The sequence below is a fragment of the Macaca fascicularis genome, chromosome 8 (assembly GCF_037993035.2).
Source record: "Macaca fascicularis isolate 582-1 chromosome 8, T2T-MFA8v1.1".
Lineage (NCBI taxonomy): Eukaryota > Metazoa > Chordata > Mammalia > Primates > Cercopithecidae > Macaca > Macaca fascicularis.
The window spans coordinates 90,145,944-90,256,784 of record NC_088382.1 but is presented as its reverse complement, the minus strand read 5'-3'; the positions used below and the strand labels follow the sequence as shown (position 1 = coordinate 90,256,784).

At 41.9% G+C, this 110,841-nt stretch overlaps 1 long non-coding RNA gene across 1 annotated transcript; it reads left to right on the top strand.

The window, feature by feature from the left end:
* Window positions 1-30,371: 30,371 nt before the first annotated feature.
* On the top strand, window positions 30,372-106,903 carry LOC123575225 (uncharacterized). The gene is made up of 3 exons (XR_006700428.2): window positions 30,372-30,471; window positions 39,051-39,196; window positions 104,783-106,903. It is a non-coding gene; the product is annotated as an uncharacterized lncRNA (long non-coding RNA).
* The last annotated feature ends 3,938 nt before the right edge of the window (window positions 106,904-110,841 follow it).

Below are 110,841 nucleotides of genomic sequence, written 5' to 3'. Positions count from 1 at the left end.
AGTACAGTTGTAGGGTTTTTTGTTTTGTTTTTTTTTTGTCCTGCTTTGTTTTAGCTGCTGAGAGGTTTAAGACGATGGAGTTTTTACCCTTCAGAAATAAGAGAACTCTGTCTAGTGAAGCTGTATATAATATGTGCCACATATGGAAGAATGCTATAATAATACTTGTGCTCTGTTTTTAATGCGTGGTTTTTTTTTTTTCATTCTAGACATTTTGAAAATAAATACATTTATTATATTTTAATCACCACAGCCTCCACCCCCATAAAAACAGGGAAGAGTTACTGAAGTTAATTACTTATCTAGGATCAAGGTGATGGGAAATGAAAATGGACTTAAGAATTATTTTGCTGGGCACAGTGGCTGACGCCTGTAATCCTAGCACTTTGGGAGCCGAGGCGGGTGGATCACGAGGTCTGGAGTTCAATACCAGCCTGACCAACATGGTGAAACCCCGTCTCTACTAAAAATTCAAAAAATTAGCCAGGCACAGTGGCGCGTGCCTGTAATCCCAGCTACTCAGGAGGCTGAGGCTGAGGAATTGCTTGAACCCGAGAGGCGGAGGTTGCAGTGAACCGAGATTGGGCCATTGCACTCCAGCTTGGGGGACAGAGCGAGATTCCGTCTCAAAAAAAAAAAAAAAAAAATTGTATTTCACCTCTAAAGCTTGTTTTCATTCTAAAACTGTTAAATTCAAATATTTGCTACTTCTCATCTCATATCCTAATACACAGTTGGCACTATATAAGTTTATGTTAATATTATTTTTGCTAATAGTGCCAGAATCAACCAAAAACGTTTAAGTCCCTAACTGTGTTATGTCAGAACTGCCTTTTTCTCAGACATATCTTACCTTATGTTTTATAAAATCCTCATTGTCTTCTATCTGAAGTTATGTTTAAACATGGACTAATTAGGAACGAATGACATAGGCCGGGCGCGGTGGCTCAAGCCTGTAATCCCAGCACTTTGGGAGGCCGAGGCGGGTGGATCACGAGGTCAGGAGATCGAGACTATCCTGGCTAACATGGTGAAACCCCGTCTCTACTAAAAATACAAAAAACTAGCCGGGCATGGTGGCGGGCGCCTGTAGTCTCAGCTACTTGGGAGGCTGAGGCGGGAGAATGGCGTGAACCCGGGAGGCGGAGCTTGCAGTGAGCCGAGATCACGCCACTGCACTCCAGCCTGGGAGACACAGCGAGACTCCGTCTCAAAAAAAAAAAAAAAAAAAAAAAGGAACGAATGACACTAGATTCAAGTGGTACAAATAAATGACTTAAATTCTAGGACCACTGAACTAACTGTATCAGAGTGATGTGTATGTGTGTTTGCGTGTGGTTGATTATGCATGCCTGTGTATTTATATATTTATGATTTTGTATGTATGTATATGTATGTATTCAGTTTTCTTCCTCTAAGCCCTGAAGGAAGTTGGAAATCAGAAACAAAGCTCCAGGGGATAGTAATCACAAATGTCTCAGAATACTCTGTAAGAAGGGAACTTTGACTAACAGAAGGGGATCTCCTACACTGTAAATGGAGTTTTTAGGAATTCCCCAAGCCCTTCCAGTCTCCTACTAGCAAGCAGGGATGTGTTCTCCCCTCTAACCCCTATACTTGTTGTTAGGGTACTACCATATTCAAGGGAATTCCCCCTTATGCTTACCAGGGGAACCCCTTAAGAATGGGGCATCCCCAACCAATTTGTCCCCTAATTTCACCTTACCCCACATAAAACTGCTGTAGATTACACTTGTTACTGGCTCACCATATCTCTGTGATGGGGCTTAGCTTCTATACCTGGCCCAGCTGATCTTTGAGGGTCAAACTTGACTGTCCTTCACTCCCTTAGTAGAGGTACTTTGCCTCTTTAGGCTGTAGGGACAGTAGCCTTTCTGTCTGTGGGATTGACATGAGTCATCCACCAAAATGAAGCACATGAGAACAGGGACTGTCTTATACCTCCATCCCACCCCCACCAGTACATAGTAGGCAAGTAGTAAGTGTTGAATAATTTATTATATCTTCCCTTGCAGTCAATTTTGGTAGGCAACTTTTTCGTCTGTTTCCTTTCCTTTTTTTTTTTTTTTTTTTTTTTTGGCTTAGTACAAAAATATTCTTCTTAAAGGTACTGAGTGACCAGGCATGTTGGCTCATACCTGTCATCCCAGCACTTTGGGAGGCTGAGGCGGGTGGCATCACCTGAGGTCAGGAGTTCAAGACCAGCCTGGCCAACATGGTGAAACCCCATCTCTACTAAAGATACAAAATTTAACCGGGCACAGTGGCGCATGCCTGTAATCCCAGCTACTTGGGAGGCTGAGGCAGGAGAATCACTTGAACCCGGGAGATGGAGGTTGCAGTGAGCTGAGACTGCACCATTGCACTCCAGCCTGGGTGACAAGTGAAACTCTGTCTCAGAAAAATAATAAAAAATAAAGGTGGTGAGTTAATGTTGCCATTGCCTTTATGTTAAAAATTGTAATAATCATAGTTAGATATAAATATTATTAGTGACATTTTCTATGTAGTTTATAGTGAATTACAAACATTGGGTTTACAGAACCTCCCTGGGTTAATTCATGATGGCTATTATTATCATCATTTAACAGATGAGGAGACCCGTGTGCAAAAAGGCTAAAGAACTTGCTTGAGGTTATTGAATGAGGCAGAAGTTAAGTTTGTAAGATTGAAGACAGGAGTAATGCCCTGCAGTCTAAGGCACCATTAGCTACTATATATCTGCATAATTATAAGCTACATTAAATTTTAGATTTTCTTGTTCAATTATCTCATTGAGAAAAAGAAAGGATCACCTCTTATTTCCAGTACCCAGAATTAACCACTGTTGTATAAGTACAGTCTCCTTTTTCTCTGTGCCTCCCTAAAAAAAATTTTTTTTTGGTGTTTATAAGTTATAGATCCTAGATATTTGTGCTTTTAGTTAATAATATGTTTTAACATAATGAAATTTTTTGTATCATTTCAATGACTATGGATATATCATAATTGATTTAACTAGCCGGGGATAATGGCTCGTGCCTGTAATCCCACTTTGGGAGGCTGAGGTGGGCATATCACCTGAGGTCAGGAGTTTGAGACCAGCCTGGGCAACATGGTGAAACCCTGTCTCTACTAAAAATATAAAAATTAGCTGGGTATGGTGGCGTACACCTGTAGTCCCAGCTACTTGGGAGACTGAGGCATGAGAATTGCTTGAACCCGGGATGGGGATGTTGCAGTGAGCCGAGATCGGCGGCACTGCATTCCAGCTTGGGCAACAGAGCGAGACTCTTGTCTCAAAAAATAAAATACAAATAAAAAATAAAAATTTAAAAATGATTTAACCAGTGTTCCACTGTTGAACATTTCATTGTTTACAGGTGGGCTTTGTGGGTTTTTCTTTTTTTTAACCATTATAAACAATTCTTCAGTGAACATCCTTGAAAGTAGAACTTTGTAAATATTATTTCTTTAAGGTGAATTCTAAAAAGGAGAATCTATGGCAAAGGGAATGAGCATATTATAAACAAAGGATTTTTAAGGTGACTAGGAAAAAGAAATCTGTGATATATGTGACAGACAAAGGCTTAATATCACTGATATACACAGAGGTCTAATAAATCAATTATAAAAACAAATGTAGTGGAAGAAAAAATGTACAGAGGACATGTATTAAAAAATCTTATACAAAGTGCTACCGTCTAAAACACAAGTGCCATGGCCTGAACATTTGTGTTCTCCCCAAAATTTATATGCTGAAACCTAAGCCCCATGGTAATGGTATTAAGAAGTCAGGCCGGGCCGGGTGCAGTGGTTCATTCCTGTAATCCCAGCACTTTGGGAGGCCAAGGTGGGCGGATCACAAGGTCAGAAGTTTGAGACCAACCTGACCAACATGGTGAAACCCCATCTCTACTAAAAATACAAAAAGTAGCTGGGCGTGGTGGTGCACACCTGTAATCCCAGCTACTCAGGAGGCTGAGGGACAAGAATCACTTGAACCTGGGAGGCAGAGGTTGCAGTGAGCCAAGATCGTGCTACTGTACTCTAGCCTGGGAGACAGAGTGAGACTCTGTCTTAAAAAAAAAAAAAAGTGGGGACTTTGAGGTGATTAGGTCATGAGGACAGGGTCCTGTGTTTTAGAGCCCTTATAAAAGAGGCTTGTGGAAGAGCTTGTTTGCCCTTCCACTATGTGCAGTGACAAAGTGCCGTCTATGAGGAACAGGCCTCTTCCAGACACTGAATCTGCTTGTGCCTTAATCTTGGACTTCCCAGCTTCCAGAACTGAGAAATACATTTCTGTTGTTTTTAAACTACTGTTTGTGCTAGTCTGTTATAGCAGTCCAGACTGCTAGATTTAAGACAAATGACTAGAAAACATTCAAAAAGATGTGCAGTCTTGGCTAGTAATCAGAAATTTGCATAAAAGTCACCATTGATAAGTAATTTTTTTTAACCCATCCAAGGTATAGTAAAATGAGCATAGTGGGAATATAGATAAGAACAAGTTTTCTGCTAGGTTGCTTGTATGTATCAACATATAAAACGTGTATATAACTTTTTACCCAGCAATTTCAGCACTAAGAAATTATCCCAGATAGATGTATTAAGATGTCCGTGCAAACATGTTTATTGCGGCACTGTTTACAAGCCTAAAAAACAGGATCAAGAAGATCCCTTGACCTTCCATTTATTCTATTCCATTCTATCCTATTTATATGCATTATGGTACATTCCTATTATAAATTATTGACCAGCCATTAAAAGATTGATCTTACAGAGTCTCACTTTGTCACCCAGGCCAGAGTGCAATGGCACAGTCTCAGCTCACTGCAACCTCCACCTCCCAGGTTCAAGTAATCCTCCTGCCTCAGCCTCCCGAGTAGCTGGGATTACAAGCACGTGCTACCATGCCCAGCTAATTTTTGTATTTTGGTAGAGATCAGGTTTTACCATGTTGGCAAGGCTGGCCTCGAACTCCTGACCTTGGGTGATCTACCCACCTCAGCCTCCCAAAATGCTGGGATTACAGATGTGAGTCACCGTGCCCAGCCAAAAAGATCAGTCTTTTGATTGAAAAGATCAAGATTGTCTGGGCGTGGTGGCTCACGCCTGTAATCCTAGCACTTTGGTAGGCTGAGGTGGACGAATCACCTGATGGATCACCTGAGGTCAGGAGTTCGAGACCAGCCCGGTCAACATGGTGAAACCCTGTCTCTATTAAAAATACAAAACTTAGGTGTGGTGACACATTCCTGTAATCTCAGCTACTCAGGAAGCTGAGGCACAAGAGTCGCTGGAACCCGGGAGGCGGAACTTGCAGAGAGCCGAGATTGTGCCACTGCGCTCCAGCTTTAGTGACAGAGCAAGACTCCATCTCAAAAAAAAAAAAAAAAAAATCAAGCTTACGTTGAGTGAAAAAAGCAACATATTAACAATAATTATTCAATTAGTATTTATTGAGCATCTATGTTGTTAAGCCTTGGGCATATATACGTTGCTGAACAAAACAGCCCTTGTTCCTAGAGTTATATGTCAAATCCATGTACGAACAGAAGCATGGAGAAAACTTTAAAAAGATGTTCACCAGAATAGAATCTGTGGGCTCACTGCAGCCTCCACCTCCCAGGTTCAAGTGATTCTCCTTCCTCAGCCTCCCAAGTAGCTGGGACTACAGGCACATGCCACCACATCCGGCTAATTTTTGTAATTTTAGTAGAGATGGGGTTTCACCATATTGGTCAGGCTGGTCTCAAACTCCTGACATCAAGTGATCCACCCCCCTCGGCCTCCTAAAGTGCTGGGATTACAGGCATGAACCACTATGCCTGGTGAGAATTTTAGTTTTTAAAAAAAACTTTCTTGGCCGGGCGCGTTGGCTCAAGCCTGTAATCCCAGCACTTTGGGAGGCCGAGACGGGCGGATCACGAGGTCAGGAGATCGAGACCATCCTGGCTAACACGGTGAAACCCCGTCTCTACTAAAAAATACAAAAAAACTAGCCGGGCGAGGTGGCTGGCGCCTGTAGTCCCAGCTACTTGGGAGGCTGAGGCAGGAGAATAGTGTAAACCCGGGAGGCGGAGCTTGCAGTGAGCTGAGATCCGGCCACTGCACTCCAGTCTGGGCGACAGAGCGAGACTCCGTCTCAAAAAAAAAAAAAAAAAAAAAAAAAAAATTCTTAATACATTTTCTGTAGTCTTATATTAAAAATGTAGTTTATATTGAGCATACAAAAAAGTCAGTAAAACTATTTTCATTTGCGGAGAAAGTTAACAACATCAATAATCAATGCCATATAGCCTGGGCAACATATTGAGACCTTGTCTCTACAAAAAATAAAAGAATTAGCTGGATGTGGTGGCTCACACCTGTAGTCCCAGCTACTTGGGAGGTAGAGATGGGAGGATCCCTTGAGCCCAGGAGTTTGAGGTTGCAGTGAGCTATGATCACATGGCTGCCCTCCAGCTGGGCAACAGAGCAAGACCTTGTCTCAAACAAACAAAATAAATGACATGGTTTTCCCTAGCATTTTGAAGGATAAGTACTGTTCATTCTTCTTTTTCTCCACTTATGAACCAATTTTGGCCTTCCCCCCAAAATAAACACAAAAGATTCAAAAGATAAAAACCATGGTATTTCTTTTCTTAGAAAATTTCAATCTCTTTAAAACATTATTTATTTTACAAGAGCTTAAATTTACATGCATATTTTCAGAGAAGCATCTGTCACAATAACTCACACATTCTGGCCGTGCCCTCCTATCCATTCTCTACAGAAGTCAGTAATCTTTTCAAAATGCAAATCTGATCCTATCACCCCACCCACACTCATGATTCTTGATCCCTTCATACCTAAAACCCTTCAAAGTTTCAGTTATTTTCTGTTGGTCTATTACACATATCAAAACACTTCTAAAATGGCTACCAAGCCCAGCAAGGTTTAGTGGCCCTGTACTGCTCCAGCCTCATCTCTCCAACACTTGCCTCCTTCCCTCCTTCACATTTTCTTTGAGAACTATCTGGCCTTTGCACAAGCCGTTGTTCCCTGCTGTAAAACTCTTCCCTCCCTTCTCCTAATTGACACACATTCATCCTTAGATCACTTTCTTAGGGCAGCTTTCTCTGACCACCCACAGCCCCAGATATTCAAATATCTTAATACAGATTATCCTAGCATTCTTCTAACTCTCCCTCCCAGCCCTTGTCACAATTGCAGTTTTTAAACTTGTATAATTATTTCCTTAGGGCATTGATTATTGCATTAAACTGAAAATCCTGTGAGGGCAGGGTCCATTGTTGGCTTTGCTCAATATTATGTTTTCAGAAGCTGGAAACAGTGACTGTGACATGGTGGACAATCAGTAAAGATTTGTTGAATGAATAAATATATAAATCTGCAAATTTGTGGGCACTGTAGGTACCAAGAACCTTGAACTTCCAATAAAAGACTAAAACGTAGATCAAAATTTTGCTGAATAAGCCAGTAGAACAGAAACATAGTAGATTTTAAATGTTGATAATATTTGCATTGTATTTTTTTTTTGTTTATTTATTTTGAGATAGAGTCTGGCTGTGTCACCCAGGGTGGAGTGCAGTGGTGCAATCTTGGCTCACTGCAACCTCTGCCTCCTGGGTTCAAACAACTCTCCTGCCTCAGCCTTCCGAGTAGCTGGGATTACAGGTGTGTGCCCCCACCTCCGGCTAGTTTTTGTGTTTTTAGTAGAGACGGGGTTTCACCGTGTTGGCCCAGCTGGTCTTGAACTCCTGACCTCAAGGGGTCCACCCACCTTGGCCTCCCAAAGTGCTGGGATTACAGGCGCAAGCCATTGAGCCCGGCCAAAATGGTTTCTTTTTACAGTCTATTTTGATTTAAATGTAGTTTTGTTATGGGCTGCAAAGAATAGGAACAATAGAATACAGGTTGATGTTTATTATTTGAAAGTAATTATTACTAATAAAACCATATTACTGATTTCTGTTCATTAGGAGACGTATCCCAAATGTTTACCTCACAGATGCTATTTGTTTCACAGACTCATTTCTCTGGTAAATCAATTTACTCGACTCTCTTCAGTAGCCACAGATTTCACACTAATCCACTTCTTACAAGTTAGCAGTGCAAACCAGTTACCTTCAGAAGAATCAAGTGAGAAAATGTGGAAGAGAGAAAGATGCCAAGGTCATAATGGTATAGTGCTATGAAGAAATACTGTAAACAGGGCTTTCTACACAACTTTATGCAAAAACTTCATAGGAGGCTTTAGGTTCAAATAGGGTGACTTCAATCCCCCAAAACTTGGAGATAATGTCCAGGTGAGAAAATACCACACTTTGAAAACTAGAGATAAGAGAATCAGCATAAATAATGAGATCAGTCTTTACAAAAGAAATCTGCCGTCCCAAAGATGTGATTGGGCTGACAGTCATCTGTTTAAGACTGAGAGCACATCCCAGGCTTGGGATGTAACGTCTTCAAAGAAAGCTCTAATACTTTCAGGTCTAGTCCAATGTTCTTCCAACTGGGGTACTTTAGCCCTGGAGGAACACAAAGAATTTCCAAGCAGTGTGTGAGCACATGAACTGTTTAAGAGAGTTGATTCTCAGGCTTTCCACTTGCAAATGGCCTTTTTCCCCTAAAACTAAACTGTTGAAGAATGCTCCTGTTGAGCTGTTTTTCCTTTTCCACCTCTCCTTTCACAATCACTCTTTTCCTATTTCACCAAAAAAAGTCATACTTTCACCATATAGGCATGCCATCCCTAGTCTTACTGTGATACATTGTCCCAGGATGGAAAAGGAATACTAGGCACAAATGGAGAAACTAAATGTCCGTAATCACTTGGTAGCAACACTTCTGCAACTCTTATGGTTTCCAGCTTTTACTTTCAACGAACTGAAGAAGGACCTTATAGAAGTGTCAGTTGATCATTAAAAATGCTTTTGAAGGGTTTTGTTTGCACATAGCTTGAAAGGAGTTTAAAGAACTTTGTGACATAGCTCAAGCAAAACCCCTTCTATTCCTGTCGTGCATAATTTTTTGTGAACAAATGTTAACACATAAGCAAAAGAAAAGAAAAAAGGGAATAAAATACATGATAAGCCCTGTTTTACTCTAGCAAACACATATTTGGCACAATCATTCATTGGAAAAAAATCATCTGTGAAATGCATTTCCAGTAAATGTATGTATCTTGTGTTTAATATCAATATTTATTCATATATTTATGTTGTTTTGATCAAACATGCCTTGACAATTATAATAACTCAGTTCAAGGGTTTTTTTTTTTTAACATTTATAGTCATAATTTTCTTTTTCTTTTTCTTTTTTTTTTTTTTTTTTGACAAGGTCTCACTATGTCGCCCAGGCTGGAGTGCGGTGGCATGATCATGGCTCACTGCAGCCTCAATTCCTAAACTCAAACAATCCTCCTACCTCACCCTGCTAAGTAGCTGGGACTACAGGTGGGTGCCATGAAGGCTGGCTAATTTTTAAAATTTTTTTGAGGGGACAGGGTGTCAGTATGTTGCTCAGGCTGTTCTCAAACTCTTGGGCTCAAGGGATCCTCCCGCCTCAGCCTGCCAAAGTGTTGGATTACAGGCTTGAGCCACACACCTGGCCAGAACTTTTTGTTGTTGTTGTTGAGACAGAGTTTCGCTCTTTGTTGCCCAGGCTGGAGTGCAGTGGCATGATCTCGGCTCACTGCAACCTCCGCCTCCCAGGTTCTAGTGATTCTCCTGTCTTAGCCTCCCGAGTAGCTGGGATTATAGGTGCTCACCACCACACCCGGCTAATTTTTGTATTTTTAGTACAGACAGGGTTTCTATCATGTTAGCCAGGCTGGTCTCGAACTCCTGACCTCAGGTGATCCGCCTGCCTTGGCCTCCCAAAGTGCTGGGATTACAGGCGTGAGCCACCCTGCCCAGCCCAGAAATTTTTAAAATTAAATTTAAGTACATTGATAATAGACTTCTGAGTATAAATATATTATGAAATGTTGTGGGGAAGTAGAATGGAAATCAAAGAAAAATGTAAATGTTCCAATTGTTAGTGTATTTTAAAATTATTGGTGGTTGCTATCAAAGAATTATAGTATAGAGATTCCATTGAGTGTATTTTCTAAGATGACATAGTTTTATTTTGTAGTATTTATAACCTGCCAGAAATGACATTCATTACAACAACTTGAACATACCGTGAAATATCACAGATGCTAACTTAAGAATGTATACAAAACATACAGTTTTTCAAAATTATTTCAGGGAAGATGCTAGTCTAGTTCAGTGTTTTCCAAATACTATCTTTCACTAATTGGTGGTGAAATGAAAAATAAAGACAATCTAGATAATTTTTTTTAAAAGTTAAATTTGTACAATTTAAAATGCTGTCCTTATTCTGAAATTATATACTCTCTGATATATTCAGACTTAATATATATTTTTGAAATTATGATGTTAATGGATTATAGTTTTAATGTTTTCTTTGTTGCTCTCCAAAATGTTTTAAAATTCTTCTAAGTCACAAAATTCAAAACTGTGAAAGAACCACTGATCTAATGGAATATATAGGGGAATATTTTATAATACAGAATGTTGTGGCTGGGCACGGTGGCTCACACCTGTAATCCCAGCACTTTGGGAGCCCGAGGCAGGCAGATCACCTGAGGTCAGGAGTTCAACACCAGCTTGGTCAACATAGCAAAACCCCATTTCTACTAAAAATACAAACATTGGCCAGGCACAGTGGTGCATGCCTGTAATCCCAGCTACTTGGGAGGCTGAGGCAGGAGAATCGCTTGAACCCAGGAGGCAGAGGTTGCGGCGAACGGAGATCGCGCCACTGCACTCCAGCCTGGGTGACAGAGACAGAGCGAGACCCTATCTCAAAAAAAAAAAAGAATGTTGTGTAATTATTGAAGAATGGAGACAGCCAGTTTACCGCTTAGTTTATGGACATACCAAGCAATTGGAGGGCATTTTTTGAGTTTCTACTGTTTGCCCAAAATTAGTATTTAATAAATAGGATTGTCCCAACTTTCAAGAAACTCACCTTTCACTCAGGGAGAACTTTTACATTGGTAACTACAATAGTTAAGTGTTGATAGAGGTATTACAAATAGCTATGGAAACGTGGAGAATAGAATGACTGTTGCTCGTTTGAAAAATCAAATTGAGTTGCTAGGGAAGATAGATCCTTGAGCAGAGTTTTGAGATACAAATGTGAATTTCCCCAAAATAAAAGGAAATTTATTTCAAAAGTAAGGAAGTAGTAAGTAGCTCAGTGTGTTGGGGCTAAAGGACCAATGCTTCAGGTGAAGTTTGAAAAGAAAGGAGGGGGGCGAGGCGCGGTGGCTCATGCCTGTAATCCCAGCACTTTGGGAGACTGAGGCTGGTGGATCACCTGGGGTCAGGAGTTTTAGACAAGCCTGACCAACATGGTGAAACCCCATCTCTACTTAAAATACAAAAAATTAGTCAGGTGTGGTGGTGCTCTCCCAGCTACACGGGAGGCTGAGGTGTGAGAACCCAGGAGGCGGAGGTTGCGGTGAGTTGAGATCATGCTGCCGCACCTCATCCTGGGCAACAAAGCGAGACTCTTGGATTTATCCTGAAAGTCACAGGAAGACGGAAAGGTTTTTATGCAAGGAAGTGACTGAATCAGATATTTGTTAATAATACCAGTTTCCTTTGTTCTAGTTACATACTCATCAAACAATCTGATCTTTAATTTGGCCTCCTATATAGATTATGCACTAGGAAGAAATTCCCTTAGTAAACAAGGTAGGTTACCTTGCCAGATACATGTTCTATTGAAAAATGATGAATTGGATCAGGTATGGTGGCTCACACCTGCATTCCCAGTGCTTTGGAAGGCCAAGGCAAAAGGCTCACTTAAGATTAGGAGTTTGAGACTAGCCTTGGCAACATAGTAAGACCCCGTCTCTACAAAAAAAAAAATTTATTTATAATTAGACTGGAGTGGTAGTGCATATCTGTAGTACCAGCTACTTGGAAGGCTGAGACAGGAGGATCTCTTGAGTCCAGGAGTTCGAGGTTAGAGTGAGCTATGATCGTACTACTGCACTCCAGTGACAGAGTGTGACTCTGTCTCCAAAAAAAAAAAAAAAAAAAAAGGCAGTCACTTTTGAATTTTGCTGATTTAAGGTAGTGTTTGAGAATCTAATATATTTTAAATATAGTAATCAAGCTTAGTTTTGGTATGCTAATACTTAGTTGAGATTTAGGGAGATGTAGCAGTTATTTTCACCTCTTGAAGGCCTGCCTCAGTAACTTCTACTAGTGTTTAAAGAAGCTACTAGAATTTCTAACAATTTTCTTGTATCCACTAGATTACATATTCATCAACTTGCCAACCCTCAGGCACACTGAGAATTCCATAGTCATGATAGCAATTTCATAAAAGATGGCAATGATACTTTAAACATCCTTAACAAAAACTTCCAGAAATGAAGATGAAACTCTTCCAAACATTTGTGATCAACCAACATAAAATTTCCCTCAAACTCTGAAATATTACTCTTGCAGCGAGAGCCATAAGAATGACTGTGCTGTCGTTCTGTGTTCACAAAAGTGGTGGGTCAGTTAGTGTGGCGGGAGAAGGAAAAATGTACAAGTTCCTTTGGAGAAACTGCTCAAAGTAGTTGCACTACTTACAGTGGTTCAGTAATATTTTTTATTTCTTTTTTTTCTTTTTCTTTTCTCCTTTTTTTTAAAAAAACCTTTTTCCTTAGAGATCCTTGTTCTGAGGGTCAGTAATATTATCTGCACATAGGAAGATGGTCAGCACAAGTGAGGAAGGCAAGTTGTTCTCCTGTTGGTGAAATGAGAATCAGGTCATTATTTTGGCTTGGTAAGTTTTTTGAGTGAGGTATATTTGCCCAGGCCAGTCACATTCAGTGCTGCACATTGCAAAGTTATTATGCCTCACTGGTCAGTGGAACAGTTAGGCTCATTGAACAAGTACAATTCAGGTACAGCCTATTTTTTTCTTCTATTTAAGTAACCTGACCTAACAGCCATGAGATTCTGTTGTTGACTCTTAAATTCAGGATTTTCAGGTTTGCTTAAGAGACGTAAATGATCAATTTGTGATTCAGAGATCTCTTCTTTCTCACATGCTCCACGTTTCTTTGGTTAATAGATTGACATCTTCATAGACATCCACAAATGATGGGCACCAGTCACACGTAATTTTACCATAGAGGATTTCAGTATTTGTGTTGTGAGGCCTTGAGAAAAGTATTTAATATCTCTGTTATCCTGGTTTTCTCATTTGTATAATGGAGCTAATACAGAATTATAGTAATCTCATAGGTTTGTTGTGAAGATTTAATGAGATAATCTACGTAAAGCACTTAGCTCAGTGCCTGATAAATATAAACCAACAAGTTAATTTATTCATCATATTTAAATACTTTCTACCTGCCAGATGATATACTAGGTACAGGAGTCAATATTGTGAGCAAAAATAGGTACAGTCCCTCCTTTCATGAAGCTTGCAATCTAATGGGGGAGGTTGATTATCTAATAATCACAAAAACACCTGTGAAAAGGAGGGGTGGGTAGGGAAAGGAAAGAAGGGAGGAAGGGGAAATGGAAAGGACATGGCCCTTTGGAGCTTATACAGATTGAGCATCCAAAATCCAAAATCCGAAAGGGTATAACATCTAAATTTTTTTTTTTTTTGAGATGGAGTCTCACTCTGTCTTCCAGGCTGGAGTGCAATGGCGAGATCTCAGCTTACTGCAACCTCTGCCACCTGCGTTGAAGCAATTTTCCTGTCTCAGCCTCCTGAGTACCTGGGACTGCCACCATGCCTGGCTAATTTTTGTATTTTTAGTAGAGATGGGGGTTTCACGATGTTGGTCAGGCTGGTCTCAAACTCCTGACCTCAGGTGATCCACCCGCCTCAGCCTCCCAAAGTGCTAGGATTACGGGTGTGAGCCACCATGCCTGGCCTAAAATCTAAAACTTTTTGAGCACTGATATGAAGTTTAAAATAAACGCTCTTTGGAGCATTTTGGATTTCAGATTTTCTGATTTGGAATGTTTAACCGGTAAGTATAATGCAAATGCCTGGTGCTGTGGCCCATGCCTATAATCCCAGCACTTTGGGAAGCTGAGGTGGGAATTGCTTGAGCCCATCCTAGGCAACATAGTGACACCTGTCTTGAAAAATAAAAAGTAAAAAAAAATTTTACATATATCGTAATGCAAATATTCCCAAATCCAAAAAAAATCTGAAATGCAAAATGCTTTCAGTCCCAAGTGTTTTTAAACTGTAATAGAAAAATGTGAGCCAGTTCTTTGTTCTTCTTGTTGTTGTTGATATGGAGTCTCACTCTGTTGCCCAGGCTGGAGTGCAGTGGCAAGATCTCAGCTCACTGCAAGCTCCGTCTCCTGGGTTCACACCATTTTCCTGCCTCAGCCTCCCCAGTAGCTGGGACTATAGGTGCCTGCCACCATGCCCGGCTAATTTTTTGTATTTTTAGTAGAGACAGGGTTTCACTGTGTTAGCCAGGATGGTCTCGATCTCCTGATCTTGTGATCCACCCGCCTCTGCCTCCCAAAGTGCTGGGGACCGAGTTCTTTAGAGTGATCAGAGACCTCCCTGGGAAAGTGACTCTTGAGCCCAAGGATGATTAGGAGTGAACTAGGTGAAGTGGAGAAGAAAGATGGCTTTCCATCCTGTGCAAAGACCCGCAGAGGAAGAGGTCATCACAGGTGTGAAGGGCGGAAAACAAGCCCAAATGGCTGGAACAGTTGAGGAGAACAGGATGTGAGATGAGGTAGGTGTGAGATGTGGTGGGTGGGATCTAGGGGGCAGGGCCGTGTGGCAGTGGTGAGGTTATCTTTTTGATAAGAACAATGGGAAGCAGCTGAAGGGCTTGAATGAAGTGGGAGGAAGGGGCAGTGTCAAGTAACAGGATCAAATTTGAATTTTAATGTATTTTTTAATTTATAAAGAGGTTTAATTGGCTCATGGTTCTTCAGGCTGTACATGAATCATAGTGCTGACATCTGCTTCTGGTGAGGGCCCCAGGAAGCTTCCAAATCATGGTGGAAGGTGAAGGGGAGCCAGCACAGCACCTGGTGAGAGCAGGAGCAGGAGTGACGTCATCTTAGCTGCAGAGAATGGATACGAAGACGACGAGAGGATATAGAGGCTATTACAAGAGACAGTGAAAGCTTGGACTAGATCGATAATGGTAAAAGTGGAGAGAACTGAACACATATGAGAGATATTTAGGCAGGATAATTGATAGAAGTTGGTGATGGATTGGATAGGGGGATTTAGAAAGAACAAAGTGTTGAGGATAACGTCTAGGTTTCTGACACCATACACTGAGACAGGTGACATCAGAAGAAGAAAGCTTGGGAAGTGAATTATGCATTCACTTTTCAAAATCTGATTTTTAGGTTCTTTGAAGACATATAAGAGCACATTAAATAAGCTGGAGCTCATAGGATATGTATATATCATAAACACACATATATGAATATATACCCACACATACATCTGTGTAATCTGCATATAGTTGGTGAGTTATTCAACTATAAGATGGAGATGCTGACCCTATTTCATAGTGATGTTGTAAGAATTGAGTGGAGATGAGTACATAACATATTAAGTCTATATGAATAACTGTGCTGGACAAAGAGCAAGGAAAAGAAAAACCTAGTAGTAAAAGAGGAATATGGAAATGCTTGAGACAGTGCTGCAAGGTGTGTCAGATGAGCAGCAGCCCGAATCTAGTATGATAAACAAACCAGTCTGGTATATATTGCTTTTGAGGATTGATTTCTATATTCTGTTAGCCACTTAATACAGGTGTTTTCTAGATGAATAGTTATTGAATCTGAGGGCTGGAAAGGCTTTTTTTTTTTTTTTTTTTTTTAATTCTTGAGACAAAGTCTCGCTCTGTCACCCAGGCTGGAGTGCAGTGGCATAACCTTGGCTCACTGCAATCTCCGCCTCCCGGGTTCAAGCAATTCTCCTGCCTCAGCTTCCGGAGTAGCTGGGATTACAGGCGTGTGCTACCACGCCCAGCTAATTTTTGTATTTTTAGTAGAGATGGGGTTTCACCATGTTGACCAGGGTGGTCTCAAACTCCTGACCTCAGGTGATCTGCCCACCTCGGCCTCCTAAAGTGCTGGTGTTAAAGGTGTGAGCCACCAGACCCAGCCTGGAAAGGCTTTTATCAATACTAATTACAGCATTATTCAAGAGAAGTTTTCATGGAAATTTATGAACATCTATTGAGGATCATTAGTCTAGCTTGGTAAGGTCAGAAAAAAATTACTGGAACTTGAAAGTAGAGGATGACCACAGGAAAAAAGTGAGAAGGTGTTTTCTAGGAGAACTGAAGAGTACAGAGACCATAAAAAACAGACATAAACACATGACTGCAAAGTAAAATCATCTTGGAATTAACATTTGGGGAGTGACAGATGATATGGGATAAGCAGGGTCAAATGATGGAGAACAACTAAGTAGTGGGAACCCACTGAAAGATCTTAAGCAAGGAAATGACATGATTAGACTTTTTTTTAAATGGAAAGGTTCCCACCATCATATAAACCAGAGAATGGAACTGAAGACTAGAGAGACAAGGGTATCAGTTATGATGTTATTGCAATAGAACAGGAAGGGATGAAAGCTTAAAGTCCAGCAGGCATTTAGAGAATAGTCTGGATTGGAGATATTTAGATATATATTTGGGAATTACCAGTTTATAAGAGGTTAAGTAAAATCAGAGTAAGTAAAGGGAACTATGAAGACCATCCATCATGAGAAGAGATAGAGAACTTAGAATTTTGTGACGGCCAGGTGCAGTGGCTCATGCCTTGTAGTCCTACCACTTTGGGAGGCTGAGGCAGGCAGATCACTTGAGCCCAGGAGTTCGAGACAAGCCTGGCCAACATGGTGAAACCTCATCTCTACTAAAAATACAAAAATCAGCCAGGCATGGTGGCACATGCCTATAATCCCAGATACTTGGGAGGCTGAGGTACGAGAATTGCCTAAACCTGGGAGGCGGAGGTTGCAGGGAGTTGAGATTGCGTCGCTGCACTCCAACTTGGGCAACAGAGCAAGACTCTGTCTCAAAAATAAATAAATAAATAAATAAACAAACAAATAGAAAAAGAAAAAGAATTCTGTGAGACAGCATCATTTAAGGAGCAGGTACAAGAAGGGGATCCTGAGGAGATCTCACATCTAATAATTCTCATTTTCAAAAGTTCTTTTTTATATATCCATCTTAGGTCTTTCATGCTTTAATCAAAGTCTGTTTCTTCTGTTCACTCTCCAGTTGAGAAAGAAAGCAGCTGTTCATCATCTTGTATATAACAACCCTTCCTGGGCTTAAATACTGTTATTAAGAAACCTAGTAGTCTGATCTAAATTGGGCTAAATAATTTCTAGCTCCTATTTTTCCAACCCTTTAATCATCTCTGTGACTGTCTGTTGAATCCCTTCCACTTTCTGCACATCCCTCTTTAAGTTGTGGAGTCTGTTGCTGGACATTGAACTTTCAAGATTCACTATGAGGCTCATGGGAGGATTTTCTTAAATTTCTTATGTAATAACCTAATGTATCCCAGTGCTATGCTTGGAGTGCTCCATGTTTACTAGGATTTTTCATGAACCAGTTTATTTTGGTTACTTATGTCTAACTGGCTAAAGTAAGTTTTTGTATTTATTGTTAACTTTAAATCTCTGTTGTGACATTTCAAAGATATAATTTTCAATACCCTTATGTGGTTGAATGACATAAGTTGGTCTAATCCTGTTCTCATGGATGTCACTTGGGGTAGGAGGTAAGAGCTCTGCATGGACTCCAGGTATGTGCATCGATGACATAGACTATGGTATTTTTCTTCTCCTGTTCTTGTTTAACCTGAAAATCAGATTCAAGTGTAAATGTGAAGTAACCTCCCTTATTTCATGTACCTCACTGTATTGCTCATTGACTGCTCACATGTCTGTCTCTTATTCCACTTTGAGCTTCTTGGAGAAGGAGCATGATCCTGGTTGTCTTATATTTCCAGTCCACTTTTTACCTCAAGGAGAGTCACATTGGATGCCTGTCTTAAGTGTGAAAAGGAAAGTCTTGACCAGCAATGGCACTAGAATTTTATCTTGCTTGTTGGCTCCAATTGAATAGTACTAACTTAGTTATTGCTGAGTTATGTGATGTTAAGGATTCTGAAGCAGATTACTGGCTCATCCAAAAAATGCTATGGCAAATTGACATTGTTGGGAATTGGAATTGTGAATTGTGGTGGCAAATTGTTTACTGTGGACAAGAAACATAAAAGAGAAGGTATAAGTAGGCCGTATTTGTCATAAACAACAACAACAACAGGAATTATATCTTCATTCCTAACAGATGCATTGGTCCTAGGCTAGTTACAGACTACCCTGATGAGAAAGCAAACGGCACTTTGTTCAGTTTATAGACCATAGCAAAGACAACAGAAAATCTTAGAGGTCATGGCCCTACTAAAATATCCACCCACCCACTCATTTGCCCAATTACATAAGGTCTATTTTTAGTAACTCTTGGAATTTGGGTGAGTACTAATCTGCATGGTTGTCACACATGGTTCTGAAATGTTACTGTAAGTTTTGTTCATGGTTCTTTCCTGAAGCTCCTCAGAAAATAGTTTCAATTTGACTTAAATGTAAACAAAAATCATAAGAGTTTTTTGTTTGTTTCTTTGTTTGGGATTTCTTTTGGAAATTAATCAAAGAATTCAGCTGCCACTTTGAAAGTTCCACAAGAGATCTGGTAATATTGGTAAATTGTTATGTTGACAGCATATTGTCAAATGATACATTAATAAAGAAACAGGCGGCCGGGCGCGGTGGCTCAAGCCTGTAATCCCAGCACTTTGGGAGGCCGAGACAGGCGGATCACGAGGTCAGGAGATCGAGACCATCCTGGTTAACACGGTGAAACCCCGTCTCTACTAAAAAATACAAAAAACTAGCCGGCCGAGGTGGCGGACGCCTGTAGTCCCAGCTACTCGGGAGGCGGAGGCAGGAGAATGGCGTGAACCCGGGAGGCGGAGCTTGCAGTGAGCTGAGATCCGGCCACTGCACTCCAGCCTGGGTGACAGCGCGAGACTCCGTCTCAAAAAAAATAAATAAATAAAAATAAAGAAACAGGCCAGGCGCGATGGCTCACACCTGTAATCCTAGCACTTTGGGAGGCCGAGGCCAGTGGATCACCTGAGGTCAAGAGTTTGAGACCAGCATGGCCAAGATGTTGAAACTTCATCTGTACTAAAAATACAAAAATTACCCTGGCATGGTGGCGTGTGCCTGTTATCCCAGCTACCCGGGAGGCTGAGACAGGAGAATTGCTTGAACCTGGGAAGCAGAGTTTGCAGTGAGCCAAGATCATGCCACTGCACTCCAGCCTGGGCCACAGAGTGAGACTCTGTCTCAAAAGAAAAAAAAAAAAAAGAAAAAAAGAAACAACTAGAACACTGAAAATATTATGACATCTTTGTGAGGCAGGTAGAGTTTGGCATAAAAGCTGAACGAAGTAGAACATACTGAAGAATTAGTATGTTGGGGGTATTGTTGAACCCCTGGAATATAAGAAATAGTACTGAAGAACTGTCAGTATATTCAATCTTAGATACTTTTGTGTATTTGCTTGTTTTTTTTGTTGCTGTTCTGCGCTTCTTCACTTAACATGAGCCTCCATGGCCAAGTGCGGTGGCTCAAGCCTGTAATCCCAGCACTTTGGGAGACCAAGACGGGTGGATCACGAGGTCAGGAGATCGAGACCATCCTGGCTAACACGGTGAAACCCCGTCTCTACTAAAAATACAAAAAAAAAAAAAAAATTAACAGGGCGTGGTGGTGGGCGCCTGTAGTCCTAGCTACTCTGGAGGCTGAGGCAGGAGAATAGCATGAACCCGGGAGGCAGAGCTTGCAGCGAGCCAAGATCACGCCACTGCACTCCAGCCTGGGCAACAGAGCGAGACTTCGTCTCAAACAAAGAAACAAACAAAAAAACCATGAGCCTCCATGTCTAGGCTTTGGAGAACAATTTCAAAGATACATAAATCAGTGATAAATCTAGTAGGTGGACCCTTTCATGATGGGTACTACATCTGAAGTCCACAGTTAATGGCAGAGAGAAGCTCTGTAAAAGTACAACTTCACGGTGGGTTGAGAGAAAATTCTCTCAGCCTACATTATTTCTGAGTTACGTGACCCATTGATTTTAATTATCACAAATATGGTAATGACATCAAATCTACAGCTGCACCCCAAACCTTTCTCAATACCTGCTGACTGTCTGCTACATGTATCCTCCACCTACCTCTTAACCTCAGCAAGCCTAAAATCACTGAAGTTACCACTTCCCTTCAAACCTACTCCTTTTCCAGTATTCTCTATTGCACTTGGTGTTGATACTATGCCTCACAATAGTCTTGCACTCTTCCATTTTCCATATTTCCCACATTCATCCAACCACCAAGTCCTGCCAATTATACCTACTAATTATAATTAGCTCTTGAATCCTTTTCCTACTCTGCCTCTGCTGTTACTGCCCTGGTTTGGCCTATCATCCTCTCCTATCCCAAATACTGCAGCAAACCTATTAACTAGTCTTTTTTTTTTTTTTTTTTTTTTTTAAGACGGAGTCTCATTGTCACCCAGGCTGGAGTGCAGTGGCGTGATCTCGACTCACTGCAACCTCCGCCTCCTGAGTTCAAGCGATTCTCCTGCCTCAGCCTCCCAAGTAACTGGGACTACAGGCGTACTCCACCACGCCCAGCTAATTTTAGTATTTTTAGTGGAGACGGGGTTTCACCATGTTGGCTAGGATGGTCTCGATCTCTTGACCTTGTGATCTGCCTGCCTCGGCCTCTCAAATTGCTGGGATTACAGGCGTGAGCCACCATACCCGGCCAACTAATCTATTCTAATCTCTGGTCTGCCCTTATCTATATGTTTTAATTTTGTTTCCATATGTTATTTGTTTGGATTTTTTTTTTTTTTTTTGAGAGATGAAGTCTCACTGTGTTGCCCCGGCTGGTCTTGAACTTCTGGGCTCAAGAGATACTCTCACCTCGGCTTCCCAAAGTGTTGGGATTGCAGGCATGAACCACTGCACCCAGCCAGTTTCCCTGTTTTAAAAGCTCATTGACTCCTCATTGCTTGTAGGATAAAGTTCAAGCTTCTTGACATGGAATTCAAGAATTCTGTGATCTGCCCCTATCTAACTTTATATTTTAATCTCTCATCCTCCTCCACTTCTTCTCTTTCTACTTGTTCTCTAATAATGGTGCTGTTTCTCTGCTGTTCCTATCTGGAACACTCTACCCTGCCTCTTTCTACCCTCTTCCTCATCATTTAGCTAATTCCTAACCATTCTTTTATAAAACCTGTCTTAGTTACTATCTCTTCCTAGAAAGTCTTCCTACCTACCTACCTACCTACACACATACACCTTTGTGCCTTTATGCCTTTATAATTCTCAGGATTCATGTTGCTCTTTGCCCTTCCTAAATTATTTTAACATGTCTATACACATATTTGTCTGCACTACCATACTATGAACTCTCTAGATGGATATCATGTCGTAGTTACCTCTGTATCCACAACACACTAGCATAGTGTCTTACACTGGTATTCTTGTTTTTTTGTTTTTTGGTTTTTGATTTGTTCGTTTGTTTTTGAGACAGAATCTTACTCTGTTGCCCAGGCTGGAGTTCAGTGGCACTGTCTCAGCTCTTTGCAACTTCCACTCCCAGGTTCAAGCGATTCTCCTGCCTCAGCCTCCCGAGTAGCTGGGATTACAGGTGCATGCCACCACACCCAGCTAATTTTTGTATATTTATTAGAGACAGGGTTTTGCTATGTTGGCCCGGCTGGTCTCAAACTCCTGACCTCAGGTGATCCACCCACCTCGGCCTCCCAAAGTGCTGGGATTACAGGCGTGGGCCATAGTGCCTGGCCTACACTGGTAATCTTAATTGTTGTTGTTGTTGTAGAGACAGTCTCCCTATGTTGCCAAGGCTGGTCTTGAGCTCCTGGGCTCAAGCAATCCTCCCACCTCGGCCTCGCAAAGTGCTGGGATTACAGGTGTGAGACTATTAGAATAATCAGTGTAAAAAGAAGAAAATTGCGGGCTGGGTGTGGTGGCTCACACCTGTAATCCCAGCACTTTGGGAGGCCGAGGTGGGCAGATCACGATGTCAGGAGATCGAGACCATCCTGGCTAACACAGTGAAACCCCGTCTCTACTAAAAATACAAAAAATTAGCCAGGCGAGGTGACAGGTGCCTGTAGTCCCAGCTACGCGGGAGGCTGAGGCAGGAGAATGGCGTGTACCAGGGAGGCAGAGCTTGCAGTGAGCCGAGATCGCACCACTGCACTCCAGCCTGGGCGACAGAAGAAGAAAATTGCTAGTCATGCCCCAGTCTTTCCTTCATTGAGAGTCTTCAATAAAATAGATCATCTAAGTTCTAAAAACACACATTTTTCTCCCTGTAGTACTAAAACTATTTCCATTTTGAATGAAAAATTTTAAATATAGTTTATAATATTTCCATTTTTCGTAAATTATCTCCTAGTCTCCCCCAAAACTTGATAACCAAGACTCTAATAAAATGAACTGACAAGATGAATTTTTTTCATCTGCAGACGTTGGCATCTCTGCCTCCCTTTGCCTAGTAACTTTCCCTGTTTAGTCCCTAGATTAATCAATTATTTTCCCAGTTACCACGTTTTATGTTTGTGTTTGTTAAACTGTATGCAAATGTACTTGTGGAAGGATTGAAAAGCCACAAACATTTTATAAGACAACTACAGTTTTTAACCATCCAATTTTAAACCTTTATTGATATTTTTGGTTTTAAAAAGGAAGTCACGGAAATACTTCTTTGCTTATTTTGGAGTACCTGGTGAATCTTAACAATTCATTCTTTGAATATTTTGGTTATTGTGCATTCTATTTTTTACTAGAAGACAGGTTCTTCATATTGTGCTCACTGAAAATTGGAGTGAGCTCTCCTTTAATACAAGCATATGACCATTCCTAAAATACCTACCTGCCAGGCTGTAATTGATTAGTGGGGTGTTGGATCAATGTTAGTGCTTTCGGAGAGTTCAGTGAGTGAGAGAATGCTAAGAAATCAAAGAGACCACAGTTGCTGTATTAGAGTTCTCTATTGTTCCATTTAATTTTTACCATGGACAAATTTAAAATAAGATTGTTTAATGTAAAATTTACTTTTCATGGCTAAGGGACAACCTGAGTAAAAATGTGCCTCTTTCTTCAAATCACATGAGACAAAAAGATGTTCTCTGTCTTTTAAAATATATATAATTATGCCTTCTGTGCCACTTGCTATGAGATGTTTTTCACACTCATTCTCTTGCATTGTGATAAAAGTAAAAAATCTTGAAAGATTCAAGAATTTTACGTAAGTTTATACTTCTTTTAACTAATTTATATGGTCAGAATAATAGTCCTATGAATATCATTCATTCTTTTTTTTTTTTCCTTGAGACAGAGTCTCACTGTGTCCACCCAGGCTGGAGTACAGTGACTCAATCTCGGCTCACTGCAACCTCCACCTCCTGGGTTCAAGCGATTCTCCTGCCTCAGCCTCCCGAGTAGCTGGAATTATAGTCGCACACCACCACGACCAGCTAATTTTTGTATTTTTGGTAGAAACAGGGTTTCACCATGTTGGCCATGCTGGTCTCAAACTCCTGACCTCAGGTGATCCAGCCTCCTTGGCCTGCCAAAGTGCTGGGATTACAGGCGTGAGCCACCACGTCGAGCCATTCATTCTTGATAGATATGTATGAAATGAGCAAACAAAGCCACCAATCAATGACATGAGAAAGATGATATGTTTTAAAATTTCTGTGCAATATTTTAAATATGTTATGGTGTGCACCTATTGTTTTATCTATCAAGTGCTTGTTCTGGGAACTGCCCCTCCCTGACTTTTTTTTTTTTTTTTAAACTTTCATTCTCAAAGGAGATGATCCCTCCCTGATTGTTAACGGAGCTGCCGATTCTCCCGTGACGCTGTTGGTCACAGGGGTGGGCACTTGAAACAAACTGGGCTGGTGAATCCTAGTCTTTTGATCTAGAAAATAGGGTCATAATGGTGTCACCATCTTTATAGAAAGAAAAGGCAATATAGTCAGTCCCTTTTAATGGCTGAGATTATAAGATGTAAGTCTGAATGATATTTGTGGTATTGTTAGCTGTTTAAAGTGTAAGTTCTGAACTTGAAGAGGCTTCTACTGGCCAAAGATAGGACAATTTGAGCATCAATAAAAATATGAGCACTCAAGGCAGGTGGATCACTTGAGCCCAGAAGTTTGAGGCTAACCTGGGCAACATGGCAAAACCCCATCTCTACTATAGAGAAAAAAAAATTAGCCAGCTATGGTGGCACACACCTGTAGTCCCAGTTACTCAGGAGGCTGAGGTAGAAGGATCACTTGAGCCTGGGAAGTTGAGGCTGCAGTGAGCCATAATCATGCCATTGGATGATTATGGGCAAATGGAGTCAGACCCTGTCTCAACTCATTATTTTGAACACTAGTTAATAAAGGGAAAGAACTAAGGATTTATCCTGCCTTCCTTGTATTTACTATACATTAAGGTAACTAAATAGTTTTTTTGTTTGTTTTTGTTTTTATAGAGTCGGGGTCTTGCTTTGTTGCCCAGGCTGGTCTCAAACTCCTCAGCTCAAACAGTCCTCCCACCTCAGCCTCCCAAATTGCTGGGATTACAGGTGGGAGCCACTGTGCCTAGCCACTAAATAATTAATGAAGAAAGTTCTTTCGTGATAGAGTTATTCTACCTAATAAAGGAAGAGCAAATGATAGACTAGATTACCCTCTGTTGCAGACTCCTCTTTTTTTTTTTTTTTTTTTTGAGATGGAGTCTGGCTCTGTCGCCCAGGCTGGAGTGCAGTGGCCGGATCTCAGCTCACTGCAAACTCCGCCTCCCGGGTTCCCGCCATTCTCCTGCCTCAGCCTCCTGAGTAGCTGGGACTACGGGCGCCCGCCACCTCGCCCGGCTAGTTTTTTGTATTTTTTAGTAGAGACGGGGTTTCACTGGGTTAGCCAGGATGGTCTCGATCTCCTGACCTCGTGATCCGCCTGTCTCGGCCTCCCAAAGTGCTGGGATTACAGGCTTGAGCCACCGCGCCCGGCCTGTTGCAGACTCCTAATGAAACAATGGATGACCTGAACTGTCCGATACAATATCTACTAGTTGTCCATGGCTTTGAGCACTTGGAATGTTGCTGGTTTAAATTGAAATGTGTTATAAGCAGTGGCAGGCTGGCAAATGTTTAATGACTGACTCTCTGAAAAGAACAAAACCCTGATTTGTGTTGCTCACCATGGTATGAATACTCCCACCATATCCAATTTTGAGCTACCAACGAGATGTCATTGAATGTAGAGTTGAGATAAAATGCTTACAATGGACTCTTATTTAGCCAGTCAAGCTGGCTGCAGCACCCACTGGCTGTGAGTGAAAAAATCACACCAGACTTTGGAAACTTAAATGAAAAAAGAATATAAAATACCTTTTTAATAATTTTATCTTGGCTGGGTGCAGTGGCCCACACCTGTAATCCCAGAACTGTGGAGGCCACGGCAGGAGGATCACTTGAGCCCAGAAGTTTGAGACCAGCTGGGCAAGATGGCAAAACCCTGTATCTACTAAAAATACAAAAAATAGCTGGGCGTATTGGTGTATCCCTGTGGTCCCAGCTACTTGGGAGGGTGAGGTGGGAGGATCTCTGGAGCCCAAGAGACAGAGGCTGCAATGAGCCAAGATCATGCCACCGCACTCTAGCCTGGGTGACAGAGTGAGACCCTATCTCAATATTTTTTATCTTGATAACATGTTAAAATAATAATATTTGGGATATATCAAACTAATATTATGAAAATAAATTTCACCTGTTTTAACTTATTTTTTAGCTTTTTATACTTTCAACTTTTATTTTAGATTCTGTTTTTAACTTTTTTTTTTTTTTGAGACTTGCTCTGTCACCCAGGCTGGAGTAAAGTGGCGTGATCTCGACTTACTGCAACCTCTGCATCCCGGGTTCAAGCGATTCTCCTGCCTCAGCCTCCCGAGTGGCTGGGACCACAGACACTCGCCACCACGCCAGGCTAAGTTTTGCATTTTTTTTAAGTAGAGATGGAGTTTCACCATATTGGCTAGGCTGGTCTCGAACTCCTTGTGATCCGCCCGCCTCAGCCTCCCAAAGTGCTGGGATTACAGGCGTGAGCCACCGTGCCTGGCTTGTTTTTAACTTTTTAAAATGGTAGTACTAGTCTGGGCATGGTGGCTCATGCCTGTAGTCCCAGCGCTTCAACGTAGCAATATCCTACCCCTGTCTCTACCAAAAAATATATATATATATTAGCCAGGAGTGGTGTGTTGCACACCTGTGGTTTTAGGTACTTGGGAGGCTGAGGCAAGGGGATCGCTTGAGCCCAGGAGTTCAAGGCTACAGTGAGCTGTGATTATGCCACTGCACTCTAACCTGGAAATAGAGTAAGACCTTGTCTCAAAAAAATAAAAAATAAAAATAAAGTAAGAATACTAGAAATTTTAAATTATGTGTGTGTCTCACATTAAATTTCTTTCTTTCTTTCTTTCTTTCTTTCTTTCTTTCTTTCTTTCTTTCTTTCTTTCTTTCTTTCTTTCTTTCTTTCTTTTTTTTTTTTTTTTTTTGAGATAGTCTTGCTCGGCCGGGCGCGGTGGCTCAAGCCTGTAATCCCAGCACTTTGGGAGGCCGAGGCGGGTGGATCACGAGGTCAGGAGATCAAGACTATCCTGGCTAACATGGTGAAACCCCGTCTCTACTAAAAATACAAAAAACTAGCCGGGCGTGGTGGCGGGCGCCTGTAGTCTCAGCTACTTGGGAGGCTGAGGCGGGAGAATGGCGTGAACCCGGGAGGCGGAGCTTGCAGTGAGCCGATATCACGCCACTGCACTCCAGCCTGGGAGACACAGCGAGACTCCGTCTCAAAAAAAAAAAATAAAAATAAAAAAAGAGATAGTCTTGCTCTGTTGCCCAGGCAGGAGTGCAGAGGCACGATCTTGGCTCACTGCAACCTCTACCTCCTGGGTCCAAGTGATTCTCCTGCCTCACCCTCCCAAGTAGCTGAGACTACAGGTGTGCACCATCACACTCAGCTAATTTTTGTATTTTTAGTAGAGACAGGGTTTCACCATGTTAGCCAGGCTGGTTTCAAACTCCTGGCCTTAAGTCATCTGCCCACCTTGGCCTCCCAAAGTTGGGATTACAGGCATTAACCACTGCATCTGTCCAAAATTTCTTTGGGCAGTGCTGCTCTAGACAGCAATCATCACTAACTGCCAATACATCAGAGAGATAGTATGTGTCTCCTAATGGAAGTATTAACACCAGCTTTGAAGCAGTCTTTTCAAAGAAATAAACCTGTGCAATATCAAGCCTCTAAGATAAATTACTAGGTTACAGGAAATACAGGGGATAGAGGAGCATGTTAAATGAAATGCTACAGTCAGCAAAATCCAGGATGTAGGATATGTTGTAAGATCACTTTCTTCAATATATTGCAAGGGGGGGGGGGAAAGAGAAATGAAGGGAAAGTATACAGTGGAGGAAGCTTAAGAGGCCACCAACCAATTGTAATTTATGGACCTTTTTTAGTTTGAAAAACTAAATAATCCAGTGAAGATGGGGCAAAATTGGTGGGGATATATATGAAACCAAAGTGAGCATAAGTTGAGGATTTTCATAGCAAGATGATGAGTCCACACACAGAGACTAATACTAATTGTATTAGTCTCTCTACTTCTGAAAAATTAGAGTGTATATGCTAGCACTGTACTGCTTGGGTTTGAATCCTGGCTCTACCACTTCTTAACCTTATGACCCCATGCCTCAGTTTCTCCATCCATAAAAAGGAAATGTTGGTTGTATCTACTTCATAGGTTATGAAAATAAAATTAATTAAGGCTGGGCACAGTGGCTCATGCCTGTCATCCCAGCACTTTGGGAGGCCAAGGCAGGTGGATCACCTGAGGCCAGGGATTTGAGACCAGCCTGGCCAACATAGGGAAACTCCATCTCTACTAAAAATACAAAAATTAGTCGGAGACGGTGGCACACGCCTGTAGTCCCACTACTCAGGAGGCTGAGGCAGGAGAATTGCTTGAACCCAGAAGGTGGAGGTTGCAGTGAGCCGAGATCATGCCACCGTACTCCAGCCTGGGAGACACAGCAAGACTCCATCTCAAAAAAAAAAGAAAAAGAAAAGAAAAGAAAATTAATTAATATAAAAGAAAGTGGCTCATGCCTGTAATCGCAGCACTTTGGAAAGCCAAGGCGGGAGGATCGCTTGATGCCAGGAGTTCAAGACTGGCCTGGGCAACACAGCAAGACTCTGTCTCAATAATAATAATAATAATAATAAAGAAAGTAAAGAAGGAAGTTGATATGCAAAGAAACAGAGACTTGAAACTGTGGGAACTGATGTGATTCAGGTCTCTGGGTCCAGTTCCCTAAGATTCACATTACTACTCTCTATAAAACACTCCAGTATCCTCCTAATCAATTTCTCTTTTTGCTTGAGCTGGTTCACATTGTGTCTTTGTGATGTGCAAGTCATACAGTTCGAACTAATAGATAAACATATACTCTCACCCTAATATCCTATTAGATATTTGAAGCTTTTTTGTCTGTTCTGGGACCAGCCAGTCTTTGATTACTTTTCTGGAGTTGCTACTTGGGCTCCAGGTTGGTCGCCTCTCAATTTGAATAAGTTATTCCACATTTAGCTTAAAATTTAGAAGTTTGCCTTCATTGGGTAGACCGATTATTAATCTTAAAAAGGCTAACTTGCTTTCTATGATTTCATTTAAATTAATAGATTTAAGGTGTTATAACTTCCAGTAGTTGTACGTCTGAAATAACAGGACTCTATTTTTTTTAATTCTCTAGACTAGTTATCTCCAAGGTATCATGATCCATTGGAGTACATGAAGACATAGTTATCATTTTTATTTCTATTTATTTTATCCATACAATAAATCAATAATTGCTAATATTTAATGTAGAGATTGACAGTATCTTATGATTTGTAAATAAATACAATTTATCGGGCTACTTACTAATTTTTTTTTACTCATAGGCATGAGAAATCTAAAAAACAGTTTAGAGATCACTGTCATCAGCCAATGAGTTTTAAACCTTCCTTCAGCACAACTGGCTGATATTCCCAGCCCCAACCGCATTCTTCCAATGGCTTACTTCTTCAAATTGAATTTATGATATTAACGCCTATACACTTATCACTCCATCTGGGTTCCTAATCCCATTAACTAACACCAGGTTATTATTTACGTTAGAAATATGACCAGTCATTCCAGAAACTTGTCCTTCAAACTCTTATCCAATCAATCACCAAATACTATCTGTTCTACCTCTTACATGTTTCTTGAATCTTCCAGTTCTCTCTACCAATGGGATACATTATCAAGTCTCACCTCCTTATTGTAATGACCCTTCCTAAGAAGTATTTCTGCATTCAGATTGGTTTCTCTCTAATTTGTGCTCTACCATGAAGACATATGAGCTCTTTAAAATATAAATCTGGGCCGGGCGCCGTGGCTCAAGCCTGTAATCCCAGCACTTTGGGAGGCCGAGACGGGCGGATCACAAGGTCAGGAGATCGAGACCATCCTGGCTAACACGGTGAAACCCCGTCTCTACTAAAAAATACAAAAAACTAGCCGGGCGAGGTGGCGGGCGCCTGTAGTCCCAGCTACTCGGGAGGCTGAGGCAGGAGAATGGCGGGAACCCGGGAGGCGGAGCTTGCAGTGAGCTGAGATCCGGCCACAGCACTCCAGCCTGGGTGACAGAGCAAGACTCCGTCTCAAAAAAAAAAAAAAAAAAAAAAAAAAAAAAAATATATATATATATATATATATATATATATATATATATAAATCTGGTCTTGTCCCTCGGTTTAAGCCTCTCATTCAGTGTCTACCCATTGCTCTCAAGATAAAGCTCAAAATCTTTAAGTTCTTGCATGATCTCCCTGATCTCCACCTCCCCACTCTTTTCATCATGTTCTATCCAAAGTGTTCCCCTTCCAGTTCTTCCAACACCATACTGCTTTTTCTGCCTTGAGACCTGTGAATGCTCATAACCTCCTTCCTTGCCTAACAAACTCCTATTTACCTTGAATGTTCCAACTTAAATATCAATCGCCAAGGATGCTCCAAAGTGGCTCAGGTCTAACTCTCAAAACAGGCTGTGTTTTTCTTTCAAAGCACGTATATATTAATATCTACCTGTTCCACCAGCTTGTAAGATTCAGCAGAGCAGGAATGATACCCACAATGCCAAGCGCAGCATCTGACACCGAGTAAGTACTAATGAGTATTTGCTGCATTAGTGAATGGACAAATATCTTTAACTGTGGTTACTTCCTTTCGCTTTCCATTTCCCTAAATGATTACTTTATGTGTAAATTATCCTATTTATTTTTGTTTATTCATTTATTCTACGAATAATTGTTCCAGGTACTGCTGTCTTTCAACTGATTTGTAGTTCTTGCTTATCTTTCTTATATTTCTCAGGATATCATTTGTAACCAAATAATTCATAAGGTTAAAAGGTTCGTACTCAGACAGACTTGAGTTCTAGTCACTGCTCTACCACTTACTTGGGATGGGGACTTTAGACAAAATTAGAGGGTTAGTATGAGGTTTATATAATAGATGGTAAATAAAACACTCAGTACAGTTTACAGCACCTCATTGGAGCTCCATGAATAATGTTCTTTTCTGTCCAGCCTCAAAGGTTAAAGAAAAAGGGCTCGGTCCTTGCTCCCTCCATGATACTGTATAATTCTTTCTCCATAAACTCTAATCAGAAAGGTCTCAGAGCCAAAATTCAAAGAGATCTCTCCCATTTTAATCCCTTATTAACTAAATGAGTCATTAAGTTTTCTGTCTGGTGAGTAAAAATTAGATCTGAATTCTGTAATTTAGGCTGTGTGTTTAACAAAGGAGAAAATTACAATTTTCCACAGGACTTATCCCTTCTTTCCATAATAATCAAACAGAAGATCAGTCTAGCAGCAGGATATGGAGTAGATTCGGGAGTCCGGAAGCCCATCCAGCAAGCTGTTGTAATAATTAATGTAGGCATGAGATGGTGAAGGCCTGTTGGCAAGGGAACTAGAAAGGAAGGGAGAGAGAGGGGAAATATCCTAAAGGGAGGCCTTTTCTGATGATCAGGCTGAAGTGGCCATTCTCTACCTATCATTTTGTCTAATTCTCTGTGAAATACTTACCATTATGTGATAATTTTCTTGTTTGTTTAGTTGCTTCTTTGCTTATTGACTGTCTGCCTCTATTAGAACATAAGATCCAAAAGGGAAGGGCCTGGTCAGTTCTGTTTACTGTTAGGTTTTTATGTATCATACCCAGAACAATGCATGGTAGAAAGTGGCACCCAGGGTATATCTGTGGGATGAGTAAATTGTTACTGGAAATGAGAAGCAGTCAGATATAACTAAAACAATTTCAAGATTTAGGCTGGGCGCAGTGGTTTATGCGTATAATCCTAGCACTTTAGGAGGTCGAGGAGGGTGGATCAGTTGAGGCCAGGAGTTCAAGACTAGCCTGGCCAACATGGTGAAACCCATCTCTACCAGAAATACAAAAAATAAGCTGGGTGCAGTGGCGCACGCACCTGTAGTCTCAGCTACTCTGGAGGCTGAGGCATGAGAATCGCTAGAACTCTGGAGGAAGGTTACAGTGAGCCAAGATCATGCCACTGCACTCCAGGCTGGGCAACAGAGCAAGACTCTGTCCCCGCCAAAAAAAAAATTCACTTTAGTTCCAGGTCCTGTCCTAGGCCCTGAGGACACAAGGATGAACAACAGCCTCTGCCCTTTGGGAGTCTATAATCAACAGAAGGAAAGAGATACCTAACTAATTATGATATAAAACAGAAGTTATCATAGTAGTGTCATAAACACTATGCTATGGGAACACAGAGGAGAGAATGAGTAATTCTGCTCAAATTCTAGAGGTCTACAATATAGCTTCAAAGTGTGAAAAGATGGCTACTAAATTCTAGGAAAACAGATTGAAGCCCTAAGGCTTGGTGGTATTATTAATGTGTAATACACAATGTATTCTCAACATATCATTGTAAGATGAATGAGTAATTGAACAACAGGACTTGTTATTTTAAAAGATTGTATCAATATCATCTCTTTTATTGATATTAGAAACCATGTTTCTGAAGAATTTTTAGTAATATGGGAAAATGTTTGTGCCACAATAGGTTTTAGTAAGATACAAAATTATGTGCATAGTTTAATTGTAAAAATTTATTTTCCTCTTTACTTTTTCTTAGAGTTTCCAGATGCTTTATGCAGAGAATATATTAGTCACCTCCACCAAATACATATCAAACATTTTTACGAAGGTGGAGTTGAGGAAGAAATAAAATAGCCAAAAAAAAAAAAAAAAAAGAGAGGGATGGAAAAGGAGGTACATGAAAATGTTACTCATTATTACAGAACTGGTTCATGTAAAAAAGAAAAAAAATTAAAAATTTTTTTGTTTGTTTTTTTGTTTTGGGATGGAGTCTCACTCTGTTGTCCAGGCTGGAGTGCAGTGGCGTGATCTTGGCTCACTACAACCTCTCCCTCCCGGGTTCAAGCATTCTCCTGCCTCCGCTTCTTGAGTAGCTGGGACTACAGGCATGTACCACTATACCCAGCTAATTTTTGTATTTTTAGTAGAGATGAGATTTCGCCATGTTGGTCAAGCTGGTCTTAAACTCCTGACCTCAAGTGATCTGCCTGCCTCGACCTACCAAAGTACTAGGATTACAGGCGTGAGCCACCATGCCCAGCTGAAAAAAAAATTTTTTTAAATTACATCTGTACTTAACATGTACACTTTTTTCTTTATTTTTTTTAACTTTTTTTTTTTAACATAGGTCTCCCTATGGTTGCCCAGGCTGGTCTTAAACTCCTGAGCTCAAGCAATCCTCCCACGTTGGCCTCCCAAAGCACTGGAATTACAGACATGAGCCAACTTGCCTGGCCCCCATTTTTTCCTTGTCATTATGCCCTAAACAATACAGTATAACAAATATTTACATAGCATTTGCATTGTGTTAGGTATTATAAATAGCATTTACATTGTGTTAGGTATTATACATAGCATTTACATTGTGTTAGATATAATCTAGACTACTAGATTTAAAGTATACAGAAGGATGTGCATAGGTTATATGCAAATACTACACCATTTTATATAAGGGACTTGAACATCCATGGATTTTGGTATTCATGGGGGGTCTTGGAACCAATCCCCCGTGGATATTGAGGAATGACTCTCCTTCTCAGCTGTCATATTTGGTCGCTCATTGTTCATGTATGGAACATAACAAATTTATTATTTGTGCCCTGCATGTTTCATGCCTATTTTTAGCTTTGCTCCTATTATTAAGTAATTTTCTCAACAGAGGTGTGTGGCAGGAGTGGGAGATAGCTAGATAGCCAATCAGTGAGTAAAATTGAACCTTAGACCATTGATCACAAGGTCTTAACTTCTATTTGGTTCACCACTTAAAAGGTATGTGATCATTAGTAAATAATATTGACCCCTTTGAAAAACCTGTGCACTTCACCAGGTTACTGTTCATTTCTTCATTTACTAATTCTCATGAGATAGATAGAGAGAGAGAGAGAGAGAGAGAGAGAGAGAGAGAGAGAGAGATAAGTTTTATAGACATGATTTTACTCGGTTACCCAAGCTGAAGTGCAGTGCTGCCAGCATAGCTCACTATAGCCTCCAACTTCTGGATCAAGCAATCCTCCAACTTCAGCCTCCCAAATAGCTAGGCCTATAGGTGCTTGCCACCACACCTGGCTAACTTTTTTTTTTTTGAGGCGGAGTTTCACTCTTGTTGCCCAGACTGGAGTGCAATGGTGCAATCTCAGCTCATTGCAACCTCCGCCTCCCAGGTTCAAGCAATTTGCCTGCCTCAGCCTCCCAAGTAGCTGGGGTTACAAGCATGTGCCACCACCCCCTGCTAATTTTGTATTTTTAGTAGAGATGGGGTTTCTCCATGTTGGTCAGGCTGGTCTCGAACTCCCGACCTCAGGTAATCTGCCCACCTTGGCCTCCCAAAGTTCTGGGATTATAGGTGTGAGACACATACCCGGCCGACTTTTTAATTTTTGGTAGAGATGAGGTCTTGCCCTGTTGCCCCAGGTGGTCGTGAGCTCCTGGCCTCAAGCGATCCTCCTGCATTGGCCTCTCAAAGTGTTGGAATTACAGGAGTCAGCCACTGTGCTTGGCTCCCATGTAATGAGTTTTTATTGCATATTTACTACTTAGCAGCTCTGTACTAGGCATTCATCAGTGAACAAGATCAATATAGTCTCTATGCTCATGAATCTAGAAAGAAAACAGAAAAAAAAAACTCAATTGAAAATAAAGCAATTACAAATTGTGACAGATGTTATGAAAAAAACAAGAGAGCAGGAAAGAGAAACTTTTTGTTGTTGTTGTTTTTGAGATGGAGTCTCTCTCTGTCACCCAGGCTGGAGTGCAGTGGCACTATCTCGGCTCACTGCAACCTCCACCTCCCGGGTTCAAGTAATTCTCTGCCTCAGCCTCCCGAGTAGATGGAATTATAGCCACCCACCATCATGCCCAGCTAATTGTATTTTTAGTGGAGACGGGGTTTCACCATCTTGGCCAGGCTGGTCTTGAACTCCTGACCTCGTGATCCACCTGCCTCGGCCTCCCAAAGTGCTGGGATTATAGGCATGAGCCACCGTGCCCAGCCAAAACTTTTTATTTTTATTTTTTAGACAGGTCTCACTCTGTCACCCAGGCTATAGTGCAGCGGTGATGCAAACAAGGCTCACTGCAGCCTCGACCTCCTGGGCTCAAGCCATCCTCCCACCTCAGCCTCTCAAATAGGTGAGACCACAGGTGCCCAACACCATGCCTGGCTAATTTTTTAAAAAAATTTTGTAGAGGCCGGGCGCGGTGGCTCAAGCCTGTAATCCCAGCACTTTGGGAGGCCAAGATGGGCAGATCACGAGGTCAGGAGATCGAGACCATCTTGGCTAACCCGGTGAAACCCCGTCTCTACTAAAAAATACAAAAAACTAGCCGGGCGAGGTGGCGGGCGCCTATAGTCCCAGCTACCTGGGAGGCTGAGGCAGGAGAATGGAGTGAACCCAAAAAGCGGAGCTTGCAGCGAGCTAAGATCTGGCCACTGCACTCCAGCCTGGGCGACAGAGCCAGACTCCATCTCAAAAAAAAAAAAAAAAAATTTTGTAGAGACAGGGTCTTGCTGTGTTGCCCAGGCTGAATGAAAGAGAAACTTTGGATAAGAATGAGTACAATAATATTTTAGGCAGGGAATATGTTTTTGAAACAGAATAGTGTACATAAAGACCCAGAGATGGAAAATACTGTAATATTGGAGGAGTTGAAAGAAGATGCTTGTCAGGAGTGAAGTGGATGATTGAGGAGAATGAGGTGAGATGATGTTAGAGAGAAGGCAGAGCCAGATCTGTACGGCCCTACAGCCATAGTAAGGTACATGGAGATTATTCTAAGGGTTGTGGGACAGCAAGAGGGTTGTGACATGGTCTGGTTTCACTCTGAGAAATTATTCTACCATTTGTATAGAGAATGGAATAAAGTAAAAGCCATTGAGTATAGCCCAGGGTAGCAATGTTGAAGGCCTGGACTAAGGAATGCAGTGTCAACAGAGAGGAGTAGATATACTTAAGGGATATTTTGGAGACAGAAATTATGAAGACCGTATGAAATAATGAATTTAACAAGCTCAGTAAACTATAAAATGCTTGTATATTTTGAGTTTTAGTATCACACTTCTGAGTCTTATGGAACCAGAAGGATTGTATAATGTTAAGTTATTCTGCTACCAGTGGACTTAATTATATCTGTTTTTTAAATCTGTACTGTATCACCTGTCTTATCTAACTAAATCCGCTCTCAGAAAAAACTACTTTGTTCTTAAATTCTCAATATAAGAATTCAACAAATATTCATTAAACCAAAGATATGGGACGCTTAGCATAAATGTATTTAGATAGCAGATTTTAATGTAATTTGGTGAAAACATAATTTATATATTATTTACATTTAAAGATATACAGTACTTGCTCTGCACAGCTCTTAAAATACAAAAGAAGCTCCTTTATTAAACTGTGAGAATTATGTGCTAGCACAATGCAAAGATTGTTGGTGGAAAAAAACAGAACAAAATAATAATTTGCACTGACACTTAAGGTTATAGAGGCTCATAGTATTTTCATGTCTAAATAAATAATGACAAATTACCTGAGTAAAGAATATTAAGAATTACCAATGTATATGACTACCTCTTTCATTTTAAAATCTTTCTTTTACTAATAAAATGCAGTACAGTAAATGGATATTAGTGAATTTTCCTACACTTTAATAAAGCCAAGGGTACTTCTATACAAACAAGAAGTCCTTCCACCTGCCAAAATAAAATTCAAAACAAAATGAAAAAATGCTTATTTTGCCCCAATTTAGCCCTAACATTCTTTGAGGGGGTTCTGAATTTCAAATAGATCCAATCACCCCCAAATGGTATCAAATTCCATCCTATCTGCCTACTTAAATGCCTAGCCTTTGTTTAAAGTAAGTGGATTAACATTTTCATTGTTGGGATGTTCTTCTCCAACCTAGGTTTGATAGATTATCAGCAATTTTTAAAAACCTACCACAACCCTCCCTGCTCTTTCTGCCCACTCCTCCCTCCCCTTGACAAGAACCTTTCTTTCCTTCCCACGGTAAGATTCTATGACTCATCTCTTTTGAATGCAGGCAATAGTCTAGCACCTTCCTTTCATCACTCAGTTGCGAAGGTTTTTCGTTATTGAACAGCTTTTGATAAATGTTTGTCTATTATTATTATTATTATTATTATTTAGAGACAGGGGTCACTGTGCATGATGGCTCACGCCTGTAATCCCAGCACTGTGGGAGGCCAAGGCAGGATAACTTGAACTCAGGAGTTCAAGACCAGCCTGGGCAACATGATGAAACCCTGTCTCTACTAAAAATGCAAAAATTAGCTGGGCATGGTGGCCTGAGCCTGTAGTCCCAGCTACTGGAGAGGCTGAGGTTGGGAGATTGCTTGAGCCTGGAAGGCAGAGGCTGTATTCTAGATTATGCCACTGCACTCCAGCCATGGTGACAGAGTGAGATTCTGTCTCAAAAAAAAAAAAATAAAGATGGGAGGGTTGGGGGCAGTGCTCTGTCACCCAGGCCAGAGAGCAGTGGCACAATTATGGCTCGCTGCAGCCTTGAATTCCTGGCCTATAGCGATCCTCCTGCCTCAGCCTCCCGAGTAGCTGGGACTATAGCCTTAAGCCACTGCGCTCCACCCTAATATTATTTTTAAATCCAGGTGTCCCTGCAAACGTTTTTAACATGAAGAGTAAATTATTTGCCTCTGGCTCTTTCCCCATCACTTTTTTCAGAGCACTTCTAGTACTAGGCAGCCCAAAGCAAGGTGTTCAGGTTTGTTTTTTTTTTCTTTTTCGAGACAGGGTCTCACTCTCTTGCCCAGACTGGAGTGCAGTGGCTCAATCTCGGCTCACTGCAACCTCCACCTCTCAGGCTCAAGGGATTTTCCTGCTTTAGCCTCCGAAGTAGCTGGGATTATAGGCATATACCACTACCGCCCAGGTAATTTTTGTATTTTTAGTAGAGATGGGGTTTCACCATGTTGGCCAGGCCAAACTTCTGACCTCAAATGATCCACCCACCTCAGACCCCCAAAGTGCTGGGATTACAGGCGTGAGCCACCACGCCCAGCCCATTCAGGGGTTTATACATTTAAGCACCCCTGAGGCATACCTAAATGGTCCCCTCAGCATTTCACTTCCAAAGCTGTGGCCAGGACTTCTGGGCATCTGTGTTTTCCTATGTCATCTTTTTCACTGATGATCAACTGGATTGGCCCCAAACAAGAAGTAACCCAAGGCTGTTTAACACATCCATGCATGTCATTTAGGAATAGAAAGGAAGGTTCCTTGCCATGTGCAAAGCTTGCCATTAGGGCATTTCTCCAAACATACGGATACATGTTTGACTGGGCTTCATTTTCATTCTCATTGTGACCACAAATATCATAGCTTCTTGAATTGTGCCTCTGTTTTTAAATTTTACTTTTCATTTCTTCCCTATTTCAGCAAGCGTATGTTCTCCACCTCTTAAAGTTTCCTAAACACTGACATTTATAGGATACATAATTTCATTGTCTTATCAATAATGGAACACTGAAAAATATTTATGGAAGATATTGATCTATGTTTTTTGATGATGATATGCAATGTAAAGTGATTATTATATATATACACATATAAAGTATATATTCTCTAATATGCAAAATGCTTCCGTTTATTCCTGACTCCATTTCCCCACTCCCTTCTGACCAAATCTTGTTTACGTCAGCTATTAGCATAGCACCCATTTCTGACAAGAGGAGGCACATCTTTTTTTTTTTTTTTTTTTTTTTTTGACAGAGTCTTGCTGTGTCGCCCAGGCTGGAGTGCACTGGCACAATCTTGGCTCACTGCAACTTCCATCTCCCAAGTTTAAGTGATTCTCCGGCCTCAGCCTCCTTAGTAGCTGGGACTACTGGTGCATGCCACCACACTCAACTAATTTTTGTATTTTTAGTAGAGACAGGGTTTCACTATGCTGGCCAGGCTTGTCTCGAACTCCTGACCTCAAGTGATCCACCTGCCTTGGCCTCCCAAAGTGCTGGGATTACAGGCATGAGCCACTGTGCCTGGCCAAGGAGGCACATCTAAATTCTGACAGAAACTGCGTTAGGAATGGCATTGCTGAACTAAATCCCTGACTTTCCATGCTCTTCTCTTTGCAGCGGTGCCAGAGCCTAAACTATAAACGTGGAGATATTTGGAACTTTGGAACCTCTGACAGTCTAATGTGTCAGAACTAGCACAGAAGAGGAGTGTTAGAAACCGGATTCTCAATCTGAACTTCAACCCTACTAGCTAGAGATCCTGAGTAAGCATTTACCTTCTCTGAGCCTCGGTTTCCTTTTCTGTTAAATAGATATAATCCCTTACCAGTTCAAATGTATATCGTAGTATTTATAAAGTGATATGCTAATGTTAGTTGTTGCTCTCATTTAAAAGGAAAGGCAGAGACTATAACCAAACAAACAAATAAAACTAGGAATTTAAAGAATCTAACTCTGGAAGCCCTAGTCTAAAATTGCCTTATCCTAACCTGAATTTACCCCTTTTCTATTACTCAATTGCACAACGTTCTTTCCCCCATATCATACATGTTTGAAATAATATATATTCCCTGTCTTTTTAAAAATAGCTTTGCAGGCCGGGTGCGGTGGCTCACGCCTGTAATCCCAGCACTTTGGGAGGCCGAGGCAGGTGGATCACAAGGTCAGGAGATAGAGACCATCCTAGCTAAAACGGTGAAATCCCCTCTCTACTAAAAAATACAAAAAAATTAGCCGGGCATGGTGCGGGCGCCTATAGCCCCAGCTACTCGGGAGGCTGAGGCAGGAGAATGGAGTCAACCTGGGAGGCGGAGCTTGCAGTGAGCCGAGGTCGGGCCACTGCACTCCAGCCTGGGCAACAGAGCGAGACTCCGTCTCAAAAAAAATAAATAAATAAAATAGCTCTGCAAATATTCGGAATTCATTAGTCATTCACATATGGGTGTTCAATGCTTTAATGGGAAGTTAAGATAACTATGCTGAGGGCATCGAAGTTTTATTAGGGAAGAAAGAAGCAATCGTTAGGAAATATGACATTATGTAGGAGTTGGAACAGGCCCAAATGGAGGGAAGCAGTGCTGCCTTGGGCCAGGACAGAGGCCCTGGTGAAACACCAGCAGGAGAGAGAAACATGAAGAAAAGGGTGGAGATAACAAGGCAGACTTCACATTTTCTGGAATTTTCCTCTTTATATAGAAAATGGGGGTAAAGCTCTATTTATTCCACTCTTCTCAGTAATACTTCTAGAACCCAGAATTCAAATGAGTAGTATACATCCAAAGTTGACCAGGTTTTTGTGCAGTAGCCTGGGAACTCAACCATCACAATGTTTCTGAAAAAAATGTATTCCAATTTTCAAAGAGCCAACCCTGAAATGCATTTTTGGAATGCAATCTGTTTGAAAATGAAATAACAAGGCAGCCTGTATAAGTTAGCTTTCAAATAAAATTTGGGGTTAGAAACATACCAACTACTATGAAAAACTGGTTTCTAATGGGGACTCAATCTTTTTGAGATATCTTGGATACTTTTTGGAAGGAGGTGGGCTACAAATATACAAATGAGGCTTCTAGATAAAAAAAAATTTAAATGGATTTTAAGACTTTAACATGGAGCTATAGAACAGTCTCACCAGTTCAGAGATCCAGGAAATCTTTCCCATAGCCCTGGAATCAACTATTCACTTTAGAATACAATTGAGCTTCATCCACTTTGGAGTAAAGCCCAATTATATCCTAAGAATAATCTCTTCTACATTAAATCACATCCATGTGGAAAAAAAAAAGCTCCTCAAAAAATGTACACTACTGTAGCCATGGCCATGATTTATTACACCTCTTTATAGTATTTAGAATCACTAATACTCACAATTTAAAAAATAAAGTGACAGGTTACGGTGAAATGATTTCCGTTTTTTTCTTTTGTTTAATGTACCCAAGATAGTACTTCATGAAATAATTTCCAAAGTTCAGTAACTTTCTTCAGTTGGAATAGATATAACTTAGAATTTCTACCACAGTAATTTTACTCAGATAAATGATATGAATAATGGATTATTCATTACTAAATTTTTTTACACAACTCATCTCTTTCACACACTACCTTATATCTGCAACCCCAGTAAAATTTGTGTTCAAGAAAAGAGCTAGGCTGGGCATAATGGCTCAGCCTGTAATCCCAGTACTTTGGGAGGCCCAAAAGGAAGGATCGCTTGAGCCCAGGAGTTCGAGACCAGCCTTGGCAACAAAGTAAGACCCTCAACTCTACAAAAAATACAATTAGCAAAGTTTGGTGGCACACCTATAGTGCCAGCTACTTGGGAGGCTGAGGCAGAAGGATTGCTTGAACCCAGGAGTTTGAGGGTGCAGTGAACTATGATGGCACCGTCACACTCCAGCTTGGGCAACAAAAGTGAGATCCTATCTCTAAAAATAATAATATTTTTAAAAATTTATTAATAATTTTAAAATAAGAAAATAACTAACATTTTTCCTTCTAAGGGCAGTCACCCATATAAGTAGGTGACTATAACTTATGGTCCAAACTGGATGCTGTTCTCCAGAAAAATGATAAACCAGATGAGACATCAGTAGGCATAGAACAGGACTGCCTTGGGAAATCATGACTGTCGTACTCAATTCATAGCTGCCCTTTGACTGCCCGGACTTCCCTCTCACCAGAGCATGACCTGCAGTAGAGAGGAAGGAGCATGGCCTAATGCAAAGATCACTGCATCAGCTCTCTTGGGTGCCATCCTACCTACAGAACAGACATATCATCTACCTCCTCTTTAAATCAGAAACCTAGAAGGACGCTGGATTCCTTATTCTCCCTCACTCCCTTCTTCCAAACACATATCAAGTCTTACTAATTTCACTTCCTAATCCATCCATTTCCACCCACTCTACCAACACTACCTTAGTTCAGTTCATCACTATCTATCACTTTCTTATTACAACAGCCTTTTACCTCCTGACCCCTCCAATCCATTCTTCACACTGACACCCAATTGATATTTATCAACCAATCATTATCCTTAAAACCCTCATTGGATCCCCTTATCCTCAGCTAAATCTTGAGCTTGTCCTTCATAATTGGTTGCACACCTCTAGCTTCCTCTCAATCACTCCTTCCCCCGCAACTTGCACACTGTTTCAAATTACATTCAGTTCCTAGAACACACCTTCATTAACTATATTTTGCATAAAAGCTTCTCCTCCATGCTCCACACACCAGCGCACCTCACTTCTTTCCCATCCCACTCCTGTACCTGAAATTCCATCTCCATGATTTAGATCTCAGCTTAGAAAGGACTTCCTCCAGGAAACCTTCCTTTCCAAATCCTTCCCATATGCTACCGTTGCACTAATCTCTACTTCCCTTGTCAGAGCGCTGGGAACTCAACCATCACTGGAACTCCGTTAGCAAACTAGGGGTCCTTTCTTAGTCCAAACCCCACCTCAGTGAGGGCCAGCACTTCAAACCAAACTTTCCTGGCCTTGACCTTCTAGCAACCTGTTTTGTATAAGAAATCAAGAAAACCTCCTCACTTTCTGGAATGGCAGCCTGAATTTGTGCCCTTTTTTCTTTTCTTTTTTTTTTTTTTTTGAGACAGAGTCTCACTCTGTCACCCAGGCTGGAGTGCAGTGGCGCGATCTCAGCTCACTGCAACCTCTGCCTTCTGAGTTCAAGCAATTCTCCTGCCTCAGTCTCCCAAGTAGCTGGGATTACAGGCACCTGCCACCGCGCCCAGCTAATTTTTTTTTTTTTTTTTTAAGTAGAGACAGGGTTTCACCATCGTGGCCAGGCTGGTCTTGAACTCTTGACCTCATGATCCACCTGCCTCAGCTTCCCAAAGTGTTGGGATTACAGACGTGAGCCACCGCACCCCACCTTGTGCCCATTCTTAATCCCCAGCCTCCATCCTCCCACCTCAGCCTCCCAAAGTGCTGGTATTACAGGCATGAGCCACCATGCCTGGCCATTCCCAATTTTTATACCCTTCTGCAGATCATGGTAAATAACTAATCATACAGTCCTGTGTCTTTCATTTTTCCCCTATGCTGTAAGGCATCTCCTTCAGTGGAAATGAATCCCATGTACCTTATAAAAGTGCTCCAGGACAAACAACATATGGAAAGGAAAATTGGCTTATTGCCACCAAAAATACTAACTCAGCAGATTTTCCTTTCCTCCTAAGTTTAACCCAATGAAGAAAAGTGCTTACATCACCAAGGCTTCGAGACCCCAGGGAAATCGCTGACAGCTGACCTCTCAATCTCTCTTAGAGCACAGTAAAGGGCAAATGCCTCAAGTTGTAGGAATTGTGCATTCACAAACCATAAAATACTACATAGATATTCATTAGTATTGTATGCTTATGATCACTATATTCTTTTGAAAACATTAATTGATACATTGTAATAGTACATGTTTTGATAAATATCTATGCTGTTTAATAATCTAGTCAGGGTAGTTAGTACATCTGTTACCTTATGCGTTTATCATTTCTTTGTCGTGAGAATATTCAAAGGCCTCTCCTTTAGCTATTTTGTAATGTACATATTTTACCATTAACCATAGTCACCCAACTGTGCAGAATTTATTTTCTATCCGATTGTAACTTTGTTCCCATTGACCAACTTCTCCCCAAACTGCCATTCTTCTCTCCCTCCCCACTCTCTGGTAACCACTGTTCCCTTCTCTGCTTCTGATATCAACTTTTTTTTTTTTTTTCAGATTCCACATGTGAGTGAGATCATGCAGAATTTGTCTTTCTGCGTCTGGCTTATGTGATCTCTATATTCTCATTTTGAGTTTGAGACTGTCCTTCAAACACAAAAGGATATAGAAACAGTCTCCTCCTCATTTGGGAGAATACCTTGGAGGCACAAAAATTCAGTTTATGCAAGAACAAACAATGAGAATAAAAGAGCTAGCAATAGAGTGATCTTCCAGATTTCAAGTATGAGGACAGCAACATTCAGCCCTAGCTAAAAGCATCTGCTTCCCCCCCCCAGCTCGATCTCAGGTCATATTCCTTTGGAATTTCATGGCCAGGACAATAATCAACTGGAGAATGTTGCTTTTTGGAACCAGTGTGCCCAGAGTTAAAGAGAAACAATTTTAGGCCAGGCATGGTGGTTCACGCCTGTAATCCCAGCGCTTTGGGAGGCTGAGGTGGGAATATCGCTTGAGTTTGAGACCACCCTGGGCAAGTTGACGAGATCCGGTTTCTACAAAAATTAAAAAAATAGCCAGGTGTGGTGGCATGTATCCGTAGTCCCAGCTACTTGGGAGGCTGAGGTGGGAGGATCACTTGAGCCCAAGAGTTCAGGGATGCAGTGAGCTATGGTCATCCCACTGTACTCCAACCTGAGCGACAGAGCGAGACTCTGTCTCTCTGAGAAAAAAAGAAAAGAGAGAGAAAGTTTTGCTTTCTGGATCCTTATGTCAATAGCCCTTTTTCTCTGTGAATAAGGTTGGATAAGAGGGCACCAGGAAGGGCCAAGCTTCTGTCAATATACAGTTGACTAGATCTACTAAAATGTTCATATTCTGAGAAGATGTTCAGTATAACAATATTCTATTCTGTATTCTGAAAAATAAATAATTTCATAAATACTATTTGAGTATCTGATAAACAAAATTAGGTGATTATGTAAATGCAACATAAATCAGCACTGCATGAAGTAATTTAGATAGACTATGACTGGCCTACCCCTGTCCCCATTTTTCATACTGTGATTAGAAGGAAATTGCTTGGAATGGCCCACACACTCTGCATGATCTGGTCTCGCCCAGCATGCTGTATCCATCCACATTGGTCGTATTTCAGTTCCTCAAACACATGAGGTTCTTCTTTTTTTTTTTTTTTTGAGTTGGAGTCTCACTCTGTTGCCAGGTTGGAGTGCAGTGGCACAATCTCGGCTCACTGCAACCACTGCCTCCTGGGTTCAAGCGATTCTCCTGCCTCAGCCTCCCGAGTAGCTGGGACTGCAGGTGCCCTCCACCACGCCTGGCTAATTTTTGTGTTTTTAGTAGAGATGGGGTTTCACCATGTTGGCCAGGCTGGTCTCTAACTCCTGACCTCGTGATCCGCCCTCCTCAGCCTCCCAAAGTGCTGGGATTACAGGTGTGAGCCACCGCGCCCGGCCACACATGAGCTTCTTCTTGTTATTTTTAAACAGAGATGGTTTCTCCCCATGTTGCCCAGGCTGATCTCAAACTCCTAGGCTCAAGGGATCCTCCTGCTTCTGCCTTCCAAAGTGCTGGGATTTCAGGTGTGAGCCATCGCACCCAGCGTGTTGTTGTTGTTGTTGTTTAAGACAGAGTCTTACAATGTTGACTAGGCTGGAGTGCAGTGGCTCAATTTTGGCTCACTGCAACCTCCACCTCCCAGGTTCAAGAGGTCCTCCTGCCTCAGCCCCCCAAGTAGCTGGGACTACAGGTGCTTCCCATTTTTTTTTTTTTTTTTGATATTTTTAGTAGAGATGGAGTTTTGCCATGTTGCCAGTCGGGTCTTAAACTCCTGGACTCAAGCAATCCAGCTGCCTCGCCCTCAGTGTCCCAAAATGCTGGGATTATAGGTGTGAACCACTGCGCCCAGCCCAGTCTTGTTGTTAAGAGATAGAGTCTCACTGTTTTGCCCAGGTTTGTCTTGAAATCATGGCCTTAAGCAATTCTCCTGCCTCAGCCTCCCTATTAGCTGGATTTCAGCACAAGCCACCATGCCTGACTATGTGGCTCCTTCTTTATTTATTTATTTATTTATTTATTTATTTATTTATTTATTTTGAGATGGAGTCTTGGTCTTTCACCAGACTGGAGTGCAGTGGTGCCAATCTCGGCTCACGCAACATTGGCCTCCCAAGTTCAAGTGATTCTTCTGCCTCAACCTCCTGAGTAGCTGGGACTACAGGCACACACCACCACACCCAGCTAATTTTTGTATTTTTAGTAGAGATGGGGTTTCACCATGTTGGCCAGGATGGTCTCAATCTCTTTTGTGATCTGCCTGCCTCGGCCTCCCAAATTGTTGATATTACAGGCGTGAGCCACCACACCCAGCCTGGCTCTTTCTTAACTAGGCCTTTGCACATGCTGATCCTTCTCTTTAGAATGCTACTCCCCCACCTCTTTCTGTGCTAGCTGCTTCTTAGACCTTAGACCTTAGTCTAAAACTTACTTTTCTGGAAGGGCCTCATTTGAATACCTGTTTCTTTTTCTCCTATTTTATTCTAACATTTTCCAGATTTTTTTTTTATTCACAAGAGTCACCCCGTTTGTTATTACCTGTTTGATTATTGTCTGTCTCTCCTATTAGACTATTCATACCTTGAGGACAGGAATTACCTCTAGCTTGTTCACTACTGAGTTCCCAGTACCTGCACAGGACCTGGCACATACTGGGTTCTCAGTAGATATTTGTTGAATGAATGTATTAGTATGCAGATTGTAATATTATATAATGACATCAATTCTGTGGATTAAGTATTGTTTTAAATATATTTATGTTTTATTAATCTCAAATATCTATATACATTTAAAAAATATACAGCATCTTTTTTTGTTTGTTTTTTGAAACAGAGTCTTGCTCTATCGCCCAGGCTGGAATGCAGTGGTGTCATCTTGGCTCACTGCAACCTTTGCTTCCCAGGTTCAAGAGATTATCCTGCCTCAGCCTCCCAAGTAGCTGGGACTACAGGTATGCACCACCACACTTGGATAATTTTTATGTTTTTTAGTAGAGATAGGATTTCACCGTGTTGGTCAGGCTGGTCTTGAACTCCTGGCCTCAACTGATCCTCCTGCCTTGACCTCCCAAAGTGCTGGGATTACAGGTGTGAGCCACCACGCCCAGCCCAAGGATCTCTTTAAAATTAATGAGACAATGAGTGAGGCCAGGCACAGTGGCTCATGGGCTCTCAGCACTTTGGGAGCCCAAGGTGGGCAGATCACTTGAGGTCAGGAGTTCGAGACCAGCCTGGCCAACATGGTGACACCCAGTTTCTACTAAAAATACAAAAATTAGCCAGACATGGTGGCGCATGCCTGTAATCCCAGCTACTTGGGAGGTTGAGGCAGGAGAATTACTTGAACCCAGGGGGGCAGAGGTTGCAGTGAGCTAAGATTGTACCACTGCACTGCAGCCTGGGTAACAGAGCAAAACTCTGTCTCAACAACAGAAGAGATCCTTGGTAAAAGCAAAAAAGAAATACTGAGACTGTTTTTAAAAACATAAAGAAAAACAACAACAACATAAAGTGGAGGCTGGGCGTGGTGGCTCACACCTATAATCCCAGCACTTTGGGAGGCCAAGGTGGGCAGATCACCTGAGTTTGAGACCTCCCTGACTAACATGAGAAACCCCGTCTCTACTGAAAGTACAAAATTAGCCGGGCGCGGTGGCGCATGCCTGTAATCCCAGCTACTCGGGAGGCTGAGGCAGGAGAATTGTTTGAACCCAGGAAGCGGAGGTTGTGGTGAGCTGAGATCACGCCATTGCACTCCAGAACTGGGCAACAAGAGCAAAACTCGGTCTCAGAACAAACACAAAAACAAAAAACATGAAGTGTAAATCATCTTCTTTCAAAATTTCAGCAAAGTTACTGGGTTCTAGTTAACTGAGGTTTTTCAAACACTTAGTAATCACTGAAGTCCATCCTTTGCTTTTTGCTGATTTAATTTTATTATGCAAATTCTTTATTAATTTAATTTTTGTTCTTGAGGAAGGGTGGATCTTGCTCTGTTGCCCAGGCTAGAGGGCAGTGGCACAATTATAGCTCACTGTAGCCTTAATCTCCTGGGTTCAAATGACCCTCCCACCTCAGCTTCCAGAGTAGCTGGGACTATAGGCACACCAATATACCTGACTCATTGAACTTTTATTTAACTCCTACTAGATGCTATGGAGGCAAAGATGAGCTCCTTTTAGTAGTCCATGGCCCACTGGGAAATATCCATAAACAGTTATAATTCACTGTAACTCAGGGAGGAAGTTAAACTCTAAGTCTACCTCACCCAACTTGAGGACATCAGAGACAGTTTCTTACAGGAAGTGGCCTATGAACTGAAACTTGTAGATTGCATAGGACTAAGCTGAGAGAAGTGGAAAGGGCACAGTATGCAGAAAGACATGGAAACAAGGAACATTCCATTGTGTTCCAGGAATTACAAGCAACTCAGTGCTCCTGGAGCGTAAACTTTGGGAAGGGAGTGGCAGCTGTTGACGCTTTGAGGTAGGCAGGACCAGATGCAGGAAAGGGAGCTTGTACCTTATTAGGGCACTTGGACTTTGCACCCCCAGCCATGGGGATCCACCAGAGTGTTTTGTGGAAATTGTTAATAGTTAAGCTCTAAGAACATGTGAATTGAAAAATTTTATGCAAATTACATTCCATTTTTACACTACTAGCAGTTGGAAGAGATAGATCATAAACAAAAACTTCAAAGGATTTACAATCCGGCACTCTTTTAATTGTATTTATGCCAAACACTTTCCACATCAAAATGGATGTTTAAAATGAATAAATTTGATACTGTGAAGTAGCCCATCTTTAGTCCTGATGTTTATTAAATAGAAAGACTCAAAATCATCCAATTATTCTTGGAAAATGTACATGAATGTGTGGTATTTGGAACTCTATTTTAGAACCCAAATGTCATAGACATCTGGACACAAAAATTATGCAAGAGAGACCTTTAGAAATGTGTTACTAATTATTGACTCTCTCCTGCAACAGCATAACTGAGCCTTTGTTACAGGCACTGTGTAGACTGGCTTTTTTCACATGTGATGGTTGATTTTCATAAGACAGTTTTCATAACCAGAATCACAAAGCACTTCATAGAGTTAAGAAGGCCAATAAGACTCACAGATAAATGAATTATATTAGCTGGGATGAATGGACAAAATAACAGCTTAAAATTATCTAGGGAAAGAAGAGAAATATGATCAAGCTAGCTAAAGAATTAGGGAAAGAATTCAGAGCAACTAGCTAACTAGCTGTAATGGAGTGGCTGTGTGAAGTTATGGAATTAGAACTGGATTATAGTACTTGTCTTTTCACTTGCCAAATATGTCATTTAACCTCTCTGTGCTCTCATTTTTATTATCTATAACAGAAAGGTCAGACTTAATAGTCTTTGAGGCCTTCTTTAAATTCTAAAATTTAGGTTATAGGAGTTTAAAATATCAAGAAATCAACTCCTATTGAGTAACTGCTATATGTACCAGGAAAAATTCCAAGCAATAGTGTCTAAGAACAAGGGAAGATCCCTTTTCTCATTGAGCTGAAATTCTAGTGGGAAGGGAGGACAGAGAGATAGCTATAAATAGATAAAATAATTGTAGTTAGAAATACATGCTACAAAGGAAATAAGACAGGATAGTATTCTAGAGAAGGACTGGGTGGTCTAGGGGATGACATGACATAGGTAGGTAGAGAACTCTGAGACCTGAAGAAGAGCAGGGTCCAGATTTGGGAAAGATGGGAGTCAGGCACTCCTATTGAAGATTTCACGTGCCAAAGAACTGGGCGGGGGAAAAATTGGACTTCCTTGAGGAACACAGAGAAGCCAGTGATGCTGAAATACAGAAATGAGGGGGAAGAACAACCAGAAAAGAGGTAAGCTAAGTTATGCAGAGCCTCATAGGCTGTGGTAAAAAGTTTGAATTTTATTTTAAGTGCGGTAGTCAGCACTTAATGGAATTTAAGCTGAAAAGTGACACCATCTGATTTATTTTAAAATATCTTTTTGGCTCTGTGTTGAGATTTGATTGCAGATGGCAGACTGGAAATAGAGACCAGTTTCAGAAGCTATTGTAAAATGTCAATTAAGAGATTATAGTAGGCGGGGCGCAGTGGTTCACGCATGTAATCCCAGCACTTTGGGAGGCTGAGGCAGGCGGATAACCTGGGGTCAGGAGTTCAAGACCAGCCTGGCCAACATGGCAAAACCTGTCTCTTCTAAAAATACAAAAATTAGCCCAGCATGGTGGTGGGCGTCTGTAATCTCAGCTACTTGGGAGGAGGCAGGAAAATAACTTGAGTTCGGGAAGCAGAGGTTGCAGTGAGCTGAGATGGTGCCACTGCACTCCAGCCTGGGTGACACAGTAAGACTCTCTTTAAAAAAAAGAGAAAAGATAATAGTAACTAGCACCAAGATGGTGTAAGTGGAGAGAAAAAGCCTAAAACAAGGTATTACTTATTGTTCTGAATCCTTGTATTTAAATATCTCCTGCGTTAATGTGGTATTTTAGAAACTGACTCAACTCACAAATCTGGTAACCATGATAGAAATTTAATGAGAAATTAAGGAGGTCAGTTAGGAAAAGAGTAATGCCAAATAAACGCAACTTGCTCTGATAAGTTTTGTGCTGAATTAGGTGCCCTGCATATTTGGAGATTTTCATTTGAAGTTTCAAATAATTTCAGGAGAAATAGTATATTTGGAAAGATAAATCAAGCAAGTTTAGGATAGGTTGATAACTAGCAAGGATTCTCCATAGACATTGCTGTCCAGTTCTGTTTTCAAAATATATGAATTTATTCAACAATGTATTTTGTGAAGATTAGATATTTTCAGTAGATAGACTCTGTACTTGGAACAAGTCCTCTAAACCAATTTTGGGCAATTAAACAACTGAAACTATCTTTAGAAAATATAAAATATATCTATTTCTACTGCTTTTGTATTAAATATTTACAGTGATACAAAAAATATACTGGCCAATAACAGTAGAAAATCAAGACATGCACCCAATTTGGAGAGAGCTAAGGAATAAAGGATATTATTATAACTAATGTAAAGATATTAGCATGCGATATCAATATATTTAATAGAGACACGAGCACTTCCTAAGTTTAAATAATTTCACTCGTATACTATTTATTTAAAATTCAAGAATCGTAAACCCAGCACATTGGGAGGTGGATCATGTGAGCCCAGGAGTTCGAGACCAGCCTGGGCAACATTGTGAAATCATGTCTTTACAAAAAATACAAAAATTAGCTGGGCATGGTGGCACACACCTGTAGTCCCAGCTACTCAGGAGGATGAGGTGGGAAGATCACCTGAGCCCAGGAAGGTAGAAGCTGCAGTGAGCCAGGATCATGCCACTACACCCCAGCCTTGGCTACAGAGAAAGACCCTGTCTCAAAAATTGGCCTTTGAGCCCCTATGCTCAGGCCCATTCCCACACTGTGGAGTGTACTCTCATTTTCTTTTCTTTTTTTTTTTTTTTTTTGAGACGGAGTCTCGCTGTGTCTCCCAGGCTGGAGTGCAGTGGCGTGATCTCGGCTCACTGCAAGCTCCGCCTCCCGGGTTCACGCCATTCTCCCGCCTCAGCCTCCCAAGTAGCTGAGACTACAGGCGCCCGCCACCACGCCCGGCTAGTTTTTTGTATTTTTAGTAGAGACGGGGTTTCACCATGTTAGCCAGGATAGTCTTGATCTCCTGACCTCGTGATCCACCCGCCTCGGCCTCCCAAAGTGCTGGGATTACAGGCTTGAGCCACCGCGCCCGGCCGTACTCTCATTTTCAATATCGCTTCGTCCCTTCCCTGGTTCATTTGCGCGTTTTGTCCAGTCCTTTGTTCAAGATGCCAAGAACCTGGACACCCTCCACCGTTAACATATTTTTGAGAGCCAACCAGGAGGAAGAGCAGGGTCACCAGGGCTGCTCAGGGAGAGAGAACCCAGAAACTTGGCATGCCAGCACAAGGAGACCATCAAGCTTCAGATGATCGTGCAACAAAGGTTCCACCCAGTTCCAGGTGAAGACACCACCCCTGGCCATCAGGAAGCTACCCTGCCTCCACTAGTTGGAGTAGAACGAGAGTTCCATGATCCCCAATAGGTAGGGACTACACCCGGGGCCAGCATGAAGCAGTTACAGAAAAAAGACCATCGGTCCTTCTGCCTCCCATAAAGATTTATGGGGATCACATCTCTCAGAGGAGAGATGAGGCAGTAAAATAGGGTGTGGAGGCAGGGAACATAAGGCCAATTCATACTTTAGCTATGACAGGAAATATCCTCTCCACAGGGCATGTACGGAGTAAATGACTTTGTAACTTTACTTCATCCTCTTCATTTACATAGGGCGTACCCCAAGTAGCAGGTATATAAACTCACAAAAACTCTGTAGCAGGGCCTTTGAGCCCCTATGCTCAGGCCTGTTCCCACATTGTGGAGCGTATGTTCATTTTCGATAAATCCCTTCATCCTTTCAAAAAAAAAGAAAAAGAAAGAAAGAAAAAGCCAAAACATGAACTTATGTTGGAGGCATGGTAAATTAGGAAAACAACAACAACAACAACTTCAAGAATAATTTTCCCATAAAACTAATATAACCACTCAGGCCAGCCCACAAATATCTGTTTAACCATTACATAGTCAAATAACAGTGAGTGATATCATTAGTTATAAGGTTACAGGAAGACTAAGGGTCCCCCTTATGTAAGAAGGTGAAGAAGAAAAATATTTCCACACTTTCTGTGTATACAGGCATAATCCTGGAAAATTATTTTGCCATATAATAATTGTAGGACTCTGCCATCTCCCTTTCTGCAACTCATCGCCCTGAAAGTCCTGTGTTCTCCCAGGTTACTTAGGCTCCTACCAGTTGACTGAACCCAATTTAGTCTACTTCTCCAATTGCTCTTTACCCTCAGATTACCTGCCTCTTCTCCCTGTGAAAAAGTATTGTTTTCCTCAGTGTCATTAAAAAGTTAGGAAAGCAATCTGATTAAACAACACATTAATCTATTAATGGCTAGCAGATAAGTAAACTTTTGAATTATGTACATCTTTAAAAATCCACAACTGCCTATTAACCTAAATGAATCCTAATTAGTGTAAATTTAGGCAATGTAATAAAAATGAAGGATAATGGAGCTGTATTATTTTTCTTATTTTCTTTACTTCCAGATCCCCAGATTCTATCATGATTCCATGTACACATCCTTTATGGATTTTACCCCAGTTAATCTTTATCACAGTTCTGCAGCTAAATAGTACTCTTGGTTTCAGAAGAAATTGAAATGTATCTCCTCTTCTCAGGCAGTTTTGATTAAAATCCCTTACTTCTGGTGAGCTTGTTCTCCAAGCAGGGCTAAGAACCAATCCTTCACCTCATGTAAAAGTCACCTTTTCTCTGCCACTCAAAGAGCCCTTGACATCTTTCATGTTGTCTATAAAGTTTTCTCAAGCCATTTAGAAAACAGCATTTTTTTTTCTATTCCATGAACACTGTACCACAGAAAGAGAGAAGTAATTGTTGACATGATGTCACTCTGTCTGAACCTGGAACGCCTGTGTGTGTCCTTCCTACTCAGTGAGACAGGAGGGAGAAAGACCAGAGTTATTGACCCTTTTTATACCAACTCTGTCACTAACTTGAACAACTCTTGAACTTTCTGTGTCTCTGTCCAGAACCGGAAGGGGTGGGGGGTGTGTGTGTGTGTGTGTGTGTGTAGAGGTACAAGAGGTGTATAATACCTGCCTCCTCATCTTTACAGAATTGAGGCCCAGGTCAATAAGATGATATATCTGAAAATGCTTTGACTAAATACAAAGTGCTGTAATTGTAAAACACAACTATTTGTTGAGCTCTCACTATGTGTGGGCACTGTGCTCAATGCTTTACAGGATTTGCATCATTTAATCACCTCAATAAGCACTAGAGTGAGGATTATTAACCCACTTTTACAGATGAGGGAACAGAGGCTTAGATCATAAATGCCCAAGGTCCATAGGACATGGTTCCCTAACTAATGGCACGGGGAGCCAACCGCAGAGCTGGAAGATGAGCCCAGGCCTATCTGGCCCCCTTGCCACTTTCTTCACCATTGGAGTATACTGCTCCCCGTTCCGCACATGGAAGTCAGTGCAATCTGCCTCATCTATTTTTATTAACCTTCAAGCTACTTATCCCTAATATAAACATCCTAAATCTAATTTACTAATTTTATAGTGATATTCTACTTATTTATTTATTATTTTTGAGATGGAGTCTCACTCTGTTACCCAGGCTGGAGTGCAGTGGCACAATCTTGGCTCACTGCAACCTCCACCTCCCGGGTTCAAGCGATTCTCCTGCCTCAGCCTCTCCAGTAGCTGGGACTACAGGCGCCCACCACCACACCGGACTAATTTTTGTATTTTTAGTAGAGACAGGGTTTCACCATGTTGGTCAGGCTGGTATCGAACTCCTGACCTCCGGTTATCCACCCACCTCGGCCTCCCAAAGTGCTAGGATTACAGGCGTCGGCCCCTGTGCCCCTCCTATTCTACTTATTTTGCTGTTCATATGTTACATGTCAGTGTACTTTGTAAAATTGTAAACTTTTTGGCAATAAGACCTACTTCCTTACTATGTCATCTGTATTGTCCCCTGCACAGAAGTACAGTCTTCCTGAGTATTTTATGACGATAAGGAGAAAGAATCAGGAATCCAGGCGTCGGAGTTGAGTAAATCTATTGAGGTGCCCACAAGGCCAGGTGTGGTGGCTCACACCTGTAATCCCAGCACTTTGGGAGGCTGAGGCGGGTGGATCACTTGAGGTCAGGAGTGCAAAACCAGCCTGGCCAACATGGTGAAACCCCTTCTCTATTAAAAATACAAAAACTAGCCGGGCATGGTGCCGGGCACCTGTAATCCCAGCTACTCAGGAGGCAGAGGCAGGAGAATCGCTTGAACCCAGGGGGCAGAGGTTGCAGTGAGCCGAGATCACGCCACTGCACTCCAGCCTGGGCGACAGAGTGAGACTGTCTAAAAAAAAAAAAAGAAATAAATAAAAGAGTTCACAAAACAAATGATCCTCACAGGAGCAACTGAGAGTTTTATTTAATTCTTCTAAGTGGCCAGCTATAATATAGTTAAGCACCAGAATATGCTGATATTATGTAAAGATGATTTTAAAAGTTGTATGTGGGTAGAAAAAAGTTGTGAGTCATACCCTGAAAGAGGCTTAGCATTTTTTTTTGTATTATATAAATAATTAGAATCACATTTCAGAAATGTGCCCCAAACTCAGCAGCCAGAATTTTAAAACTTTAAAAAATACATTGAATAATTTCTTTCTTTTGGGGAGCTGAAATTGGTTTATATGTGTATAGTAGATCAAGACCAAGTTTTTTTTTTTAATATTCCGGTAGACAGTTGTGAGAGATAATACACAAGTTATGCTCTTCAAGGTCAAGAATAATTATGGCCAACCTTGGCCAAAAAAACAGGCATCCTGTGAGTAGAAAAAAAAAAAAAGACCAGGCGTGGTGGCTCATGCCTGTAATCCCAGGACTTTGGGAGGCTGAGGCGGGCGGATCACGAGGTCAAGAGATTGAGACCATCCTGGCCAACATGGTGAAACCCCATCTCTACTAAAAATTTAAAAAAAAAAAAAATTAGCCAGGCATGGTGGCAGGAGCCTGTAATCCCAGCTACTTGGGAGGCTGAGGCAGGAGAATCCCTTGAACCTGGAAGGCGGAGGTCGCAGTGAGCCGAGATCGCACCATTGCACTTCAGCCTGGGCAAAACTAGCGAAACTCTGTCTCAAAAAAACAAAAACAAAAACAAAAAACAACAAAAAGGAAGTCACCTCTTGAACAACACAGACAATGCCTGTATATACATTCTCTCCCCTGCCTCTGCAACCATGGAAAATCATTGCAGGAAATTGCAGGAAGATGATTTGAACAGAGCTCTTTTTCTAGCCTCTGGCAGGGAGTAATTCTTCTATTCCATATAACCTTATGAGGGTCACCTCCCATCTTCAGCTTTTTTTTTTTTTTCCTTTTTGAGACAGAGTCTTGCTTAGGCTGGAGTATAGTAGCCTGATCTCAGCTCAATGCAGCCTCTGCCTCCTGAGTTCAAGTGATCCTTCTACTTCAGCCTCCCGAGTAGCTGGGATTGCAGGTGCCCACCACCATGCCTGGCTAATTTTGTATTTTTAGTAGAGATGGGGTTTTGCCATGTTGGCCAGGCTGGTCTTGGACTCCTGGCCTCAAATGATCCACTCATCTCGGCCTCCCAGGGTGCTGGAATTACAGTCGTGAGCCACCGCACCCAGCCCCATCTTCAGCTTTTGAGTGGAGGCAGAAGTGTTTTGAAGAGTCAGTATGAGAAAGATTCAGTTCATCATGTCTAATTTTTCCTCTTCCTTTAAAAAAAATATCTTGGGACAGCAGTAGTTGTCAAGACCATCATGTTAAGTATAGTCAGTATCTAGGGAACTACTGTTAGGTACTCCCAGAATGTTATTCTCTAAGAAGAAAGCCAGAAAGGATAAAAATATTGAAGATGGGACCTGTCTTCTACAGATGAGACAGACCATAATTGAATGCTGAGAAAACTGCAACCATCTGAATTTTATCACTATGACTGCCTTATTGCCTGGTCTACCGGTAAGGTGATGGAGAAGAAGTGAAAATCATAACTAGGATACCAAGGACAGGACAGGACTAAAAGGCCAAGTTGCAAAAGTGGTTAGGAAAGTCAAGAGTGAAAGGGGGTGAGTTCTGAGGTCACTGTTTATTATGCACTGTCTGAATTAAAAAAAAAAAAAAAAAAAAGTGTTAGCAGAAGGCCAGAACCTAGGCAATGGAAATGACAAAATCCATCTCTCCTAGAAATAAATTTAGTAATGCTCCTGCATTGTCCAGGAGAAAGAGTCATTCACTCTACCAGACAAAGTGCATCCAGGCCCTGGAGAATCAGTGTGCTCTGTTACAGTGAGGACAGGAATAGTTCACCTTGCTTTTCTCTGGATTGGAAAAAATGTCTTATAAGACTAGTAGTTTCTCTCTGTTTTGTTTTTTGAGATGGAGTCTCGCTCTGTCACGCAGGCTGGAGTGCAGTGGCAAGATCTCAGCTCACTGCAAGCTCCACCTCCCGGGTTCACGCCATTATCCTGCCTCAGCCTCCCAAGTAGCTGGGACTACAGGTGCCTGCCACCACGACCAGCTAATTTTTTGTATTTTCAGTAGAGACAGGATTTCACGGTGTTAGCCAGGATGACTTCGATCTCCTGACCACGTGATCCATCTGCCTCGGCCTCCCAAAGTGCTGGGATTACAGGTGTGAGCCACTGCACCGGGCCAAGACTTGTAGTTTCTATAGAAGAAGCAGGCAGGATTGAAATAAAATAAAATTAAATGTAAAAAGACTAGTAATTTCCCTTTGCTCCAAGTCCACACTCAGCACGTAACCCTCTGATTTCTTTATTTTTTATTTATTTATTTATTTATTTATTTATTTTTGTTGAGATGGAGTCTCGCTCTTTTGCCCAGGCTGGAGTGCAGTGGCATGATCTCGGCTCACTGCAAACTCAGCCTCCTGGGTTCACACCATTCTCCTGCCCCAGCCTCCCGAGTAGCTGGGACTACAGGCGCCCACCACCACGCCTGGCTAATTTTTTTGTATTTTTAGTACAGATGGGGGTTTCATGTGTTAGCCAGGATGGTCTCGATCTCCTGACCTCATGATCTGCCGGCCTCAGCCTCCCAGAGTGCTGGGATTACAGGCGTGAGCCACCGCACCCGGCCAACCCTCTGATTTCTAACTTACCTCTTGCTTAGGCATGAGTGGACAGGAATAGAAAGATCTTTGCACGGGTCTTTATCTTTTATTGTTAGTTAATACACTGGCATTTTGTTTTATATCTTGAACTTTTATACTTTGAATTTTGATTTTTTGTTTGTTTGAGTTTTGTTTGTTTTTTGAGACAGAGTCTCACTCTGTCGCCCAGACTGGAGTGCAGTGACACAATCTTGGCTCACTGCAACCTCTCAGGTTCAAGCAATTCTCATGCCTCAGCCTCCCGAGTAGCTGGGATTACAGGCATGCACCACTATGGACTGGCTAATTTTTGTGTTTTTAGAAGAGAGAGGGTTTCACCATGTTGGCCAGTCTGGTCTCAAACTCCTGGCCTCAAGTGATCTACCCATCTCAGCCTCCCAGAGTGCTGGGATTACAGGCATGAGCCACTGCACCTGGCCTGTTTGTTTGTTTGTTTGTTTTGATACAGGGTCTCACCCTGTTACCCAGACTGGAGTGCAGTGGTGCAATCATGGTTCACTGCAGCCTCTACTTTTTGGACGCAAGAAATCCTCCCACCTCAGCTTCCTGAGTAGCTGGGACTATAGGCACGTGCCACCACACTGGCTAATTTTTCTTTTAATTTTTTGAAGAGACAGGGTCTCACCCTGGCTGATCTCAAACTCCTGGTCTCTAGCAATACCCTTGCCTTGGCCTTCCAAAGTGCTGGGATTACAGTCGTGAGTCACCGTGCCCACGCTATACTTTGACTTTTGAGGTTAGTGGTTATGCCTAATAATGTAGTCGGTTCAAGTGCATCTTCAAAATCAAAATTCTTAGATACACCTAGACATACCAGGGTTAGACACCCTAAAACATGTAATTAGAACAGAATAAGGCAAAATTAGGTGCTCAGCTGGCTTTTCTTTATGATTCCTTTATGTCGTACAGATATAATTTCAGGAATAGGAAGATTTTTGTGGTAGTTAAAACAATTTTTTCTCTTACTCTGTAACTAAAGACAAGAATGAGCAACTGCTACAGGTGACAGGTGGTAAAGCTGTGTCATTCAACTTCAAGTATCTGGCTCTGCAGAACATTTGCATGAGAGGCAAAACTTTTCCAGTTGTATCATGTCTGATACCATTTAACATACTATGTGGTATTGATGAATGCAATTATTTCTTAAATTATGTGTACCTATTTCACTTCAGGCTTTGTGTGGAACTGTCTGGAAATTCACACTAAACAAGACATATAAATAAATAGCTAAAATAATTATGTGATGGGCGGGGCGTGGTGGCTCACATCTATAATCCCAGCCCTTAGGCTGAGGTGGGCGGATCACTTGAGGTCAGAAGTGCAAAACCAGCCTGGCCAACATGGTGAAACCCTGTCTCTACTAAAAATACAAAAATTAGCCGGGTGTGGTGACTGAGGTAGGAGAATCACTTGAACCCAAGGGGCGGAGTTTGCCGTGAGCCAAGATTGCGCCACTGCACTCCAGCCCGGGGGAAAGAGCAAGACTCCATCTCAAGAAAAAAAAATTGTTAAAATAATAATAATTATGTGATGGATTATGAGATTACGTACAAGGCACAGGGATGGCAAGGGATGGAGAAATTCCTGGTCATGGAACCAGGAAGACTCCCTAGAGGAGGTGGCCTTTGAGCTCGGTGTTGAGGAAAATATAATGTATTTCCCTCTTGGCATAGGAGGAGAAAGGGAATTCCAGGCAGAGGAAATGGCTGGAAAGCAAAGCCTAGAAGGTATGAAACAGATTGGCTTGTACAGCAAATTGCTAGAATATTGATTGAGCAACAAGACGAGGTAGGAGGTATGCCTGCTAATGACTTAATCGGGTGGGTGTTGGAGACATTTAAAATAGGGAAGCGATATGATATTAAGAAAAGTTTTTGTAGTTGGCATGACAATGAAGCAAAAGGGAGCAAGAGAAAGGAAGTCCAATTAAGAGTCTAGGTCCTAAATTCAGGCAGTTGTAATGAGAATGGAAAGGATAAAACAGGTTTGAGAATGGTTTGGCAGCTAGAATCAGTAGGGCTTGGTGACAGATTGTGTTTGGGGGCGAGAGAGGGAGGAACTAGCATAACTCCCAAATTACTTGCTTTGGAACATAGGGATCTTTTATTAAATCTTTCTGTAAACCATTATACATTATTCATTATGAGATTAAAGATGTGCCTGCGTTGTGAATCATCATTAGCTTCCGACTAAGGGAATCCCTAGATTAGAAATCAACTCCTACCCACTTCCAACCCTGCTCTTCCTGGCCATTTTGTGCCTTTCACCGGAAGCTGTGAGATCTGACTTCAGGCGGAAAAAAATGTAACTAAAACAGACCTATTGTCCTAGAAAAAAGAAATATGAAAGCCAAAAGATACAATTAAACACATTTGGAATGCTCGGAACGAGGTGTCCATGGCTTTATCACAGACTGTAGCTGCACTGTATGTGTGCGGCTTTGCCTGGTTTTCATTAAGCAAAGAAACTGGCTTTCAATAAGCCAAAATGTGAAAAGTTATTTAGTTACAGGGTAACGAGGAACTTGTGCTTGAAAATTTAGATGTGTATTAGTAAAATTACATCTTGGCCTTTTCAACTGGATAAAAATAATGAAGCAAATATGTATTATCATAAATAGATACTGCATTATCAGATTACGGGTGTTTGAGGGTTAAAAGTTTATGCAACTAGTTGTTCCTTGAATTTTGCACAGGGTTTCATTATTGCTTCTGGACAGCCTTTAGGAGAGCATTCTAGCATAGCAGTTAGAAATCTTTGGAGTTCAAACACTCATGTCTTTGGGCATGCCATCAATTGTCCCTGTTATTTTGTCACTCACACACACATGAAATTAATATCAGCATGCTCTTTGAGCGGAACGCAATTCCAACACAGAAATACTAGAGAGATAGGACTTGACTTCAAGAAATAGATAATTAAGTGGTTTTCAAACATTATAGTGCATTCTAGTCATCTGGAGGGCTTGTTAAGCCACAGATTGCTGGGCCCTAAGGCAGAATTTCTCATTTAGTAGAATATCTTCAGTGAAGCCTAAGAATTTGCATTTCCGACAAATCCCAGATGATTGTCTGGGGCCCATACTTTGAGGAAGACAAATCTAATTGGAAAGGAATTAATTTAAGTGGAGAAGGTGGAGGGTGGAGGGTGGAGAAGCACTTAGAAAACAGGTGTACATGGTTTGCTGTTGATTGTTTTAATGAGAGGGAGTCTTGCTATGTTGCCCAGGCTGGTTTTGAACACCTGAGCTCAATAAATCCTCCTGCCTGAGCCTCTTGGTAGCTGGGACTACAGGTGCTCTCTGCCATGCCCTATTACTGATTTTGTTTAGGAAGCTGAACCATACACAATAAGAACTCCAGTGATTGATGAGCCATTCACTTAACTGAGAATAATTTTATTACTATGATGACGTTAAGTTTCTACCATCTTAGGAATATATCTCCATAATTCCAGTGTGCGTTTGTCCCACTCAGGGAAACAAATATATTCCAACTGACTTTTTCCACAATGTCAGGGTTTCATGCTTAACCTGAACCAAACCAAACCATGAACCATTTAATTGGGAAACACCAGGCTAATTGGTTATGCTCCAAAACTAAACTGCATCTGAAATATCCTTTCCCTGAAGTGTGAACCAAATGAAAGATTTTTTGTTTGTTTATTTAAAAAAAATAGTGAACTCGTTCAAGTCAGAAACATTTTGGTTTCTTGAACTATTGAAAAGCAAAATTATATTCCCTGACATACTGATTCATTAAAAAATAAATGACTCTCAAGTTACCATTATACTAAGTAACAAGTAGTTGACGGAAATACTAAAATATGCAGTCCCTAAAAGAGTCAGAGTCTCAGCAAGAAAGAGTATTCCCCTCATAGGGGTCAAACTAAGATACTTTAATGAAGGAACTACTTACCTAGCTATGGTAAGGGACTTAAGGGAACTAGAGAGGGGTGTTTAGGTACCAAGAAACTAGCAACAGCAGGAAGTGTTTACCACCCTGGGCATAAAGAGGCAAAAGAAGGATGTAGTGTTTACTGAGTCCAATTAGAAGAGGACCTATGTTTCCAGGCTGTCTGACAAGAGGTCTAGTCTTAGGGATCTCTCTCTCCCTCCTCAAACACACACATTAGAATAGAGTTGCTAGCTCAGGGAGCAAAGGGAGAGACATAGCTCTGCCCCTCTCCCCTGCTACCTTCTAATCTCCTGTTGGTGCCTTCCTCTGTCTGAATCCAGCTGAAAGTCAGGTGTCAAGGAAGCCCAAGTGATCCATTTGCAGGAGTCAGCTTCCTGGCAGAGAACAGCCAGTGGTGGAAGGCAAATGGAGACTGACAGCTCAATCCTCTTTTACTAAATTAATGCTAGGCATTATGGGAAGTATTAGCAAGTGAGTTAATGTATATAAAATTCTTAGAAAATTTCCTGGCACATAGGAAGCGTTATATCCTAACCATTAGCTATTATTATTGCTACTATAATTAGCCCTATTTTACAGATAAGAAAACTAAGTTTCATAGACTTTAAGCAACTTCTCCTTGGTTAACAATTAGTAACAGAGCCCACACTCAAATCCAGATTTTTAGATGCCAATTTTGTACAAATTATATTAATGTTTACTATAGCACCATATAAGATTAGGCATTGCATACATATTTAATTTTATGATTTATGGTAGAATAAAACATCTTTACTCTTGATTTAACTAAAGAAATCTGTAACCAAATTGACACTTTTTGAAATACATAGAAATAAAATAAGTGAAACTATTATTTCAAAGGCAACTCTACCTGGTCAGTAATATTAATAGTCATGGTAATGCTGGTGTTAGTAGTGGTAGTAGTAATAACAGTTGTTGCAATTCTTGAATGTTTATTATATGTCCATCACTGTGCTATTTTTAAGGCATTGTAATAACGTAACCACTGATCCGTGGCACCCATTTTTTATTTCCTGTTCATTCTTTTAATTTTTTTAAACTTAGAAATAATTCACTTGGATGATTTTCCTGGCCCTTGTTTGACTACTTAAGGTTTTATAAAATAATTTAAAATGTGAGGTATATATTATCTTCTTTAAAAACTCCCAGATAACATTATTTTTTCCCTATAATTATTGGATAATTTATTCTTCCCATTATATTGTCATGATACAAAATTAGCCCTAAGGCAAGAGGCATGAATTAGCCATGCATTCCAAATTTGATTACATGAAATAAGACATTTTTGAATATAAACATAGTTTGCTTCTTATTTGTGTCAGGTCAGCTTTTTTTGGCAACAGATTTTAAACAGTGAGATAGCCTTTTACCCTTAGGTCTTTGCATTTTAGGATTTTAGAGTTTCAGTACAAAGAGGGTGTCATCAGTAAGCCGAGACATCATATGTACATTTCCAGTCAGCTAAAGAAACAAACAAGAAATGCTTTTCCTGTGGGGCTGATTTCCATCCTGTCACACTATCTGACAACTCTTTTCTGATGATTGGAGCAATTATCAGACAAGGGCACTGGAACCAATGGCTCATCACAATTGAGTTTCTTTCTTGGCAGTCAAGTTACAGAGTTGTCATTAAGAAAGTCAGTGAAGCAACAGCATTATAGAGGCAGTGCTACACTGAAAACCAACCACATGAAAGAAAAAAATCCTACACGTACACCATTTGCTTTGCTTTCTACTTTATTGTCTAGTTATTGCATAGGGTGACCCATAAGAAACCACTAATTACCGTAGGGGTTGAATCATATAAAATTGCCAGTATTTGACCAATAATTGACCAGTTTGACCTATGAAAATGGGAGTTTCATGTGGTTCATCCTAATAATTCTGATTCTGATTTAAGCAGTCCATGGAGCAGGAACATTTTATTTACAGATCATTTTACAACCACTCCCCCACCCACCATTGGTAAACATATTGCTTTTGCACATTCTAAGATGACAGTCACTTCTGATTTTTTTCCTCTTGTTGAGGATTTCGATTACATTTTAACATCCAGAAATGTGTGTTGGCCGGGTGTGGTGGCTCACGCCTGTAATCCCAGCACTTTGGGAAGCCAAGGCAGGCAGATCACTTGAGGTCAGGAGTTTGAGACCAGCCTGGCCAAGATGGTGAAACCCCATCTCTATTAAAAATACAAAAATTAACTGGGTGCATGCCTGTAGTCCCAGCTCCTCGAGAGGCTGAGGCATGAGAATTGCTTGAACCTGGGAGGCAGAGGTTGCACTGAGTGAGTATAGTACAGTGTGTACTATACTATAGTATAGTATCTGTATATATCTGATTTTAAAGAAGGAACAAACAGAAAAGGAAGGGATTGTTTATGCATTTGTATAAACCACATATTAGAAAATGTCATAGTTATGATTTTTTTCTTTGTGAGACTGGGAAATGATTTCTCACACATAGATGTCTGTTTTGTGGTGAGTTTGAGGAACAGACTTATGCAATTAAGATGAAAACATCATATTTAAAACATGAAGAGTTTTCAGAATAAGATATTCATTTTATAATTATGCTAGTCTACCCAAAGTCTCACTTATTATTTAATATCTATATGTAAATTCTTAAAATTTGACATGTTCTTTAAAACTTCTATAAGTAATTTTCTCTTTGATGTTATTATAGCTGCTCTTAAATACAGAGAAAAAATGTGTGAAATACAGAGCAGTTGAGTGCTGCATCAGGCAGATGAGTCAGCAGCTATGGCCCAGCTGTATGCGTGGTCCACAGGTGTCCTTTGCCTTGGGTAGACTTTACAGGCAGAATTTTTTTTTTTTTTTTTGAGATGGAGTCTTGCTCTGTTGCCCAGGCTGGAGCGCAATGGCACAATCTTGGCTCACTGCAACCTCTGCCTCCCCGGTTCAAGCGATTCTCCTGGCTCAGCCTCCTAAGTAGCTGGGATTATAGGTGCCTGCCATCACGACCGGCTAATTTTTGTATTTTTAGTAGAGATGGGGTCTCACCATGTTTGCCAGGTTGGTCTTGAACTCCTGACCTCAGGTGATCCGCCTGCCTTGGCCTCTCAAAGTGCTGGTATTATAGGCATGAGCCACTGCGCCCGGTCTACAGGCAGAATTTTTTAAAGGGGCTCATGCAAACTTTACAAATCTATTTCTTCTGCAGCTCCTTTGCAGTAACCACATCTACAAAACACACCCTAAATACCAGAAGCTGGCTGGGCGCAGTGGCTCATGCCTGTAATCCCAGCACTTTGGGAAGCTGAGGCGAGTGGAGTGGATTGCTTGAGCCAAGGAGTTCAAGACCAGCCTGGGCAACATGGCAAGACCCCTGTCTCTACAAAACTACAAAAAATTAACCGAGTCTTAGCAACTCGGGAGGCTGAAGTGAGAGGATCTCTTGAGCCTGAGAAGTTGAGGCTACAGTGAGCTGAGATTGTGCCACTGCACTCCAGCCTGAGTGACGGAGTAAGACTCTGTCTCAAGAAAAAAAAAAAAAAAAAAAAATCCTAGAAGCTTTAATGACCAGAGTGTAGGAAGTTTGGTGATTTCCTCAGCAGTATGACGCTAAGTGAGAGACCAAGGTTTAACAGGTGCAGGTTTATGACGCAGATTTGATTCATCAGGCCAGCCGTCTCGAGCAGCACATTTTTAACACGCTCCTGGGAGATCGCATGCTGCTGCTCTGCGGACCACACTTTAGCAAGGAACTCGATAGTTCCACTTTCATGACCTACTGGCATCTTACAGTCAACAAAACCCAATCCAGTCTTACCATCTTCCTTCCCAAACCAGTCTTCCTCTTGACTTCTCATTAATTTTTGCCACTCTTCCTTCTCCACCTAACCACAAAGCAATGAGAGGCTCCTAATCTCTCCCACACTCAGGTCCAAATCACCAATGAAGTTCTGCTGACTCTCCCCCATGTTTCACATCACTGTTTTTTGTTTGTTTGTTTTTGAGACAGGGGCTCTCTCTCTTGCTGCCCATGCTGGAGTGCATTAGCATGATCACAGCTTACTGCAGCCTTGACTTTAGGGGCTCAAATGGTCCTCCCACCTCAGCCTCCTGAATGGCTGGGACTACAGGCAGGTATTACCACTCCTGGCTAATTTTTTTAAATTAAATTTTTATTTTTAAATTTTTTTTTTTTAGAGACAGAGTCTCCTATGTTGCCCAGGCTGGTCTTGAATTCCTGGGATCACGAGATCCTCCTGCCTTGACCTCCCAAAGTACTGGGAGCACCTGGCCTGAGACACTGTGCCTGCTCAATTTTTTTTTTTTTTTCTGTAGAGACAGGGGTCTCACTATGTTGCCCAGGCTGTCACATCATTTTTCATTCCATTGCTGCTACCAGGACCTAGGCCTCAATGACCTCTTATTCCTGACTGTCCTTCCAGCTCTCCCAGTCTCTGCTCTGCCTACTCCAAATCTATGCACTATTGCCGTTCTAGAGCAGTGCTTATTTATGTGGATAGTCCACTGAAACAGCACATGGAATAGAGTCTAGAGTCCTTGACCTGGAACTCCAGGTCCCATGCTCCCACCCTGGTTTTCCATTCTTTTCTCTTAACGTTCTCATGTGTGAACCTTGTGGATTACTTGCCATGACCTGAATACCTTTTTTTTTTGGTCAGACAGAGTCTGTTCTGTTGCCCAGGCTGGAGTGCAGTGGCACAGTCTCAGCTCACTGCAACCTCCACCTCCCAGGCCTCAACCTCCCAAATCACTGGGACTTACAGGCGCGCATCACCACGCCCAGCTAATTTTTGTATTTTTAGTAGAGATGGGGCTTCACCATGTTGACCAGACTGGTCTCAAACTCCTGACCTCAAGTGATTTGCCTGCCTCCCAAAGTGGTGGGATTTCAGGCATGAGCCACCGAACCCAGCTGCTGAATACCTTTGATGCTTTCAATTGTCCTCAAAGATCCCAAGTTCCTATGTCACTTAAAGCGTCATATGAGTGCTACCAAGTGTCATAAACATCCAAAAGAGCCTGGGATGAACAGCTTCATGACATAAGTGGCATTTCTTTGGACCTGTAGGGTAATAAGGATTTCTACAGAGATTATTAATTATTTCCACATCTCTGTATCATTGAACTTGTTTAAAGGCATTCATCATTTAGTAAAAAAAAAAAAAAAAAAAAAATTCCAATAAATTAAACATATTAATAAATACATTAACAACAACAAGAAAAGACAATCTTTTGGGCCTCTGTTTTCATTGCACAATCCACAACCAAACAAGTGCAAATACCATTGTAATTTTTTCTTTTTCTTTCTTTCTTTTTTTTTTTTTTTTTGAGACAGAGCCTCACTCTGTTGCCCATGCTGGAGTGCAGTGACCTGATCTCAGCTCACTGTAATCTCCTGGATTCAAGAGATTCTTGTGCTTCAGCCTCCTGAGTATCTGGGATTACAGGCATCTACCACCATGCCCAGCTAATTTTTGTATGTTTTGTAGAGACAGGATTTTGCTATATTGTCCAGGCTGGTCTCGAACTCCTGAGCTCAAGGGATCCACCCGCCTCGGCCTCCTAAAGTGCTGGGATTACAGGTGTAAGCTACCACACCCAGCCTGTAATTGTTTTTTCTTATGTCTCTTCTACACTAAGCTCATCCCCAAGAGGGAATATGTATTGTTCAACTTGCATGTCCAGCATTTAATGTAATTAGTGGCACAAGGAAGGCTTTCAACCAAGGGAATCTAGGGAGTTTGGAGTTCATGAATCCTGCTTTCTCACTTCCTTGCTTTCTTGCTTGCTCACTTGCTTTGTTTTTTGCTTAGAAACGGGGTCTCACTCTGTCTCCCAGGCTGGAGTGCAGTGCTACAATGATAGCCCCTTGCAACCTCAAACTTCTGGGCTCAAGCGATCCTCTCACTTCAGCCTCCCAAGTAGCCGGAACTACAGGAGCTTGCCACCTCACCTGGCTCATTTAAAAAAAAGTTTTTTGTAGAGATTGAGGGGGTCTCACTATGTTGCCCAGGCTGATCTGGAATTCCTGGTCAAGCGATCCTTCTGCCCAGGCCTCCCAAAGTGCTGGGACTATAGGTCACCACGCCCGGCCAATCCTGCTTTCAATAAATTTTTTTCCTGTTGTTACATTTTTATTATTTTAGTAAGAGAAAAAAATAAGGAAGTCCTGTTGACTCATTCATGAGTTTAATAACTATGACCTTTCACGTTGTGCTCTCTGAGTATGGGGATGCCCAGTATCACACATCTGATAGATCTGCTTTTGGGAAGATAATTTCTTTCAGGCCACATGTTGTAGGGGCACCTGACTTTTCTGGAGTTTGTAGAAATTTCAGATACCCCGGGATCATTCTTTGACAACACAACCTCCACTAACAATTATTCAAGTGAAGCCAGCAGTTTTCAAACTGTGTGTCCGTATTTTTTATTTGTTTGTTTGACACGTAATCTCACTCTGTCACCCAGGCTGGAGTGCAGTGGCAAGATCTCGGCTTACTGCAAGCTCCGCCTCCCAGGTTCATGCCATTCTCCTGCCTCAGCCTCCTGAGTAGCTGGGACTACAGGTGCCCATCACCACACCCGGCTAATTTTTTGTATTTTTAGTAGAGACGGGGTTTCATCGTGTTAGCCAGGATGGTCTTGATCACCTGACCTCATGATCCACCCGCCTCAGCCTCCCAAAGTGCTGGGATTACAGGCGTGAGCCACAGTGCCCGGCCCTGTGTGTCTGTATTTTGAAATAAAAACATTGCCTTGGCCGGGCGCGGTGGCTCAAGCCTGTAATCCCAGCACTTTGGGAGGCCGAGATGGGCGGATCACAAGGTCAGGAGATCGAGACCATCCTGGCTAACACGGTGAAACCCCGTCTCTACTAAAAAAATACAAAAAACTAGCCGGGCGAGGTGGCGGGCGCCTGTAGTCCCAGCTACTCAGGAGGCTGAGGCAGGAGAATGTCGTAAACCCGGGAGGCGGAGCTTGCAGTGAGCTGAGATCTGGCCACTGCACTCCAGCCTGGGTGACAGAGCGAGACTCTGTCTCAAAACAAACAAACAAACAAAAAAAAAACATTGCCTTGGCTAGGTATAGTGGCTCACACCTGTAATCTCACCACTTTGGGAGGCAGAGGCAGGAGGATCACTTGAACCCAGGAATTCGAGGCCAGCCTGGTCAACATGGCAAGACACTGTCTCTACAAAAAGTAAAAGAAATTAGCCAGGCATGGTGGTGCACGCCTCCAGCTACTTGGGAGGCTGAGGTGGAAGAATTGTCGAGCCTAAGAGGTCAAGGCTGCAGTGAGCCATGATCATGTCATTGTACTCCAGCCTGGGTGACAGAGGACAAAATGAGACCCTGTCTCAAAAAAAAAAAAAAAAAAAGAAAAAGAAAAAGAAAAAGAAAGACGAACCAAAAAAGAAAACATTGCCTTATAAAACTATGATTCTCTATATCTCTCAAAATGCATTCAAGATGGGCATGGTGGCTCACACCTGTAATCCTAGCACTTTGGAAGGCCAAGGTGGGAAGATTGTATGAGGCCAGTAGTTTGAGAGCAGCCTGGGCAAATAGCAAGACCTTATCTCTATATTTTTTAAATAAAAATGTAGACTAGGCGCAGTGGCTCACATCTGTAATCCCAGCACTTTGGGAGGCTGAGGTGGGTGGATCACCTGAGGTCAGGAGTTCGAGACCAGCCTGACCAATATGGTGAAACCCTGTATCTACTAAAAATACAAAAAATTAGCTGGGTGTCATGGCATGCACCTGTAGTCCTAGCTACTCAGGAGGCTGAGGCATGAGAATCACTTGAACCCAGGAGGCAGAGGTTGCAGTGTGAGCCGAGATCATGCCATTGCACTCTAGCCTGGGTGACAGAGTGAGACTCTGTCTCAAAAAAAAAAAAAAAGGAAAAAAGGAAAAGTTGTAAAAATCTGTTTCAAATAATATTTTCTTCCAACTACAAACTTCCCTACAAAAATCACAGACTTTGAATTAAGTTTATATACTTTTTTATGTTCTTCAAGGGTACATTCCTTATAGTTTTACAAAAGGAAACATGGTATTAGACATGTTTTATAGTTTCATGTAATTTTGAAATATATACATACATACTTTGAAATGTATACATAGTACTCCATGAATTGCTATTTTAGTGTGACTAGGAGTGGCTGAAAAGAGCATTGTTGGACCACTATTCCAGTCTATACAACTCCCTATCTGAACTTGGTTCCCCCACCCCAATTACTCTGTTGCCACCCTGTTTGTTGTGCTCATAGCCCTTATACCAAACTTTACTATCTTGCTTATATCTTTGTTTATTGTTTGTCTAGGCAGCCTCCAAGATGATGGGTTTTCATCTGTGTAGACTCTTGTAAATGCTGATACTAATTGTAAAGACCATTCCATTTCCCACTAGGTCTTCAGATTCTAGGTCTGCAAAAAGTCATATGACAAGATAACTACTCCTCATGGTAGCTTCCTACAAGCTTATCACACCAGCTCCAGAGGACTAAGCTTACTGGGACACCCAGCACCCCCCCCGCCAGCTGCCAGTTTACGCCACCTCTTTCCTTTCTACTGCCCTCCAGCTAAGTCAGCCTTGTCATTCCTGAGTGCCTTCATTCGCTTCATTCCCTCTAGATTGCTTTCCCTCAAATCCGTGCCCAGGCTGGGTGGAGTAATGGTTTAAATCCTAACGCTCAGTATCTTGGTTACAACCACTTAAAACTTCAATTTCTTTTTTTTTTTCAAGCATCAATTTCTTCATCTGTACAATGTAGATACTAAATAAAAGTACCACTCTAGTGAGCATCTCATAGTAGGTCTTCAGTAAATGGCAGTCATCATTGTTGGTTTTGTTATTATTTTCCTTCTTTCACGCTTCACCTTTTTGGCTTGTCTCCAATAATTGTTTATAATTATTAACAATTTTTAAAATAACTGTTCAAAATTATGTTGCATTTGTAAGTTTTGCATCTTGAGCTAGGTTTAACCTCTTTGAAGGCAAATGTTCTACTGTTACTATTTACATACTCCACTAAATGTGCCTTGTGTCTAAAGCAGTGATTGTTAACAATACAATTAATCCATATCACTTGAAGTGGTTCTTTGAGGAAGGATAAAATATTTCTCTTGCTCACTGTGTCGTGGTTATTCTGCTTTTGCTGTCCGTATAATGAAACATAAAGTGCTTCATCTGGATTTGAGACCTTCTAGTTTTCCCCAGTAAATATAGGAAAGTGAGAAGACCTTTACATATCTGTTCTCTGTAAGACTTTTTTCCAATTTTTAATTGTATAACTATTATTAACTTCAAATTGTGCTTAGAGTTTCAAGACGTTAATGACATGTTGCCACTAAATGTCAATGCATGCAGATGACAGTGAGGTGACCCTGAGACTGGAAACAAGATGACTTTCAGACAACTAAACTAGGAACAGTGAATCTGTAGGGTGGGTGATAGGATTAACCCACCCTAAAAGATGATCTGTGAATATGAAGTTGAGGGGATTAGGGAATAGTCAGATTTCATTGAAGGGCAATTAAGGTGGAGTCTTGAAAGCTGTTGCTTAATCTATTCTATTATACCCTAACAAAGAAAGAATTATGTTAACTAAGAACTGGCAGATGGTAAGTAATGGAATCTTAAAGAAAGAAAAAGCCAGTAAGTAAGATTTTGGGCAGAGTTGGTCACATACGGGAACTATAGACACACTTTGAAGCTGGGTGTGAACAGCTCTGAAATTTACATGTTCTGCCTGAGCTAACCAAGACCATCTCATCTCTCTTGGCTCTCTGAGCAACCCAAGCAACATGTTGAAGATTAATGCAACCACCTAGCACTTCAGTACCCACAGAGAACTACTCTCTAGAAAATTACCACCTCCACTGGAAGTCTGCACTTTTATTTAACCTTCAGTGCTTTGCAGGGGCATATCCAGGGTCTGTGCAGCCTGAAAATCTTTTTACAATTAGGGAGGTTGTCTTTAAGGAAAGAACACAAGCTGGGGGGGAGGGGGGATGGCTCACGCCTATAATCCTAGCACTTTGGGAGACCAAGGTGGGTGGATCACTTCAGCCCAGGAGTTCCAGACCAGCCTGGACAACATAGTGAGACCCCGTCTTTACAAAAAAATTTAAGAAGTTAGCCAGGCCGGGCGCGGTGGCTCACGCCTGTAATCCCAGCACTTTGGGAGGCCGAGGCGGGCGGATCACAAGGTCAGGAGATCGATACCACGGTGAAACCCCGTCTCTACTAAAAATACAAAAAATGAGCCGGGCGCAGTGGCGGGCGCCTGTAGTCCCAGCTACTCGGGAGGCTGAGGCAGGAGAATGGCGCGAACCCAGGAGGCGGAGCTTGCAGTGAGCCAGGATCGCGCCACTGCACTCCAGCTTGGGCGACAGAGCAAGACTCCGTCTCAAAAAAAAAAAAAAAAAAAAAAAAGAAGTTAGCCGGGTGTGTTGGCCTAGGCCTATAGTCCCAGCTACTGGGGAGGCTGAGATGGAAGAATTGCTTGAGCCCCAGGAGATAGAGGCTACAGTTAGCCATGATTGCACCACTGCACTCCAACCTGGACGACAGTGCGAGACCCTGTCTCAAAAAAAAAAAAAAAAAAAGAAAGAAAAGAAAACACAAACTGGCAAATATGAAATTGCTCCCAGGGCATTGGAAAGGACCAGCGCAAGTGAATGGGTTTGAAGCGTAAGCTCTGCTGGCATCATGGTGAAGGCTTTGAAGTTGAGGTTGGTGTCAATTGCCTGTCAGCCCCAGGTGCCCCACCCTGCAGAACCGAGGGCCACAACCAGGGAGACTTTAGCAGAGGCCTTGTCACACTTCCCCACAGCACTCACATCTAAACAATACAAATGCACCAAAACAGTCAAATTCCAAACTGCTCCTTAAGATAGTTTTGGCACTTTTGATGACCCTTTCTACCTGTATTACCATCATCCTTTTAAAAAATACAGAAACTCTCTCCCATTTGTTAGCACTTCGCAGATTCAGTCTAGCTTTCTGAACTCCAAATACACTGCACCATTAGTTAAAGCACAGAAAGAAAAAGCTGTAAAGTTATGGCTGTGCCCAAAACAAAATGTAAAATGACTATGGGTCAGAAAGAGGAGAAGACTTAGAGCAATGGACACAATGAAGATGCAGCCTGACATACTTCGGGTCTGGGAGAAGGCAGGCTCTGGCCAGAGCGTGATTTTCGTGGGATAACGAGGAAGGAAGATGCCCCATCTGGTACAGTGGAAGACCCACAGTTTAAAGCTAGAGCCTGGGATAGGGACCCACTGTTCCTGAGAGAAGGCTCCCAAAATCTATAACCTGGGACCATGGTTTGTATTAAAATGTATTCCTAGAAAGAGCGCACACATACCCCAGAGACTAGGAATTGAGCCATGCTCTGCCCTCATCCAATGACAAGATCTAGAATATCCCTTCCTCCAGCTGCCCATAGAAGTTCTGGTTCGGGGTTAGGGAGCCCAGTCAGGCAATTACTAAAATAGTACCTACACTGACCAGCACAGTAGCCACTAACCTTATGTGGCTACATACATTCAAATTTACATTCATTAAAATTAAAATTTAAAATTAAGTTTCTCAGTCTCACTAGCTATCTTCTAGGTACTCCATAGCCACATGTGGCTAGTGCTACTGTACTGGATAGTGCAGATACAAAATATTTCCATCACTGCAGAAAGTTCTATTGGAAAGAGCTGACCTAAACAGAAAAAGCAGAGTATAGGGAGAGAGAGAAGGAGGAAAGGAGGAGACAAAGAAATGTTCCACTCCAGATTTGCCTGCAAATAAAAATTCTAAATACTAGCACGGTGGCTCTCACCTGTAATTGCAGCAACTCGGGAGACTGAAATGACAGGATTGCCTGAGGTCAGGAGTTTAAGACTAGTCTGGGCAACATAGCAAGACCTTGTCTCTCAAAACTTTCTTAAAATTAGGTGGGCATGGTGGCTCACCCTTGTAGGCAAAGCTACTCATACGTGGGAGGCTGAGGCAGGAGGATGACTTGAGCAAGGAATTTGGAGGCTGCAGTGAGCTATGATCACACCACTTTAATCCAAACTGAGCAACAGAGAGAAGACCCCGTCTCTAAAAATAAAAAAAAATTCTGAACACAAAGAAAATACTGGCCAGGCGCGGTGGCTCATGCCTGTAATCCAAGCACTGTGGGAGGCCCAGACAGGTGGATCGCGAGGTCAGGAGATTGAGACCATCCTGGCTAATACGGTGAAACCCTGTCTCTACTAAAAATACAAAAAAATTAGCCGGGCGTGGTGGCGGGTGCCTGTAGTCCCAGCTGAGGCAGGAGAATGGCGTGAACCCGGGAGGTGGAGCTTGCAGTGAGCCGAGATCTTGCCACTGCACTCCAGCCTGGGTGACAGAGCGAGACTCCGTCCCAAAAAATAAATAAATAAATAAATAGAATACTCAGATATAGTAAGTGCTCAATAAATAGTTTTTAGATAAATTGACAAAGTCAACTATATGAACAGCCCAAATACACTTCTAATGAAATAAAAGTAATTAGAACAGTCTAAGAAATATTTCTAAATGTGAATGCTAAGAATTCTCAATGATAACATCCATAAAAAGAGCAAGAACTGAGAAAGCGAAACCAATTAGAATAGAAGCAAAAACGTGTTGATCTGATAAAGACCCAAACAGAAAACCTAACAATGAAAAATAAAATCAACAACTTACAAAACTCAACAGATGAGCTGTGGTGCTCAGACCCACTACGGAGAACATAACTGACAGGCCAGCCGCTGCCCCTCGAGATCCCAATTGTGTTCCCATCTCACATGGCACTAACATAGGCCAGTCCTGGAAGACTTGAGATGCCTTTAATGAAAGACTTTGGCTTGAGGATTCTCCACCAGTCTGGCCAAAACTTTCTTGTAACTGAGCTGTGGTCAGAGACTTAGATCATCATCCCGAGGCTGGGCACTAGCTAAAGAAGACTCTACAATATTTTATAGAAACAGGTATAGGAATGATGATAAAACCATGAGTGAGATCAGTGTTGCCTTCTGGAACTCCGTCACAGGCCTTGCAAATCATGTGATCAGAAGAGTTAATGATCGTGATGACTTAATTTCAAACCTACTGAGTACTTTTTTTGTTTGTCTTATTTTTATTCAACCTATTTTCTTGAGCTAGGGCTATTGAGTAAGCTGTGTGACAGGCCCTGTAGTAACCTTCAAAATACAAAGATGAAGGCCCTCATGGTTCTCAGCTGGAACATGGAAGGGGTCACATGAGGAGCAAATCTCTTCTGTCTAATGGAGAAGTGGGGCAGAGAGTATGACGCAGACTGTCTCTTAGGAAGACTTCACAAAGAAAGGTGTGTGCATTTGGAGTGAAATAAGGCTACTTAAGATTCTACCAAATGTTTAGAAAAGATGTGATATTTATTGTCATCCCTTGGGATCCACAGGGGATTGGTACCAGGATCCCCTGCAGACACCAAAATCCAAGGGTGATCAGGTGCCTTAATCAGCCCGATGGGATGTGAAAAGTCAGTCCTCCATATCTGCAGGTTTCACGTCCTACAAATAGTATATTTTCTTTTTTCTTTTTGTTTTCGTTTTTGAGACGTAGTCTCACTCTCGTAGTCGTCCAGGCTGGAGTACAGTGGCACAATCTCGGTTTACTGCAACCTCCACCTGCCAGGTTCAAGTGATTGTCCTGCCTCAGCCTCCTGAGTAGCTGGGACTACAGGCATGTGCCACCATGCCTGGCTAATTTTTGTATTTTTAATAGAAACGGGGTTTCACCATGTTGGCCAGGCTGGTCTCTAACTTCTGACCTCAGGTGATCCACCTGCCTTGGCCTCCCAAAGTGCTGGGATTACAGACATGTAATCCCAGCCACCGCACCCAGCCTTCTTTTTGTCGTTGTTGTTGTTGTTGTTGCTTTAAAGAGACGGGGTCTCACTGTGTTGCCACGCCCAGCCTTCTTTTTCTTTTTGTTATTTTTTTTTAAGAGATGGGGTCTCACTGTGTTGCCCAGACTGGTCTGAAACTCCTAGACTCAAGCAATCCTCCTGCCTCAGCCTCCCAAAGTGCTGAGTTTACAGGGGTGAGCCACTGCTCCCAGCCAAATACTGTATTCTCCATCTGCGATTGGTGGAACCTGAGGATACGGAGGGCTAAATGATTTTGTTTATGTGGACAAAGAGACCAAAGAAGAAGAGGAAAGTGAGGAGGAGGAGGCAGGGAGGGGAAGAGCAGGAGGAAGAGGCGGCAGCCCTCAGTAAGGTACCTAAATGGTAAAAAGGTTTCATCCACATATATGCTACAAAGTAAATCTTTTTAAAAGTACATTTTTCAAGAGATAAAGAAGTAGACAAAATGGTGAGTTATCATGAAACAAATAGATGGGTCTCTTTTTTTTTTTTTTTTTTTTTCCAGAGCTTTATCTTGCATTTTCAGGTGCCCAGTATGATTTCGTGTTTTATTTTTATTTTCATTTTTAGTTCTAGTCATTCTCCCCCAGGATTCTCATTCCTGGTAGTTCCATCACCTCCCACACCATCCCAAATGTGATATTCCATCCCACTCTGAATCTGGATACTTGACTCATTTCTGAACTTTCATTTTAGTTGCAAATCTCCCAAAACTATAAGTTAGCTGTCAGCTGTTGGAGGTTGATTTGGGGGCACCTGTGAAACTTGCCTCCTGATTTCATAAGGTCTTGGTTATCTTGTAGCTGGTGTCTTCTGTGCCTGATCACTTGGGAATGCGGGAGAGGTAACTGGGAAGGGGCCACTTGGACCCTCCGGTAGTTGAACCATCCTTCGAATTTCACCAGGACACTTCTGGACCTCCTCATCTCCCTCCTCTGGCCTGGTAAAGGAAAGCCACAATGTCAGTTACAAAGGGCCAGATGTCTAGTACTTCCCTGGAAATTCAAGTCACTGTGAACCGGTGACATGAAAACAGTCACAATCTATACTATTTTACAGCTACACAGCATGGTTCTCTTCATTCTTAGCGCCTTTCTTTCTTTCTTTTTTTGAGACAGGGTCTCGCGCTGTTGTCCAGGCTGGAGTGCAGTGGTGTGGTTATGGCTCACTGGAACCTCTTTCTCTGGGCTCAAGAGATCCTCCCACCTCAGCCTCCCAAGTAGCTGCGACCACAGGCATGTGCCACCACACCCAGCTAATTTTTGTATTTTTTTGGTAGAGACAAGGTTTCACCACGTTGCCCAGGCTGGTCTTGAACTCCTGGACTCAAGCAATCAGTCTGCCTCAGCTTACCAAAATGCTGGGCTTACAGGCATGAGCCACCAAGCCTAGCCCATCCTTAGTGATTTTAATATAATAAATGTAGGTAGATGTTGTATCTTCTGTATGTTATCATTTATCTATTTTTCACATTTGTGTTAGAATTATTCTTTACTTTCTTTGAATTGTCTCCTATCTTTTAGGGTAGGACTTTGTTTAGTTCTTAAATCATTGTTTGTGATTCTGAAGGTCTTTCTAGGGAGAAGTCATTTGATCTCACCTAGAGAAAAACACTGTCCCAATCACATGGAAACAACAGTCGAGGAGGCCCTTGATACTGAGAGATTTAACATCTCAAGATTTAACATACCAAGAGTGCCTCCAAGGTCTGTGTAGAAAGTGCATCATGCGGAAGGAATGAGATTTAATCTCAGGCATGGGTGGAAAGGAGAAGCATGGATATGAAGAGGGTGTGGCATGCATGCGATGGTGCATTTCCAGGGTTCCTGGAGAAGTGGGAAGCAAACCCGCCCAACCGTCTTCCTTATCCCCCTTGTCATTCAAGGTAACAATAAAGGGCAGGGTCCAGGCCATTGCCTTGACCTGGAATGGAATCTGCCGCCAGATTCCATTTACAAGAACCAGATTCCATTTACAAGAAGTAGGAAGAGAGAGGAAGGGCAGTGAAGGTGACACCCCACAAGACTCTGGAGCCCAGAATCCACTCGTACTTTGACTTTGTTCTTGTGTTTTTTTGGTTTTGTTTTGTTTTGGTTTGGTTTTTGGTTTTTGGTTTTTGTGTTTTTTTAAGACAGAGTCTCGCTCTGTCGCCCAGGCTGGAGTGCAGTGGTGCGATTTCGGCTCACTGCAAGCTCTGCCTCCTGGATTCACACCATTCTCCTGCCTCAGCCTCTGGAGTAGCTGGGACTACAGGCACCTGCCACCACGCTCTGCTAATTATTATTATTATTTTTTTTTGGTATTTTTAGTAGAGACAGGGATTCATCTGTTAGCCAGGATGGTCTCGATCTCCTGACCTCGTGATCCGCCCTTCTGGGCCTCCCAAAGTGCTGGGATTACAGGCGTGAGCCACCGCTCCCGGCTTGTTCTTGTTTTTGTATCACTGTGACTAAAGGAAGAGGAATGTTGATGAATGTTTCATTATATGGCATTGATACTGATATTTTTATTATATATTATCATGGTTCTTGCAAATTTGGGCTTTTGGGAAGCTCTCTGGGAAAATTCTTTTCAAGCGTCGAAGGTCTAGACTCTAGAGCTCGAATCAACCCCATTTCTCTTCCTCTCCATCGTGATTCTCCCCTCAGCCCCCATGGTCTCAGTCATCATTTGGTATCTCCATGGCAGCCGCCTCTTCGCTGGTATCCCGGCTTTCAGTCTAACTTCCCCCACGCTCAACTCCCATTCTCTTCAGAGATTTTTTTCTTCTTTTTTTCTTTTTATTCATTTTTCTTGTGTTTCTTTTATATATTTTTTAGCATACTTGTTAATACCATTTCCTCAAATCCCTTTTTACCAGTTTTTTAAATTTAAAATTTGAAAATTTGAGATAGAGATTTACATGCAGTTGTAAGAAATAATAAAGAGCCTATTCACAATTTTACCCAGTTTCGCCCAATAATAACATCTTGCGAAATTGTGGTATGTCATCACAATCAGGATATCAACCTTGGGGTGGGTGTGGTGGTCAGTCCTGTAATCCCATCACTTTGTTGGGCCACGAAGGGAGGATCGCTTGAGCCCAGGAGTTTGAGACCACCCTGGGCAACATAGCAATATCCTGTCTCTACAGATTTTTTTTTTTAAATATCATTAAAAACATATATATATGGGTTGGGCACAGTGACTCACGCCTGTAATCCCAACACTTTGGGAGGCCAAGGTGGGTGGGTCACATGAGGTCAGGAGTTCAAGACCAGCCTGGCCAACATGGTGAAATCCCGTCTCTACTAAAAATACAAAAACTGGCCGGGTGCAGTGGCTCACGCCTGTAATCTCAGCACTTTGGGAGGCCGAGATGGGCGGATTGCCTGAGCTCAGGAGTTCGTGACCAGCCTGGGCAACACAGTGATTGCAGCATGTGCCTGTAGTCCCAATTACTCAGAGGCCGAGGCAGGAAAATCACTTGAACCCAGGAGGCAGAGGTTGCAGTGAGCCGAGATCACACCACTGCACTCCAGCCTGGGTGACAGAGAGAGACTCTGTCTCCAAAACAAAACAAAACGAAAAATAACAATAACAACAACAACAAATATATATGGAATGCTTCATGAATGTACGTGTCATTCTTGCACAAGGCCACGTATGGTTCCAATTTTAGTATATGTGCTGCCAAAGTGAACACCAATTTTTTTTTTTTTTTAAGTAGCCCAGTTAGGTGACATGTGCCTGTGGTTTCAGCTACTCTGGAGGCTGAGGTGGGAGCATCACTTGAGCCCAGGAGTTTGAGGCTGCAGTGAGCTGTGATTGTGCCACTGCACTCTAGCCTGAATGGCAGAGTGAAATCCCGTCTCTCTCTCTTTCTCTCTCACTCTGTCTCTCTCTGTATGATCTCTACATTGATATACTCTACTGACCTTTTTCAAATTTCCCCAGTTTTACTTATATTTATTTGTGTGCATGTGTATGTATGCTATAAATTTTATGCATGTTCACCACCACAGGCAAGGTGCAGAGAGTTACATTACAGGGTTTTCTTTTAATGCCTTTGTATAACCACACCCATCTCCCACCCTAACTATGGGTAACCACTAATCTGCTCTTTCCTTCTAAACTTTTTTTCATTTCAAGATTATATAGCTGGGCGTGGTGGCTCATGCCGTAATCCCAGCACTTTGGGAGGCTGAGGTAGGCGGATCGCCTGAGGTCAGGAGTTCAAGACCAACCTGGCCAACATGGCGAAACCTAAAAACATAGAAATGTTTTCTCTACTAAAAACATAGAAATCAGCCGGGCATGGTGGCAGTCTCCTCTAATCCCAGCTACTCGGGCATAGTGGCAGGCTCCTCTAATACCAGCTTCTTGGAAGGCTGAGGCAGGAGAATTACTTAAACCCAGGTGGTGAAGGTTGAAATGAGCCAAGATCGAGCTACTGCACTCCAGCCTGGGAGCAAGACTCCCGTCTCTCTCTCTCTCTCTCTCTCTCTCTCTCTCTCTCTATATATATATATATATATATACACACACACACACACACACATATATATATATATGGAATCATACAGTATGTAACCTTTGGGAATTGGCTCTCCACCCCCCAGATTCATTCAAGGTTTTGTATGAACTATCAATAGTTATTCCTTTCATGGTTGAGTAGTATTCCATACTATATACCATGTTAAATACTCATCAGTGTATGAGTGATCCAGTTTCTCTGCATCCTTCTTGACAGCACTTGGCATTGTCATTATTTTTTACTTTATATATCCTAATAGATGTGTAGTGATATCTCACTCTGGTTTAAATTGCATCTCACTCTGGTTTAAATTGCATTTCCCTGATGGTTAATGATTTTGAGCATCTTTTCATATGTGTTTATGTGTCATCTGTATACCCTCTTCAGCACAATGTCTTTTCATGTCTTTTGTTCATTTTCTGTTTTGTTTGTTTGTTTGTTTGTTTTTCCTGAGATGGAGTTTCGCTCTTGTTGCCCAGGCTGGAGTGCAGTGGCGTGATCTCAGCTCACCAAAACCTCTGCCTCCCGGGTTCAAGCAATTCTCCTGCCCCGGCCTCCCCAGTAGCTGGGGTTACAGGTGCCTGCAACCTCACCCAGGCTAATTTTTTGTGTTTTTAGTAACGACGGGGTTTCACCATGTTGGTAGGCTGGTCTCGAACTCCTGACCTTAGGTAATCTGCCTACCTCAGCCTCCCAAAGTGCTGGGATTACAGGTGTGAGCCACCACATCCGGCTTTTGTTCATTTTTCTTTTTTCTTTTCTTTTCTTTTATTTTCTCTTCTTTTCTTTTCTTCTCTTTTTTCTTTTATTTTCTTTTGAGATGGAGTTTTGCTCTTGTTGCCCAGGCTGGAGTGCAGTGGTGCAATCTCAGCTCACCACAACCTCTGCCTCCCGGGTTCAAGCGATTCTCCCACCTCAGCCTCCCGAGCAGCTGGGACCACAGGCATACCCCACCATGCTGAGATAACATTAGGGATTATTATTATTATTATTTTTTGAGACAGAGTTTTGCTCTTGTTGCCCAGGCTGGAGTGCAATGGCGCAATCTCGGCTCACCACAACCTCCGCCTCCCGGATTCAAGTGATTCTCCTGCCTCAGCCTCCTGAGTAGCTGGGATTACAGTCATGCGCCACCATGCCTAGCTGATTTTGTATTTTTAGTAGAGATGGGGGTTTCTCCATGTTGTTCAGGCTGGTCTTGAACTCCCTACCTCAGGTGATCCGCCCACCTCAGCCTCCCAAAGTGCTGGGATTACAGGCATGAGTCACCACGCCCAGACTCAGATATGTATGTCTTTATAGCAATGTGAGAACAGACTAATACACCATCTCAGACTACCCCATCTACATAGGCTCTACTGTTATTGTCTACATCAGCACCCAGCCTTTACCAATTAACTGCTGATTCATATTCCTGCCGTTTTGTTTTTTACCGTTTAGTATTTAATTCCCCACCAGATTCTAAATTCTGCAAGGACAAGGACTTGGCCTCATCCCTTCATGCCATCACCCAATGCTTATTTCAGGGCTTAGCAGACAGTATGCCCTCAGTAAATATTTGCTGAGAAAACTAACTAATGTGGACATTTTAAGAAAACTTTCTCCCTGCATACAGTATTTTCTGAGGAATTTCAAGAAGATAAAAGTTTCATTTGGGATCACTGCTTTGGACAGAATTCTTTTTGGGTAAACTTTTCCTATCCAGACCATCTTTAGTTTATTTATTTTCTCTCCATAATTTAAACCAGAAAGGAGATTTCAATAAAATTGTGCTATAGAAGAAAAGTATAGGCAGCAAACTTGTGCTTATGTAGTCTGCTCTCACGGAATTCCTCCGACTTCCCTGGCATCAAAGATACCGTTCCTCTACTTGAGAACCTTTCGGTCCAGTAAGGGGGCGTGTGGGTGAACAGGCACCTAAATCCACCGTGGTAAAACATCGTGGGAAGGACCCCTGATGGTTCCTTTCTTAAAAGGAGGCAACACTTTGGCTGAGTCTCAAAGGATACAGTGAAGTCAGCCGGGCAGAAACATGAAGGAATGGGACTGAAGCCCTGGGTACCCCATGGAAGAAGAGCAGGACCTGCGGCTGCAAGGCAGTAGGCTCTGGATTCTGTGGGCCTTGAGTGTCACACCACAGAGGGAGCTCTGAAGGGTCAGGGAAGCTTTGTGACCAGATCATATTCTGGAATGATTGCACCGGCCTCACTGTAGACCATGGACAGGAGAACTGAGAGAGAAAGCAGAGGCAGTTACAGAGAAAGGCCTGGATCCAGGCAGTATCGGGGGGCAGTTTTGTTTTTTTGTTTTTTGAGACGGAGTCTCACTCTGTCACCCAGGCTGGAGTGCAATGGCGCGATCTTGGCTCACTGCAACCTCTGCCTCCCAGGTTCAAGCGATTCTCCTGCCTTAGCCTTCTGAATAGCTGGGATTACAGGTGCCCGCCACCATGCCCGGCTAAGGAGGGGGCAGTTTTGACTGATACAAGGTAACTTGTATCAACAGCATTTGCTGACCAAATGGTCAGCGGGATGGACAAGGGGGCTGGAGCCCAGGAGAAGAGAGGGAAGACATTTGGTTTGGCTGTCTTGATTCTTGGGTGGTGTTGCCCACCTATAAAGAAAATTCAGGAAGACGAGCCACTTTGTGTGAAAGATGTTTAATATCAGGTACCTATGGGTCAGGAATTCCAATAAAAATATATCTACATCTGGAATTCAGATTGCGTATCATTTTAGAAATCATTTTCCCACTGGCCATGCACAGTGGCTTACGCCTGTAATCCCAGCACTTTGGAAGCTGAGGCAGGTGAATCATGAGGTCAGGAGTTCAAGACCAGCCTGGCCAACATGGTGAAATCCTGTCTCTATTCAAAATACAAAAAAATTATCTGGGCATGGTGGCGGGCACCTGTAATCTCAGCTATTGGGGAGGCTGAGGCAGAGAATTGCTTGAACCCGGGAGGCGGAGGTTGCAGTGAGCCGAGATCCTGCCACTGCACTCTAGCCTGGGTAACAGAGTGAGACTCCATCTCAAAAAAAAAAATTATTTTCCCTATGCAAACAACTTTTAGATGAGGTAATTTTACCCCCAGAAAATTGAAGACATTGAGATGCCCAAGATAATTTTCGCTGCAGGCTCATGTTGGAAATCATGATCATCAGGCGACCCCTTGCATCCTTGATCCAGTGCTATGGACTGTGGAACATACCTAAACTATGAACTATGAGATCCTGACACAAGACTACTTTTCAGTGGAAACAGAGAACTGGAATAAGCTACAGAATTCTGCTTCTTGGGCAACTGGAGGTGACCTCAGTGCAACTCCCTCATTTTACTCTTGCCGGAAAAGTTCATTCACTTGTCCAAGATAACACATTTAGATAGATTTTTTTTTTTTTTTTTTTTTTTTGGAGACAGAGTTTCACTCTTGTTGCCTGTACTGGAGTATAATGGTGCAATCTTGGCTCACTGCAACCTCTGCCTTCAGGGTTCAAGTGATTCTCCTGCCTTAGCCTCCTGAGTAGCTGGGATCACAGGTGCCCACCACCTTGTCTAGCTAATTCTGGTATTTTTAGTAGAGATGGGGTTTCACCATGTTGACCAGGCTGGTCTTGAACTCCTGACCTCAGGTAATCCACTTGCCTCAGCCTCCCAAAGTGCTGGGATTACAGGTGCGAGTCACCTTGCCTGGCCTAGATAGAAATGTAAACCTCTAAGCATTTTTGTCTTTCCAACAAAGAGAAAGTGAGCATGCGTTTTGAAAGTCTGAGTGTAATGGAGTGTAATGCTGGGGTCTGTGTAGGATGGGGGTAAATGTTCTGTGTATCCTCTTGAGCAATTCCATCACCTTCTCCCGTGAGCCTGGTGCACAGAACCTGGTAGCTGGTATTGTAACCTGGAGCATGATCATTCACTGGCATTAACATAACTCACAGTTTTACTGGGCAAACCACTTGTGAAGAGTGCCCCACCACAGGATACGGGTCAGCTGCTGTTTGACATTCACAAGAAAAAGGAATACCCGAGGGTTCACTGAATCCTGGAGCAGCATGGCAAGCCTACAGCTCACTAGGAACGTGCAGCTGCTCCCAGGCCAGCCGCACATGGAACTGTGAGGAAGGAGGCTGTTCTTTCTGGCAAAGAATATGCTATGTCTTGCAAAGGCTAAGAGGCAGGGATGCAAACAGCAACTGGACTTTTCAATAGTTCCACGCAGCTGAGAAGGATAATGAACACATAGAATCCAAAATTATCTCTGTAGGCTGCATTTAATATGTTAGAATAAAACAAGGATAATCCAGGCAAGGTAGTGTGCACCTATAGTCCCAGCCTCAGGAGGCTGAGGCGGGAGGATCACTCCAGCCCACGAGTTCAAGGATGTAGTGTGTTATGATTATGCCTGTTAATAGCCTCTGCACTACAGCCTGGGCAACAAAACAAGACTCCATCTCAAAAAAAAAGAAAGAAAGAAAAAAAAGAATCAAATAAGGATAAATAATAAAAACCCACCGCAGTTGTGCATGGTGGCTCACACCTGTGATCCGAGCACTTTGGGAGGCTAAGGCAGGAGGATCACTTGAGCCCAGGAGTTCAAGACCGGCCTGGGCAATACAACAAGACCCTGTCTCCAAAAAAAAAGAAAAAAAAAAACCCACCATAACAATAATAACAGCAAAACAAACTCACAAACAAACTGCGCAAGTACAGATGAGAATATGTGGTAACTAGAAGCATATGTAAAACAGCCCTAGGAGTTCTGATTATCTCAGTATGAGTCAGCCATGTATGATGAGGGTGCTGAGAAAGCTAATAGGGATTTAAGCTTCATTGAAAATACTCTGCTGATCAGGATTAGGGAGGTGGCAGTTCCTTATTGCTTTGTGTTGATAAAAGTATAAAAGTAGGATTCTACGTTTCAATTACATACGTGGCTAACATTTACTAAATGTTTAATACATGTCAGGTGATGGCCTAAACACTTCACATGCTCCCACTTAATCCACACAACAAGCCTCGGGTCATGTCCTGTTAGTGCCTCACTTTTATACCCAAGGACACTGTCACTCAATGGAGCAGTACATGCCAGTCCAGGGGCTGACTTGGGTCTGTCTGACCAAACTCTTAGCTGGGAATGGGATTCTCAAAAGATAACTATTGAAAAACTGGTGACCTGGCCAGGTGCGGTGGCGCATGCCTGTAATGCCATCACTTTGGGAGGCCAAGGCAGGAAGATCACCTGAGGTCAGGAGTTCGAGACCAGCCTGATCAACACGGAGAAACCCCATCTCTACTAAAAATACAAAAATAGCCAGATGTGGTGGTGGGCACCTGTAATCCCAGCTACTTGGGAGGCTGAGGCAGGAGAATTGTTTGAACCTGGGAGGCAGAGGTTGTGGTGAGCAGAAATCGTGCCATGGCACTCCAGCCTGGGCAATAAGAGCAAAACTCCGTCTCAAAAACAAAAAAAAAGAGAGAAAAACTGATGACCTGAATAATTCAGGAGACTGGGTTAGGAGGATCTAGAAAACCTAACATACAAGGAATACTGGAAGAACAAAAACTGTTCAATAAAGAAAAGAGAAAAATACTTGAGTCCCCTGAAGTCACAGAGAAAAGGATAGAGACTATGCAGCATGGCTGCAGAGGGTTGAACAGAACCAGCTGATTAAAGGAACAGGGAGGTAGAGATGAGAATACTTAAGGACGAATTTGCTGTATAAAACAATAATGGAAGGCCAGGTGTGATGACTCATGCCTGTAATTCCAGTACTTTGGGAGGCCCAGGTGGGCAGATCACCTGAGGTCAGGAGCTAGCGACCAGCCTGGCCAGCATAGTGAAACCCTGTCTATACTAAAAAAAAAAAAAAAAAAAGAGATTATCCAGGCGTGGTGTTGCATGCCTATAATCCCAGCTACTTGGGAGGCTGAGGCAGGAGAATTGCTTCAAACTGGGAGGTGAAGGTTGCAGTGAGCCAAGATCGCACCACTGCACTCCAGTCTGGGTGACAGAGCAAGACTCCCTCTCAAAATAAATAAATAAATAAATAAATAAATAAATAATAAATAAATAAAATAATAATGAGGCTAGGCACAGTAGCTCACACCTGTAACCCAAGCAATTTGGGAGTCTAAGGCAGGAGGACCACTTGAGCCCAGGTGTTCAAGACCAGCCTGGGCAACATGAAAAGACTCCATTTCTACAAAACAATTTAAAATTAGCTAGGATTGAGGTTGGACCAGTACATGCCAATCCAGGGGCAGAGCTTGGTCTGTTAGCCAGGCATGATGGTGCGTGCCTTGGGAGGCTGAGGCAGGAAGATTGCTTGAGCCTAGGAGTTCAAGGCTGCGATGAGTTATGATTGCATCACTGAACTCCGGCCTGGATGACAGAGCGAGACCTTGTCTCTAAAACAAAAACAAACAAACAAACTAACAATAATTGAAGCCCAAAAATGGAACTGGCTGCCTTTGGAGGCATTGGGTTCCCACCTCAGCAAGGATTTCAGCTGGGAATAAATGAGGCCCATGGACCCTCAGTGCAGAAGCAGATGTGGGTCTGGAATTATTCTTTTTTTCTGCCCTCACAGAGCATCATTTTTTAAACAACAAAAATATATATACAGGACAATATTCCGTAATTTGGCACTTTTTGTAGTGAAGAGAAAGCTCAGGTTGGGTCTTAAACAGTTGGAAGTACTGAGAGTAGTTCTCTGCCGTGATGGCAGAGAAAATGTGGAGAAACAAGAACAGTAATTTCTTTTCTTCTTTTTTTTTTTTTTTTGAGATGGACTTTCACTCTTTCGCCCAGGCTGGAATGCAGTGGCGTGATCTCGGCTCACTGCAACCTCTGCCTTCTGTTTTCAAGTGATTCTCCTGCCTCAGCCTCCCGAGTAGGTGGGATTACAGGCACGTGCAACCATGCCCGGCTAATTTTTGTATTTTTAGTAGAGACGTGAGGTTTCACTATATTGGCCAAGCTGGCCTACAAACTCCTAACCTCATGATTCACCTGCCTTGGCCTCCCAAAGTGCTGGGATTACAGGCGTGAGCCACCACGCCTGGTCTGAGAAAAAAAAACGTAGTATCTTTACAGAGGAAATCAGAAAGTTAGCAGCATCTGAGATTTATAGCATTTAATGAAGATCTTGTACCTCTATTGTTGCCTTGATAAAAAATATAACAAATTGGCTGGGCACAGATCACAAGGTCAGGAGTTCGAGATCAGCCTGACCAACATGGCGAAACCCCATCTCTACTAAAAATACAAAAATTAGCCGGGCGTGGTGGCACATGCCTGTAATCCCAGCTACTTGGGAGGCTGAGGCAGGAGAATCACTTGAACCCGGGAGGCGGAGGTTGCAGTGAGCCGAGATTGCGCCACTGCACTCCAGCCTGGGAGAATGAGTGAGACTCCGTCTCAAAAAATATATATATATAATTTATTTATGACATTGTAAAATAGCGTTTAAAAGCAAAGTTAAACAAGAGACTTTGGCATCTTTTAAAAAGATTTAGTAGAGCCTTCATCTAATGATATATTAGGATAATATATAATATTACACAGATTCTACAACCTGCCTTTGGTTCTCTTTGCCTTACTAATCCCAGAGCAAACAAAAGCCTCATGGCTAATAGTATTTCCACCTTTCAGCAAACCTTCCTGAAAGAACCGATATTGATAAGAGTGGCAATTAGCCATTTTACTGCCTAGTATATATTAACAAAAGTAAATTAGCAATTTTTTTTTTTTTTTTGAGATGGAGTTTCGCTCTTGTTGTCCAGGCCAGAGTGCAATGGCGCGATCTTGGCTCACCACAACCTCAGCATCCAGAGTTCAAGTGATTCTCCTGCCTCAGCCTTCTGAGTAGCTGGGATTACAGGCATGCACCCCCATGCTTGGATAATTTTGTAATTTTAGTAGAGACGGGGTTTCTCCATGTTGGTCAGGCTGGTCTTGAACTCCCTATCTCAGGTGATCCGCCTGCCTTGGCCTCCCATAAGTGTTGGGATTACAGGCATGAGCCACCGCGCCCGGCCTAAATTAGCAATTAAAACCCCAAATTATTCATTGTTAGATTGGCAAGTATTCTTTTTTGGTATTTTTTTTTCTCTCCCTCTCCTAGAAGTCTAGAGGCAGAAAGATTGTATATTATGACTATCAATTTAAACTGATAACTAAATTAAGCAATAATGAATGCTCTTTCATGTATGTTTATTTGGAAGTAAGAACAATTCTGTTCGTCATAAAGTTTTTGGTAATTCCAAGTTTGGTCTCAAAATAAAGATAACTCCGTAGTCAAATTTGAGAAGAGTATGAGTGTGGTTCATAACAAATCATATTAAAATTTTTCTAAGAATAGCTGGGTGTGGAGACCCACGCCTGTAATCCCAGCACTCTGGGAGGCCAAGGTGGGTGGATTGCTTCAGTCCAGGAGTTTGAGACCAGCTTGAGTAACATAGTGAAACCTCATCTCTTCTAAAGATACAAAAAAAAAAATAGCTGGGCATGGTGGTGTGTGCCTGTAATCCCAGCTACTCGGGAGGCTGAGGTGGGAAAATCACCTGAGCCTGGGGGGGTCAAAGCTGCAATGAGCCATGATTGTGCCATGGTGTTGTTTTGTTGTTGTTGTTGTTGTTGTTGTTTTGTTTTGTTTTGTTTTTTGAGATGGAGTCTCACCCTGTCACCCTGTCACACAGGCTGGAGTGCAGTGGCATGATCTCGGCTCACCTCTGCTACCTGGGCTCAAGCGATTCTCCTGCCTCAGCCTCCCAAGTAGCTGCAATTACAGGTGTGTGCCACCACACCCAGCTAATTTTTGTATTTTTAGTAGAGATGGGGTTTCACCATGTTGGCCAGGGTGGTCTCAAACTCCTGACCTCAAGTGATTCACCCACCTTGGCCTCCCAAAGTGCTGGGATTACAGGCATGAGCCACCGTGCCTGGCATCAAAAAAAAAAAACAAAACAAAACATTTTTTTTCTAAGAGAATGAAATGTCGTATTTGACTTCATGAAGAGTTTGTTTTTATAAACTATACCCCTTCCCCATCTATTTAGTAAGCTATGATGATTTTAAAGACAGATCCACAAATTCCTTGAAACTCCTCTCTTCAAGATGTGGAGCTAATTCCTCTCCCCTTGAGTGTGGGCTGTATTTAGGGAGTTTTTCATAGAGAATAGAATTTGATGGCCGGGCGCGGTGGCTCAAGCCTGTAATCCCAGCACTTTGGGAGGCGGAGACGGGCGGATCACGAGGTCAGAAGATCGAGACCATCCTGGCTAACACAGTGAAACCCCGTCTCTACTAAAAAATACAAAAAAACTAGCCGGGCGAGGTGGCGGGCGCCTGTAGTCGCAGCTACTCGGGAGGCTGAGGCAGGAGAATGGCGTAAACCCGGGAGGCGGGGCTTGCAGTGAGCTGAGATCTGGCCACTGCACTCCAGCCTGGGCGACAGAGGGAGACTCCGTCTCAAAAAAAAAAAAAAAAAAAGAGAATAGAATTTGACAGAAGTGATGGATTGTCACTCCTGTGATCAGGTTTTTACAAGACTGTGGCATGCCTCATTGTTCTCTCTCTCTCTTTCTCTCTGGGGGAAACTGTGTCATTAGCAGCCCTATTGAGAGACCCACATGGTAAGAGGCTAAACCCTTCTGCCAGCAGCCTGTGCTTAGAAGGGAAAGTTCCAGCCCCAGGCAAGTTTTCCCAATACTGTAGCCTCAGCCAATAACTTCACATGTCCTGAGCCAGAGAAAGCTAGTTAAGCTCCTCCAGGATTCTTTGCCCTCAGAAACCATGTGAGATAATTCATATTTGTTGTTTTTCATTTTATTTATTTATTTTTTAGGGACAGGGTCTTGCTCTGTCGCCCAGGCTGGTCTTGAACTCCGAGCCTCAAGTGATCTTCCTGCCTCAGCCTCCTGAAGTGTTGGGATTACAGGCAGGAGCCACTGCACCAGGTCATGTTTATTATTTTAAGCTGCTGCATTTTAATGTAATATGTCATGCAGCTATAGATTACCAATACACTGTGTAAGAAAAACAGTTTCTTCTAAAATGAAAAGAAAAGCATCCTATATGGACAGGTGGGGAGAGTAGCAACGCAAAATTAAAACAAACAAATGTGGTGTGGTGGCTCATGCTTGTAATCCCAGCACTTTGGGAGGCCGGGGTGGGTGGATCACCTGAGGTCACGAGTTTGAGACCAACCTGGCCAACATAGTGAAACCCCATCCCTACTAAAACACAAAAATTAGCCAGGTGCGGTGGTGGGCTCCTGTAATCCCAGTTACTCTGTCGTCCAGGCTGGAGTGCAGAGGCTGAGGCAGGAGAATTGCTTGAGTCCAGGAGGCAGAGGTTGCAGTGAGCCAAGATCGTGCTATTGCACTCCAGCCTGGGTGAAAAGAGCGAGAGACTCCATCTCAAAAAACAAACAAACAAACAAACAAACACAAAACTCTGCAAATATTGGCTACGCTATACTGTGTGGTAACAACAGGAAGTCTTGTAATGAATCACAGTCATCCCCCCTTATCTGAGGTACCGCTTTCAGCAATCAATTGCTGCCCCAAAATATTAAATGGAAAATCCCAGAAATGAGCAATTGGTAAGTTTTCAATTGCACACCATTGTGAGTACTGTGATAAGATCTCGTGCTGTCCTGCGTCATCCCACCTGGAACGTGAACCCTCTGCTTGTCTAGCGTATTCACACTGTCTACACTCCCTGCCTGTGAGCCACTTAGTAGCCCCCCAGGTTATCAGATGGACCGTCACAGTATCACAGTGCTTGTGTTCAAGTAACCCTTATTTTATTTTATAATGGCCCCAATGTGCAGGAGTAGTGAGGCTTGCATATTTTTGTAATTGTTCTATTTTATTATTAGTTTTAGTTGTTAATCTCATACTGTGCTTAATTTATAAATTAAACTTTATCATAGGAATATAAATATAGGAAAAAACGTAGTATATATAGGATTCATTTCTATTCATTGTCTCAGGCATCCACTGGGTGTCTCAGGACATATACCCCATAGACAAGGGGGACTGTTGTACTAGAATGACAGAAATTTCAGAACTAGAAGAAACCTGAGTTCATGCCTTTCATTTTACAGAAAGGGGAGCCCACAGCTTGACCTGTTTGAGACCGCACAGCTTGTTGACAGAGCCAACACTAGAATTTTACTCACTGGATTCTCAGGCCACTACTTTTTAATAAAAATATCACAGAAAACCTGTCAGCCAAACTAGTTGAGAATGACAGCTGGGTAATAGGCTGACAGCTAAGAAATGTTCCAACTTAAAGAGAACTCAGCTGTGCATCATGACTCACACCTCTAATCCCAGCACTTTGGGAGGCTTAGGTGGGAGGATTGCTTGAGACCAGGGGTTCGAGACCAGCCTGGGCAACATAACAAGACCCTGTCTCTATTCAATATAAAAATAGTTTTATTTTATTTTATTTTTGAGACAGAGTCTCACTCTGTCACCCAGGGTGGAGTGCAGTGGTGCGATCTCAGCTCACTGCAACCTCTGCCACCCAGGTTCCAGCGATTCTTCTGCCTCAGCCTCCCAAGTAGCTGGGATTACAGGCACCTGCCACTGCGCCCAGCTAATTTTTTGTGTTTTTAGTAGAGGCGGGGTTTCACCATATTGGTCAGGCTGGTCTTGAACTCCTGACCCCGTGATCCACCCGCCTCAGCTTCCCAAAGTGCTGGGCTTACAGGGGTGAGCCATCATGCCCAGCTCAATATAAAAAATACTTTTAAAAAAGAGAACTTGGACCAGGCGCAGTGGCTCACGCCTGTAATCCCAGTACTTTGGGAGGCCGAGGCAGGCGGATCACTTGAGCTCAGGAGTTCAAGACCAGCCTGGGCAACATGGGAAAACCCCACCTCTACAGAAAATACAAAAATTAGCCAGGCACGGTGGTGTGCGCCTGTGGCCCCAGCTACTCAGGAGGCTGAGGTGGGAGGATCGCCTGAGCCTGTGAGGCGGAAGTTGCAGTGAGCTGAGCTCTCACCACTGAACTCCAACCTGGGTGACAGTGAGACCCCATCTCAGAAAAAAAGAAAACAAAAGAACTCAACTCTCTTCTCCAAAGATAGGTGACATCAGGAAAGTTGTGAGGCACAAAAGAGTTTCAGTTTCCAATTTCTCAATTTATAAAGTAGAAAAAAGTTTAATTTTGTAAAATATGTGTTTGCCATTCCACCCCATGGGCTGACCTCCTTTGGAGTCAGGACCCCTGCCTGCCCTTCCAGCGTGAGTCCCTCACAAACTCCTACTCATGGGTGGCATGTAGCCTCGACACCACAGAGACAGCCTGTAAAGGACCTGTTCTGGGCACTTGCTGGAGAGTATCTAATCAAAGTACTTCTTGGGCTTGTGCACCCCAAGGCGAGTGCACAGAACACAATGCGAATTGGATAAAGTTTATCTTTGGGTGCCCACTTTCTTTTTAGGTAGACAGCATTCACGGGGTCAGATTAAGTGTACAGCGGTGATTAGAGACCATCACTGGCCTCATGGAGGTAGTCCACGGTTCCGTGGAGGACACAGACTAGCTACGGGACAGTCTTGGCACAGCGATGGAGGAAGCACAGGGTGCAGTGCTAAACGCAGGGAATTCTAAACCAGACTGGGGTTAGAGGAAGCTTCCCGGAGGTGCTTACATGCCCCATCCTTGTGTAGACAAATTCCCACTCTTTTTTTTTTTTTTTTTTTTTTTTTTTTTTTTTTTTTTGAGACAGAGTCTCGCTCTGTCCCCGGGCTGGAGTGCAGTGGCCGGATCTCAGCTCACTGCAAGCTCCACCTCCCGGGTTTACGCCATTCTCCTGCCTCAGCCTCCCGAGTACCTGGGACTACAGGCGCCCGCCACGTCGCCCGGCTAGCTTTTTGTATTTTTTAGTAGAGACGGGGTTTCACCCTGTTAGCCAGGATGGTCTCGATCTCCTGACCTAGTGATCCGCCCGTCTCGGCCTCCCAAAGTGCTGGGATTACAGGCTTGAGCCACCGCGCCCGGCCAACAAATTCCCACTCTTAATGTCTCTTTTTTTTTTTTTCTTTTGAGACAGGGTCTCATTCCCGTTGCCCATTCTGGAGTGCTGTGGTCTGATCTTGGCTCACTGCAGCCTGGACAGCTGGGTTCAAGTGATCCTCCCACCTCAGCCTTCCAAGTAGCTGGGACTACAGGCATGCGCCGCCATGCCCCGCTAATTTTTGTATTTTTTGTAGAGACTGGGTTTCGCTATGTTGCCCAGGCTGGTCTCCAACTCCTGGGCTCAAGCAACCCTCCCACCTCGGCCTCCCAAAGTGCTGGGATTATAGGGGTAAGCCATCGTGCCCCGCCCCCACTCTTAATTTCTGACCCAGGCTTATCCTCTAATTCCAAACCCCAAACCAATTGCCTTCCTGGAGATGTCACTCGCATGTCTCACAAGCATCTCAATATTAACACGTCCAAAAAGGGTCTTTTGGTTTTAAGCCTACCCTTCTTCCAGGTTTTCCTTCTCAAGAAATAGCCTGCTTGGGATTTTCGGCCAGAAACTGAAAGTCAGCCTTTATTCCTCCCTTTCCAGACACCCACACTCGAATCATCAAGGAGTCACACCAGTTCCACCCCTAAAGTGCACCCAGATCATTTCAGCAACATTCCCTTCACCGCCGCTGCTCTTGTCTGTGCCGCCTCTTGTGGTTAGACCCCTGCAGTCTCCTCCTAACTGGTTTCCTTGCTTCTGTTCTCAGTTTCCCCATTCCCCTCAAACCCAGAGCAGCCAGGGACATCGGTTTAAATGACAGTGGAGTCCCATTTCTTTTAGGATAGAATCCAAATTCCATCCCAAGGGCTAGGGCTGCAAACCTCAGCCGGTGCCACTTTTCCTCTCTGTTCATCTCCCCCCAGCCACACAGACTTTTCTCAGTTCTTGATTGTGCCCCAGTTAGGGCCTTTAGAATGGTTTTTCACCCATTTTCCCTTTACCTAAAGGAGCCCCAGTGGTCACAGCTTCCAACCACAGCTTCTCTCTGTCTCAGTTCCCTGCTTATTTCCTTCAGACCATTTAGAGCAACTTGTAAACAACTGTATTTGTTGACTTGTTTTTCCTTCTGTCTCCCCTACTAGAGAGGTAAGCAGGATGCACAAAGGCCATCCATGTTGAAGAGAAGGGGCTGGACCCCAAGAGAAATGCACAGCTAGTGAAATGTTTTAAGCAAAGGAAAAAAGGGGGAAGGAAATTATACATGCACTGTCTCTGTGGCAGAACAGTTTCAAGTGCAAAGAATTTGGGGAGCTATGAGAGAAGAGCCCCATCAGGAGGCTGTTGCAGTCGCATCAGCTGTGAATGGCAGTGGTGTGAAGGATGGTGGGGTGTTGGCAAGATAGAGAGGTGGATGGATTTGAGAGATATTTAGGACATTTCATCAGCAGATTTCGTGATTTTATGTGAGGAGAGAGGAAAAAGGAGAAATCTGGATGATAACCCAGGTTTCTGGCTTGGCCAACTGATTGGATGGATGATGTTGCATTTGCTGCCCTAAGGACACAGGACAACGAGCACACTTGAGGCCAGGTGCAAAGTGTGCTTAGGACATATTATGTTTGCTGATTGTATGTGTGAAGATGGCCATTTGAGAGTTGGAATCCTCCCAGATAGGTTCAGCCTGCAGATATAGATACTTTTTCTATACATATCCGAAAAATAATACAAACTAATAATATTTTTAAATGTATTTTATTTTATTTTTTGAGATGGAGTTTTGCTCTTGTTGCCCAGACTGGAGTGTAATGGCGCAATCTCAGTTCACTGCAACCTCCGCCACCACACCCAGCTGATTTTTGTATTTTTAGTAGAGATGGGGTTTCACCATGTTGGCCAGGCTGGTCTCGAACTCCTGACCTCAGGTGATCCGCCCGCCTCGGCCTCCCAAAGTGCTGGAATTACAGGCGTGAGCCACTGCGCCCGGCCTTATTTATTTATTTTTGAAGCTTGAGTTTAATTGCCATGCCACATGGGAGGAGATGGAGTTATTACTCAAATAAATCTCCACCTTTCACCTTGTAAAACATCATCCTGTATTTTACATGAAAAACTACAAGCCTACCTCATTATCTAATGATTATTAATTGCTTTTAAAGTTGATTTCAGCTCAGATATATAAAATTATGTCCGGTGAGGACTGATTTAATTCAATTATATTTTTCCGATAATTTTTTAAACTTAATCCCCAATGTGATAGTACTGATACTTTTATTTTTTAAATAAAACTTTACTTGAGATTAGAACTATAAGCATTGTAACTACATTTACACAGACTTCCACATAAGGCTAAATCACCAAATCACCCCTAAGTAAAGGGGTATTCGGATGAGCTGCCGTTGCTGCACATGCAAACTTTGTAACAGCTGAGAAACAATACAGGGCAAAAAATGCAGTATTAAAAAGATTAGACACCTGTTTAACTGCGAAGTGTTCAGAGGCTTCTTTCTAATGGGTTTGTGGTACTAACTGATTGGGGGAAGATGACAGGCACTAGCAGTTCCTACAATGTCCCCAAACAGAATATTCTGCACCAAAGCAAATAAACTGTACAAACATTTGTGGAGGAAACAGATGCCATTTATTCTAAGGAAAGCTTCCCATTTTGAAGCTTTATGCTATTGAAACACTCTGTGAGTTACTATGTAATGTTCTTCTCAGTCCCTTCCTCACTCCTTGTGATATTCTGCCCCTTATCCCCATTTTCTGTTTTAGATGTTCTTGTTCTGGATATAGACTATCCTTTCCTTTTCCTGGGCATAAAATAAAAATAAAATAAATAGCAGAAGGGAGTTTATGTTTTACTGAGAAAATGGAACAGATTTGGGAAGTAATTTTGATGTTAACTTTGTCTCTAGTATTTTTCTAATATTTGTAAAAATGTGAAAGTTCATGTATATGACTGCCACAAAGCAGTGAAATTCTTCTCCATTTGTTCAGGCAAGAAGAGTGGTTATCCAGTAAGTGGCAGCAAACAACTTATAGATTCATCTTTTCTGATTTTCTAACTCTCAGATTCTTGTGAATGAAGCAGAATCATTGATTGAGCAACTGGAAATGAATGCAAAAGTAGAAGATGCACATTGTGAATCTCCTAAGAAGCAAATATGAATCCATTCCTTCTTCCTCTCCAAGAAATTTCTCAGGGCAATAGAGTCTACTGATGCATGAGCACTCAAAAGACACCATAAGGCATTTTCTGCATGACTTAATTCTTTTTTGGACACAGAGCAGATTTTGATGACTTACTATGATCATTTTAAATTCAGAACACTGCATCGCCAGCATTTAGGAATTGCACTAAAGGAAAGTGAGAAGTGAAAAATGCGAAATGATTGTCATGGTCACCACACATCCAAGATTTTCTGGGACAGTCCCAATTTCAAAGATTTTACCTTGTTATTCCTTTAATTGTACTCTTTCTTATTAGACCAACTAGTCAGGTTTGGAAAATTTGTTTTTAAAGGGCCACTGTTAGGTGTGTGTTAATATTTTACAAAACCAAAGAAAGTCTTTTTAGAATATTACACGAATATTCTATTCATTCTTTTCTTTTCTTTTCTTTTTTAGAGATGAGGTCTTGCTCTGTCACCCGGGCTGAAGTACAGTGATCCCATCATAGCTCACTGTAGCCTCAAACTACTGGGCTCAAGCTTACCTCCCACCTTGTCCTCCCAAAGTGCTGGGATTATAGGAGTGAGGCACCATGCCTGGCCCACATGAATGTTTTCTTAATTATCCTAGGAAAAGTAAATTCCTTTATTACAAATTATGGGAAAATACCTGAACAGTGTAGTTCTTGGCATGATATTGATGATTGTAATTTTCATATTATTGTAATTTTCATTTTATTTATTTTCATATTATTGTAATGGTACTTGTTTGCTGGAATTTTATAATTGCCAATTACGTGATCACAACATGCAGATACACCAAAATATTTTTGTTTCTTCTTCTTGAGTAGCTGGGATTATAGGTGCACGCCACCAGCCAGGCTAATTTTTTTTGTATATTTAGTGGAGACGGGGTTTCACTACGTTGGCCAGGCTGGTCTCGAACTCCTGACCTCAGGTGATCCACTTGCTTCGGCCTCCCAAAGTGCTGAGATTACAGACATGAGCCACTGTGCCCGGCCACCCTTAAACATTTTTATGACAATTGTCATGTGAAGTTCTTACATTGCTGAAAATTGTTTTGGGTTAAAAGTGAAACTTCAGGCCAGGGGCGGTGGCTCACACCTGTAATTCCAGCACATTGGGAGGTCGAGGCAGGCGGATCACTCGAGGTCAGGAGTTTGAGACTAGCCTGGCCAACATGGGGAAACCCTGTCTCTACTAAAAATACAAAAATTAGCCGGGCGTGGTGACTCACACCTGTAATCCCAGCTACTTGGGAGGCTGAGGCAGAAGAATTGCTTGAACCCTGGAGGTGACCATTGCAGTGAGCCAAGATAGAGCCACTACCCTCCAGCCTGGGTGAGAGAATGGGACTTCATCTCAAAAAAAAAAACAAAAAACCTTTAGATGGCCTCTCTAGAAGTGGAAATCATGGAAAATTTTGAAAAATTCCATCAATTCCAAAATGCTTTTAAATTAATTTTGAAAATAAGCAGTTTAACATTGGGAAATGCTACTTCTTTCTGTATATTAAACTTGCTAAAGAATTTAGAGCTTGTTAAGCATATTCTGCATTGACAAGCAATATTTTTAATGTTTTGCCTGTCAATGCAGAATGTTTTTGTTTATATCATTCTGAGGATCATCCATGTGGTGTTTTTCATTTACTGTTCAACACTAATTAATATTTATTTGTCATTAAGCACTTTACATCATCGTTTGTCTAGTACCTGGCAATTTAACTCACTTTTCTATTTGTTCTGTGCAAAATGATTTGCACAAAACTTCTCAATTCCATTCTTCCTTTCCCTGCCCTAAGGGCTAAGGGCTTATTACTATGCAGTAAGTTGAAGAGGTCAAAGCTGTCAGCTGATGGATTGAAGTGTTTTCCCCTTATCAAAACCTTTCCTGCCCTTCCAACGCAGGGGCAAGATTCAGAGACATTTGGGGTAGATTATCTGAAGTTTTGTCCTCATTTAGCTGGACCAAAATATAGTAGAAAGACCAGGGGCTTCATAATCACACAAACAAAGATTTGAATTCTCATCCTGTTGTATATGGACCTTATTCCAAACCACTCTAAGACTCAATTTCAACATCTCTATTAAGGGGACAATACTAACTAAGCTCATACCATTTTTTGAAGATTAATATATCTAAAGCACCCAGATTTAGTACCTTGCTCATACTAGGCTCTGAATAAAGTTACCTAATTTGGGTAAATAATAAATTAAGTGTAGGAAGAACAACACAAAAGAGAATTTAGAAGTAAATTAACAAGGCATCTTTTGTGTCTAGGTAGTATGGTACAGTGGAAAAAGGATGAGGGCCAATCTGCCTTCATCAGGCTTCCCAACCAACTGAACGTTCCCCTAATCTGTGAAAATGAGCATAATCCCGCTACTTCATGGAGTGATCATGATAGAGTTAGGCTCATCATATGAGATCTTACTTTCCCTTTTCTTACTTCCCCTTTAATACTCTTTCAAAGGACATTCTCTGCCCACTCCTTTTTGGACAGAGACTGACAATTTTATTTATTTATTTATTTATTTATTGAGATGGAATCTCACACTGTCGCCCAGGTGGAGTGCAGTGGCGCGATCTCGGCTGGCTCACTGCAAGCTCTGCTTCCCGGGTTCGCGCCATTCGCCTGCCTAAGCCTCCCAAGTAGCTGGGATTACAGGCACCCGCCACCATGCCCAGCTACTTTTTTTGTATTTTTAGTAGAGACAGGATTTCAGTGTGTTATCCAGGATGGTCTCAACCTCCTGACCTCATGATTCACTCGCCTTGGCCTCCCAAAGTGCTGGGATTACAAGCGTGAGCCACCGTGCCCGGCCAAAAATTTAATATCCACTCTCATAATGTTTGAAGAATAAGAGGGGAAACATGAGGTGATTTCGGTTCTTGTTTGCATTTCTGATGGAAGATGGGTGAATCTATTGATGATAACATGTCTCTATTATCTGTGGGTCTAAGCTCCTAGGCAGGTAAACTGAGGACTGCCCACACCAACTCAATACAAAAATCCAGCTGCTCTGATTTGCTGATTGTAGCTCATTCATTTATTTACATTTATTAACTGCCTACTGGTACAGACATTGGACTGGATGCTAGTCATGCAACTGTGAATAGAACAGTCCTTGTTATAGAGAGTTATAGAAGACAAATTATTACAGAGTTGTGATAGTATAATCCATTTATTTATTTGAGAAATATTTGTTGAATAATTATTGGGTGCCAGGCACTGTGATAATGTGTTAGATACAGCAGGGAAAAAGAGCTAGTCTCCAACCACAAAGAGTTTATAGTCTCTTGGGAGGGACAGACAATTACCTAAGTAGTAACAATACAGGGTTGTAATCGGGGAAGTATGGAGATCTATGAGTTTTTAAAGAAAGGGGACTTTAGCATACGATCAAGAACCTTTTGTAAAGGAAGTGATGTGTAAGCTAAGATCTGAAGGACAGGTAGCAGTTAACCAGTGAGAGAAAGAAGGATGGGGGAAGGAAAGTTTCAAGTAGAGGCAATAGTGTGTGGAGAGGCCCAGGAACAATGCAGAGGAATCTTAGCACATCTGAGGAACTGACAAAATTCTGTTGTGGCTGCACAGAGAATGTGAAAAGGGTGTTGATATACAGGTACTAGGAGAGCACAAAAGATGCACTTAACTGTGCCCATGGATGTCAGGGAAGGATGCCTAGAAGGGAAGAAATTAGAATTGAGGCTAAGCATGAATTCACCAGGTGAACAAAGGGAGGTGAAGGCATTTCTGACAAAGGGAAGGAATGCATAAAATCCTAGAGAGAGAATGAGACCGGCACATTCTGGAAATGAAGCTCACAGCTGTAGTTTGAATGAAGGGATGAATAGTAGGACAGTGATGGGAGAAAACAGACAGGGTCACATCATTAGGGACTTTGTTAGAATGAATTGCGACATTATGCTGTTAACTAGGATAGGGATCTAGAGGAGAATTTTAAGAGAGAGACTCATGGGAAGTAACTGAGCATCTGGGTGTGTAATAAGGAGGATGGATAGCAGGGTGGGCCCGACAGGATGCAAGAAGACACCCTGGGAGAACATTGCCCTCATCCAGGTAAAATATAATGATGGTGTGAGGAGATGGGGAAAGCATTCATGAATAGTGATGTAATTGACAGGTCTAGATCATTGATTCCATGAAGAAGTGATGAGCAGGCAGGATCAAGGATGACTCTTCATTCTTTTGGCTCTGATTGTGACTCCACTAAAGAGATAATTATGGAAGAAAGAATCAATTTTGGAGAAAAGATAGAAGCTGCAATAAAGGAGGTGGTGAATTGAGGTTATCTATAGGACACCCACATGGGACAGTCTGCAGTCAGGGGGCTGTTAGTCTGGACCTCAGGAGAGCAGTCTAGGGTGAAGATGTAGATTTAAGAGGCAAGTGTACGGCTGGGCGTGGTGCCTCACATCTGTAATCCCAACACTTTGGGAGGCCAAGATGGGTGGGTCACCTGAGGTCAGGAGTTCGAGACCAGCCTAACCAATATGGTGAAACCCAGTCTCTACCAAAAGTACCAAAATTAGCTGGTGTGGTGGCATGTGCCTGTAGTTACAGCTACTCAGGAGGCTGAGACAGGAGAATTGCTTGAACCTGGGAGGTGGAGGCTACAGTGAGCCGAGACCACATCACTGCACTCTGGCCTGTGCGACAGAGCGAGACTCCATCTCAAAAAAAAGAGGGAAAAGTAGTAAGTGATAATAAGTGAAAGGGTAAGACTGATTGAAGCCCAGTAGAGTAAGAAAATTAAAGTCATTTCTTGGCCGGGCACGGTGGCTCACACCTATAATCCCAACATTTTGGGAGGCTGAGGCAGGAGGATCACTTGAAGCCAGGAGTTGAGACCAGCGTGGCCAACATAGCAAGACCTCATTTTTATTCTTTTAAAGTCATTTCTCACTTACCTATACTGTCTGATTTTCTTCTTTTTCTACAACGAGTGTGTCTAAGATTACTGTGTAAATATTTAAGGACATTATTTCCAAAGCTTGTACACAGTAGGAGGAATATCTGTTGATCTGACAACAAAGAGAAGGATAGTGGTGCTGTAGGTAAGTTTGTAAGCAAGAAGATGAAAAGCAGACAAAAAGGTTTTTCAAATGTTCGTATTTAATTAATGCTCTCAATTTGTTTTTTCAGCAAAATGGGTAAGGATAGCTGCTGATCCAAAGGGGGCAGGGATTGAAGAATGTGACAGAAATGTAGAATAGCTTACTCAAAGAGGCAACAGAGAGGGAGTTGTCTAAAGATAAGTTTTAAAAGATTGAAATGAAGCTTATATTCCTTTGTGTAAAATGGTGCTATATGCAGGAGTGTTCCTAAGCGGTCAATGGAACAAAGTGTTTGAAATCTGGGCTGTGTGTAATATTTCTGGACAATATAATCATATTATGATGATAACATGTTTTTAATGCTCAGTATAATGCATGTGCCTTTTTTTTTTTTTTTTTTTTTTTTTTTTTTTTTTTAAATGAGACAGAGTCTTGCTACGTAGCTCAGGCTGGTCTCCAACTCCTGGGCTCAGATAATCCTCCCACCTCTGTCTCCCAGGTAACTGGCATTATAGGCACATGCATTTGGCATATGTGCCTTTCATTCATTCATTTATTTATTTATTTATTTAGAGATGGAGTTTTGCTCTTGTTGCTCAGGCTGGAGGGCAATGGCGTGATCTCAGCTCACTGCAACCTCCGCCTCCCGGGTGCAAGTGATTCTCCTGACTCACCCTCCCAAGTAACTGGGATTACAGGCATGCACCACGACGCCCAGCTAATTTTGTATTTTTAGTGGAGACAGGGTTTCACTATGTTGGTCAGGCTGGTCTCAAATTCCTGACTTCAGGTGATCCACCCACCTTGGCCTCCCAAAGTACTGAGATTACAGGCATAAGCCACTGCGCCCGGCTTATATGTGCCTTTTAAATCTCAGGCACAGCACTTATAAAAGTACCATGCAACACACCCTGCAAGTTAACATTTGTTATATCACCAAAGAGGACCCAGTGTTCACTTGCCTGTAACTAGACAATAATTATGTGACCTCCAGTGTCAAGATGTGCTTAGAGCGCTAAGAGACCCACAAGTTTGCAAATTTAATAATGTGAGACTCCTCCAGAGGGCCATCACAAACTTGTAAGGGCACATGTATTTGCAAAATTAATTTTTAGGTCAGAGGGAGAGAAGATAGGCCTAAAGTGTTGACATGGCAAGAATTTACTGTATCTGTTTTGAGGGCAGCATCTAACCCAGTTAGTGGCTCCTCTAATAATTAGTTGTATTCCTGGGAGAATCTGAAAATCCCAATGAGTGTGTATGGCTGCTTCCAATCCAGAGAAGTTGGTTTGCTAGTGAGAGGATTTATTGGATTTAAAATGTTTTTCTTTCTGTGATTTTTCTGACCCAGAAATACGCTTTTTATTTCAGCAGCTCTCTTAAAAGAACTGAATAAATGACCGTTCCCAAACAATCACCATTAACTATAAATCAAAATGTTATGTTTCCTCAGTTATGCTATGGTTCTTCAGTTTGTTTTCCTTCTGTCACAAATGAAGTATAATCCACCACCAGAATGATGATTAAAGGCATTCTACCAAAAATATTTACTCCATTCTGCGGCAAACACTTGTCTTCTCTAACTTAAGTTGAACAGCCCTTATTTAACTCAATGTTACTATGCCCTACCTGAAATAGAGGCATCTGGAATTTATTCTCTTATTTTCTTTCTAATTATAGCTTAATTTATCAACCACACATTTTAAGATGGTTATTCCTGGTAGGTTTCTCTATTACAAAACATACTAGAGTTATTTATTTCAAAATAATGTTCTTATTCTTTTGAGGGGTGGATATCACAGTGGTCTCTCTGTGCTTTTTTCTGTGTGTATTCAATTGAATAATCTCAAAAGTTCTCTGTTATCTAAAATCATCTCCCTATCCCCAACATCCGCTGACCTCAATCAAAAACCTCATCTTCTCAGTGACACTCTCTCTCCTACATGACAGACCACTGGTCATGACCTTTGGAACTGGAAAGAACCTTGGAGATTGTCTAGTCATGGTTGTCAACTTTACAGCAACGTAAGACTCTCCTTGAATGCCCGTTTTAAAAGCAGATTCAGGGACTTCAGCCTGAGCGATTCTGATTTCATAGTTCAGGAGTAGAGGCTAGATACATACATATTTTAAAAGCACCCACGAGCAATTCTTAGCAGCCAGATGACACATGGGAAACCCCTGAATTACTCTAAAGTCTTCCTTCTATAGGTAAGGAGACAGAGGGGAGAAGGTGTTACTTGCTCATGGTCATTGGAGATCTAGTTAATGTAATTGTCATCAGCACATTTCCACAGCTGTTCTTGGCATCCCTCCACTTATATTCTAAAAGAAGAGGAGTCAGCACATGGCTGCCTTCTTATGAAAAGCTGCTGCCCTTGCCCTAGGGGTGGGAGTGGGGCTTGGAAATTTGTGAAACAATGCTTGTGAAAAAAAAATGCTGGGTGTGGTGGTTCATGCCTGTAATCCCAGAACTTTGGGAGGTTGAGGCGGGCGGATCATGAGGTCAGGAGTTCAAGACCATACTGGCCAACATGGTGAAACCCTATCTCTACTAAAAATACAAAAAATATATATTATGTATAATATATATTATATATGTATTTATATATTATATAATATATTTATTTTTATATATTATATTATATATATTTATATATATATTATATATATTAGCCAGTATGGTGGTAGGCACCTGGAATTCCAGCTACTCTGGAGGCTGAAGCAGGAAAATTGCTTGAACCCAGAAGGTAGAGGTTGCAGTGAACCAAGATCACACCACTGCCCTCCAGCCTGGGCAATAGAGTGAGACTCCATCTTAAAAAAAAAAAAAAAAAAAAGGCTCTACAAGCCATTGCTCTACAAAGTTGAGTAATCAAGTGTTGGCATCATCAAAAGCAACAACCTTAGAAGTATATATAATGTTTTCATATGGTCCTCTATCAATATTGGTGGACAGAAAGTAGACAATGAATGAATAAATGAGTATATGGTAAATAAATGAATGAGTCAGTAAGTCCTGCCCAAATCAGGAGAGAAGAGGCCGAGACAGTGTCGTGACTGTCTCAGGGCAGGCACCTGAGAAAGTCCCCATGTGGGTGGTCTCTAATAGCCAAGGCCTTCTTCAGGCAGCAGGAGGAGGAAGAATTCACCTTTAGAAGAAGAAAAACTTCCATGGTGAGTGAGTACAGTTTTAGTGGTTTCTTCTCACACCACGTAATTAGGTGAAAAGTGCTTGCAGCTTTTAGGAGTTTAGGCTCAGTATTGGGTTATAATTTGCTTGTTCAGAAAAGAGTTTCTCTTCCTTTTCTTTGTCTTTTTGTTTTGTTTTGTTTTTCTTACCCTCATTTGAATTTGAGAGGTACCAGCGTGGGAGGTTTTCACTCTGCCTTTAACTGCTTGATTTCTGCTGATGAAGAGGTTACTTCAGTTTGTTTGGCTTCTTGATCTATGATATTATTCATCTGTAGTTTTGCTTCTAGTCAAAATGGAAAGCAACTGTAGCTTGTCATCCTTTAATGCCGGGAGCTGACAGGAAGCTGGGTTTTATTTGTTTTCCTCTTTGAAGTGATACAGCTGAGTGAGCAGACGTAAGAGTTTCATTTTAACCAGAAATTTTGCTTAACCTCCTAGAAACAGCTACTTCATTGAGGACCTGTGGCCCAGTGGACTTGTCTTCTGCAGAATTATCAGAGGAAAAGATGGAACGGTAATGAGGGATTCCAGAAAATTTTGGAAGAAACACAACATAACTCCAGAAATTCAATTTGGTCCCATACACACAAAACACAGCAGGCCTAACCAAAACATGCCCTGTGAGACATATGGGGCCTGTGAGCTCCCTCATATTTTTCATTCTAATTTAGAGTCTCTACAACTATCAGTGAAAGAGCCAACACTGGCAAAAATAAAGTACCCTCTCGGAGACTTTGTGAAGACTTTTGCAGGTGACATCACGTCCATCAAACGCCAGAAACTCAACATCTATGAGAACCACGTGGGAGACAGTGACCAAGCAGGATAGAGGGGGCTGCCACAAAATGAAAAGGGTAGGCCATAGCTTACCGCAATCTGTGTTTTTTATATAAAATCTTCATTTTTAATGCTGATTCCATTTTTTTCTAAGACTCGCGGATTATAACTGAAACTACATCTCTGAAGCCAAAGCCTTTTCATTCTGAAGTCTGGAGTCTAATCCACTCCATAAATAAATGAAATTCTGGGTTTCCTGGTTGATTTTCACATCCTACAGGATACATGTATGAAAACACTTTTGATACAGGGATTCTAATCTTTTATCCAGATTTCTATAGAGCCAGGTCATAAGAAATAAAAGAGATCTCTTGGGATAAAATGGGGAAAGAGGAAAAGTGCAAGTTGTCATTTGTGTGCTATACTAAGCTTAAAGAAGGACTGCAAAATTTCTATTGATGATGTTGACATAAAAAAAATGAATGCGCCGGGCGCGGTGGCTCAAGCCTGTAATCCCAGCACTTTGGGAGGCCGAGGCGGGCGGATCACAAGGTCAGGAGATCGAGACCACAGTGAAACCCCGTCTCTACTAAAAATACAAAAAAGTAGCCGGGCGCGGTGGCGGGCGCCTGTAGTCCCAGCTACTCAGGAGGCTGAGGCACGAGAATGGCGGGAACCCGGGAGGCGGAGCTTGCAGTGAGCCGAGATCGCGCCACTGCACTCCAGCCTGGGCAACAGCGTGAGACTCCGTCTCAAAAAAAAAAAAAAAAAAAAAAAAAAAAAAAAAATGAATGCTAGGAAGGGTGACTTCTTCCTTCCTATTAAGCATCTCAAGAGGCTTTCTAAAATGCACACCTATAGCACCATCCCACTTCTTGCCCTTCAATAGCTCCCTAATGCTTTTAGAACCAAGTTCAGCCTCTTTAGCATGGTGTACCAGGCCCTTTGTGTACTAGCACTGCTGTCCCCGCTCACCTTTCCAGCCTCATCTGTGGTGCTCTTATTATTTTCTCTTATCTAATTGAGTTATAAATATATATAATATAACTCACATATAATAAAATGCACAAATCTTCAGTGTATAATTCAATGAGCTTTTTAAATGTGTGACCAACCTTCCAGTGGAGATACAGAACCTCACATCAGCCACAGTTTCCCATGAGTCCCCTTCTAGTTGAGGCCCACTCCACATGCTCTAACTTCCATTTCCATAGATTAGTTTTGCCTGTTCTTGAACTTCATATAGATGAAATCATACACTGTGCACCCCTTTGTACCTGGCTTTCATGTTATCCTGTGTATCAATAGTTCAGTTTTTTAATTGCTGAATAGTATCATGTTGTGTATATGTCACCATTTGTTTAAAGATTTAAGCTTGTTTTCATGTTTGGCTATTACAAATAAAGCTGCTGGCTGCTGGGCGTGGTGGCTCACACCTGAATAATCCCAGCACTCTGGGAGGCTGAGGATCACCTGAAGTTGGGAGTTCGAGACCAGCCTGACCAACATGGAGAAACCCTGTGTCTACTAAAAAAATACAAAACTAGCCAGGCGTGGTGGCATATGCCTGTAATCCCAGCTACTCGGAAGGCTGAGCCAGGAGAATCGCTTGAACCCAGGAGGCAGACGTTGTGGTGAGCCGAGATCATGCCAGTACACTCCAGCTTGGGCAACAAGAGCAAAACTCCATCTCAAAAAAAATAAAAATAAAAAAAATAAAGCTGCTGACATTCTTATACAAGTCTTTTAGTCCATATTTGTTTCTATTTCCCTTGGGTAAATACCTAGGAACTGAATTTCTAGTGTAAAAAAATTTGCCAAATAGTTTACTTTGCCAAGTATTTGTACCATTTTACACCCATGAGCAATGTCTAAGAGTTCCAGTTATTCTACAACTTCGCCAGCATTTAATGTTGTCAGTTTAGTTATTCTTCTTTTTTTTTTTTTTTGAGACAGAGTCTTGCTCTGTCACCCAGGCTGGAGTGCAATGGCATAATCTCGGCTCACTGCAAACTCCGCCTCCCGGGTTCAAGTGATTCTCCTGCCTCAGCCTCCCCAGTGGCTGGGACTACAGGCATGCACCACCACACCTGGGCAATTTTTGTATTTTTAGTAGAGACGGGGTTTCACCATGTTGACCAAGCTGGTCTTGAACTCCTGACCTCAGGTGATCCACCTGCCTCGGCCTCCCAAACTGCTGGGATTACAGGCATGAGCCACCATGCCCAGCTGTCAGCTTAGTTATTCCAATAGGTGAGAAATGAAATCTCATTGTTTTTTCATTTTTCATCTCCCTGATGACTAATGATGTTGACCATGTTTTCATGTGCTTATTGACCATTTGTGTCTTCTTTTGTGAAGTTCTTATTCAAATCTTGCTCATTTATGTATTGGGTTGCTGATCTTTTTATTATCTGTAATTCTTTATCGTGTTCTAGATACAAGAGTGGACAGTTTTTAATTGGTTGCCTTTTCATTTACTTAATGGTTTATTCCAATGAAAAATATTTTAAAGTTTTAAATTTTGATAATGTTGGGAGGCCAAGGCAGGAGAATCGCTTGAGGCCAGGAGTTTGAGACCAGCTTGGGCAACATAGTGAGACCCCATCTCTACCAAAAGAAAATAAAAATGCCTGTAATCCTAGCACTTTAGGATGCTCAGATGGGTGAATCGCTTGAGCCCAGGAGTTTGAGACCAACCTGGGCAACATGGCGAAACCCTGTCTCTTCAGAAAACACAAAAATTAACCAGTCATGGTGGTACACACCTGTAGTCCCAGCTACTCGAGAGGCTGAGGTGGGAGGATCACCTGAATCTGGGGAGGTCGAGACTGCAGTGAGCTGTGATCACACCACTGCACTCCAGCCTGGGGGACAGTGAGACCCTGTCTCAATAAATAAATAAATAAATATAAATAAATAAAAATGAATTTTCATAATATTAACCAATTTTTCTTTGATATTTAGTACTTTTTTTGTACCTGTCTAAGAAATTTGCCCACCCAAGTTTGTAAAAATATTCTCCTATATTTTCTTCTGCAAACTTTAAAATGTTAGCTTTTATATTTAGGTCTAGGATCCATCTTGAGTTATTTTTAGTGCATGGTGTGACATAGGAACCAGGGTCCAATTTTTCCACACATATATTCAGTCACTCCAGCACCATTTGTTGAAAAGATTTTTCTTTTCCCATTCAATAGCTTTGGCACATCTATAAAAATCAATTGACTATGTATGTTTGGGTCTATTTCTAGACTCCATTCTGTTCCATTGATCTGCATATCTATCCTTGCCTATGCCAGTGTTGCACTGTCTTAACTACTGTAGCCTTGTATTAAATCTTGAAATACAATTGTGCAAGTCCTCTAACTTAGCATTTCATTTTCAAGTTTTGGTCACTTTACTTCTTTTGCATTTCTACTTAAATTTTAGAGCAAATTTGTCAATTTCTTCACTAAATCCTATTGGGATTATGATTGAGATTACGTAGATTCTGTGGATCAGTTTGGGGATAATTGACATTTTTAACCATATTGAGTCATTCAATTGAAAAACAAAGTTTATTTTTTCATTTATTTAGATCTTTAACATCTCTCAGTAAAGTTTTGTAGTTTTCAGTATACAGGTCTTGTCCATAGTTTGTTACGTTTCTCTTTAAATATGTAATATACTTTAATACCATTTTATAATTTAATGCTTTTATACATTTGATGTTGTTATAAATTAAATTTAAAAATTTTTCAATTTCCAGTTGTCCAAACTACTGTATAGAAACACAATTTATTTTTGCATATTGGTCTTATTTCCTGCAAACTTGCTAAAATTATTCGTTAGTTTTAATAGCTTTTGGTAAATTCCTTAGGCTAATCAGTGTGTGTGATCATATTATCTATGAATTAATAGCTTTTGGTAAATTCCTTAGGATAATCTGTGTATGTGTGATCATATTATCTGCACAAAGAGAGTTTTATTCCTTCCTCTTCAATATGTATTTATTTTATTTATTTTTCTTGTATTATTGCACTTGCTAGGACATAATATTGAATAGAAGTGGTGAAACTGAACACCCTTGCCTTATTCCTAATCTTAGGGGGAAATAATTCAGTTTTTTAAAATATTAAGTATGATAGGAGTTAAGGATGTCCTTTATCAGATTAAGAAAATTCCCTTCTGTTCGTAGTTTGCTGAGAATTTTTACCTTGAATAGATGCTGAATTTTGTATCATTTTTCTTTCTCTTTTTCTTTTTTTTTTGTTGAGACAGAGTTGCCCAGTCTGGAGTGCAGTGGCTGGATCTCTGCTCACTGCAACCTCCACCTCCCAGGTTCAAGCGATTCTCCTGCCTCAGCCTCCCAAGTAACTGCGATTACAGGCGCACGCCACCATGCCTGGCTAATTTTTGTATTTTCGGTAGAGATGGAGTTTCACCATGTTGGCCAAGCTGGTGTGAAACTCCTGGCCTTAACTGAGCCACCTACCTTGGCCTCCCAAAGTGCTGGGATTACAGATGTGAGCCACCACGCCCGGCCAGTTTTTCTTTTTTATTCTGTTAATATAGTAGACTATATTGACTTTCAAATGCAATTTTAATCTTAAATTTCTGTAGCAAACTCTACTTGGTCATAATGTCTTATCTTTTTTTATATATTTCAAAATTAGATTTACTACTATTTTGTTAAGAATTTTTACATCTAGGTTCACAGGGACTATAGGTTTATCATTTTCTTTTCTTGTAAATTCCATGGCTTTGCAGAGTAATGTTGACCTCATAAATTGAGTTGGTAAATGATTCCTCACCCACTATTTTTCTGAGAGTTTATGTGAACGGAGATAATTTTTCCCAAAATGATTGATAAAATTAACCAGAAACCACTGGGGCCTTGAGTTTGTTTTGCTTATTTAAATTTTTATTGCAATGAAATTCATGTGGGGAGGTTTTTAATAATAAATTACATTTCTTTGATAAGTATGTGTGTGTGTGTGTGTGTGTGTGTGTATTTTTTTTTTTTTTTTTTTGAGACGGAGTCTTGCTCTGTTGCCTAGGCTGGAGTGCACTGGCACAATCTCCGCTCAATGCAGCTCTGCCTCCCAGGTTCACACCATCCTCCTGCCTCAGCCTCCTGAGTAGCTGGGACTACAGGCATCCGCCACCACGCCTGGCTAATTTTTTGTATTTTTAATAGAGACGGGGTTTCACTGTGTTAGCCAGGATGGTCTTGATCTCCTGACCTCGTGATCCGCCCACCTCAGCCTCCCAAAGAACTGGGATTACAGGCATGAACCACTGTGCCCTGCCAAATATAGAGATATTCTTATTTTTTTCATTTCTCCTGTGTCAGACTTCCTAAATTGTGTCTTTCAATGAATGTGTCCTTTCATCTAAACTGTTGATTTATTGGAACTGCAGTGATATTTCTTCCTGTATATCTGACATTGGCAATTTGTGTTCTCTCTTTTTTTTCTTGCTCAATCTTTCTAGGTATTTATGAATTTTATTAATCTTTTCAAAGAACGAACTTTTGGGTTCTTTTAATTTTTAAAATTTTTGCTTACTATTTATTTGGTTTCTGCTTTTATATTATTTCCTTTTTTCTACCTATCTTTCTTTTGTTTTCCTTGTTTCTTAAGGTGGAAACTCAGATCTATGATTTAAAGATTTTCTTCAAATACAAGCATTTCAAGCTACGCTTTTTTTTTTTTTCTCCTAGGCAGAGTTTTACT